Raw genomic sequence first — 115364 nt, 5'->3', positions numbered from 1 at the left:
TCATTGGTTTTAATTTTGGTACGTGGTTTGTCTTCCTCATGTTTTGTCTACCTTTAATTCCGCCAGCTTCAAATGTATTCTTTTGCGTAAGGTGTAAAGAAGATTACACCATATAACTTAAACGCTGAAGTTGGTTGGAAATGGAATACAAAAGGGAAAAGAACACTTTTAGTGCCAAAAGTTGTGTACGGAGACCACTTTGGTGTCAAAAGTTTTAATCGGATCACTTTAATACCAAATTTTTTGAAAAATGATCACTTATGTGCCAACTTCGATATGCTTCGCCGGAAATCCGATGTGGTACTTTTTTATTAATATATGACACCGACGTGGCTCGTCGGAGGTCCACCGTAGCATTTTTTTTTTAAATTTGAATTTTTTTATTGAACATAATTTGAAAAATAAGCTGAAAAATTCAAAAAGAGATTAAAATTCAAAAGAAGAAGAAGAAGAAGATTGCAGGTCAGGCGGCTAGGGCTTGCTGTAACCCTCACCACCATTGCTCCACCATCTCCAACAAAGGTCGACGAGGGTGAGGCATGGCTAGCGGGGGTTGCCGAGCCACGGCCAGGGGCCAATGACCCTTGCCGGCCATAGTTGAGAGCCCGACAGCCCTTCCTAGATCCGGGCGAGGGTTGTGGCCCTCCCCCAGTTTGAGCAAGGGTCCTTGGCTCTCGCCTAGGTCTAGCCGAGGATCGCCATGTTAACATGCTCATAGAACGATTTTTATTGAACTTGCTCTCTTCCCTTTTGGATGCATGGGGAAAGGTCTAAGGATCTTTCCCAAGAGTAGGCCGAGCCATGTTAACATGATCATAAAGCCATATCTACACTAATCAATTGGAAATAGAGACGTCGTTCGGCAAAACTCATAACCAACAAAAAGGGGAGAAATTTCTCGCACACAAACAACTAGATATATGTTTGGATAGTATATGTCAAGATTTAAGAAAGAATAAACAGTGTGCCTAAAATACTTGCAGGAATGCAATACAACCTCCAAGATATGTCATAGGATTCTTCTTTTTGTTACTCATCCACATCCTTAGATCCTCAATCACAACCAAACCCTAGGCATACCGGGGTACTTTATCTAAATCACGAAGGAGGATAAGGTAACGAGAATCAACATCCCCATTGGAACCCCGGAAAAGAAAACTGGCAAATGCTAATAGGAGAAAGGTCCTCATAAAATCAACATCAGCTACGTCGCCAAGTGAATCCAGTCTCTCCTCAAGACATTTACAATGAATCTTTCTAGTCATAGGATTACCTTGATATTTGCCTTCCAAATTAGAATAAGGCTCATTTTGATCAAGTATCACCGGTTGTCTATAGGTTCATCTTAGTTTCTTAGCTATTATACTCCCTCGAGGTTTTTTTTTTTTTATTATTGCATGTTATTTTTAATTTCTTGTGGTTCCTTCACTGGATATTCTTGTATCTTTTGTTCTTGTAATTGAACTTGGAGTTTTCTCGATTGTAGAAGCTCATGAAATTGATAATGTCAACGTAAAAATAGATTATGATGTAAATGAGATTGATTGATACTCATATTTGAAATGTTTGATGCGCTGAAAATTTGCTGAGATTTGGTTATGCACCGATCATCTAAGTCAATTATATTTAATCATGGTGAACAAATTATTATTAAGGAAAATATTGTGACCATTTTTAAGAAAAAAGATACAAGAAAATCCAGTGAAAGAACCACAAGAAATTAAAATAACATGCAATAATACCAAAGAAAAAACCTCAAAGGAAGTAGAACAACTAAGTTCACATTTACTTGTGAATCTCGGAAAGAGAAATTAGTTTTAAAGAGGTAGAAGATTTAGAAGAATGTGTAGAAAATAAATTAGCTTTACACTACTATGTGTTCTTCGTGATTTGTATGAAGTACCCCATTATGTTTGGGGTATGACTGTGCTTGATAATACAACATTTTGGGTAAGTAAAAGAAAGGGGCATACTATGGCAAGCGTCAATGGTTGCCTTGCATTCCTACAGGTATTTTAAGTATGCTGGTTATCCTTTTTAATTATTTGTATGCAAAATATCTCCCATTTTGGATGATGATGAGGAGCTTTACCCGATTGACGTTTTTATTTCCAATTGATTTGTGTAGATTTGATTTTATGAGTGTGTTATATGGCTCGGCCTAGTTTTCAAATTGATTCCCAGACTTTTGCCCCGGTTAACTAGGTCGAGCATGTTGACATCGGTTTGGTCGTGGGCCTTCGCGTTGTTGGGAAGCTAGCAATAATTCAAGAAGATCATCCTCTCCCGGCGTAGGGGTGAAAATACAGATTAGAAGTAAATTTCTGCATATTATATTATATTTTTTTGTTTGATCTTTTTTGCTAGTTGTTATGGAGTTGAAATTTAAGCTTCTTTGTTGGAGATGTACAACCGTACAATACCTGATTTGCTGTTACCAAGTGGTGTTACTAGAAGAACCCCATCAAACATGATGCCGATGGAGATGCCTACGTAGCTAACCTCACCCTAGTTGATATACACAGTATCAAAGAAGATCATCCTCGCTTTTGGAGTAGCCTCAGGGTGTGTAGATAGATCCTCATTTATTTTTGTCGAATTTAGATATTCTTAGGTGCCTAGCAAAAAATTCCCTACATTCTATGGCATTGGAGGCGAATTTGTTAATACTTTTGCCCATTTAACGTATTTATTTCTAATTGATTTGTGTAGATCCGATTTCATGAGCATATTGACATGAGTAGGTCTAATCTTCAAATAAATTCCAAAACTTTTCCCCATGCATGCTAATGGCCCTTTTTCTTTCTATGTTCATGTGTTTTTATTTCTATCGATGCATCAAAACAGTTAAAGAGAAATGCATTTATCTTTCAAGACACGGTTTCTATCGAATTTGGCTAAACTTTGATTAAACATCACGTTTTCATCCAATCTTCGATTAACTCGATTTTTGCACTAACGGAAGACCGGTAATCCAATTGTTTCAAAATGATCACAATATTTTCCTCGATAGCAATCTGTTTGCCGTGATTGAATATAATTAACTTAGATGATTAGTGCATCAAACATTCTATTTCTATGAGCAAATTTTCGGTGCATTAAACATTTGAAACATGAGTATCAATCAATCACATTTACATCATAATCTATTTTTTCTTTGGCATTGTCAATTTCATGAGCTTCTACATTCGAGAAAATCTCAAATTCAATTACAAGAATAAAGATACAAGATAATCTAGTGGAAGAACCACAAGAAATTAAAAATAACATGCAATAATACCACAAAAAAACCTCGTAGAATAGCTAAGTTCACATTTACTTGTGAATCTCGAAAAGAAAAATTAGTTTTAAAGAGGTAGAAGATTTAGAACAAGGGTATATGATAAATTAGCTTTATACTACTATGAGTTCTTCGTGATTTGTATGAAGTACCCTACTATGCTTGGGTATGGTTGTGCTTGATAAGTGTTGGTGGTTGCCTTGTATTCCTACAAGTATTTTAGGCACACTGGTTATTCTTTCTAATTTTTTGTATGCGAAATATCTCCCATTTTGGCTGATGATGAGTTTTTCCCCATTGATGTTTTTATTTCCAATTGATTTGGGTGTAAATTTGATTTTATGAGCGTGTTGATATGGCTCGGCCTAGTCTTTAAATAGAGTCCCGGACTTTTGCCCTGGTTAACTAAGTTGAGCATGTTGACATCAATTTGGTCCTAGGCCTTCACGTCGTTGGAAAGCCGGAGACAATTCAAAAGGATCATCCTCTCTCGGCGTAGGGGTGGGAGTACCAATTAGAAGTAAATTTCTGCATATTATATTTTGTTTTCTTGTTTGACCTGTTTTGCTAGCTGATATGGAGTTGCAATTTAGGCTTACATGTTGGAGATATACAACCTCACAATACGTGATTTGCTATTACCAAGTGATGTTACTGGAAGTGAGTACCTCATTAAATATGTTGTCGATGGAGATGCCTATGTAGCTAACCTCACCCTAGTTGATATACACAGTATCAAAGAAGATCATCCTTGCTTTTGGAGTAGGCTGTAGGTGTGTAGATAGATTCTCATTTGTTTTTGTCGAATTTAGATGTTCTTAGGCACCTAGCAAAAACTTCTCTACATTCTATGGCATTGGAAAAATTGATTTTTTAGCTTAATGTGGCAAATCTCTTGTTACTTTTGCCCAGTTAACGTATCTATTTCTAATTGATTTGTGTAGATCTAATTTCATGAGTATGTTGACATGGCTCGGCCTAATATTCAAATAGATTCCAAAACTTTTCCCATTGCATGCTAATGGCCCTTTTTCTTTACATGTTCATGTGTTTTTATTTCTATTGAGGCATCAAAACATTTAAAGAGAATGTATTTATTTTCAGTACATAAGTTCTATCAAATTTGGCTAAACTTTGATCAAACATCACGTTTTCATCCGATCTCTAATTGACTCGATTTTTGCACCAACAAAAGACGTATAATCTAATTGTTTCAAAATGATCACAATATTTTCCTTGATAGCAATCTATTTTCCATGATTGAATATAATTAACTTTGATGATTAATGCATCAAACATTTCTATTTCTACGAGTAAATTTTCGGTACATAAAACATTTCAAACATGAGTATCAATCAATCCCATTTACATCATAGTATATTTTTTCTTTGGCATTGTCAATTTTATGAGCTTCCACATTCGAGAAAATCTTAAATTCAATTACAAGAACAAAGATACAAGATAATCTAGTGGAAGAACCACAAGAAATTAAAAATAATATGCAATAATACCACAAAAAAATCTCATAGAATAGCTAAGTTCACATTTACTTGTGAATCTCCGAAAGAGAAATTAGTTTTAAAGAGGTAGAAGATTTAGAATAAGGACTATAAGATAAATTAGCTTTATACTACTATGAGTTTTTTGTGATTTGTATGAAGTACCCCACTATGCTTGGGTATGGCTGTGCTTGACAAACTAGTATTTTTGGTGAGTGAAAGAAAGGGCCAAGCTATGACAAGCGTTGGTGGTTGTCTTGCATTTCTACAAGTATTTTAGGCACACCGGTTATTCTTTCTAATTGTTTGTATGTGAAATATCTCCCCTTTTGGCTGATGATGAGTTTTTCCCCATTGATGTTTTTATTTCCAATTGATTTGGGTGTAGATTTCATTTTATGAGCGTGTTGACATAGCTCGGCCTAGTCTTTAAATAGATTCCCAAATTTTTGCCCCGGTTAATTAGGCCGAGCATGTTGACGCACTTTGGTCCTAGGCCTTTGTGTCGTTGGGAAGTCAGGGATAATTCAAAAAGATCATCCTCTCTCGGCGCAAGGGTGGAAGTACCGATTAGAAGTAAATTTTTGCATATTATATTTTGTTTTTTTTTGTTTGATCTGTTTTGCTGGCTAATATGGAGTTGCAATTTAGGCTTAGATGTTGGAGATATACAACCACACAATATGTGATTTGCTATTACCACGTGGTGTTACTAGAAGTGAGTAGTGCATTAAACTTGATGTCGATGGAGATGCCTATGTAACTAACCTCATCTTAGTTGATATACATAGTATCAAAGAAGATCATCCTCGCTTTTAGAGCAGCTACAGGTGTGTAGATAGATCCTCATTTGATTTTGTTGAAGTTAAATGTCCTTAGGCGCCTAGCAAAAACTTCTCTACATTCTATGGCATTGGAAAAGTTGATTTTTTTTTTATCTTAATGTGGCGAATCTCTTGTTACTTTTGCCCAGTTAACATATCTATTTTTAATTGATTTGTGTAGATTTGATTTCACAAGCATGTTGACATGGCTCGACCTAATATACAAATAGATTGCAAAACTTTTCCCATACATGCTAATGACCCTTTTTCTTTCTATGTTCATGTGTTTTTGTTTCTATTGAGGCATCAAAACATTTAAAGAGAAATGTATTTATTTTTCAGTACATAAGTTCTATCAAATTTGGCTAAACTTTGATCAAAATCATGTTTTCATCCGATCTCCGATTAAGTTGATTTTTGCACCAACGGAAGAGCAGCAATCCGATTGTTTCAAAATTGTGACAATATTTTCTTCGATAGCAATCCGTTTGCCATGGTTGAAGCAATTAAGTTAGATGATTAGTGCATCAAACATTTCTATTTCTACGAACAAATTTTTGGTGCATTAAACATTTCAAACATGAGTACTAATTAATACCATTTATATCGTAGTGTATTTTTTTTTTTTTTTTGACATTGTCAATTTCATGAGCTTCTACATTTGAGAAAACTCCAAATTCAATTACAAGAACAAATATACAAGAAAATCTAGTGGAAGAACCATAAGAAATTAAAAATAACATGCAATAATACAAAAAAAAAAACTTTGAAGGAAGTAAAATAGCTAAGTTCACATTTACTTGTGAATCTTGAAAAGAGAAATTAATTTTAAAGAGGTAGAAGATTTAGAAAAAGGTGTCTAAGATAAATTAGCCATATACTACTATGAGTTCTTCATGATTTGTATGAAATAACCCACTATGCTTGGAGTATGGCTATGCTTGACAATCTAACATTTTGGGTGAGTAAAAAAAAGGGCAAGCTATGACAAGCATTGGTGGTCGCCTTGCATATCTACAAGTATTTTAGACACGCTGGTTATTCTTTCTAATTGTTTGTGTGCGAAATATCTCCTCTTTTGGCTGATGATGAGTTTTACTCGAATGACATTTTATTTCCAATTCATTTGGGTGTAGATTAGATTTTATAAGCATGTTGACATGACTCAGCCTAGTCTTCAAATAGATTCCCATACTTTTGCCCTGATTAATTAGGTCGAGCATGTTGACGTCACTTTAGTCATGGGCCTTCGCATCATTGGAAAGCCAACGATAATTCAAGAACATCATTCCCTCTCGGCGTAGGGGTGGAAGTATTGATGAGAAGTAAATTTCTGCATATTATATTATATTTTTTTGTTTGATCTTTTTGCTGGCTAATATGGAGTTGCAATTTAGGCTTTTATGTTGGAGATATACAACCACACAATACGTGATTTGTTGTTACCAAGTGGTGCTACCGGAAGTGAGTACCTCATTAAACATGATGCCGATGGAGATACCTATCTAGCTAACCTCACCCTAGTTGATATACACATTAAGCTAAAAACTTCCGCCACATCTATTTCTAATTGATTTATGTAAAAATGATTTCATAAGCTTGTTGACATGGCTCAGCTTAATCTTTAAATAGACTCCAAAACTTTTCCCCATGCATGCTAATGATCATTTTTCTTCTATGCTCGTGTGGTTTTTTTCATTCTATCGGGACATCAAAACATTTAAAGAGAAATACATTTATCTTTCAATACACGGGTTTTATCGAATTTGGCTAAACTTTGATCAAACATAATGTCTTCATCCGATCTCCAATTAAGTCAATTTTTGCACTAACAGAATACCGGTAATCCAATTGTGTCAAAACGGTCAAAATATTTTTCTCGAGGGCCATCCGTTTGTCAAGATTGGATATAATCAACTTAGATGATAAGTGCATCAAACATTTCAATTTCTACGAAGTCGCTTTGTTTTAACATCGCGAATACTTGAGGTGAATGAGGTAGAAACAATTATATTACTATGTTGTTATGTTCATCTATTGTGCTACACAATTATTTGTCTGATTCTTTGGCTGTTCCACCAATTTTTTGACTCATTCACTTGTTTTTAAAACACTAGACAAGAACTAAAAGGTACACTAAACCTTATTGTTCTTGCTAGGAGTAAGCGGGCCTCAATAAGCGAGGCAATGAGAGATAGGCTTGAAGAAACTAAAGTAAGTGGTTGCTTTTACTATTGCGTTTGACTATTTTTCCATATCTTTCCCATAAGCAATTAATTTTGTCTTTCTTTTCAACATCAATCAATTAATCAATCAATGTTTATCATACTTGGGAAATGTTATAAAAGCCTTATCAAAAAAACTGGATCTAGGTACATTTCCTTCCCCAATTCTTCTCTTTATCCATTTGGATAATTATCCGTACCTCAAAAATATATATATGAATTGTCTAAAACTCTAGCAAATGATGCAACATAATGATTAGTGCATCAAACATTTCTATTTCTACGAAGATGCTCTTTTTTAATATTGCAAATACTTAGGGTGAATGAGGTAGAAACAATTCTATTACTATGTTGTTCTGTTAATCTATTGTGCTACACTATTATTTGTTTGATTCTTCGGTTGTTCCACCAATTTTTTGACTCATGCACTTGTTTTTAGAACACTAGACAAGAACTAAAAGGTGCACTAAACCTTATTGTTCTTGCTAGGAGTAAGCGGGCCTCAATAAACGGGCAATGGGAGATAGGCTTGAAGAAACTAAAGTAAGTGGTTGCTTTTACTATTGCGTTTGTCTATTTTTCCATATCTTTCTCCTAAGCAACTAATTTTGTTTTTTTTTTCAGTGTCAATCAAACAATAAATCAATGTTTACCAAACTTGGGAAATGTTATAAATGCCTAATAAAAGAAAATTGGATCAATGTGCATTTCCTTCCCCAATTCTTCTCTTTATTCATTTGGATAATTGCCTATACCTCAAAAATATATATATATGAATTGTCTAAAACTCTAGCGAATGTTGCAACAAAATGATTAGTGCATCAAACATTTCTATTTCTACGAAGTCGATCTGTATTAACATTCCGAATACTTGGGGTGAATGAGGTAGAAATAATTATATTACTATGTTGTTTTGTTCATCTATTGTGCTACACTATTATTTGTCTAATTTTTCGGCTGTTCCACCAACTTTTTGACTCTTGCACTTGTTTTTAAAACACTAGACACGAACTAAAAGGTGCACTAAACCTTATTGTTATTGCTGGGAGTAAGAGGGCCTCAATAAGCGGGGCAATGGGAGATAGGCTTCAAGAAACTAAAGTAAGTTGCTGCTTTTACTATTTCGTTTGTCTATTTTTCCGTATCTTTCCCCCGAGCAACTAATTTTGTTTTTTTTTTTATTTCAATCAAACAATCAATCAAAGTTTATCATACTTGGGAAATGTTATAAATGCCTTATGAAACAAACTGGATCTAGGTGCATTTCCGTCCCCGATTCTTCTCTTTATCCATTTGGATAATTGCATGTACCTCAAAAATACATATATATGAATTGTCTAAACTTTAGCGAATGATGCAACAGAATGATTAGTGCATCAAACATTTCTATTTCTACGAAGTCACTCTATTTTAACATTGCGAATAATTGGGGTAAATGAGGTAGAAACACTTATATCATTGTGTTGTTCTGTTCATCTATTGTGCTACATAATTATTTGTCTAATTCTTCCTCTGTTCCACCAATTTTTTGACTCATGCACTTGTTTTTAGAACACTAGACAAGAACTAAAAGGTGCACTAAACCTTATTATTCTTGCTGGGAGTAAGCGGGCCTCAATAAGCGGGGCAATGGGAGATAGACTTGAATAAACTAAAGTAAGTGGTTGCTTTTACTATTGCGTTTATCCATTTTTCCATATCTTTCCCTTGAGCAACTAAGTTTTTTTTTCTTCAATGTCAATCAAACAATCAATCAAAGTTTATCATACTTGGGAAATGTTATAAATACCTTATAAAAAAAATTGGATCAAGGTGCATTTCCTTCCCCAATTCTTCTCTTTATCCATTTGGATAATTACCTGTACCTCAAAATATATATATATATAAATTGTCTAAAACTCTAGCGAATGATGCAACATAATGATTAGTGCATCAAACATTTCTATTTCTATGAAGTAGCTCCGTTTTAACATTGCGAATAATTGGGGTGAATGAAGTAGAAACACTTCTATCATTGTGTTGTTCTGTTCATCTATTGTGCTACACAATTATTTGTTTGATTGTTCAGCTTTTCCACCAATTTTTTGACTCATGCACTTGTTTTTAGAACACTAGACAAGAACTAAAAGGTGCACTAAACCTTATTATTCTTGCTGGGAGTAAGCGGGGCTCAATAAGCGGGGCAATGAGAGATAGGCTTGAAGAAACTAAAGTAAGTGGTTGCTTTTACTATTGTGTTTGTCTATTTTTCCATATCTTTCAATATCTTGAAGAAACTAAATTAAGTGTTTGTCAATCAAACAATCAATCAAAGTTGATCATACCCGAGAAATGTTATAAATGCCTTATAAAAAAAATTGGATCAAGGTGCATTTCCTTCTCCAATTCCTCTATTTATCCATTTGGATAATTGTCCATACCTCAAAAATATATATAAATATAAATTGTCTAAAACTCTAGCGAATGATGCAAAAGAATGATTAGTGCATCAAACATTTCTATTTCTACGAAGTCGTTCTATTTTAACATTGCGAATACTTGGGGTGCATGAGGTAGAAACAATTCTATTACTATGTTGTTCTGTTCATCTATTGTGCTACACGATTATTTGTCCGATTCTTCGGCTGTTCCACCAATTTTTTGACTCATGCACTTGTTTTTAGAATACTAGACAAGAACTAAAAGGTGCATTAAACCTTTTGTTCTTGCTGGGAGTAAGTGGACCTCAATAAGCGGGGTAATGGGAGATGGGCTTGACGAAACTAAAGTAAGTGGTTGCTTTTACTATTGCGTTTGTCTATTTTTCAATATCTTTCTCCTGAGGAACTGATTTTGTCTTTCTTTTCCATGTAAATCAATTAATCAATCAAAGTTTATCATACTTGGAAAATGTTGTAAATGCCTTATCAAAACAACTGGATCTAGGTACATTTCCTTCCCCACTTCTTCTCTTTATCCATTTGGATAATTGCCTGTACCTCAAAAATATATATATGAATTGTCCAAAACTCTAGCGAATTATGCAACAGAATGATTAGTGCATCAAACATTTCTATTTCTACGAAGTCGCACTGTTTTAACATTGCGAATACTTGCGGTGAATGAGGTAGCAACAATTCTATTACTATGTTGTTCAGTTCATCTATTAGGCTACACTATTATTTGTCTAATTCTTCGGCTTTTCCACCAACTTTTTGACTCATGCACTTGTTTTTAAAACACTAGACAAGAACTAAAAGGTGCACTAAACCTTATTGTTAGTGCTGGGAGTAAGAGGGCCTCAATAAGCGGGGCAATGGGAGATAGGCTTGTAGAAACCAAAGTAAGTGGTTGTTTTTACTATTGCGTTTGTGTGTTTTTCCATATCTTTCTCCTGAGCAACTAATTTTATTTTATTTTTCAATGTCAATCAAACAATCAATCAACATTTACCATATCCGAGAAATGTTATAAATGCCTAATAAAAAAAACTGGATCAAGGTGCATTTCCTTCCCCAATTCTTCTCTTTATCCATTTGGATAATTTCCTGTACCTCAAAAATACATACATGAATTGTCTAAAACTCTAGCGAATGATGCAATAGAATGATTAGTGCATCAAACATTTGTTTTTCTACGAAGTCGCTCTGTTTTAACATTGCGAATACTTGGGGTAAATGAGGTATCAACAATTCTATTACTATGTTGTTCGTCATCTATTGTGCCACACTATTATTTGTCTAATTCTTCCGCTTTTCCACCAACTTCTTGGCTCATGCACTTGTTTTTAAAACACTAGACAAGAACTAAAAGGTGCACTAAACCTTATTATTATTGCTGGGTGTAAGAGGGCCTCAATAAGCGGGGCAATGGGAGATAGGCTTGAAGAAACTACAGTAAGTTGATGCTTTTACAATTGCGTTTGTCTATTTTTCCATATGTTTCTCCCGAGCATCTAATTTTGTTTTTCTTTTTTTCGATGTCAATCAAGCAATCAATCAAAGTTTATCATACCTGGGAAATGTTATAAATGCCTTATCAAAAAAATGAATCAAGGTGCATTCCATTCCCCAATTCTTCTCTTTATCCATTTGGATAATTGCCTGTACCTAAAAAATATATGTATGAATTCTCCAAACTCGAGCGAATGATGCAACAGAATGATTAGTGCATCAATTATTTCTATTTCTACGAAGTCGCTTTGTTCTAACATTACGAATACTTGGGGTGAATGAAGTAGAAACAATTCTATTACTATATTGTTCTGTTCATCTATTGTGCTACACCATCATTTGTCCGATTCTTCAGCTGTTCCACCAATTATTTGACTCATGCACTTGTTTTTAAAATACTAGAAAAGAACTAAAAGGTGCACTAAACCTTATTGTTCCCACTGGGAGTAAGCGAGCCTCAATAAGCGGGGCAATGGGAGATAAGCTTGAAGGAACTAAAGTAAGTGGTTGCATTTACTATTGCGTTTGTCTATTTTTCCATATCTTTCTCCGAATGACCTAATTTTTTTTTTTTTTTTCAATGTCAATCAAACAATCAATCAAAGTTTATCATACCAGGGAAATGTTATAAATGCCTTATAAAAAAATTGGATCAAGATGCATTTCCTTCCCTAATTCTACTCTTTATCCATTGGGATAATTGCCCGTACCTCAAAAAATATATATAAATTGTCTATAACTCTAGTGAATAATGCAACAAAATGATTAGTGCGTCAATTATTTCTATTTCTACGAAGTCGCTTTGTTTTAACATTGCGAATACTTGGGGTGAATAAGGTAGAAACAATTCTATAACTATGTTGTTTTGTTCATTTATTGTGCTACACAATTATTTGTCCGATTCTTCGGCTGTTTCACCAATTTTTTGACTGACGCACTTGTTTTTAAAACACTAGACAAGAACTAAAAGGCACACTAAACCATATTGTTCTTACTGGGAGTAAGCGGGCCTCAATAAACGGGGTAATGGGAGAAAGGCTTGAAGAAACTAAAGTAAGTTGTTGCTTTTACTATTGCGTTTGTCTATTTTTCCGTATCTTTCTTCTGAGCAATTAATTTTGTTTTTCTTTTCAATGCCAATCAAACAATCAATCAAAATTTATCATACTTGGGAAATGTTATAAATGCTTTATCAAAAAAACTGGATAAATGTGCATTTCCTTCCCCAATTCTTCTCTTTATCCATTTGGATAATTGCTTGCACCTCAAAAATATATATATGAATTGTCTAAAACTCTAGCAAACGTTGTAATAGAATGATTAGTGCATCAAACATTTCTATTTCTACGAAGTCGCTCTGTTTTAACATTGCGGATACTTGTCTAATTCTTCGGCTGTTCCACTAATTTTTGACTCATGCACTTGTTTTTAGAACACTAGATAAGAACTAAGAGGTGCACCAAACCTTGTTGTTCTTGTTGGGAGTAAGCGGGCTTCAATAAGAGGGGCAATGGAAGATAGGCTTGAAGAAACTAAAGGAAGTGGTTGCTTTTACTATTTCGTTTGTCTATTTTTCCATATCTTTTGCCTTAGCAACTAATTTTGTTTTTTTTTTCTGTCAATCGGAACAATCAATCAAAGTTTATTATACCTGGGAAATGTTATAAATGTCTTATCATAAAAACTGGATCGAGGTGCACTTCCATCCCCAATTCTTCTCTTTATCCATTTGGATAATTGCGCGTACCTAAAATATATATATATATATGAATTGTCTAAAACTCCAGCGAATGATGCAATAGAATAATTAGTGCAACAAACATTTCTATTTCTACTAAGTCGCTTTGTTTTAACATTGTGAATACTTGGGGTGAATGAGGTAGAAACAATTCTATCACTATTTTGTTCTATTAGTCTATTATGCTACACTATTATTTGTCTGATTCTTCGGCCGTTCCACCAATTTTTTGACTCATGCACTTGTTTTAGAACACTAGACAAGAACGAAAAGGTGCACTAAACCTTATTGTTCTTGCTGGGAGTAAGCGGGCCCCAATAAGCGGGGCAATGGGCGATAGGCTTGAAGAAACTAAAGTAGGTGGTTACTTTTACTATCGCGTTTGTCTATTTTTCCATATCTTTCTCCTAAGCAACTAATTTTTCTTTTTTTTTTCAAAGTCACTCAAACAATCAATCAAAGTTTATCATACCCGGGAAATGTTATAAATGCCTTATCAAAAAAATTGGATCAAGGTGCATTTCCTTCCCCAATTCTTCTCTTTATCCATTTGGATAATTGCTTGTACCTCAAAAATATATATATAAATTGTCTAAAACTCTAGCGAATGATGCAATAGAATGTTTTGTGCAAAAAACATTTCTATTTCTATGAAGTCAGTCTGTTTTAACAATGCGAATACTTGGGGTGAATGTGGTAGAAACAATTCTATTACTATGTTGTTTTGTTCATCTATTGTGCTACACTATTATTTGTCTGATTCTTCGGCTGTTCCACCAATTTTTTTACTCATGCACTTTTTTTTAGAACACTAGAAAAGAGCTAAAAGGTGCACTAAACCTTATTGTTTTTGGTGTGAGTAAGCGGGCCTCATTAAACGGGGGCAATGGGAGATAGGCTTGAAGAAACTAAAGTAGATGGTTGCTTTTACTATTGCGTTTGCCTATTTTTCCATATCTTTCTCCTTAGCAACTAATTTTGTTTTTTTTTTTTCAATGCCAATCAAACAATCAATCAAAGTTTATCATACCTGGGAAATGTTATAAATGCCTCATCAAAAAAACTGGATCAAGGTGCATTTCCTTCCCCAATTCTTCTCTTTATCCATTTGGCTATACCTAAAAAATATATATACGAATTGTCTAAAATTCTAGCGAATGATGTGACAGAATGATTAGTGCGCCAAACATTTCTATTTCTACGAAGTCACTCTATTTTAACATTGCGAATACTCAGGGTGACTAACGTAGAAATAATTCTATTACTATGTTATTCTGTTCATCTATTGTGCTACACTATTATTTGTCCGATTCTTCGGCTATTCTACCAAATTTTTGAATCATGCACTTGTTTTTAGAACAGTAGACAAGAACTAAAAGGTGCACTAAACCTTATTGTTTTTTCTGGTAGTAAGTGCGCCAAAATAAGCAGGGCAATGAGAGATATTTTTGAAGAAACTAAAGTAAGTGGGTTTCTTTTACCGTTGCGTTTGTTTATTTTTCCATATATTTCCCCTGAGCAACTAATTTTGGATAATTGCCTGTACCTAAAAAATATGTATATGAATTGTCTAAAACTCTTGCAAATGATGCAATAGAATGATTAGTGCATCAAACATTTCTATTTCTACGAAGATGCTCTTTTTTAATATTGCGAATACTTAGGGTGAATGAGGTAGAAACAATTCTATTTCTATGTTGTTCTATTAATCTATTGTGCTACACTATTATTTGTCTGATTCTTTGGCTGTTCCACCAATTTTTTGACTCATGCACTTTTTTTAGAACACTAGACAAGAACTAAAAGGTGCACTAAACCTTATTGTTCTTGCTAGGAGTAAGCGGGCCTCAATAAGTGAGGCAATGGTATATAGGATTGAGGAAACTAAAGTAAGTGGTTGCTTTTATTATTGCGTTTGTCTATTTTTCCATATCTTTCTCCCGAGCTACTAATTTTGTTTTTTTTTCAATGTCAATCAAACAATCAATCAAAGTTTATCGTACCTGGGAAATGTTATAAATGCCTTATAAAAAAAACTGGATCAAGGTGCATTTCCTTCCCCAATTCTTCTCTTTATCCATTTGGATAATTGTATGTACCTCAAAAAAATATATATGAATTGTCTAAAACTCTAGTGAATGATGCAACAGAATGATTAGTGCAACGGGAAAAGTACACTAGAAGTGCCATAACTTTTATACGGCGTTCACTTGAGTGCCATAACTTTCAAAACGTTTACTTAAGTGCCATAACTTTTAAAAATCGTTCACTTGAGTGCCATGTTGACGTAGCAACCGGAAAAGCTGACGTGGCAATCGGAAAAATTACTGTGGACGCCGGAAAAGTTACCGTAGTATGTCGGAAAAGTTACTATAGACGTTGGAAAGATGACATGGCACGTCGGAAAAGTTACTGTAGCACTCAAGTGAATGATTTTGCTCCGATGTAGAGCTCAAGTGAACGATTTTTGAAAATTATGGAATTTAAGTGAACGTTTTGAAAGATATGGCACTTAAGTGAACGCCGTACAAAAGTTATGGCACTTCTAGTATACTTTTCCCTTAGTGCAACAAACATTTCTATTTCTATGATATCGCTCTGTTTTAACATTGCGAATACTTGGGGTGAATGAGGGAGAAACAATTCTATTATTATGTTATTATGTTCATCTATTGTGTTATATAATTATTTGTTTGATTCTTCGGTTGTTCCACCAATTTTTTAACTCGTGCAATTGTTTTTAGAACACTAGACAAGAACTAAAAGGTGCATTAAACCTTATTGTTCTTGCTGGGAGTAAGCGGGCCTCAATAAGCGGGCAATGGGAGATAGGCTTGAAGAAACTAAAGTAAGTTGTTGCTTTTACTATTGCATTTGTCTATTTTTCCATATCTTTCGCCTGGACAACTAATTTTTTTTTTCAATGTCAATCAAACAATCAATCAGTGTTTATCATACCTCGAAAAATTTATAAATGCCTTAACAAAAAAATTGGATCACGGTGCATTTCCTTCCCCAATTCTTCTCTTTATACATTTGGATAATTGTCATGTACCTCAAAAATATATATATATGAATTATCTAAAACTCTAGCGAATGATGCAACAGAATAATTAGTACATCAAACATTTCTATTTCTACGAAGTTGCTCTGTTTTAACATTGCAAATACTTGGGGTGAATGAGGTAGAAACAATTCTATTACTATGTTGTTCTGTTCATCTGTATTGCTATACTATTATTTGTCTGATTTTTCGGCTGTTCCATCAATTTTTTGACTCATACACTTGTTTTTAGAACACTAGACAAGAACTAAAAGGTGCACTAAACCTTATTGTTTTTGCTGGGAGTAAGCGGGCCGCAATAAACAGGGCAATGAGAGAAAGCTTGAAAAAACTAGAGTAAGTGGTTGCTTTTACTTTTGCGTTTGTCCATTTTTCCATATCTTTCTCCTAAGCAACTAATTATTATTTTTTTCAATGTCAATTAAACAATCAATCAAAGTTTATCATACATGAGAAATGTTCTAAAAGCCTTATAAAAAAATGGATCAAGGTGCATTTCCTTCCCCAATTCTTCTCTTTATCCATTTGGATAATTGCCTGTACCTAAAATATGTATATATAAATTGTCTAAAACTCTAGCGAATGATGCCACAAAATGATTAGTGCATCAAACATTTGTATTTCTTCGAAGACGCTCTGTTTTAACATTGCGAATACTTGGGGTGAATGAGATAGAAACAATTCTATTACTATGTTATTATGTTCATCTATATTGCCGCACTATTATTTGTCCGATTCTTCGGCTGTTCCATCAATTTTTTACTCATGCACTTATTTTTAGAACACTATACAAGAACTAAAAGGTGCACTAAACCTTATTGTTCTTACTGGGAGTAAGCGGGCCTCAATAATCCGGGGCAATGAGAGATAGGCTTGAAGAAATTAAAGTAAGTGGTTGCTTTTACTATTGCGTTTGTCCATTTTTCCATGTCTTTCTCTTGAGAAACTAATTATTTTTTTTTTCAATGTCAATCAATTAATCAATCAAAGTTTATCATACCTAAGAAATGTTATAAATGCCTTATCAAAAAAACTGGATCAAGGTGCATTTCCTTCCCCAATTCTTCTCTTTATCCGTTTTGATAATTGCCTATACCTAACATATATATATATATATATATATATATATATATATATGAATTGTCTAAAACTCTAGTGAATGATGCAACAGAATGATTAGTGTATCAAACATTTCTATTTCTACGAAGTCGCTCTGTTTTAACATTGCGAATACTTAGGGTGAATGAGGTAGAAACAATTCTATTACTATGTTGTTCTGTTCATCTATTGTGCTACACTATTATTTGTCTGATTCTTCGGTTGTTCCACTAATTTTTTGACTCATGCACTTTTTTTAGAACACTAGACAAGAACTAAAAGGTGCACTAAACCTTATTGTTCTTGCTAGAAGTAAGCGGGTCTCAATAAGCGGGCAATGGGAGATAGGTTTGAAGAAATTAAAGTAAGTGGTTGCTTTTACTATTGCGTTTGACTATTTTTCCATATCTTTCTCATAAGCAACTAATTTTGTTTTTTTTTTCAACATCAATCAATTAATCAATCGAAGTTTATCATACTTGGGAAATGTTATAAATGCCTTATAAAAAAAATTGGATCATGGTGCATTTCCTTCCCCAATTCTTCTCTTTATCCATTTGAATAATTACCTGTACCTAAAATATGTATATATGAATTGTCTAAAACTCTAGCGAATGATGCCACAAAATGATTAGTGCATCAAACATTTGTATTTCTACGAAGACGCTTTATTTTAACATTGCGAATACTTGGGGTGAATGAGGTAGAAACAATTTTATTACTATGTTATTATGTTCATATATTGTGCTACACTATTATTTGTCCGATTCTTCGGCTGTTCTTGCTGGGAGTAAGCAAGCCTCAATAAGCGGGACAATGGGAGATAGGCTTGAAGAAACTAAAGTAAGTGGTTGCTTTTACTATTGCGTTTGTCTATTTTTCCATATCTTTCTCCTGAGCAACTAATTTTGTTTTTTTTTCATTGTCAATCAAACAATCAATCAAAGTTTATCATACCTGGGAAATGTTATAAATGCCTTTTGAAAAAATTGGATCAAGATGCATTTCCTTCCCCAATTCTTCTCTTTATCCATTTGGATAATTGTTTGTACCTCAAATATATTTATATGAATTGTCTAAAACTCTAGCGAATGATGGAACAAAATGATTAGTGCATCAAACATTTCTATTTCTACGAAGTCGCTCTTTTAACATTGCCAATACTTGGGGTGAATGAGATAGAAACAGTTCTATTACTATGTTGTTCTGTTCATCTATTGTTTTACACTATCATTTTTTTTATTCTTCGGTTGTTCCACCAATTTTTTGACTCATGCACTTGTTTTTAGAACACTAGACAAGAACTAAAAGATGCACTAAACCTTATTGTTCTTGCTGGGAGTAAGCGGACCTTAATAAGCGGGGCAATGGGAGATAGACTTGAAGAAATTAAAGTAAGTGGTTGTTTTTACTATTGCGTTTGTCCATTTTTCCTTGTCTTTCTCTTGAGCAACTAATTTTTTTTTTTCAATGTCAATCAAACAATCAATCAAAGGTTATCATACCCGGGAAATGTTATAAATGCCTTATCAAAAAAACTGGATCAAGGTGCATTTCCTTCCTCAATTCTTCTCTTTATCCATTTGGATAATTGCATGTACCTAAAAAAAAAAAAATATATATATATATATATATATATGAATTGTCTAAAACTCTAGCGAATGATGCAATAGAATGATAACTTGGTTGTGTTAATTGTGTAACTGTCATGTTGCAAATATCCTTCTTGTGATTTGATAATATTGTGGATTGTTTAAGTTTGATTTAATGTCCGAAACAGCCAAATTTGGGCGAGGACCTGAAAATCTTGATGTTTGTTAACATCTCTCTAGAGCTTTCTTCAACTCTCGAGTTGCTTATGTCTCGGCCTTTTGCTGATAGAGTGAAATCATGTGAAATTCGAGTGCCTTGGTACCAAAGCCCCATGATCCGTACCGATTTTTGATCATCGGTATGTCTCCAGATTCTTGAAGACCCATGCACCCTCTACATTGTCGGACACCCATAAGTCCTTCCGATCTTTAATCAAGAAGGTAGCTATAAAGAAACTCTATTTGCTGGTGGTAATTTCTGATGGACTATTTTGCTGTAAAGAAACTCTATTTTTTTGTGGTAATTTCTTATGGACTATTTTAGGTAGTAACATTTGGAGGAGATGAGAGCAAAGGGGTTTGTGCTGCATCTTTCCCAACTATCATGGGAAACAGGTTCCTCCTCCTTTTTATTGTGTTGCCGTTGCCACCGAATAGTAGTAACTTATCCAAATTTTGAGGGAGTTGGCGTTGGTCCTATTCAAAGTACTTTAAAGCTCTTGCTTAAATTTGGACATGTCTCTCCATACCCGATACTCTCTCCCTCTCTCTATATGTATGTCTGCATAGAAGCTATGGCTTTTGCTCCTTTTCTATAGGCAGGATGGCATGGTAGCATTTCTATGATTCGAGGGTTATAATTTGGCTGAAATTCGTTATGGTTGCACAAGATATGGGTTCTAGAGTTGCAAAAGTGTCGTGCTTTGTATTCAATCACTTCAATCATGGAAACATAGTGATGGACAAAAGCATCCGGCCTTGTGATAGTTCCACTCTAAGATGTGAGAGATATGAGGCTCTGTTTCTATCTTTTCTTGCGATAAGAGTAGCCAATGGATGGATTAGTTATGATTAACCAAATTCAATAAAAAGATGATGGTTAGATTGTTCAAGAAAGTCAGGTAATGCAGATATTTTAGCTAAATTAAACGGGAATTTGTCGTTAAGTATTTATTCCTTGATATGAGCTTGTAATGAAATTGCTTGAGTTATTCGTGGGAATGAGGGATTCATCTTTATCGACCTTTCCAATTCCACCTAGTTCATTGAAATCATATCTAGGAAGGCCTTACTTGAGACAAAACAAGGGAAATCTTCAAAGGCTGAAGACCTAAATAGCACCGAAAGCGACACGTGACACCTAACACGACACGACATGCCGACATGTCATTTTTAAAAAAAATAGAAAATTCAAACACACATTGTATATTAAATGTAAATTTCTAAATATACACGATAAATTATTAGTAGTGAGTTTCTTCTTCTTCTGTTATGGATTTACTATTATTATTATTATTTTTTTTGCTGGGCATGTAGATTAATTTTGGGATGGCTGAATATAAGACTTAAGTATATATATTTTAGATAAATTTACATTTTGACTCCTAATTTATTGAGAATGCTTCAAATTGACCTCGTATGTGTCAAACTGGCGTGTCGGGATGCTGGACTCGCGTGTCTAGAGTGCCGACCACATGACGTGTCGAAGTGTCGGAGAGGATCGGACACGATACGGAAGCCCCTAGAGAATGTCGGTGTTTCCTAGCTAAAGACACAGAAAGTGCCTTACACCCGATAAATGTTGGCATATTAATGTAGATCAATATATGTCTTCATATGCATCCTCTTTCCCACTTATGGACAAATTGGACTTGTGAATTTGTCCCTCATTTATGCGAAGTAATAGTTTCCATACCGACTTTTGCATAAGAATCTTGTCTGTTTGTTAAGGACTTCTTATGGAAATTAATTGGAGGTCAAATCTTATCCGAGATTGTATAAAAAATTTAAGGGTCAATAGCACAGAAAACCCCAAATTGGTATATCTGTGACAAATTTGCCCCAAAACTATTTTTTTAACCACAAAAAATCCCAAACTTGTATACTTGTGACAAATTTACCCCAACTAGTACACTTGTGACAAATTTACCCTCCATTAGTTTTCGATAAATTTAATTGTCAAATTGCTGAGTTTGATAACATGTGGCGGTTGACAGGCATACTATTTTGGGGTTTTTCCTCTCTGTTTGTCACAAGTTTATTAATTTAGGATTTTTCGTGATATTAACTCAATTTAATGTAGGGTAAATTTATTACAAGTGTACCATTTTGGGGTATTTCATGGTCAAAAGAATTAATTTAGGGTAAATTTATCACAAATATACCAATTTAGGATTTTTGGTGGTAAAAAAAATAGTTTGGGATAAATTTGTCACAACTGTACTAGTTTACGGATTCTTTTTTGTGGTAATAACCCAAAATTTAAAGTACCGTATGTTTAAATATCTGAAGAGGAAAGAAACACGGTATTGAAATCTTGTGCATTTTGTTGGTAGTCAATCATTCCATATTTATGGTGAGCAATCTAATGCATTTGGCTATTCTCTTTTTAGGACATGGCTATGGTTTCGGGGTTCTTTTATTCTGATGCTTTGTTCTGTAATCTTCTTCTCTTCATTGTCGATCTGATTTTTTCTGTTAATCTTTTTCTCCCCTTTGGTGTTGTTGATGATAGTGATCCAAAGAGCTGTAAGTTCAGGCGATTTTCATTTCTATTTTTGCTTGGGAAGAGCATTTGAAATCTAACGCCCAGCCCATCGCAAGAAGACGAGGATCCACACCAACACATATGTTCAACGTGTCATCTTCCAAGGACAATTGGTTTAAGAAAACTCACAAATGCAAATAGCAAAAAGATCCTTGCAAAATCAGCATCGGCTACGTTCCACGTGAATCCCCATAATCGAAATAACATTTGGAGAGTCATGGAAATTTCACTGTGAGCAAGTACAAAGGCATGCCTCTTGTAGCTCCATTTCTCTATCAACTCAGTTAACATGATCTTATTAAGATTGCGGTTTGGCGTGAATAGCAGGTTACCAAACCCCATACTCATTATCGCATCCTGTTGATTGGCACTTAACTTCTCAAGTTGACTCGCAAAGATGGTGTTGAATGCGCAACCTCGATGGTCTGCATATTCTCGACATGCCTTTATTTTCTAATGCCCGATGTCGAGATTACATGAATAGAGATGTTTTCGATACATCAAACATTTAAAGAGAAATGCATTTGTCTTCCAATGCATGGGTTTTGTCGAATTTGGCTAAACTTTGATCAAACATAACTTTTTTTTATCCGATCTCCCATTAACTCGATTTTTCCCCTAACGGAAGGTCGGTAATCTGATGATTTGCAACTACAAATGCTATTTTTTTTAAGTTATTTTTCTGCTTAATTTTAATTTTTTAAAAAGTTAACTTAATTTTTACTTTAAAAGTTTGCGTGGCGTCACGTGGACTGAATTTTTTCAAAAAAATTACCACGTGGATTGACTTTTTAAAAAAAAATTCCACATAATATTAAGAAATTAATTTAAAAAATGCCACGTGTACTGTTTGGCCGGAATTAACACTTAAATGAATTTTTTTTTGTGGAAATTGACAATTGAGTGATCGTTTTTTTTCCGATTTGACACTTAAGTGATCCAAAAAAATCATTAGCACTAAAATAAGCACCACACACAAATATTCACATTCTAAATGTCCTTTTGACATCAAATATATATGTAAAATCAAAGATATCTATTCACGAATTTTCAGGGTATTTGTCATGAATGTGATGCAATGTAATGAAATTCGGAAATTGCTTAGTGATCTTAAGAATTTTTGAATTATTTAAGTCACCATCAATATGAGTAATGACACTCGACCGACCTTAGTCATGATGATTCATGAACATGATCAGCACAATCTTCTAAATTAATGTCGTTGACCTAATTGACCAAAATATCCCCCCTCTCATCAGAAAAGCAGCCGTCCGATCCATACCTACCACGCTCAACCGTCGATTTTAGAATCGTCAAGCCGCGACATATCACTCCATACCCCCGGTTCAGCACCCCCGAACCAAGCAGTCTCGGCTTTCTTCTCTCTCTCTCTCTCTCTCTCTCTCTCTCTGTCCTTATCCATTCTCTCTCTTGATCAGTCGTCACTATTTTACTTGGCTCCCATCGGTAATCCTGATCAGCGTTCAACGGTCCAAACGAATCGAGGTGAGCCAAAAGCACTGGTCTTCTCTTCTTGGGTCGTCACTGATCTCCACAGCTGCGTAAGATTTCGCAGTTTCTGATCGTTTTTTGGTTGGTTGGTTGGTTTGTTTGTTTGTTTGTTAGTTTGTTTTTTTCATTTAATACGGCGTAGAGCGAGGAAATGGCGTTGGTGTCGGGGACGAGATCGAAATTGAATCCGAAAGCGGAGCCGTTCATTCCGATGTCTTATCGGCAGGTGGAGGATTTCTCGCCTGCGTGGTGGGAGCTCGTGAAGGCGTCGCCTTGGTATCGCAATTACTGGCTGAGCCAACGTGGGGACGACGATTTCGGAACGAATGATTGTGACGACGCTTTTGGTCATGACGAGGATGATATGATGCGGGAGATTATGGATGATGAGTTCATGTTGGTGGATGAGCTGGATGGTGTTGACAAGAGGGAAAATGGAGGATCAGATCCAATGGGCGTTGGTGAAGAAGAGGGGAAACTGCTCAATGGTAACGATTCTCTGTGGTGTACTGATTAATTTTGGTGATGCGAAATCGTGGAATCAAAGTTGTGATTTTGTGTTGTTTTGTGCACGATATGAATTCGAAGGGGGAGTAGACAAAAAAATATAGGGTCTTGCTTGTGTGCTGCTCCTTGTATAAATCAGTAGTTGTATCTCTGTTGCTTTTCAATGTTTGATGAAAGATGAGATTTTTCCTTGATTGTATGTTTTAGTGAAGCGTTTTTGAATAGTTATGGAAACTGTTGTTGCTGTAGAGGGTATCTGAATTCTGAAGCTGGTTTGTCGATCTTCCTTTCTTCGGGTAACAGGTGCGCAAATGGAGCTTGAAGCTCTGTTGAAGAACTTGGCTAAAGCTCTGTTGCAGGACCCGAGCATGCCGAAGTCACCCAAGCATAGAGCGCCCAAATCACCAGTAATGGGATCTCAAAAGTTCTGCAAGAAATCAGTCCAGAAGGTGAGTGTCAAGTGTGCTCCTCGACGCATTCATCAGCCTCGCTGAATGAGTGATGATCGAGCTAAGTAGTGAGATGTGTTTTGGTCTTCAGTCTTTGGTCCATAGCAAGATTTCAAATGCTTGTAGCTTCTGACTCCTGTAATGCTTTCGGTTTTTGTAGTTCTATCAAGGCTTTCTCAGGGTGTGCAAATTGAATAATTAACGAAACATGTGTCTTTGAAGTATCACGAAGAGTATGTGAATTTATGGGGTACTACAGATCGCACATAAGTTTTGTAAACCCAACATCAGTAAGAATAATAGAGAGATGCCGGGTTCTATGTAGAAGGGCCTATACTATTGTGTCAAACCAAATGCAGTATGGTTGAAACTGTAAGTTAAAGAAACAAAGCGACTGCTGGATTAGGTAAGTTGAAGAGTACGCCAATACCTTCACCATATTGAGATGAAGGTCTAGGTCTGATATATGTTGACAAGACAATTTTTCTTATGATATCTAATGCATGCCATTGGCCAAAGATCTCAAAGAGCAGCCTGAAAAAAAAAAGATAGTCCTGGATTTGAAACCTCGTGTAGCTTCAAGAAGAGCAGCTCGGCATGCAGATGGAACCATTAGCATGCGCAATTTGCATATGATCCCATGAACTGAGTACAAGAGGTAGGCCCTTTTTGATTGTTACACAAGCCGGCTCTGCTTGTTTGAGTTCAAAGACTGCAAAAAGTTAGCAATATCCTCAGTGGCAGTGAGGAACGTGAATTGTCACCGGAAAAAGTGGGAAACTACCAAGAAAGGTGCAGGCATCCATAGACCACTCAATGCGAGAGCCTTCCTGGATCATACCAAAGTTGCAACAATCACATTGTGAAGGATCTCCAACCGTCACTGTATGATCGTAGCCCCGAAAGGGACTCTCCATAGGGCTTCTGAAAAGAGCAAAGGGATGGAATTCTCTTTGTTTCTTTGCCAAAGATGAGAACGTATCATGACTTGTCCTGTTTTGGAGGGGGCCATCCACCAGCTGTATTCCTCTCTTGCATAACCCATGTTTGCTTTGTCTTCTTTTCATTCTCCTGTCCCTTGCACATTCAACCTGCCCCACGTCTCTCCCAATAATAGCTCTCTCTTTCTCACTCTTTCTCACTTACATGTGTATTAGGTTTCTGATAGTATTTCGTCTCTTTTATGGTAAAAAATTTGTGGGGGTTGCGTTAATGCTCACATCTTATCCGGCCAAGTGGAATTCGTGCGAAACCCATCGCTCTAGTGATTGATGTCGGCTCACGCACACTCACACCACGCGATTAAGCTGAAGCAATTCCTTTACCAATGACTTCAGATCAAGGTGCGATTCCATTTGGTCTACAAGAGGGGGCAGCAATGTCCAGGGGGAGAAGGAAAGAAACTTTGAAAGTGTGCATAATGGGGTCTCCAACGTAGTGTTTACTGTTTACCATTTTCTCCAAAATATAGCTAGCCATCTTTTGCAACCGCGGAAAGATGCTTTTCAGAGAGCAATTGCATCTGAGATGTGACACAGCTTGCTTAAGACACATGCAATGACACCCTGATCTTTAGCTGGGTATGGAAAACAATCAGGGTTAAAACAAAAACCTCATCATACGTGATGGGACACTTCTGCATGCATTGATGATGCTCTAGAACCGAAGAAAAAAGGGAAAAAATAAAGCTGAATGAGTGCAGTGTCAGCCTTGTTAAATTCTTCCCAAATCGAAACACTTGAACATGCCTTTGACAGTGTAATATAGACTGCATCCAGGAGTAGGACCCCATCAAAACTCCAAAAAGACTTTTCTCCCACGATAATAACAGGAATACATCGCACTCGCAGAGCTTGCTCTCTCTCTCCCTGAATGCAAAAATGGCTTCTCTCCTTCCCCATGTGCTTTGCTCAAGGCCCACTTGCCCAACAGATGCAACACATCGTGGAAAAGGCGAATCATACTGTTGAAGAATATCAATACTTTATAGGGACATACATGCCCATCTGGTGAGTTCGAAGGCATTTGTTAAATTCACTCTTTCGGGATCTGTGATTCCATTGTCTCGAGAAGAAATCTGGTGTGCAATTCATTCATCCACACTCCACAGTCATCACCTTTTTGGGTATGTGAAAAAAAAATAAGAAAGGGTTGATCTTGATCTGAATTTAAGGCAATTCTTTCTCCCAACTCGTGAAACTTTGGTCCGAGATCCCAAACGAAAAGGCTTTTCCCATGTGGTGAACTTTGTATTGATTTTGCTAGTTTTGCAAGAAAAGGTGAGCCTAGTGAGCCGTTAAACCAGTTAATATTGTGACTCCTCCTGAATTTGGGTCCTCATGTTGAATTTTGCTGCAGGAAATATTAGTCTCTGAATTTTTTATTCTGATATCTTTTCCTCATTGTGCCACTAGCGACCAGCTTTCATATGAAAAACTTTCTCTCCAGAGTCGATGCTTGCTTGCTTCCGAGTTTGCTTGTTGTGCCGCCATATCCCTGATGCTGTCACCAAGTAGCGCACACTCGCACCAGCAACATCTTCTCAGGTGACATTCACATGTGAAGCCCTTCAATGGCCAAAAGGAGGAGCTGGTTCACCTTAGTGAAGAGATTCTTTAGGCTAGAGAAGCGAACAAAGCCAGAGAAGGTTCTGAACATGTGAATTTTGTAATGTTGTTTTTTGCGAAACCTCCAAATCTTTCATTGTTAACTTTGTGGCTCTGACATCAATGTGTTTGATTTGAAGGAAGGAAGAAGGAAATGGGTGTTTGAGAGGCTTCAAGTCAAAAGGTTACCGCCAATTGCAGTACCACCACCCCCAAAGACAGTTGATGATGCAGAGGAACAAGTGCAGAGCAAGCACGCCCTTAGTATGGCTCTTGCTGTGGCAGCCGCTTCTGAAGCAGCTGCCGCAGCTGCTTCAGAAGCGGCTGCCAAGGTTGCTAAGCTCACAAGCCAGCCTCAGCATTCGTCTCATCAATGCCAAAAAGAAGTGGATGGACCTTCCATTGCCATAATACACCAGGACACCACCCATATTTCTCGTCAAAAAGAAAGGAAAAGCCAAGAATTGGCTGCTATTAGAATTCAAGCCGCCTTTCGGGGTTATCTCGTGAGTTTACTCTCTCCAACCAATCTCTTTTACTTACCCTGTGCTCTTTTCTAAGAAATTGTTGCAAGTTCGAGAACTGATGGTGTAACTGCGGGTATGAAGATTCATTTTCATGCCTATGTGGAAGGATCTGATACTAATAGCTAGGGAAAAATCTGTTCCCCGTCTTAACGTAATTGATTGGGCTGTAACACTTACCGATGGCGTGGCATTAGGCAAGTTAAACCGTGATTTTGAAGAGAACGATGCAGAAGGATTATGGGAATGATGAAGTATCTAGCTGTGAGATTCAATCATTTATTTCCCTAATCATCAGGATGAATAGCCTTTGATTAACATTATCTTGGGCGAGAGATCTGCAGGCAAGGAAAGCACTGAGGGCATTGAAGGGAATAGTGAGGCTTCAAGCGATAATTCGAGGCCGGGCTGTCAGGCGCCAAGCAATGACCATTCTTAAGCACTTGCAATCCATTGTGGACATACATTCACAGGTCTGTGCGACCAGATCACACATCGTTCAGATGCATTGCGACGAGAATTGTCAGATCAAACACATCAGGTACAAGGTAATGGTACTTCTGTGCAAATGTCACGTCTCTCTCCCCCCCCCCCCCCCCCCTTTTATTCCTCATCCCTGCTACTTCGGACAACCAGTTGGTCCTCCAGAATATACATGTTCTTCCATTGTACTTGAAAAGGCTGTGGCTTCAAGCAGTTTAAATTTCAGTTTTCTCGATTTGATCATTTTAAGGTGGTTCAACATATTTCTATTCTACTCTACACTTGATCTTCAGGATAAAAACAGATGTTGAATTTGTTTTCGAAATCTTTAGGTGGATAAAAACAGCCAAAGAAGGTGGGATGACAGCTTATTGTCCAAAAAGGATGCAGAGGCATTGTTCTTAAGCAAGAAAGAGGCTGCACTGAAGAGAGAGCGCATAAAGGGATATTCGTTCAACCATCGGGTAAGAATGGCCTTTGCTTAGTGCGTCAAGACAAAATCTTCGAAGTGGCATAAGATGCGAGTAGCCGTTGAAAAAGTAGGGTGATCGCCGATCTTACTATTGCTGAATAACTTCTGAGCCTATCGGTTCAATTGATTTCTCAATAGAGTGAAAAATTATGCAGAAGTCAGCAGAATCAGAACATGGAAAACCAAGCGGGAGGTGGAGGTATTGGTTGGAGCAATGGGTGGATACGCAACTTGCTAAAAGCAAAGAATTTGAAGATCTAGAACCAGTTCTGACTTCTCATCTGAAACCAAAGGACGAGGATAAAAGACAGTTTAAGCAGAAAAATAGTCCGAAAAAACAACAGTTCGAGCCTCTGGACTCCCCTCAATCTGCTCCAAGAAGGTACCTTCGCCATAAAAAACAGTGCTCGATGGGAGACGACAATTTCCAAAGCTCCCCGGCCATACCGACTTATATGGCCACAACTGAATCGGCCAAGGCAAAAGCCAGATCACTGAGTTCGCCGAAACTGAGGCCCGGGGCTTTTGATGTTTACTCCGATAGCTATTCCCCATACAAGAATAAGCTCTCTCTTGTATCTTCGATGGCAAGCGAAGTGCCTAGCTTTTACAGAAGCGGCAAGCCAAATGGTTACCAGCAGAAATCTCCAAGCTTGAAGGGCATTCCCGCTACTGTGAAGCCAAGCAGAAACATTGCAGGGGAACTTAGCATTGATTAAGAGTACTGATACGGTGTTCTTACTACAGGCGTGCTATGTTAGGATCAATTCAGTGCTCAAGATCAAGACAGAGGAACTAGGAAACAGGTGTAGGAGCTTCAATGTAACAAACAGATGATATGAGAGTCTAAGCTAGGATCATGATCTAGTTACCTTCATATTCTTTTCCCAGCTTTTAGTAAGAGGCCTTTCGAGTTTCGACTATGCATATAAATCCTCAGATTCTGAGTGGAATCAACATGAGCTTCATCAATTTGAAGGTTGGAGATGGGGTAGAAGTCATATGTAATTGCAAGTTGACCAACATTTTCTCCTTCACTCTCGTTCACAAGACCTCCACAGCGCTCTTTTCACACCCATTTTTCATTGAAGAAGAAAACTAAGCATGACATAATAAAAGTTCAATCTTTTTTCCTTTATGAAGTGAAGGGCAAGAAGCAAAAACCCTGCACTACACGTCTCAGTCCACTCACATGGTGCTTTCACAGTTGGGCAAAGATAAACAGACGGCGAGAGACATAAATCAAAGTAGAACTTGAAGAGGGCATTGGTTCTATTTTGGTTCACTTCAAATGGACTGCTTGGTTTCACCTTTTTGTTTAAAACAAAAACAAAAGGTTTAAAACAGTCGAGAGGAGAATTCGCTAATAAAACAAACCTAAGGGAAATATAAGGAATTATTGAAGCATATCTTTCTAATACTTTAGGAATATCACTCCTAGATTAGACTAACAAAAATATATTGCGGAAAAATTATCAAAAAAATCCTAAACCTATTGCAATTGTGTCAATTTAGTTATAAATTTTTTTTTTGTCAATTTAGTCCTAAACCTTTTACAAGCAATTGAGCATTCGAAATTTTGACAGCAGCTACATGGGCAGACAAAATATTTTAATATTTTGAAATTCTTTTCCTTTTTTTTCTTTTTTTTTACTAATGCCGAACCTGCAGGATTTGGCAGGAGGCTCGATCTAGCGAGGACACCAAGCCTCAAGCCTCGATCGACCAGCGGCCCCGGCCACAAAAAGGTGAGCCTCACCCGACCATGGTGAGGCCAGCCTCACCCTACGATCCTTGTTGGCCGTACCTATGGCAAGTCGTCAAGGTCCGACGACCGGATGGATAAAGAAGAGGGAAGGGTAAGAAAAAAAATATTTTAAAATATCATGTTGTCACCCTATCAAAATTCGCTAGATGGATTAAATTGATATAATTATAAAAAGGGTATGACTGAATTGATAAAAAAAAAAAAAAGATGGAATTAACACAATTATAATAGATTTAAATTTTTTTTTTTTTTTGGTAATTTTCAGTTTGCAGGGCTAAGAAATGATATCATGGGCCGAGGAAGCCCGAGCCTATAAATTTCTTCTTTTCTCTCTTCATTTTCCATCTCTTTGTTTCTTCTCCAAAAGGGCGAGACGAAAACCCTACCCACCCAAATCTCGCCCTCAAAAAAGCACGAAGCTTTGAAACCAGGCGAACCAGATCAACCATGGTTTGCATTCGCAAGGCCACGGTGGACGATCTACTGGCCATGCAAGCTTGCAATTTGATGTGCTTGCCTGAGAACTACCAGATGAAGTACTACTTGTACCACATACTCTCTTGGCCTCAGCTTCTCTACGTAGCGCAGGACTACAATGGCCGTATCGTCGGGTACGTTCTGGCGAAGATGGAGGAAGAGACCAATGAGTGCCACGGCCACATCACCTCTCTCGCCGTTCTCCGAACTCATCGCAAGCTGGGACTTGCCACGAAGCTCATGAATGCTGCTCAGAATGCCATGGAACAGGTTTCCTTCTCTTTTTCCGTATCCCTTTTTTGGGTATACCGATATCTTTATTTTGCTTGGGATGCTGTTTTTTGATGTAAAGTTTTGGGCCTTTGATGGATTTGTTAGTTGGGTTGGTCTTACCTGGATGTGATTGAAGCATGTTCGTCTTCCGTAGATTTCAATTAGGATTGAGTTAAGTTTTCGAGAGCGGGCTATGATGTGACGGAGGATCATTTAAGGCCATGGAAAATCGAGTGAAAAGCTTAACTTGGCGAGATGATTTGGTACATTTGTTTGGATAGCATGGAATTGTTCGTTCTATGATAAGTGAGCCGTTTTCTCCAATTTTTGTTGACACGGAGAATTGTTGGAAATTCTCAAGAATTCACTGTGGATTACTTTGGGGCAGTAGTCTTTCTTTATTTTCTATGGTCAGGTTTGAATCCAGATGGAGAACGTGTGTTCTTGTTTGATTAAGCTTTTCAATCAGTTTAGTTCGTTCGGGTTAGGAGTGGCGAATGTGATGTATTGGCATATAAACATACACATGCATAAATGATAGTATTTCTCAAGTAGACGGATTTGTTATGAGATTTTACTTCTACTGAGACACCTTGCATACTGTTGTATGGGGGCGCACGTGCCCACATCAGTTTGAAGCATCTTAATATGCGCATTGTGGTGTAGTTGCAATTTCACAGACAATGCACACATATCAATGCTAGCAGAGCAAATATAGAAATGAAGACATCATAAGCAACTTTATTTGAGGTGATATTTCACATCGTTTATGGCCATATGAGTGCATATCGCTCCATCTGATTGTTTGTGAGTGTGTGGTAGCTAGAGGAACGACATATTGGGCGATGAACCTCTTATCTTGAGCTTAACAGGTGGAAATATTTGTGGCCTGGAACAGAGCCAGTTAGCTTTTTAGTTAGAAGCCGCTTTAACAACTACTGGCATGGATTTTCATTCTTAAAAGTAGGAGTAAGTGAGTAGTGTTATGTAATTCACTCCCGATCATTATCCATAAAATGCTTGAACATGTCAAAGCATTTGCAAAACGTGTCATGCTTATCCCTTTTAAGAGATCTCCGCAGGTTTATGGGGCTGAGTATGTTTCGCTGCATGTGCGTAAAAGCAATCGTGCTGCATTTAATTTGTACACTGAGACACTGGGGTACAAGATACATGATGTGGAGGCGAAGTACTACGCAGATGGAGAGGATGCGTATGACATGAGGAAGCAGCTCAAGGGAAAGCAGAACCATCATCACCATCACCATCATCGCCATGGGCATGGTCATCATCATCATCATCATCACCATCATCATCATCATGGGGATGGGTGCTGTTCAGGTGACGTCAAAACTGGGGGAACTGAAGCTGCGCAAAAGCCGGATTCAAAGGCCAACAAAGCAGGCTGATTAAGAGACTTGGGAGTGAGTGGGGAGCTCAGAGATCACTGTTGGCTATTTTTATGTCATTTTGCTGTTAGTTCAGGTACTTTCTGTGTGAAAAGAACAAGGAAATTGCAGCTCTAGAAAATCCAGTGGAAACTATTCGCAACTTTGTTTGCGAACCACCGTGAAGCGTGATACATAAATAAGACAACATTATTGAACAAGTATTGGAGTCATTTTATCGTTATTCCTTTTCTGACAAATGGTTTAGCCTTAACCTCCTGTTGTCCTATGTTCTATAAATGGCGGTGCGACATGTTTTATATGCTACCACGGGATTCGATGACTTCATTGACAAGCAAAGGTGCACCCTCCCGAAGGGTCACCAACTCTCTTTTATTCCGAGTTGGTATGAATGATATATTGAAGTGTCGATTGTTACTTCAACTTCTGCTTTTGTTTTCGAATGATTGTTATTTGAAATGGAACTTTCCCTATAGCCAAACGATGTGGACGTTTGTGTGCCAAGGTATTATTTTTGTTGGAACAGTTTCAGAGGAATCTAATTATCCTTTCTTGCTTCGTTTTTTAGTTGATGATGCTCTTGGTTGGTTCTTCATCAGCAAGGGTGGGTTCTTCATCATCTTCCTCGAATTTTTTTTTTCTCAGGGTTGGATAGAAGAGATGTTGGAAAGAAAGATTCCATCCATTCCTCTCCAAAATGGAGTCGTTTCTCGAGAAAAAATAAAATAAAATGGAGAATGAAGGGGAGAAGTAATTTCAGATTTCAATTTCTTTATCTTATAGTTTGTAAGAATAGATGAGGGTCCAATGAGTAACATTGCTTGCATTTATTTAGCAGTATAGCTTCACTACAGTAAACGACATAGCTATAGCTAAATCGTGAAATAATTCGCACCGACTCTAATTAGCCTGGAATCATAGTTAACAACTAAAAAAATTGTTAGGAAGAACAAATATTATCAATTATTTGGTAAAATTTATGATCAATTTATTGAATACGGTATTGGATACAATATCGCGATACGTGCTGGAAGTAGCAGCAAATAAGGGAGGCGTTGGTCTCTGTCTCACTGTGTTCATCCCTCACGGACTCGGAGTCCTTGGTTCTGATCACACGTCCCACAGAGAGGCAGAAGCAAATGTCACATGTCCTGATCCTTGCGGTAGTTGCCACGCATTGGATGCTCTAGTGATGGCAAAGGCGGCATCCGGAATCCAGAATGAGCTCGCTGACCTTGAATTCAGGGTTTTTTTTTTTTTTCCAATTTAATATTTTTTAAAAATATTTACAGATTTGGGTCTCCCTCGGTAATGAGGGTGCCGAGCGAGTGGGGGGTGGACCCAATTGCCGAGCGAGCGGGGGAGATGGGCCTCTAGCCTCTCGCTTGGCAGTTCAATTGCTGAGCGAGAGCCCCCCCTTCTTTAAAATTTCATCTCCCTCGTTCTCTCATTCTCAAAATTTTCTCTTTTCCGAATGCTTTCTCGCTCTCCCTCTCCTTCAAACATTCTTCCTCCACCTCGAAACATTCTATTGCTTGTTTTGTCCTTCGGATGCTCTCGCTCTCCCTTAGACGCTCTTACTGTCCTTCAAACGCTCTCTCTTAAACGCTTTTCTTTATAATTAAGTATGAATTTTTGTTTATATGATTTATATCTTGTTAGTACTACATTTTTTTGTTAATATTTTCATAATATTTAAATTAATCATGTACTTTCTCTTGATAGTTTGAGCTCCTCATTCAATGCGTGCGCTCCCTCGATAATTTGAGGTAAATTTCGTTGTAATTATTTTTTACAGTTTCATAAGTATAAATTTATTTATGTGGTTATTATTTATACTTGAATTATCTATGTTACTTATAGGTTGTTAGTAATTTGTTTTAAATTTTTGTGAAACTTTTGATAATAGTTATAGTGTTTACGAATTTATATATTGTTTAAAAATATTTACTATTTTAGGAGTTTAAAAAGAATTTTTGGGAAAATAACAAAACAAGGTTATCTAGGTGGCGATGTCGTCCCTTACCCATTGGAGTATCATACAACAGATTTCACTCCAAGATTCACTCAAGGGTTTGGCTAGTCAGATTTCAATGCGGGGTTTGCACGGTTTGCCGGCCCATCTCACGAGGGATTCGCTTTTGAATTTCCTAACAATTTCTGTCGCAGACTCCGCCTAGTTCCGCTAATACATATGGATCCGATTTCTCTTCTTTTTTTCAATGCTCGGATATGTAATGTCTTGGCACGGAATATTTTCACAAGATATGCCTTCTTTATATACATGTCATGCTCAGTACAATACTAGACTTGCCGAACAACGGAGACAACCCGCTTGCGGAATAGGAGGTCATATAGAAGGACAACATCATTAGTAGATGTAATTGCGATTGACGATTATTATATATTATGAAAATCTCATTTTTCTCATATATCTTATTAATTTTATTTTATGAATATTTTTAATTAATTATATAATTACAACATTATTTATTAATTATAGATCTTAATAAATTTTTACATTAATTATTACTAATTATGTTATAAAGATAAGCTTCACAAGAAAAAAATTATAAATAAAATAAATATTATATGTATCAATATTTAAAACATGTTAAAAAATACAAAATAAACTAAATATTATAAGTACCAATAATTAAAACACGTTAAAAAATACAAATTTTTTTAAAAAAAAAAAAACCCCTCCCACTCGGCAGTCCAACTGTCGGGCAAGGGAGGGAGGGGGCGGGGGGCCTTACTCAGCACCCCTACAGCCGCTGCCGAACTCCGACTGCTCACGTCCATCTTACCCACCAATATGGGAGATGTAGGAGGAGCTTGAGAGGGCAACCTACAAGACAGAAGACATGGTAGAGGAGCAACGGATGGAAGTAGTAGCTAGTTTTTCATGGAGCAAGGCTAGTGCCGTGGCCAGAGACCTCAGTGAGAAGCTTTCCTGCCTTCTTGATCGCTTGAAAAACATCCTTGCCGGAGAAAGACTCTGATCGCGTGACAGGAAGAAAAGCGTTGTCAGATCCCCAGGAATACTTGCAGTAGAGAGAGCTTTATCTCCAAGTTCGACTGGGGTGAGGATGAAGCTGGGTGCAGAAGATGTCATGGGTTAGGCGACAAGATCCTTGCATGGATTTTCACATTCGAAGGAATCCCCCTTTATGGGCAGGCGGTTTTCTCAACGGTAGGAGTTGAGAATGAGTTTGCAGAGCTCAAACTCTGAGTCTTCCATGTCCTTCTCGAGCTGACGCTGCTCCAAGTCCAATATGCACTCTCCTTGAAACATCACAAGCTATCCTGGAGCATCTACCCGCAACTTATGCTGCTAGAGGCTTGTTATTGTGTTGCCTTCAGCGAAGCGGATAAAGCTTGCCCCATCCGGAGACCCAACAAGGTATGCCTCGCCTTCCTCTGCAAACCGCATGCATTCAGAACTCAGGCACGGTCATCGTGTTGACATGACATTGAGAGGGTCATCCACGCTCTCAAGTTTAGCATTCCGAGAGTAAAGAAGGTTGTCCTTCCACTTCCCCAAGCAAGAGATCGACTGTGTTACAGAGAAATGAAAAATTTGCTCTATGGGGCTGGGTGCATGGAGGTGCTGATAACTAGACAGAGTTTCGACTTTTTCGCGGAATAAGTAGAAGCAGAAGCTGAAGCGAGGGGGCTAATCTCATAGAGAGCTACTAATGCTTACCCTTTTCGGCTAGGAGGGGCAGGGGATGATATTATCGGGAAAGCCTACGACCAAGATCAGATCCTACCACGTATTCTGTCAGAACGAGAAGATTACCACGGCTAGGAGGAATCAGCTTGTTTCGTGCCTATAGTTGGCAGTGCAGGAGTCGGCAATTCCGCATTAGCCAGACTCATTCTCTTCGACGCCCAGGCTATATTGCATCTTCACCGTCGTTTGTGGGCATGAGCTTCCTCGTCATAAGGACTTGGACATGGAAGGAATCACCCATGGAATCTGGTGTGCGGCAGCTGCCAGCTGGTTTGGGGTAGCATCGCAATGCATGCTCAGGGACAGGAAATCCTTGCTAGTCCTTGACCAGAGAACGGATGAATGGGTTCCCTCCTTTCTTTTTTTCCCCTCATAATCTAGCAATGCCAAAGATCATGTGCAATCCAGGTAAATAGGTGGGGTTGAAGATCGTTACGGTAAATGATCTACTGATTATGGTTTTCTTTGTAACCTTATTATCTCCATCAAAGCCTGATGGATCCAAGAGACTTCTGTTCAATTCCAGCCCAAGAGCTTTAGAGCTCTTGAAAGTCGAAAACAAAAGCGAGGGGTCGAGTCATGGCAAGTTTTAGCTCCCAATTCTAGTGATTTTAGACGCTGCAACCGGCCGCTCATAAAACCATCCAAATCACAATTTTGACTATGATGGCTAGGGGCGCAAAGGCGCAGAAAGGTCTTCCCCAATTCACTCGAGACTCTGCAATGGCCAAAAGAAATTAACAAGCGAACACAAGAACTTGCTCCTATCTCTGTTAAATATGTTAAGGTAAATGTTCACTATCAAGACACGAAAAAATTACGTGGTTTAACATCCAATAGAGACAGATCTCAAGTACTAACTTACAGCAATACAGCTGACACAACAGCCAGGTTCAATAAGGAATAATCAAAAGTTCATCAGCTGCGGCTGCCATGCCAGTGTACCAACAATTGGCAAACATATATTGAGCGAGACCCAATTTCCTAGTTCACAATTTTCATTCCAACTCGTTCAGGAAACTGAATGCACAACATATCAATATAGAATTCTTCATTCAAGAAATCCTAAAGTGAACATTTGATTGTAAGCCCGCACCAACAAAAATGACACGATAGAAGCTAGAACTTGTCCTAGTCCTAGTTGCATAAACTAAGGGAACTGGTCAATTACATGTGAGGAGATGTTGCAGCCCCTGTACAGATTCTGGTTTGCCTCCAACCAACAACCCTAGGGAGCATATGTCTTTTGCCGTTAGCTGATGAAATTACCTGAAGAATTGACACTTCTAAGAGATGCTGTCAAACGTTCACTGTCACAGGGCAAGGTTTCTTTGAGTTGCTTCCATTTTCAATAGCAAATCCTTAATATCGGCTTCCATTCTGATCTTCATGTTTAAGTACTCTCGATGGGCTCTTTCTAATGCCTGCAGCTCTTCAAATTTTTGTCTGCGCAATTCCTCAGCCTCTGGCAAGCGCAACTTTGCAATTCGGGCCGTGTACTCCTCATCAACCTTTTCATTCTTGGCCATTGCTATACGTTTCAGTCCCTCAGCTTCTCTTCTTGCATCATCAGCACGATTTTGAAACATCTTCGCTTCCACTTGTTTAATTCTGACAATACTTTCCAACTCATCAAACAATGGTTCTTTCTTATCATTCCTCTGCAATTCCAACTCTAAAACATGCTTATCGCTCCGGCCCCTATTGGGGCTTGGGATTGTACTACTTACACGTTCGCCTTGAAAAGGAACTTTTTCCGCTACCACAGCTGTGACCCACGACATATCCTGGCTAGTTCCAGCCACATTGTTGACTCCTTTCCCTCGTTCAATGCCAGAAGCCAGAGTCTTATCGCATCTAGCTGGATCAGATTCTGCCAACACAGTGAAGAATAAAGTAGCAGTTCTCGGTCAATAACACGATCAAGCAAAATCCAGAAATGTCAGCTTTCTACCAATTTAATAAACATCCCACAAACTTAAACTCATCTAACTTCAAACTACATATACATCATATTGATGGCTATTCTATCCACTGTATCTTCTATAATCTGCGTGCAGTTCTTGTAAAACTATTCCTGCACTATAAACGAGTATTACTAATTCTTTTTTTTTTTTAGGTCAGAACGAGTACTACTAATTCTTTTTTTTTTTTTTGGGTCAAACGAGTACTACTAATTCAGGAAAAGTTATATGACTCTTGAAACAAAAGCAAGAACCAGCCTAGAAAGGTGGGGGAGAGCAAAATAAGCTTGAAATATTCTGGGATGGATTTAAATAATGCACGAGTCCACCTATCTGAGTCCACCTATCTGATTCACCACAAAACCTTCGCATTTGAAATAGACAAGAAATGCATTGAGGCAGTATACCATCCATCAGAAAATAATCCAACTAGAAACAGTAAATCATAGCCATCCATAATTTTTAAATGAACATGAACATGCAGAAAAAAACTATATTTTTCTTTACAGTTTACTCATGTGTCCTTAACCCTTACATTTGCATTCTTCTCTCAAAATAAAGCTTCACTCACAGAAAAGAAGAAAAAGAGAGAGTCATGATATAGAAGATTACCATTCAGGAAAGTCATGATGTAACTGTATACTTCAGAAAGGTTAGCTTTATTGGCCAATCTCACCAGCATCTGATCGGCAACTTCATAGAGTCGTCTCCCTCTCAAGTCCTTGCTCGCACGGAAAATCCTCTTGACATATTCGAGCTCTCTGTAAAAATTCTCAACGCTCCATCCCCTTGCAAAATTTTGAAAAACCTCTTTCACAAATCCAAACATCTCAGAAGGATGATTGCAAGCAACACAATGAAACTGCATCTCTGTCATTCCTTGGGTGCCAGTTGCACTATGTCCATTCCTGATATAAGATTCCCTTATTGCACAATCCACATGACACCAATGAAGACAAACATCACAACCAACCCAACTACATGTGTTGGTTGCTGTGTCAAACTTGGAGCAGACTAGGCACATACAATCACTGCAAAAGCCATTCTTCTTTACACAAACCTTGCAGTCACACTCATTAACATGTAAAGCATTCCGACAGGAAAGATTTCTGCATCTTAAGTTCAGAAAAATTTCAGCCAGATCGGACGATGGAAGACCAGATTGGACTTGAAGATAGTCGGGCAGACCGCTTTTTAGGGCAACCAAGATCTCCAGTTGAGCTTGATGGCATTTCAATAGCATCTCAATAGTTATATCTGATCTGTTCTGCAGCGCTTCTCGAAAAGCCAATAGTTGCCGTTGCTTATCTTTATTAGCCATTAACTCCCGAATACTCTCTTTGAAACATGCCAAAGATTCTTCTCTCATCTCGCGGAATTTCCTTGCAATTTCATACAAAGGTTCAGAAACTATCTTCTCAATGAGTGACTCAACAAATTCAGTTCCACTTCCACCCATCAACAGCTGATCGCGCTCCTTTTGGCTACCACTCCTGTATAAGCTACCACCATGTTTCTCCCTCGCCGCTCGTTTCTTATCAAAGCCGTAACTCGTCCCCAGATCATGAGATCCAACACTCTGCGAAGGGGACTTGCCATCATCATTACACTTTGCCTGCCCTCCCAACAACTGTTTGTTAAAGCTCAGTTGCCTGTCCAGTCCACTGAGCATTTTACTGCTTCCCTCTGATACCTTAAGATTCAGTCCTTGACCGAGCTCACCATTTGAATTGCCCTGCACGGCTTGAGACTGGTAAAAAGAGCCATTTCCATTGCTGAAAGATCCTTGATACACTGGAATTTCCTTAGGCTTTGCATCGTTCTGAGCTAGTGCCTGCCAATCAACTCCCTGAAACAGAGGGCGACTCTTCACTGATTGCTCATAATCTACTGAATTCTGAGTAAGAGAACAACTTGGATTGTGAAAAAAGGACTGAGATCCCGAAAAGGACATTGATTGGGTGAAGCCTTCTGAGTTAGTACAAAAAGTAGACCAGGACTGCACACTTCTGCATTGGCTAGGGGAAGCGGGAGCAGCAGTTGTGTTGTCACCCGTGGCGCCAATAGGTAACAACACATTTGGCAAGCTCAGAGAGAGATCAAGTTGCTCCATCCCCAGCTTGTCATCTTTCTGCTTAGGAATGCCCGAATTATCTGATTTTTCTGCCTTCCTAACAGGAGAGCTCGAGAACAACTCAAAACCCCTGGTGCTTGGCCCTTCCATGTCCATGTCCCTGCTACTCACAACATCTCTAAATTCTCTTTCAACCCATGCACGTTCTTCTGCAGCTTCTGCGACTTCGATTGGCATAAAAGCAACACTCTTGCCTTTGTCCCTGAAGCTATGCACAAGACTTTCTCCAGCCAAGCTGGTTTTATCTCCAGGCAACACAGACCCTTCTGGTTCTCCCAGTTTTAACTCCTGTGATTCTGCACCTTCTTCTTTGAGTTCAATATCAATACCCTCATCTTGTTTAGCAGGTTCTTCATCGGGTAAGCGCTTCCCAAGAACCCTACAATGAAGAACTTCCTCTGCAGACTCCAAGTGGCCTCCCCAACTCTCTTCCTCCCCTTTCAGAATCTCCCGATCCTTAACAATGGCACTATCAGATTCAGTTTCACTTTCCTCACCATTACTCCCACTCATCTCGTCATTTGAAATCTTTCGATGATCTTGAAAGGCCTTGACTGTATGTTCCCTCTTCTCCTCAACTGGACTTCCTTCAGGGCACTCCTTCCCATCATCACAAAGAGACTTCCCGACTTCTTCAGCAACCTCAGCTCTACCCTCACTCTCTACAACTTGCCTATGATCAGACTCCAACTGAACAGCCTTTTTGGGGCTACCTTCATTCCCAACTTCAGGAGCCAATCCAAGTTTACCGGCCACTTCCGGTTCCAGCTCTCCTTCCTCCATTTCACTACTACTCCCACTCTCAGCTAGCAATTCCTCGTGTTTCTTGGTCTCCACACTCCTCGACCTCCCACTCGACCAGCTCGGGGACTTCTCCTTCTCCTTCGCCTTAACCTTTCCGGCCTCAGGATTTTTCGGCGGCGACCTCATCTTAGACTGCTGTTCACTACCCGAATCACCTTTTGACACGCTAGGTGACTTGTCCTTCTCTTTCTCCCTCACTTTTCCATCTCTAAAACCTCTTCGAGATTGCTCACTTCCTGAATCTTTCGACCACGTAGGAGATTTCACATCCCTCAGCGCCTTCCTCTCCCTCTCATCCACAAATCCAGCCCTGATACTTCTGCTCTCGTCAACTTCTTTGCTCACATTCCCAAATCTCTGCCAAGAGGACGATGAAGTGCTCCCTTCACGCCTCGACCTATCCCTCTCCGAACGAAATCCCTTCGGAAACTCCTTCTTTGGGCCAGAAAAGCCATCTGATCGGTGGGTAAACCCGCGATTTCCGCTGTACCCATCTCTTTCGGCGAAATCAACACCGTGCCCCTTCCTCTCACCGTGCCTATCAGGCCCAAACCCCAAGCCTAAACCCTTTCTGCGATCGTAGCGCTCCAAATCGTGGTCAGAGCGCTTCCGCGAAATCCTCATACCATCGCGGACATCGTCGTCCACGGGTCGATCTCGGTCGTATCGAGACGAGTATGACGTCAGCAACACCTTGCGAGGAACTTCGCCGGACTTGCCGGAGTAGAAGCCGCTTCGGTGGGAAGTGGAGGAGGAGCGATTGGAAGTCGAGTCTTTACAGATGTTTTTGTCGCCATAGTAATCGAGATCGTCGCTCGACCTCAATTTCTTCATGATGTAACCCCTTCAAACCCGCCAAACAGAAAGGTAATAAAAAGAGAGGGAGGAAAAATGAAGGAACAACTCAAAGAAGGAGCTGCCGAAGAAGGGTGCTGGGCTCCGAAATCGCAACCCCCAGCACCGGGATCATGTCGATTTCGCTTCCACCAGCAGGCAAGCCAAAAACTCGAGCTTTACGAAGGGACCAAACCTCGCGGCGGATTCCGGAGAAAGCCCTAATCGCCCATTTGGATGTGGACCTCGAAGGAAGCAAGGAACATGGGAATCCCTGCAAGCAGGGCCGAGATTCGAGGGAACCAGTCAAAGGCAGAAGAGGAGAACCGACGAGCGAGGATGGATCCAAAGGGGGAGGGAAAGAAGCGCAGGAAGAGGAAGATGGTGGAGATTAGGGCAAGAGAAGTGTGGATTCACACGTGGAAGGGCAAGAGATTTGGATCGAGATTAGGTATTGCGGGTCAAATTGTGGAAGGGGAAACTGGGGGAACATAGAAAAGTCATTGTTGGAGTGAAAATCAGTCAACGCAGCTTAACCACTGTTCGTCGGGCCCACAGAGAGAGAGAGAGGGAGAGTGGAAGAGGGACTTGAGTACGCAAGGTGCGCACTGCGCACCCCCCGCATTGAATCCCACTCTGAACTTTTTGACTTTGGTGGTCTCCCAAGAAGAAAACAATAAGACGAAAATGAAAAATCAAAAAGTGGGACTGGGGATGTGTGTCCATCCAACGCACTATCATCGCCCACCGGTTCTTCTAATGTTTGTTTGTTCAATCATTGCGTAAGTAAAGAGGGCTCCTTCAATAAAACAAAAGGAAAATTGGTATTAAGAAATTCAACTACTCAATTTTCTGAAAGTGCTCGACTGTTTTAATAGATGCGTAGAGAAGAACGAACGATCGATCTGAAATTGAGCGATAGATATAGATTATTGGATTTTTAAGTAGGAAGATTAGAGGAATTCAATCCGTGCTCAACTATTGACAAAGAATTTACTAACATAACAGTCTTTTGAGTCATTGTGAGAATAATAATATATTATAAAATACAAATTTTTTAAAAAATGAGCTTTATAATAATATTTAAATTATTTATTTATTTATTTATTTTATTATAGCTCAAAACGAACTGTAAGTATAGTAGTCATCCAAAACTATTACATAATCAATTTTCTATTCGGATTGGATGATCAAATAGGGCTTTTCCAATCCATTCTTGAGCAACCAAAATGGACTTTTGATCTTGGAACCAGGTCTGGTACAGGCCCGACCCGGCCCATCGTGGTCGGCTTATCCGTTCTCCTTGTGGCTATCCCTTGTAGATTCCCCATTTCGTTCCCCGTTCCGCTCCAACTTCTCTCAAAATGATGTGAGGGAAGGTTTATCTTCTTCATCGACGCTGGGGGGTTTCAAATCCTGCATCTTTGATCACTGCACAGACCCGACCCACCATGTCCTACAACCTCCTCTGCCCACCCTTGTTCCAATAAGCCAGAGACTTCCAAGTTCCGGCCTTTACTAGAAGTTCTGAGCTTTTTTGTCCATGGCTTCCTTCTATCTCCATCACCACTACTTCCGCAGCAGATCTACTCCGATTCAGGAACTCAAGAGTGGCGACTGTTCCAAGCACATTATCACCGTGTCTTGCCTGGGCCATGACCGAGAGCATGATGATCCCACAACGCAGAAGCCGAAGAAAGAAAAGCAGAGCAAGAAGCCGACTTTTGCAGGAATTATAGATGGCTTTGAGAAGATAGGGAAGGGGTTTAAGCAGAATTTGAGCCCACAGAGGAAGGGTGACTGGAAAGATTTGACTTTGATGAGTTTATCTTTTGCTGTTTATGTGTACATATCGCAGAAGATTGTTTGTGCTTACTATGCTTGGGTGTCCATGCCGAAGCAACCTTGGTAATAAAGTAATATAGCGAAGTTAAGCATCTTCATCGTTGTAAGAGGCTGGAGATATGTGTACGTTATTCCCAGAATCCAATCCTGTTAGTAATAATGGAGGGAAGGATCTTGAAGGTATGCGTTGCAACTTGCAACTCACTAAGATCTCTCTGTTGTATTAAAGTGGCTCACTTTTTGACATTCCTTCCCAACGAAAAGTGCCGGTGTGTGACTCTTTATTCACAAACCATTACTTTTGAAAATTGAATCTTCTCCACCCCATGACAGGAAGGGGCCTCTCTAATCTTGACAAAATGTGACAAGAATCAGAATTTTGATTGTGATTGCTGTAATTTACCATGGCATTGGACATAGAATTTCGCCAGCCAGGACTAACAGGGTGCAAGTTCCGTGATCGCTGATCGCCTTGTAAGCATATTCGGTTGACATTTTTCGCCACGCGGTTTAAACCGTGTGGCAGAATCGTAAAATCTCTCAAATAATCCTCTGCTGCCAAATTAGTTCCAATTGCGTTCCAAATTATCACCTTTTTCCGTTAGAAGCACATACCCTTTAATCAGTGCAACCAATATACGAATAGGCTCCTCAATGATGCCATCTTGTGTCCTTTCTAGGTGTATTTCTCTTTCTTTGCATGAACGTGGATCTGATACGTAATTTGATAGATACTAGGTCAGAGAGATTAAAACAGAAAATGTAGACTCAACGTAGAATACATAGATGTTGTTGATGCTAAAGGTTATACAGGAGGCGGTGGCAAGTCTAGCAGCAGCCAAAATCCAACACAATCATCTGAATCCAGGTCCTCTTGGATGGCGAGGAAATGTAAGCCCCCACAGGACTTTTTTGCTGATTCCCAAGCTTCAGCTTCAGATGTCATCACGGGAGTTTTCTTGTAGGTTGCGTAAACATAACGTGTTGAAATTCCAACCGAAAGAATCAAGCAGGCTCGACCAGTATCAGCTTCAATTGAACAGACTTCCAGTCCATTCATCCAAGCTGTGGCAGTGGAATAAAAATAATGATATAATTAAATTTTGAGAGCTGTAGCGAATATAGCATTTCAAAACTTGCGAGGCGAAGTGTCATTACAGTCAGATGACCAATATGATGGTTAGAATAGAGATAGCTATTAAGATACAACTAAGTGTTAAGAAGAGATGAACTCAACTACGAGTCTGCCACTATGCACGCAAGCATAGCTACAAAATACTTATGTACCTATGATTCCATGCATCATTAAACAAAAAATAGTATTAACAGATAGAGTACTGAGAAGACCAAACTGTGACTTTTAATTCTGTCGATCTCACAAGGACTGTCGCATACTAATATTGTAGTCTCGTTTTCCAATTAATGCATCATCTGGATTCATTCCCAGTTCAGCTAATTGGTGGACATCAAAGCCACTGGGAATAAATGTCAGAATATTAGGTGCAGTCACTCTTTGCCGCTGGCTATAAGTCCTAGGACATCAGCCTCATCTGATAATGCATGGACTTGAGGAGTTGCCATTAGTCAAGCTTCATAAACCTTTCCTCAATGCCAAATTGGACCTCAGATGATCCTTTATCATAACTACACACTGCCGTGCTGAATCTCAAGTGAGTATGGAAGCTCAAGATACTCCATTATCACGTGAAGATTCTGGTAGGATGTTGCAGAATCAGTAGCATGCTAATGTCATCCAAGAGATATACAGAAGAAGAATGCACCTGCTAGTGGTTTTGCACGTGAAGAGGCAACAGCCAACCCTGGTATCAACGTATTGTCATCTATCTCGATGCCCAATAAATCCAAATCCAGACCTGAACCAAACACATATCTTGTGTCCAAGCCTGAGATTTCCTCACAAACAGCTGCAAAGAAAGAGAACAATACATCACCTGAAGGAGTTCAAAAATGCGTGTGCTCTTATGTGGAAACAATGGATATCATGATATAAAGACTGAGCACACACACTTGTTTCTAAACTTGACAAGCATCTATAGGGATCATTGTAATGCCTTAAAATTAAATGTTAATTCATGAGGACACTTATGACTGAAGTGTTCATACCTGAGTACGGTAATTGGACAAATGCCCACTTCTCACCGAACAGATTTTCAGGAAGTTCCATTGGGAAAGGGTTATCAAGAGCCAGAAGAGGCTTGGATCCTTTTTGAAAACCCGGGTGACGTGTATAGACCGTCTCATACCGCTCTTCTAGCCAGAGTAGTAGTGATATACACTGGTATACAAACATTACTGAATAAAAGTCAGTACACATCAAGTATGCAACGTTAACGTATAGACAATATTTCTTCAAAATGAGATACCAAAGAAACCACAGAAACAATACCCAAAGGAAGAAAAAAGGAAGACACTGAAACTACATCACACGTTAAGCAAAAAGGAAGCAGTGGCAACATGTTAACACATCCATGTCCATCACATCCTAAAGTGCTTTTCACTTATCTGAAAACGAGGCATATGAAGATAGACGAAACACGGCAAGATGGGGTGAAGAGGACGTTAGCGTGGCTGACAAGGAAGCTCCTCTCAAATAGATGGGCTGTTCTTTGTATTCAATACAAAGCCCCAGTTACTCCTCTTGTCCTTCATGCATACTCACTTTAATTCAATAAGATGTCAAAACCTTAGTAGCTGCCTCACAATTTAGGAACTTTTAATATGCTCATCCAACTTCATTTCACATTTTCAACAGAGACAAGATAGAATTCTTTTTCGCTTATCCTACTAGTGAATGTTCCCAACTAAAGGGATTCAAAAGTGAACAAAATAACATGAAGATACAAATGGAACCATAACAACTAGCGAATCGTACATACCCGCTTACTTGGAACAGGCTTTATGCCGAGCTCCTTACATGCCTTTGTGATAATTGTCTGCATCTGAGACCTATTAGACCACACACAAAAGCTTTTAGTCAAAGTTCTCACTCAGAACGAAAGAATTAACACAGCCATGTAGTTTGCTAGGCACGTAAGTGGTTACATCCACTGATGTCCATGTGAGTTTTGTTCACGATGCAATAAAATTACCTGAAGTAGCGAATCTTCTCTGGGAGAGGAACGCCCAGTTCATCACTAACGGACACGATAGCCTCCTTCAAAGTGATGCTATTGATGACATTATTAGGGAAATACTTGGTGTATTGAAGAGAAAGCGAATTGTCACACACCACCAGCTCCCACACCTTCTTGCCTCTTATATCAAGAATGGGCCTCGAGCAAAAATCAAGTTCCCACTCCGATATGCTCTCCGGATCGGTTTCTGGGTCAAGGTAGCTCAGTTCTGCTGTTGGGTCATCATCTTCTTGACCTTTTTCTTCCTCGTTGAGTTCGAGTTCCTTCTCTGCTGAAACGGAGCTTTGAGACACTGAGTTAAGCTGAAACCGGAGCAAGAGTCGCTGGTTTTTGGCGAGGCCTCGAGGAGTACGATGAGGGAAATCGGTGAAGTTCGGGAAAGAGGCGAAATTGGAGATGGGTTGGTGAAGTTGTAGAGGAGGGGTTCTCACTCTGGTGGGATTGAAGCTGAGACCAGCCATGGGAAGTTCTCTGTAATGCCAGTGACGATAAGAAAAAGAAAAGGCGGATTTCTTGGGTAGTTCTTTATGCACCACACGAATGACCGGATGCAGCTCGATCGACTCAAGTGAATGGACTTCATTAGGATGATGGGAAAGGGCCCATCACGGCCCGGCCCAAAAGAATCGCATCTCGCCCAATGGCCGCAGATAAGCCGGAGAAGATGTGTTTTTATATGCATGGAAGAGAGCGAAAAGGCCAAAGCTTTTTGGAGTCAGGAACCCTTGTTTCGGAGCTAAAGCTGCCAAGCTCCTCCAGAGTTACCGGAGAGTATCATTGACCATGTAATTCTCTGTCTCATTCATCTATACTCTTGCACGAATGTTTGTGTTCTACGAGGGAGCTTAGGTGTTGGGGATACAAGTGTTCTCTAGCTGTTTGATTAAATGCCACTGTGTTTTGGTGCTCCAAGGGACCAATCTTTAGTTCGTTATACTTCTGAGCGAATTTCTGGGTTATAGTTGCGTGTTCTCTTTAATGTTGTCTCTTTGCTTTCCAAGGAAAGCTGCTGTTTGAATTTGTTATATTTGCGAAAGGTTCTCTCTCTCTCTCTCTCTCTCTCTCTCTCTCTCGGCTTGTAGGCAGTATTAAACAGTGAGCAGACTCTTGGAAATGTTGTTTCTGTAATTGGAGACATTAGAGAGTTGATAGTTGCTCAGCCTCAAATGTGTCTGCTCGCCCGGAGGTTGGCCTTTTCCAGTTGTAAAAAAAAAAAAAATAGTGAGGATGCATCTTGTAGCATGATGGGACTCAATATTGGAGTCAACGAAGGTCAAACCTGATGTATCCATGTACGGTATAGGAAAATGCTTGTATAAGGTAGAAAGTGGGCATGTGAATTTAAGTGAGATTACTCCATCCACACGTTCCCCGTGTGTAAGTACTTCTCTTTTCTTGAATAGGTACCCTAAGGAGCAGGCCTTGATCTGATCAAAGAGATGATGAGGTTTGGGGGATATACTTTGATAGCATCATTTACTCCTACTCATTCTATTATTCTTAAAAACCCTCGCAGAATTCGATTTTGTTGGAATCCAGCCAATTCAAGGAACATATCAGCTGACGCTCTAAAGCATCAACTGAGTGCGAAAACTCTAATGGTTTCCGGACGCTATTTTCCTCCTCTGTTTAGGTACCTTCGCTATTTGTTCCTTTCTATTGTTTTGAACCATGTTCTGATGTATAGTGATCCACGAGGTTCTCTATTCACAGTGTTGCTCCAATGATGGAATGGACAGACCATCACTATAGGACCCTCGCCCGTCTCATCTCAAAACATGCATGGCTTTACACTGAGATGCTTGCTGCTGAAACGATTGTTTATCAAGAGCATAACTTGGTAAGTTGGCAAGATTCTTCATATTCATGGAGTGTAGCAACAAGCAGTCCAACCGGTGGTCTTTTATGTTAATCGTGTAGATGATTTTCCTATGATGTGACAAACTAAGTTTCCATTACTGTTAATATTGGTCAGGATAGGTTCTTGGCTTTTTCTCCAGAACAGCATCCAATAGTGTTACAAATTGGAGGCAGCAATTTGGAAAACCTGGCCAAAGCAACTGAACTTGCTAATGCCTATTCCTATGATGAGATCAATTTTAAGTCAGTGAATGTCCTTTTTTCTTAGTTGATGATCCCATTTTTATGATTTACTATTACTCTTTTGATGCTTACTTTCTTTATTCACTAGTTGTGGGTGTCCTAGTCCAAGGGTAGCTGGACATGGGTGCTTTGGTGTTCGTCTCATGCTTGATCCGAAGGTTCGATTTTATCATGCTAATTAGTGTTCTGGACTGGTATTATCTATTTTGGGATCTTTTTCGGTGTGTTCTGATAGAATCGTTGGTCTCTGCGAGGAAGTTTGTTGGTGAGGCTATGTCCGTAATTGCTGCCAAAACAAATTCTCCGGTCAGTGTGAAATGCCGAATTGGTGTTGATGACCATGATTCATACAATGAGCTTTGTAAGGTCCAATTTTCTTCTAATGCTGGACGTGCTTTCTATAATACTGTCTCTTCTTTATCTTAATGTTCAAGAACTACAGAGAGAACATATTGAACATTTGGTATATAATGTGATTATTACCCAGCTATTGATAGTTCTATAGAGGACATTCGATGTTTAATTTGGATTACAACTGCTTTGCGTCGAGCCTTCCTTATAAGATTAGAGTTAAGGTAGAGGGAGCGGCACTATGAAGCGCTTGCTTTGCTAGGCTGCGGCTATTGCTTTATCCATTACGAGTGTGAACAATTGCAATGCCTTGGTTAGCAACTATATAATGTCAAGCTAAAAGGGATGCTTTTTACAGACTAAAAGAAGATATTAATTGCACAAATAGTTAATTATTTACAGTTTCTTGACTACAATTGTTTACCTCCTTTTGGACTCGATTAACTGGTTTAAAGGGCATTTCAGCAAAGATGATTAACTACTGTATAAGTTTGGTAAAGTCTGATTTTACTCATTTGGCCACATTACATCCCAAAAGTAAGATGCACTACAGTTTTCAGTAAAATCATAACCTTTAAGTGAGTTGTCCTGATACCTTTATGCCTAACTTTATGGTGCTTGATAACTCTGCAGGTGATTTTATTTATAAGGTTTCTTCTCTCTCACCAACGAGACATTTCATTATACATTCTCGTAAGGCGCTACTTAATGGCATCAGCCCTGCTGATAATCGTCGGATTCCTCCTCTCAAGTATGTACCTGGAAATATGTTGGGGAAATCTATCTTTGGTTTTCTGTTTTTATCTTTTCTTTAGGGTGCGTTTGTTTTTATTGAAAACCCAAGATTTGGAAAACATTTTCCAAAAAGTGATAGCTTGTATCACTTAGAAAAATTAGTTAAAGGAAAATGTTTTCATTATCAACAACAATTTATAGCTAACTACTTCCAAGGTTGATGAAAATATTTTTAAATTCAATTTTTAAGCGATACAAGCGATCATTTTTCAAAAAATGTTTTTCAAATCTTGCGTTTTTCGTGAAACAAAAGCACCCTTAATTGTTTGTTACTTTTGTTTTGAGTATTTTATTGAATGGTTTGATTATTGTGCTTGGAGGATGAGAAAAGTAAAGACTTGACACAAGTTAGATGTATCAATGATGAAAATAAAAAACTCTTAGTAAGAGATGAAGAAGTTAAGGAAAGATGGGTGAGCTATTTTAACAAGCTTTTAATGGAAAGAGAGAAGTGAGGTGGATTTGGAGGACGCTTATGATGATTTAAACAGAAGATTTGTGCGTAGAATTAGAGCGCATGAAGTTAAGGAGGCATTAAAGAAGATGAAGACTAGTAAAGCCTTGGGACCCGATAGTATCTCTATTGAAGTGTGGAGATGCTTAGGGGATGTGGCAATAAGTTGGTTGACTAACCTTTTTAACGAGATTTTCCAAACTAATAAGATGCTTGATGAATGGAGGAAGAGTATGCTTGTGCCTATCTACAAGAACAAGGGGGATATCCAGAATTGTTTCAACTATAAAGGCATTAAGCTTATGAGCCATACAATGAAGTTGTGGGAGAGTTATTGAGCATCGTTTAAGAATAGGGACCAAGGTCTCCGTAAATCAATTTGGATTTATGCTAAGAAGATCTACCATGGATGCTATCTTCTTGATACGACAGTTGATGAAGAGATATCGAGAAAAGAAGGACCTACATATGGTGTTTATTGATCTCGAGAAGGCGTATGATAGGGTTCCAAGAAAGGTTCTGTGGTAGGTTCTTAAGAAGTAAAAAGCACCTTCAAAGTATGTAAAGGCAATCAAGGATATGTACTATGGTGTTACTACATGTGCGAAGGCTTATAATGGCACATCAAGTTGTTTTCCAATTACAATATGCTTACACTAAGGTTCCGCTTTGAGTCCTTATCTTTTTGCCTTTTATGGATGAGCTAACAAAAAATATCCAAGATGAGGTGCCGTGGTATATGCTATTTGCAGATGATATTATGCTTATTGATGAGACCAGGGCTGGGATTGACACTAAATTAGAATTATGGAGAAGCACGTTGGAGTCTAAAAGATTTACGTTAAGTCGAAGTAAGACCGAATACATGAAGTGTGAGTTCGACACGACAAGAGGAGGAGATTAAGAATCCATGAATATGCTCGGACAGGAGGTACCCAAGAAAGACACTTTTAGACATCCGGGATCAATATTGCAAAAGGGATGAGAGATTGATGAGGATGTAAGCCATAGAATCGGAGCGGGTTGGATGAAATGGCACAGTGCTTGAGGGTTTTTTGTGTGATCGTAAAATCCCTTTTAGGCTGAAAGGAAAATTTTATAGAACGGCAATAAGGCCTGCAATGTTATACGGAGCTGAATGTTGGCCAAGACAGAGGCAACATGAGCATAAAATAGGAGTAGCGGAAATGAGAATGTTAAGGTGGATGTGTGGTCATACAAGGATGGATAAGATAAAAAATGAGGATATTCGACGAAAAGTTGGAGTAGTACCGGTGGCAAAAAAGATGAGAGAACATAGATTGAGATAGTTTGGGCATATTGTTCGAAGATCCCTAGATGCTCCAGTAAGAACATAGGTTTGTTATCGAGAGCATGACATGAAGAAAGGAAGAGGTCGGCCAAAACTTATCCGGAGGAAAGTAGTAAAACAAGATTTAATGAAGTGGGAAATAGATTGGAGAACGGTTTGTCTTAGAACGAAGTGAAGAAAAGCTATTAGCATTGTGAAGGGGCATAATTTTTATGTTCCGGACTATTCTTTTTAATCCTTTTTCCATATATATTTATGTATTTTTTATTTTTATGTATTTATTTTTATTTTATATAATTATTTCTTTTCCCTCAATCGGTCTTGCCTTTATTTTATTTATTTTTGGGTTCATTGACCGCCGACCTCAACTAGTTTGGGATAAATGTGATGTTGATATTGATGTTGTTGTTGTTGTTTGATTATTGTGCTTGGGGAACAGTACAATATGTTCAGCTTATCATTTCAACTTCTTGTATGCAGATATGAATACTTTTTCGGTCTATTGCGTGACTTTCCAGACTTGAAGTTTACAATAAATGGAGGCATAAACTCTATCAATGAGGTAAAATCATACTTTAGTCGAGTTAATTTTAGATTGAATTATTGAGCCTGGAAGTGGACATGAATGATTGGCCCACTATATCATGGTGATGCATGTCCTTGATCAATAAGAGGAGGCAAGCCCTATTTACTTGCCTTGTTTATCCAGGATATATTCTTGAATGCAAGCATGTCAAAGTGAGAAGTGCAGCTTAAATATAATGCAACTTTTATGTAATCTCTTATAAATGTGGACATTGGTTTATGTACTTCACATTCTTGATGGAAAGTTTGATTTTGTAGTAGTGTTTTTGATCATTCTGTATCTAAGGTGTAATGGAGCTGCAGTTGGGTTGACACAGACAATTAATTTAACTCAACTCATTATTGCATAACAGAGACTTGATCAATTATCTTATGAAATATGAGTCTCGGCTCAATTAGTCCCAAATACGAGCTTGAGCTTAAGCTCAAGTTTTATATCTACACTATAATTGATAATTTGCTTTGTTTTAAATGTCTTGTAATGAAAGCAAAATAAAAGTTCAATTACAAGTTTAGGCTCAGGAGCTACTTGAGTTCAATTTGGACTCAAGCTGACTCGACTAATTATCTAGCAGTTCAACTTGATCGAAATCGAACTAATTAAGCTGACCTTGAGTGGCTCATGATATATTGAGATCAAGATTAGGTGACTCTTGGGCTGGGGAAACTGCCATTTTTGTTTTGAGTTTGTTTAATCATCTCATTGGTAAAAGCTTTTAGCACCATCATTTGAAATGACATTCGAGACTCATCAATTTTTCATGGATATTTGTGTATACAGGTGAATGCGGCATTGCTGGAAGGAGCTCATGGTGTAATGGTTGGACGTGCTGCCTTTAATAAGTACGTATGACACAACAAATAACTTTCCTAGGTCCATCCGTATCTTCACATAGTTAGCAGCTGGAGCTTTATCAAATTTATATGTATTGGTAATCCAGTTCTGCATTAATTGCATCAGTTAGTAGTGCCATTTTTCTTTGAATTTTGAGGGCCATATTGCAAAAGGATGAATAATCCAAGGGAATGTTTATGGTATTGAAGAAATTTTTTTTTTTTAATGATGATATAAAATGCAATAATATGGATCATACTAGAGTAGATCTCTAGCTAAGTTGAGTGGTGCTCGCTTTTATGGTTGCAAAATTGATCAGTAATTTGAAATTGATTATAAATTTTAACAGCCCATGGCAGACCTTGGCATATGTAGATAGCGCTGTTTATGGTGTTCCAAGCAGGGGTGTCACGCGCCGTCAGGTATGTTGTACATGTGGCTGGATATTATTATCTGCTTAGTCACTGTGTCCTCTTTGCTTTGAGTATTTCCCTCACAATTTTCCAATTCTCAGATCCTTAAAGAGTATGAAGTTTATGGAGATGCTGTTCTTGGAATATATGGAAAAAAACCAACTGTGCGTGATGTGGCGAAGGTATGGATGGAAGGTGTTCTTTGTAGTGTTCTAGGGGTGGATTTTAATGGCCTTCGCTTTACGATGCTGACTGTAGGAAAAATTTAAGATCCATTATTCTAGGCAGTTTATAGCTGATGTTTTAGCCACGGGCATTGTAAAGGTCGCTCATGTGAGTGTGACCTTGGTGGAGAGTAGTCGAGCACCGAGAGGATCTACAATGGATGAACTTAAAATCTCGCATGTAGTATTATTGCTGCAAAGCCATCATTAGCATTTGGAAGCAGATTTCGTGCTTCTCTGCTGTTGGAATGTTGCCCGGGTGTGACAGATCAGTTCTTAACTGGCCAACATGAAGCATTTTTCAATAATTTTATTTTTAACATGTTGCAGCCTTTGCTTGGTCTTTTCTATTCGGAGCCTGGAAATGGTTTGTGGAAGCGCAAAGCCGATGCGGCATTCATGCATTGCACTGTACGTTTGTACATTAGGCTATTTGTTTCAATTTTATGGAACTTTTGTGTCTTTTAGCCTGACCATTCGATTAACTTGAATGCGCCATTTGGACCTTGTAGACAATGAAGTCTTTCTTTGAGGAGACGCTCGATGCAATTCCCGACCGTGTGTTGGACGCACCTATTGCGGAGGCTCCACCTGGTTCAGGAAACCCTTTCGCTAATATACGAGATGGGCTGCCTCCTCCATACAAGGAAAGAGAACAAGAGGTGTTATATGCATAATTGTTCTTTTGTTAGTTTAACAGCTCTCTCAGATATCTTTTAATTCCAAAGTTGGTAGGAAAAGGACAGATTTTCAATTACTTTGGGAGGTGGTCTGTCTGCACTATCATCCCATGTCCTATTTGTGATTAAGTACTGTATAATCAAACAAATGGTCATCGTTATTTTGTCTGTATCACCTGGTAGTCTCATTTTTTCCCCACACTTGCCAAAAAGAGGTGAACGGAGTAGCTGCAATCATGTTTAGCTGTTCAGATATACAGTAGAGGCTTTGTGAGGGCAACTGAATTCCCAAGAGCCATCATCTCTTTTGGTTAATTAGAGAGACAGAGAAATATCATCCTAAAGAAGTTAACAATGATTTCAAAAACTTCATCACGCTGTCGTGTACTTCTCATCGAGTAAAACGATGGAGCTTAATTTAATGCGATTAGCCATCAAGGCCATTCAAGGAGGACTTGGGTGTTTGCGTTGAGGCACCAGTTAGATTTTGTTGCAGCATTGGACAGTTGAGAGCTAGCTTTTATTATAAAAAAAAAAAAGACGGTTAGGACTATTAAGCATCTGCAAGCTTAAGTACCGTGGAGTTTTGCTCAGGGCTAGTAAATAAATTCTATATGGAGGAGAGTATAGTGGGATACCGCAATAGTGCCAGTGAACTACAATAGGTTGATGAGATGATAAGGAGAACATTACTAAAGATGCCCCATAAAATCCTCTTTAGTGCTAATATGGTAGGAAATTCCTGATCAATATTATCAGTACGTATGGCAAGCTAGATCTCCTTCGATTGTGATTGGGTGTCGAAACCAAAAGAAATGTGATCAGGTAAAACAATTGGTGATGTTCTGTTCTTTATATTTTTTTAGGTACCCATGTCATGCTCGACTTAGTCATGCAAGAAGAAAAAGTTTCCTTGGGGTGTTCGAGGACAACATAATCCGGACGAAATCAAACCAAGGTTCATCAGCTTAGTCTTGTCGGAGAGTAGAAAAGACAGACCAGTAAGTTTGGCCCAGTTGCGGTTTCCTTTTTCCAACCATTTCAACCAGAATACTGTTAAACAGCCGCGGATGATTCAGCATTTATATGAACTACTACTAGAGTTTCCGGGAAAGGACCCTCAATGATGTGCAGTCAGAGCAAATAAGCACATCTACCGCATGAAGAAACGAAACAAAAGTGTGAACAAAGTGAGATTCCTACAATGAAATTCTGAATGGAATTTGCAAGTAGGAGCCTCATCTTTTACAGACTCGGCAACAGTCCATCAGGCGACCGACGTATGAGCAGTACTCCCTTCTGTTTGGAACTGCTTGCTCAGGCCAAGGTGTACCATCAATAACCAAGCCAAGGTGACAAGTTCTCCTCCTTTGCTAAGCTGCTCAGCATGCATGCTCGGTCGGCAATGAAGCGCAGCATACACCAGCAATTCCTCCCACACTTCACTCATGATCATCCACCTGTTTGCCCTTTCAATACTCAGTAATGCTTTGGCGAGAATACACACATCGAAAAGCGCAGACTTGCTTTTCTGTCTCCTTTCACCGCAGCTGGCTTCCTTAGTGTAGGAACAGAAAGGAGACTTTGGCAGGCATATTCATTCGTTATGTTTATTTTGCTCTCACCAAAGATCTTTTCGCCAAAGAACCTATCCGTCTCGGCGCAAGTGTCTCGGAACCTTATTTGGACAATCCCAGCCACTGCAGACATCATGCCAGGTTGTTTGATCATAAGATAAAGCATGTAATCTGACAAGACCTTACTGCTTTCCCGGTGTTGGTTTCTACTTTCATCCGTGTCGGTGTTGTAACAGAGTTCGGTGGCAATGTGCCACAGTAAAAGGCTCTCATCATAATCGATATCACAGATGAATGGAAGCAAGATTTCGCAACCTTTCCCTGTTTTAGTGTGCTCCAGAGCCCATTTACCTCGTGCAGCACACATCTCTTTTATGCCTTGCAAATCATTTGCAAATGATGCCTTCCGTTTCAGCTCATCAAAGATCATGTTGGATTTTATGGGGTGTACGGTAAGTACCGTGGTCCGTCCATGTAGGCTACCACACCCCTTATAACATTAGATAACTGCTAAAGGCAGTTACTCATTTTTGAACGTGAATAAGAATCGCGTTTCTTCATTCTGTTGTATAGAGTCGCTCCAGACGCTCAATGAACAAGAGAAGAAGAAAATATCAATAAATCTCTCTCGATCGTCAAACGGACGAAGGACTCTCTCGAGGCTACATTGTGTACATTTAATCTGCGAAAACCCGAGGTGCGTTCGTTCTATGACGCATTTCTCCGATCAGTGATTCAAGATTGATTTTAGGGCTTGTTAATTCCGTGTAATCTGCTGCGTATGTTAATCGGGATCGGTTCCCATCATTGGTATCAGAGCAAGTGTTCTTGTTTTATGATCGTTGTGAATGTTCGTAATCGTTTTTAGGCGAAAGAACCATCTTTATGTAGTTTTTTCGTCAGTACTGTTCATAGCCCATCGATACAATGTTTAGCATTTATTTATGGTTGAATTATGGGTGCAATTTTCGTGGAGTTTTTTGCCGATTCCGGGAAAATTTGGCCGAATCACGGCCTGGGTTCGGGCAAGTAGAGTCGCACCGCCATGGAGAACAAAAGCCCTAACATTTCTCAGCATTTGGTTGTTCGCCCGAGACGAATTTCGCGGAGGAAGTTCGCGGGTTAGGGTTTGCGTTCGAGCGGATTTTCGCTCGATTCCGGGAAAATTACTTCACCGTTTTCGTTGATTCTTGAACCTATGTGGCCGTGCCGACATAATTTTCAAAACCCACAATTAATTTTGGTTAATGGTGAGTTGTCGGTGGAGAATCCGGCGGTCGAAGTCTTGGCGGTGTGGATGCGAAATACAGTGAAAATCTCACTGTTCTTCCGCGTTGGAACCGCTGAGGAAGAAGACCACGTGCAAATTAGGATTTTTCGTTCAATTTATTTACAAAATAAAAAGGAGGAGGACAAATGTCGAAAGTGGGATTTGAACCCACGCCCACTCCACTTACGTCTAGTGCCCATTACCACTCGGCTATGTTGGCTTCAATGGTTTAGACTGGTGCAATAATTTTAAGAAGGGGTACATACTTGATTGTACAATAAAATTTTGATTTTGCCCTTAGATGCGCGCACTACCCTTTTGGCCCCTGATTTGTGCTAGAATTTACAGTTTTGCCCCTAGCCGATTAATTTACGATATTACCCCTTTAGTTAATTTACAATTCATTTCCCGCCCATGTATATTAACTATTTTGCCCTTACATGCAATATTGTGAATATTTTGCATGAAATTAAATATACTTGTCATTTATGTCTTGTATTGTGAAATTAGAGTATGATTTGATACGTGAATTATTTCTATATTAGTTCAAATCATGCTATGCCATGCTATTATTATTTTTATGATTGCAAGATAGGTGGATCATTATATGATTTATGATCTTTATTCAAGTAGGGAGTTTTATAAAGTTTTAGTAACTTTAGCGAACTCAATTTTACATAAATGATTATATTAATGGTAATTTCAAACGAGGATTCTTATACGATGATTGGGAACATAGTGAACTTTCGAATCCGAGACCTTATGTGAAATTACTCATTAATATAAGGGTTAGAAAACCAGAAAATAAAATATTTTAACATATGTGACAAATTTACCCAAACTATTTTTTTACCACCAAAACCCTAAACGGTATATTTGTGACAAATTTACCCTAAACTAATTATTTTGACCACGAAATACCCTAACATGGACAAATTCACCCCCGTTAAATGCACTTTGTTTGGCTTTGTCCGCTACGGTATGGAGGACACAACCCTGTGCTCCACCCATCCGTGCGATGGATGGTGTCATCGTACAAGAAAAGTTCACGATTTGACATAAATAGGTAAGCCTTAGGGCGGCCAGGCGAAGATCCGACCATGGAGACCATGGGGATAACCCAGTAACAATGATACGGAAAGCAAGTCTTGATCTTACAAAGAAAGGCGATGGCTCGAAGACCTTCGATCCAAGATCGCCTATCTCAAATTGATAAACATGTAACAAATAGAGGGTTAAAACCCCATATTGGTATACCCGTCAACTATCACATATCATTAAATCAACAATTTGATAGTTAAATTTAATGAAAATTAACGGAGGGTAAATTTGTCACATGTGTACCGGTTTAGGGTAAATTTGTCACGTGTGTACCGGTTTAGGGTTTTTTGTGGTCAAAAAAATAATTTGGGGTAAATTTGTCACAAGTGTACCAGTTTGGGGTTTTCCATGGTATTAACCCTTAATATAATTAGTTAGTGTAAAATAGATGCATAAATGTTAGGCATTGATAGTTCGTGAATACATGTCTATAGAACTTCGTGTTCGGATACAGTGGCTATAGCTTCTTAGAATATCATAGTTGAGCTTGACTAATGAGCGAAATTGAATGGCGAAAATTATGAAAACTGGAATATGAGAATCTAGTATGTGCTAGAAGAGCAAGAAGCACTATGAGCTCTTCATCTAGTTATAGAAGAACATGAAGATGGAAATATTGCACGATATAGAAGAGAAAAAGAAGCATTTGCTACATGGAACAAGATGAACTCCATTGCACGCATTATGTTGCAAGGCAGCATGAAGAATGATTTTATGCGTGAGTTTAGGCATTTATGAAAATGCCAAAGTCAAGTGGGAGCCATTAAAAACTAAGTTTGGTTAGACATCGGTCACCAACTTGAGACATATCACTATAAGATTTGACACTTATATGATGCCTCATGGGCAGAATATGAAATCACATTTTGTGGCGTGTGTCAAACATGATAAGTGAACTGTAAGATACATGCCATATTTTGAAGATCGATGAGTAGCAAGTGCAAGCGGTAATATGTTATTTACCTCATAGCTGTGTGCATATGAATATCCACTTAATCCACAATAAAAAGTAAAGACTTTTGATGATGCCATGCAGGATCTTTAACTAGAGTTGGTCTGCCTTCCGGCAGCTAAACTAGATATTGACATTTGCTATGCTGGTTCTAGCTCATATGGGGGTTTGTGCTTCAAACGTAAGCATCAAGGTGGGTTTAAGAAGTGGAAAGGACAAATGAATATGTTCTTTTGGATAAAAATCGAAGTTTAACCAATATTAGAAAGGAAAACGTCCTTTCAAGAAACACATGTCAATAGTGAAGTGCTTTAGTTGTGGTAAGAAGGATTACTTTACTCACAATTGTTATGAGCCAAAGAAGTTAGACATCCTTTGTGCACTTAAGAGTGTTACTTATGTCTACAGTTTAGTCCTTGTAACTGAATTTCATCCTTTGTGGATTGTAGACGTGAGGACCACATATCATGTAGTGAATGATAAAAATGCCTTAGTGGAATTTCAACAGGTTCCACTTGGAGCAAAGTGGATAAATGTAGGAAATAACTCCCGAGTGGAAGTTAAAGGGATTAGCACCTGCCAATTGAATACGCGTGTTGGTCGCACCCTATTCCTACATGATGTATTATATGCTCCAAAAAAATCGACGGAATTTAATGTTCGTGTTAGTTTTGGTTAAACTTGATTTCAGTTTGAACTTTCATAACGATGGTGGTGACTTGTCGTTTGGAATAAGTTATTATGATTCTAGATGGTTTCATTGTGGTGATTGTTAAGTACAATAATGTTCGGACCAAAAAAAAAAAAGTACAATAATGTGAATGTAAATTTTTCCCTCTTTTCATCTTTTGTGATGATATGAATATGTGGCATGTTAGGCAGGGTCATTTTAGCCAATAGCAAATATTTACGTAAGCCAAATATGGCTTATTGGGCAATATTGAAAATGTCGATTTGCCTATTTGTGAGCATGCCTTGTGGGAAAAACAAAGAGGAAACCATTTGGAAAAGAAACAAGAGTTGAGTTCCCTTTGCAATTAATCCATTCGGACATATGTGGTTTAATGAATGTAAGAGGAGGACATGGAGTTGTTTAGGTCTATGAAAGCATATGTTAATTTGCCTATCACCTTTTGAGGTGAAGCTTTATTGATTGATGTCTAGATACTTAACCGTATGCCTTCTAAATCAGTTACTTCTACTCCATATGAGTTGTGGAAAGGTCGATAATAAGATTTGAGTTTTCTTAGACCTTGAGAATCTACTATCTATACTCATAAATTCTCCTACATGTATGGAAAATTAGGCCATAGAGGCAAAAAGAGTATCTTCATGAGATATTGAGAGCACTCAAAAGGGTACGTGGTATAGGTGAACAAGAAAGTAAAAGTGTAACTGAATATCAATCACGAGATGTCGCATTCTTAGTGAATGAATTTTCAAATAAGGGCGAGCTAAATAAAAAAAAAATTTCTCTGTTTCAAATCTTGGATAGTGATAATGATTTTACTAGAGCATCTCATCCAAGTGGGAACAATGTGAGAAGTGAGGAATTTGCTTCGAACTAGTCTCAATTGCAACCACTTGATGTAAAAATGTTGTCATTATCTAATCCGAGTTAGAGCATAATGGAGAATGATGTACTAAGTGTACAATCTCCAATTTGGCGAACAAGTCGCAAAAAGCTTTCTTCGTTGACTCGTCGATGTTTAGACATTGAAGTTAAAAGCTTTTATGGTTGCTCCATAATAAGAGGTTGAGCCAAGAAATGTAAATGAGACTTTGACTTGCCCCGATAAGGAAAAATGGATGTAAGCAATGGAAAAAGAGATGAAGTCAATAGGATCGAATCAAGTTTAGAAACCGATTGATTTTTCACATGGACGTAAGGCCATTGAGAGCAAGTGTGTTCTCAAAATAAAGCCCGAAGCTAATGGCTTGATTGAGAGATATAAGCTCGCCTTGTGATGAAATAGTATAATTAATTCATCTCATTCTGGTGGTGATTAGTATGTATTTTGAATTACATTAAATGGATGTGAAGACCGCTATTCTCAATAGAGAATCGGTAGAAGAAATCTATGTGAAACAACCTATTGGGTTTATTACAGAAGGCCAAGAACAAAACATGTATCGATTTTTGAGATCGATATATGGCCTCAAGTAGTCTTCGATATAATGATATATACTTTTTCGTAATGCCATAGTAGCAAATGATTTTGCAATAACCGATGAGGATAATTACGTATATATCAAAAGATCCAAAGATCAATGAGTGATCTTATCATTATATGTTGATGATATCATTATATGGAGTTTATCGATATAGTCAAGCATTGGTTATGTTCCAATTTTGAAATAAAAGTTATGAGTGAATCTGCATACATTCTTAGAGTTAAGATTTCAAGATATTTTTCAATGAAATTGTGATCTCTTTCACAAGAGACTTATATAGATGAAGTCATTGAATGATTTCGTATGCAAGATTGTAAACCCAAAGATACTCCTATTGCAAGAGGTGAATGCCTAATCCACGTAACAGGTCCTAAGACTCCACAAGCGATTGAAGAAATGGAAAGTGCTATGTATGCTAGTGCTGTTGGAAGCTTAATGTACGCTATGAAGTGTACTAGACCTAATATTTGTTATGCAGTTGGAATGGTAAGTGTATCGGTCCAATCTAGGTCAAGCACATTGGATTGCCGTCAAGAGATTCTTGAGGTATCCGAAAAGTACTGCTGATTTTTTGCTGAGTTATCAAAGTAGAGATCCGCACTTTGAAGGCTACACCGATGTTGAATGAGGAAGAGGTTTAGATAAGAGGAAATCTACCTCTATGATTGCATTCTTACTTAGCAATGGCGCCATATCATGGAGTAGTAAGAAGCAAACGTGTATAGCCTTATCCATGATAAAAAATTGATCTCGTGATGTTATCGGCGGTGGTATGAGAAAATATTTGACTTAAGAGATGTTTGGATCAATGAGGTGTTACTAAGGATGCTATAAGTCCAATTATTGGTTAATTGTGATAGTCAAGTAGCAAGAGCCTACACTAAGGATCCACTGCAAGATCAAATATATAGTCATGAAATATAATTTTGTGAAAGACATGATTGTACGAAAAGATATGAACACACAGTACATATCTACGCATAGATTAATAGCAGATCCTATGAAGAAGTCAATTCCTAGAGATGTTTTTTCCTTAGTTATGTGTTGACAAATGGATTAGTTCCCTACATTAAAATCTCTAGAAAGTGTGTAGAAACGAGAGTATTAGATATTTATATTTCCCAAAGTTCACAGCTAATGGTATATGTTATCATTATTGATGCCTATGAGTTTGTATGACATTTATGCATATTAATGCTTAGTGCATTGTTTGATAAGGTATGTTGGACAGATGGAGATTAGCCTACTCACACGGGTAATCGTCTCTATTTACTTTGCGATAAATAGAGATGAGACAATTTTAAGCTCATTATCTAGGTGATAATTGAGAGCTCGAGCTTAAAATATAAATGTCACCTTGACAGAGTGTCAAGATGAGGTCATAATATTTATTATGTCCGAAAGAGAAATAACCCACATATTTCACTTTATCCGTCTTTAATGCCAGATGTGAGTTCTGATGGATTCTTTTAAAGTGAGTAGATTTGTGAACTCAAATTAGACATTGAGTATGTCCGAACTATCATCCGTACGGTATTAAGAGAAAAGACATACGCTCCATGGGAAAGGAGAGAATACCGTAATACGTATTTCATATTACGTATGCATGAGCCGACCAAAAAGAGTTTGGTAAGAGTTTTGATCTCAACTCTACAGCCGTGTGAGACTCTTGAGGATAAAAGTTCCTCAATTTAGTCCCATCACGACTCTTACTTATTCTCAAGATTTCTTTTTTCGGTGTTCGCTATCTTAGGGTGTTACCAATGGTCATGAGATTGATTCGATCTAATGGGACATTTCTAGAAAAGCAAGCTGAATTGAGATTGAGAGGTTTAAGGGAAGAGGAAGATCAATTTATTTTGAAGTCACATTCAATCTTTGTATTCACAGTTCGACCAATTATGATTATTTGAGTTTAGTCATGATTGTGAATACAATGTATTGTATTTGAGTACTAAAAGAGATCTAGAGAAATATGATGTAAATATGATTGATTGATCTAGGGTACCGCATACTAGATCTACTTTGAATTAATATGCCTATTTTGAGATGTTATATACTCCTAACGGATGTATGGCAACGAGCTCTCGCAGTATGCTGATCGCACGTATTATTTGTTGATATGAACTTTGCAGAAAAGAGAGAGTTATGTTTAACCTTTTATGGGCAAGTGAGAGTTATAGGTAGCCCATCATGGGTGAGTGGGAGATGTTGGATTTTATGGGGTGTACAGTAAGTACCGTGGTCCGCCCATGTAGGCTACCACACCCCTTATAATATTAGATAACTGCTAAAGGCAGTTACTCATTTTTGAACGTGAATAAGGATCACATTTTTTCATTCTCTTGTATAGAGTCGCCGCAGACGCTCAATGAACAAGAGAAGAAGAAAACATCAATAAATCTCTCTCGGTTGTCAAACGGACGAAGGACTCTCTCGAGGCTGCATTGTGTACATTTAATCCGTGAAAACCCGAGGTGCATTCGTTACGTGATGCATTTCTCCGATCGGTGATTCAAGATTGATTTTAGGGCTTGTTAATTCCGTGTAATCCGCTGCGTATGTTAATCGAGATCGTTTCCCATCAGATCAGATCACCCAACTTTTCGCTGTATTTTTCCACTCGTCGAGACTTCAAGTCATCAAGAAATTCTCCCAGAGGGATGAGACCAAGGATTTCCTCAATCAATTTTGGCCACTTTCTCAACCGAGCATTTATCAGTTTCTCAATCCATTTTGGCCACCTTCTCAGTCGAGAGTCTATCAAATTGTACTGGGAGACAGATTTAGACCATCTATCACTAAGTCTATTCAATGCAAGTGGTGAACCTTCAGACTTGAATTTGAGGAGGAACTCGACGAAGATGCTTCCTTGAAGCGAATTTCCAGGATGTTGCTCAGATGTCCCCATTTTTGCGATTGTCCAGTCAAGGAAAACGAGCATACCAAGGATCGCAACTTCCACGCAAATAGCTCCAAGGAGCAAGGCGTATGTAATCTGCACATCATGTTCGTGGAAACCATGCTTGTTCAGGACATGGAAACTCGCAAAAGCAGCAACAATGCAGCCAACTGAGATAGCTCGGTAAATGTAACCTGATGGACAGTGAACAATGGCAGCCTTGGTATAAAGATGATCATAGAAGAAGTTCAGCTCAGCCTCGATGACCGGAAAAGCATCCTTTGCTGTTATGCTGCTGAAGAATCCCATGCTATTTTCGCGTTCATCGAAGCTGAAGATGAGATCCACAAGGAGGCCTTTGAACATTTCGTAGTAAGAGAAGGCCTCTTTTATCACTGTTCTCTCGTCCAAAATTTTCTCACCTTCCGATCTCACACGGGGGGAATGATGTCGGGCCATCGGCAACGATGCTATCAAAGGTTGGATATTAGCATCCTCCCGAGCAATGCATTCTTCCATGATCTCGGCATAGTTCGGCCCAGCATCAGCAGGTGGGAGCAAGGAACCGCGGAGTGTACCGAAGCTATTAAGATAGAGAGCACGCGTTCGCGCTATATACTTAATGCTTCCTCCAATAAACATGAGGATGGCGGGGACGATTAGGTTGTTATTTAGGGGGGGATTGGTAAAACACAGCATGCCGTGACTAGATGGAATAAGAGATTAAGCAAGTGCCTAGCCCACAGCTCATTATCTGCGAGCGAGAAAGCGGTTATGGTTTATGGTCCTCCGAGGTGTAGCGGGAGAAATGGAGCCCAGAAAGCCAAAAGCTCACCATGTGCATGAGCCTCGGAGTCTGAAGTACCGCCATTGATCTGGGCTTTGGAAATGAGTCCAAAGGCATAGACGGCAACCGCGTCGGCAACCAAGTAAGCTGACCACAAGAGAATCGTGATCCACCAGGCTGACCGCCTCTTCCGGATGGGCGCGAAAAAGATGAGAAAGACTTGCAGGAATAGGCTGGCTAGGATCGCCACTCGGAGATTGATTCTCATCCATAAATTCTGGACTATTGCAAGAATTTCTGTGCTTCCCATTTGATCCTCGCTCTCTCACCGGATCCTGGAAGGAAATGTTTTCATCAGCATGAGTATTACAGAAGGGCAACGATGCGTGAGTGCATAAATATGCAAACCGGAGAGCATAGTACCAGAGAAAGGTGACTGCTGGGGGCAGAGGAGTCGATAATAACTTGAATTTTTTTCTGACAAAATCCGATAGGAATGGATGTCTTACTTCATGCGACCGAGCGTCAAAGCAATGCGGAGTTGTAAAAGGAGTTTAGAAGCGAAAGGACTCGTGCTGAGGTCAGTGCGGAGTAGGAGTCGTCGGCGGGAAACTCGTGGAATGTAAATCAAAGGCATGACAACCAGAGCGCTTTGGCTGTTGTTGGGGATGCTAATTAAATTTTTAATCACACTTTAGCCTTGCTTTGGCCGTCGTTAAGGATGTATATTATATATTTAATCACACTTTAGCCTTTCTTCTTTATCTTTAACCTCCCTTCTCATCCAAGCCTGTCCTCAGGAGATGGTTTTCTCGTTGAACGTGAATTGTAGGCATGAAAACCAGTGCGCTTTGGCTGTTGTTAGGGGTGCAAATCATATTTTTAATCACACTTTAGCCTTGCTTTGGCTATTGTTGGGGATGCAAATTATATTTTTAATCGCACTGTAGCCTTTCTTCTTTATCTTAGACCTCTGTGTTCTCATTCAAGCATCGTCATGGCAAGGGGGTGTCAACAGGCCGGATCCCAGCCCGGCCCGAAATTATACAATACCCAGTTGGCCCAGCCCGACCCGAATTACACATGACCCAAATCTTCGAGTCGGACCGGGCTAGGCTGGGTCAGCTTTTTTTTATAAAGAAACTTAGTTAAAGGTGAAAACTGCCAAAAAGATTCTTATACTCGATTGTAAAAAATGTAGTTTTTCACTTTTCTTAAGCTACCTTTCATCACCGAGGTAATTGAGGATTAAAAGAAAGATCAGCAGAAGCTCAAGTTCTAGATCCGCAAAAAATTGTTTCACATATCAACAAGACACTGCAGAATGACCTCCATCAACTTGTCTCTTGAAGCAAATTTGCCAGGAAGCCACCAAAAATATTCAAAGTTTGCTGCCAGCAATTTCTTGGTTACTTTGCCAATCCTAAATGTGTATTGTCCCGTTATTGCAACATCCCCAGCGGAGACAGCACTCAATCACAAAACATAGCTTAGGAGAGATTAAACAATGGACTTAAAATGTCATGTTGCAAATGATGTAAACGATGAACATTTGCATGAAGCCCCGGTACAAATGGACAGAAAATGAGATTCGTGTGTAGTGTTTCAACCTAAAAGCAAGCAAGAATTATCAAAGAGATCAAGTGCATCAAATGGAGCATTCAAGCACGAGAGAAAGGTGTCAAATAGATAAGATGCAGAGAGCCAAAAGGCTTAGTGTACATGAGTGTAAAGAAAGTGCGACGGTCTTGAGCATAATATCCCATTTCAGCCATTTCATAAGTAGAGAAGAGCCTTTACCAGAATCATACCCTCTTCATCCTTCTTCTTCTTGAGTTTGCTTCCTCAATCGAGTTTGAACCGGTGAAACTTTCCTTATAGGTTTTGGAAAATTTCGCTTCACGAGCTCAGATTACAGCGGAATTCTCCAAACTAACGGAGCCAAGGGAAAGAAGGAGAGAGTTAGGTGTACGAGAGGTGCCATGATTGAGCTACAGTGTCACATAGCAGTCATGTCGTTCCACCACGCATGCCAAATAGTCAAAATTGAAACATCCTTATCATCAGTCAAGAGCAGTTGCATCCCTAACGTACCATTGAAGGCCACAACCACAAGACATGGCACGTTAAACAGAGAAACAAACATCCTTACATAGTTCTTACTTTTGGATTCAAATCTCACAAAAGGAAACCACACGAATGAATCAAAAGTGCTCATTATGACTAGATATGTGAGCAAACAAAGGCATTTCGAGGTTCCCGAGAGGTGATCGAATTGATTCATGCTGGGAAATTTTACAAAATTTCGCTTGGCGCATTTTTCACAAACAGCTGGCAGACACTTCAATCAAGAGGTATAGACGTGAGAATGAAACAACGATTTTTCCCCCAACAAGTCGTCAATAGCAAGGCTTCTACTGCGGGCGAACTTTCAGTTCAAATATGTTCAGGAAACTTGATATCATAATCATTAGACTATGAGGACTAGTGCTTGAGGCAAATCGTTCGGTTTGGAAAAACAACGATCTGCGTTTTCTCTTAATTGCAGAAAGAAATCCTCCGCCAGGTCGTCATCGTTGAGGTCCCTCGCGAGCTGCTCCCTCGGTTCCTGCCGTGCGTCGTCGAGCGTCGTCGGCCGTAGTCGAGCAAATTTTTGGACGACGGTGTTCTAATTATTGGAGGCGCGCATATTAGGGTGGGCATTGTTGATTTGGGGCAATTTTCCCCAGAAACCAACGTAAGGAAAATTAAAATAAAAAAAAAACACAAAGTCCGATATCCATGTCTAGTCCGACCACATAGGAAAGCCGGCATTGATTAAGTATGCACGTAAGCATTTTTCAAGCTAGATTGATTAGGAGGATCGAATCGACAAATCCTAAAAATATTTAGGATTGAATTAGCAAAATTAAAAGATCTAGGATTAAGTTAGTAAAAGTGCAAATGTTTAGGACTTTTTGGCAATCTTCCACCAACAATTCCATCTAGATTAGTGAAATCGGAGAAGACCCCGATTGGAACGATGTTGCAACGAGCTGGACCATCTCGGATAGCTAGCTCACCGATTCAACCAATCAGGTTGTGTTTGTGAATTCTTGTGCAGCGGTGAATGTTGTAAGTAGTGTTGGTCTCTTGATAAGATCCACGCTTATGGTGAAATTCAATCGGCAACTTGGACTTGAAAGATCTCTATGGCGATCGAGCCCCCGGCCGTGGAAGAGTAGCGATTATTAACCGGTTAAGAAAACCCTTTCGGCCAAAATACACTATGTGCTACGTCCTCCATACAAGGGAAGAGAACAAGAGGTGTTATATGCATAGTCATTCTTTTGTTTGTGCAACAACTTTCTATTCAAAAGTGACAATCCTCAGATTTCAGTCCAATGTGAACTTTTAAGTTGTTCAATATGGTCCTCGAACTTTATCTTAACTTACAATATAGCCTCTAAACTTTTAATTTGTCGTCCTTAAACTTTTAATACATGTCCAATCTAGTTTAGAATCACATAAACGATGTGGGTCGGTGAAATAGAATCAACATGTAAGTATGGACCATAGGAACTAGGAAGAAGCTAAGACGGGTATAAATGGGAAGGCATCCACTCGTTTGTTTCATCCAATGTGTTATTTTCATTTGAACCAAAAATAATTGTATATAAACTTTCTCAACGAATGTTGGGATAGGAGTACGAACAATGAACATGTCCTCCCCCACCTCTACTTTTCAAATGGGATGATATCGACTATCGTTAGTGTTAGATTTGGAGAAGTGAATAATGGAATGCTGCAATTACAATTAGGCACAAGGCCGATATAAATATACATACAAAGAAGGGTATAAAAGTAAATACATATACTAAAGGAAAAACCCTACTCCTAATATATCTAACACCCCCCTCAAACCGAAGGTGGGTCAACCAATGAGAGTTTGGAAAGAAGAGTAGCAAATCGTTGTGATGTAAGAGATTTGGTGAATAAGTCGGCAAGTTGGGCTGCAGAAGCTACAAAGGGAAGAGAAATGATACGTGTTTAGAGCTGATGATGCGTGATATGACAATCAATGTCGATGTGCTTGGTACGCTCATGAAAGATCGGATTTGTAGCAATGTGAATAGCACTCTTATTGTCACAATGAAGAGGAATGGGATTAGAGGAGGCAACACCAAGATCGGCAAGGAGACGTCGAAGCCAAATAATCTCAACCGTAGTGTCGGCTATAGCACGATACTCGGACTCAATAGAAGAGCGAGACACGACGGTTGCTTCTTAGCACGCCAAGAAATCAGAGAATCACCTAGAAAGACACAAAATCCCGTAATGGACTTGCGGTCGGTAACATCCGAAGCCCAATCAGCATCAGAGTAAGCACGAAGAGAAAGTGAGGAAGTTGATGGGAGAAAGACTGAGCGTGTCAGAGTACAACGAAGATATCGCAGAATGCGGAGTACAAAAGCATAATGAATAGTACGAGGAGCCACTACAAATTGACTAACAAGGTGAACAGCATAGGCGATATCGGGACGAGTAGTTGTAAGATAGACAAGATCGCCAACAAGAGCTTGGTAGCGAGTAACATCAAGCAAAGGCTCACCATCATCCGGACGAAGTCGTAAATGAAGTTCAATAGGAGTAGCCGTAGTACGAGTATCAGACAACTCAACATGAGCCGAAATGTCGGCGATGTACTTCGGCCGGGAGAGAAGAATACCACGTCGATTGCGAGCAACCTCAATACCGAGAAAATAACGTAAGAAACCTAGATCCTTCATAACAAACTGACGGTGAAGATGTTGCTTAGTATAAGCAATATGAGCATAGTCATCCCCGATAATAATCATATCATCAACATATAGTAGCAGAATAGTACAACCGAAAGGAGAAGTGTGGATGAACATAGCATGATCATTCTCACTCTGAATAAAACCAGCTGACCAAACAACATCTGCAAAACGTTCAAACCAAGCTCGAGGAGCCCGTTTGAGACCATAAAGAGCCCGACGAAGACGACAAACCCGACCGGGAGAATGAGCTAGACCAGGAGGTGGATGCATATAGAGTTCCTCATGAAGGACTCCATGAAGAAAAGCATTCTTCACATCAAGCTGAAAAAAAGGCCAATTACGAATAGATGCGACTGCAAGAAGAGTACGAACGTAAGCCATTTTGGCAACATGAGCAAAGGTCTCCTCATAATCAATCCCATACTCCTTATCAAAACCACGTGCAACGAGACGCGCTTTATAGCGCTTAATACTACCATTAGAGTGAGTCTTGATTTTATAGATCCAACGACAAGATATCAAGGACTTTCCTGGTGGAAGAGGCACAAGATCCCACGTACCCGTGCGTTCAAGAGCGGACAATGCCTCGGACATAGCATCACGCCATTCGGCATATTGTACGGCCATACGATAATGTGATGGTTCCTGTAAAGTATGGACAGCAGCCATAAAGGAACCAAACTCATCAGAATAACTTGTAGTAGCCACGTACCTAGCCGGAGGACGGCGATCTCGCGGAGGATTCCGCCGAGGGGAAAGAGGGCAAGAATTGTCAAGCGGCGTCGAAGTGGCATGTGAAGTAGACGAGGAATGAGGCATAACAGGAGAAGGTGGTGGCACTGGGTCTAACGGAGAAGATATAATAGGAAGAACAAGAGATGAATTAAGAGGAAAATCCATAAAAATAGATGGGGCTGATTGTGAAGAAGTAGAGGTAGCAGAAAAGAACGGTAGATGCTCAAAGAATTGAACACTACAAGAGATAAGAATACGTCGTGAAGAAGGATTATAGCACCCGTAGCCTTTATATTACGTGTTGTAGCCCAAGAAAGCACACCGAACCGACCTTGCGGAGAGTTTGGTATGCTCATGGGATGGAAGAAGCACATAACACGTATAGCCAAAAACACGAAGTTGGTGATAAGTGGGTGGTTTCGAGAAAAGACGTTGGTAAGGGGTGGCTTTGGAGAGGACAAGAGAAAGAAGTCGATTTATGAGATAGACAGCAGTAGAAAGTGATTCGGCCCAAAATTCAGGAGGAACAGAATTGGACAACAAGAGAGCACGAGTAGTATCTAGAATATGACGATGTTTTCGCTCAGCAAGACCATTTTGAGCAGGAACACCGGGACAAGACAAGCGAGGTAAGGTTCCCTGAGAAGTTAAGAAAGAACGAAAAGCAGTAGAAAGATATTCCCCACCCGAATCAGAACGAAAAACTTTAATAGTTTTAGAGAATTGAGTAGAGATCATGGCAGTAAAGTTTTTATAGATAGAGAGAAATTCATCACGAGAGCGCATGAAATAAACCCGGGTATAACGAGAATAATCATCAATATCGATACATAATACTTGAATCCACTTTTAGAAATTTGGGGGGCGGGACCCCAAACATCTAAATGTACTAAATCAAAACAAGAAGTGGAAACAGAAGAACTAATAGGAAAAGGAGGTGCAGATTGTTTAGCTAAAGGACAACTAGTATAAGGACGCATAACAGTAGATGAAATAGGCCCAAGTACACCTGGCCGACGCAGAAAAGACAAACGAGAAGCGGATATATAACCTAAACGCTGGTGCCAACAATCAAGGTCGAAGATAGCGAGAACATGTTGAGGTGAGGGAAGTCGGGGATGCTGCATTGTATATAATCCTCCATGTCTACTACCCCCGCCAATCGTCCGGCCACTCGTACGATCCTGTACAACACAATAATCAACAAGAAATGTCACCATATAACCCATATCAGCAAGTTGTCCAACGGATAAAAGATTCGGGGCTAAATTCGGTATATGCAACACATTAGGCACATTAAAACCGCCAGGGATAGTAAGATGACCTTGCATAGTAGCAGTAATAGAGGATCCATCAACCGTAAAGAACCCTTGTGGATTTTTGAGTGTAGTCTGCTTAGTGAGATGATGAGTAGAGGCGATCATGTGATGAGCGGCCCCAGAGTCAAGAATCCAAGAAGAACTATCACACGAGGATTGCGCGGCAGCAACAGTAGCAATAGTAGAGGATACACTAGAAGAACCAAGATGAAGCCGAGCTAAACGAGAAAGCCGAGCCTCAATATTAGCAAGACGATCATCCGAAGATGAGGATGGAGTGGCACGAACCGCGAATGGAGAAGAGACAGGTGCAACGGAGCGTGAGGTTGCATTGGGAAGATCACGCATCTTCAGAAAGCATCGATCCTCAGCATGTCCATTTTGTTTACAGAAGTTACAATAAAAACGTGAACCTCGCCGAGAAGGGGCATGCTGGGAGCCACACACGTAACTACGGCGAGAACCACGTTGAGAACTACGATGAGAATAGCCGGATTGAAAACCACATTGAGAGGAGATAGATTGAACACCACGCCGAGAGGAGCCAGACCGGAAATCGAGCCGTGGGGTGGCCAATATTACAGAGGGATCTAGAGATGGAGGAGCACCAAGAATTACTCGTCTGGTTTCCTCGGCCTGAAGTTCTTTGACTGCATCTAAAAGAGATGGTGCGGGATAACGATAGAGAATCTGACTCCGAACTCCCTCAAATTCCGGTGAAAGTTGCATCAAGAATTCGTAAAGACGATTCTTGTTCTGATCTTCAAGTTTAAATGCAACACAAGTAATGCAACTAGCACACGTGGGACATGCTGGACGAGCCAATACATCAAGTTGAGACCAAAGAGATGTCATATAATTATAAAATTCACGAATTGATCGCGTGCCCTGAGTGGCACGACGAAGTTCCCGCATAAGGCGATAAACACGAACGAACCCGTTTGCATAAACATCTCAAAGCAATTTGATCCCATAACTGTTTTGCACCAACAATCCGAGTAAATTGGGGGCGAAGATCGGGGCTAATAGAACCAAATAATATGGCCCATGCTTTCCGATCAGCAACATGCCAAACCCTAATTTCAGATTCGCGTCGCGTAATCCGATCAGCACTAGGTTTAGGGTCAGCAGTATCGGACAAAGATGTAGGACAAGAACGAGTACCATCAACATGCTCATATAAATCACGATAAACAAGAGCAGCCATCACCGAGGGTTTCCAAATAACATAATTAGAGTCATCCAACTTAACATCAATGCGATCAATCCGATCACTACCAGCCATTAATTCCGAGATCACTAAATCAAAGTGTAAGCAAATATATATATGAGTGAAGAAGATAGAACCCGAGATCGATCGCAAGAACAAGGCGAAAGATGAAGAAGATCGGGCGAGACAAAGTTGGACAATCGCGAAGCTATACCGATGAAGACAACGTGGCCGGCGTGAAAAACGAAGGCGCAATGAAGAAGGCGATCGAAAAAAAATTTCTCGGGGGCACTGCCCCCGAACCCCCAGCCCACTCACCGGCAAGCGGGATCGCCGTAGTCGTTGATTAGTGTACAATACTCACAAAGAAAGCAAACCCTAGCTCTGATACCATGTTAGATTTGGAGAAGTGAATAATGGAATGCTGCAATTACAATTAAGCACAAGGCCGATATAAATATACATATAAAGAAGGGTATAAAAGTAAATACATATACTAAAGGAAAAACCCTACTCCTAATATATCTAACAATTAGGAGTGTGACATGATTATGACATTCGACATGAATAATTTACAAAATAGGAACCATGCTAGCATTAAATAAGTTCAAAACACAGCAAATTGTGTTCATTAGATAAGATGCACGTTTGTTTTTCTTTTTGCATGGAAAAGAGCACACACTTTGCATGCAGAATAAAATAAAATAAAATAAAATCTTAAATTCAGAAATAGATGTGTCCTCCTTTTATTTTAAGAAATTGGGTCTACTTAGGGGACATAGACTTAAATTTTTGTAAAATAAGAGAGATTCAATTTGATGAAAATAAGGAAAGTTCAAACTTAAAGATTGAAAAGTGTTAGCGATTTGAGACAAGGTAGGATATTCCGAGCACATAATGGAACATACTTCGTGAGCAAACCCACTTAACTCCATTATCTAACCTGTTTTTGGTGACCGGAGTTAATCTAGCAAATTAATTAGAAATGTTGTAAATAAAACCAATGGTTATTGTTAGGTCTTTCCCTAGCATTCACCGTTGGACTTTCTTGTTGATTCAAGGAAGTCGTGAATAATTTATTGGATTTCCCTAGCAATGTTGCAATCATTCGATCGTGTTTGTCTTATGCAATTTGGAATTGTAATCGTTATCTGTTGATTTGGTTTGAAAGGATAACGAAACTTTTAATTAATTTACTGGATTAACTATGATACGGAAAAAAAGGAAAAAAAAGGAGGTTCATGGACGATTTTCCCGAGGAAATATTAGGACTTGCTTTCCTTTTTATTTTTATCGCAATTTTAACCGAAATTTATTTTTCAGTCAATATATATATATATTGAGAAATCTGAGATCACTAGACGTCCATTGCACGCTCCGTCCTCCACTCCTCCTCCTCCTGCTGCTCCCTGCGTGCCGTCCCCAACAATTCCATCCAGATTGTCGAAATCGCGACCACCACCGGGTGATTTCATCGCTTCCCAGTTGAGGAATCGATCATGGGGTCGATCGCCGGAGAAGACGCCGATTGGAACGGCGTCGCAACGAGCTGGGCCATCTCAGCCGGCCGTCTCGCCGGTTCAGTGACCGTCGAATCGCCTCTTTCTCCGATCGATGATAGCGTGGTCGGCTCAGCTACTAAAACTCCTCTCGTTCTGCGCCCTCCCTCGCCAGATCGCGGCCCCTGCGAGATCACTAGTAAGTTTTCGACTCACTCGTCGCTATCTCAGTGCTGGTGTTTGCATCGTTTTCGTGCAGTAAGTAAATAGTTAATTATGACTATATGAGATAAGATGCAGTCGCTCTGTCGCGAGGTTTTTCCAAGTTTTATCATTTGTTGCGTTCGAATTCCTTTGTCCTTGATTAAACATACGAGCCGGACAATCGATTAGTAGCTTAAGTAACGTTCGAGTGGTTCTTGTTAATGTGATGTAGCGGTTTATGTGTCCTTTTCAACTCGATTGCCCGAACATTGTTTGCTTAACCCTTGAAGAGAATTATTTCGGTGCCTTAGTTACGGTTATGAATTACAAAGAATTCGTTTACTGCAGTTTGTTTCACTCGGAGACACGAGGTGCGCCAAGTTTATGTCCGAAGCACAGCTCGAGTTTATGAGATATACTACGCCCCCAAGCAGCAGACGGGCAATGAGTATCTCTGTACAGTTCGATGCGGCATTGCCGACTGGGACGAAGCTTCTGTCGATGAGTTTGCTGAACAAAGATCCAAAAGTGAGATTAATTTGAATGCTGGTGAAGACGACTGGGTTGAAGTGAAGGTGCCCAGTTCTTCATTTGAAGCTAACAGAAATGTCGCTACGTCTTTGAAGTCCTCTGTCAAAATGGTAATAGATTCACTCTCTTGCGTACCTAGATATTGCTGCCTTTCCCGTCTTATCTTATTGCCTCATATCCTATAGACTATAGTTGATTCTGAGTTATGCGCCTGTCATATTTGTTGAGACCTCAAGGTAATTCACAGTTGTTGCTTTGTGCGGTGGGCAAGACATATGTAGGGCCTGTGCTTATGAGATTGTAAATGGATCCAAATTTGGAAATAGGATGCAGCTTTAAATTTGAAAAAGGAAATGAACAGAAAAAAATGGAGGGAATGTTGTCAACGTATCAGAGGAAGAGTTGGCTAGACTTGCTTAAATTATATAACATTGTTGAAAACAATCACAATTTTATTTTTCTCCTTTGCTCTTCTTTTCTGATGCTGGTTAAATCCTGCAGGATTTTTACGAGGCAACAGCTGAGATTACTGATGCAGACCCCTGCACATCTCTCACGATTCGTCTGCTCTCAGTTCAAAGTGGAGATTGCGTATATATAGGCGAAATCTATGTGTTTGCAGAGCCTGTTGAATCTAATTTTGAAGATGAGGACAGGCAATTGGGAACTGCAGCTGGAACTTCACTTATGGCTATGCTTGTGCCCAGCATCCTGCAGTTATCTAAAATGAAAAACGCTGGCCAAGCACAGGATAAGGATGCTTCTGCCATGAGGGATATCCAAAATTTCCCACCTGCTGGTTCAGAGACAACAGAACCCGATCTGAGTTCGAAAGTAACTGTAACAGCCGATGTTGCAAATAGAGACGCACGTGTTACCGGCTTTTCCGATACTCAGCATATGGATAGGGTTATTTCTGAACCAGCTCAGGAAACTGTACGAGAAACAGATACTGATTGGCAGCAGGATGTTTCTTACAGACGTTTTGAACATGTCCTAGAACAGCTCATTTCTCGAGTTAGCAGAATAGAAAGTCTCTGCTTGAGATTTGAAGAAAATTTGATTAAGCCTATTAGCAGCATCGAAGCGAGGCTGCAACGGGTAGAGGAGCAACTTGAAGTGATTAACCACAAAGTGGTGAGTTCAGGAATGCAGACCTGCAAGAGATTTTCAGCCCCAGAATGTTGCTTTAGTGAGTCAAATATCACTTCCTTGTATGAAAGTAATAATGAAGAATGTCATTCTGATAGGGATTCTTTAGATATATTACCCATTCCACATGATGATTCCTGTGACACTGTGAGTACCTCCCAATTGCTGCCAAATCTTACCATTTCGGCTCCAGACTTTCCACATGGAGAGGATGACGAGGAAAGCCACGTATTGTTACAGCAAGTTCCTGACTCTCCAAAGGAAAAACCTAGACCTGCATTGTCAATAGATGATGCCTTAGCATCTGCCCTTGCTGGGTTTGCATCTTCTATTACGAGTTGCCCTCCAAATTATACACAGTCACTGGCTGTCAAGGCTCCCGAGTTCTCAAGTGAAGATGAGGAAAACTTTGATGAGAGAATTTCACCCGACATACCATTTGATGGAGCACAAAATTCTGTCTGCTTGACTGATGGGATGGAGTTTGCAATGGATTCAATTTCTTCTGTGTTACCTTCTGGTGATGGTGAGAACAATACTGATAGAACTGGAATTAGAAATTATGGTTGCTCTGAGAAAATTGGTGAGGAAAGTGACTATCAGCTGTCTTTTGATAAAAGAAAATGGTATGTACTTGTTACAGGCGATGACCATGAGAGAGATCAGAGAAATGTACCCGAAGAAGCCAGCAGCAAAGTAAGATGTGTCCTTGCTGGTGAAGATACTGATGTTAAAGATGAGACAGCTCGGGAACAAATTGATGGTAGCCCTCGTCTTGTGAAGGAAGTGGAATCTGTTGATTGCATCAGAGCTTTTGAAGCTGCAAATGGAAAGTCTGATGGGGGCATTCTGCATGATATTCTCAAATCTTCACAGGCTGCTTGTGCCGTGGACTTCAAGACCCCAATTTTGGATGTGAAATTCATACCTCAAGAAAAATCCGATTCCCAATATCTCCTTAAAGCTCTGTGGAATGAAATGCCGGGATCAAATGTTACTCTTCCCTGTGATGACAAGAGCTGTGATTCATATGGTGAGCAAGATGACTTGATTGCAGTGGACAATGCTGAGTCGCGGGACCATGCAGCAAGCTGTTGTTTCACGGTTGATTTTGACTATTGCGGTTTGCTAGATTCGCCTGTCAGCGAGGATGCTGAGAAACTGCAGGATAATTTGGCGAGCAGCCACAATGTGCTAGCGAGTGACAGCCTTATTTGAGAATAACGGTGCTTTTATCAGCTTAATGTTAGTATATGTGTGTACATACATGCCTTCGAGGATACTCATCTTGCTGTACTTAACCCATCTTCTCATTACGTTTCTCTTGGTAAAACTGCAACTTTCAATTGCTAAAGCTCTAGATATGTATTTACATTAACTACGACTGCATTTAGCTATTATATTTCAACTGCATGTTAAGGCTCTTGTCTGTCAGCTCTGCTGTTTATGTAAATTAGCTTCGGGTGGTGGGAGGGAAAACTTGGAGGTGCATGTCATATGATAATCCTAAAGATTAGTCGGTATGTAGAGGAGGTGGAGTAGACTAGGAAAATCTTATTACAAGACCATAAAATCACGGCGAACAAAACCAGGGAACTGCGGGGAAACGATGGTCTTCAATAGCCCATATTGACCTCTGTGAGAACTTCATGACATGACGGTTGATTCTTACTCAGATGGCAGAGGGATCATCTGAGTATTTAAGCTGTCCAAGACGAATTAGGCAAGCCTGAACTGGAATCCTAGACAGAATTCCTAATGAGTGAGGATCCTAATAACCTAACTTGGCCATTAACTTGGGAAGGCCAGCGACAAAGGCCTGCGGCCTTGCTGGTAAAGAAATTGAGGGAGAGGTTAGAGAGTACCAGGTCGGAGGTTCAATAGCACTGCACACACATGTAGATAGTAGAGATGAGCAAGACTTAAAAAAAAAAAAATAGTAGAGATGAGCAAGACTTAAAAAAAAAAAATAGTAGAGATGAGCAAGACTTAAAAAAAAAAAAAGAAAAGGAAAGTCCCCACCCAGTAAATTCATGTTCAAATACATGGGCGCTCACAGTGGAAGCTCGATGATACGCTCAAAAGAATGGATTATATGTATACGTGGTTATTATATATCAACTGTTTACAAGCAGCTTTAACAAAGCGCCTTGCCCAATGTCTACCTTATGAATTCGACGAGCTCTTGTTATCGGAGAAAACACTGCCCTGTGGGGGTGTTAAGTCATGTCTGATGATGTCATGTTCATTTAAAAATGACAGTTTTCTCGGAAGGGATAAGTGCACTGAAAGACCTAAAACTTGCTATGACAGTGTAATCGAATCCTAAAACTTTCAAAAAGTTCAATCAAATCCTAAAACTTATCACGAAAGTGTACTCGAGTCCTAAAACTTTCAAAATATACAATCAACTCCTAAAACCTATCACGAAAATGCAATCGAGTCCTAAAACTTACAAAAACTGCAATCAATATGAGGAATTTTAGGACTTGATGCACTTTTATGATAAGTTTTATAACTCGGTTGTGCTTTTCAGAAAGTTTTAGGATGCTCTTTTGAAAGGTTTTAGGATTCAATTGTATTTTCGTGACGAGTTTTTGTACTTCCAATGCACTTATCCCTTCTCCAAATGGCCCTGTGCTCAGATGGTGAAATGAAGCTTGAAATTGAAAACCATGCCTCAACTGAGTGAACTAAGGGAAAATCCTGCTGGTGCTGTTATTGTGTCCCTGTCTGGGAGTAGTAGGCTTTTGTTGGGGACAGCCTTCGCAAAACTGCACCGCTGGATATAGAATCGATTCGTGCTCTAATTTTGTGGGAAGAGCTCTTCTTTCTTCGGGGTAAGTATCCTACTCTATCCACTTCTCATCCCCACTTCACCTAAAGAGCTCCTTATTTTAGAAGAAATCCCGAAAAAAAGTTGCACGAAAAACGTTTTTATTTAACATAGAATTCGAGATTACTCTGCCATTCTCATTGATAAAACATACATTTACAGGGCCAAATCACGTAAAGGTTGACAAATGATAGCAGTCCCTTCCCTTTTGTCCTTAGGCACATTGAGGGAAGACTCTTCCAGTTTGGGTAAGTTTAACATTCACGCAAGAAGCTTCGGGGCTCTCAACCGAGGATTCGGTTCTGAGGTTGATGTCCTGCAAGAAAATCCCTTGGCATGGATGGTTCCTGCTGCAGTCGAATTTGATGGCCTCTTCTGAAGCGCTGGTTCCTCTGATGTTCCTGTAAGCCACGTTCGTCACTTGAACTGCTGTGGCCTACCATTCCACCAGATCGCGATATAGTGATCGGTCAATCATGCTAATAGATGGCTAATCACGACCAGTCGAGTAAGCTAGAAGAAGATAGGCGCAGAGATGTTCTGTTACCTGCTGTCGACACGGCTTCTCTTGATCACAGTAGTTCTGATCTATGATTATGGGATTGGCCACGTTGTCCATTGCAATGTTCTCAAATTTGATGTTTCTAGCGTACCCTGATCCTCCCTGTACGGAGACGGGTCAATATTGAGATTATGCCACTAATAAACTTTCTAAGCACTTTGAAGTCGGGATGGATATGCTAAAGTCATCCATGCAACCAACGAAGTTGTCATATTTGTTCTAAGCGCAAGTCAAGAGTTTGGTTAACAAAGACTTGATAGATCACACCAAGTCAAAAAGTAATTCCGTCACGCCAAATTTACCTTGACTCGAAAACAAATTATCTCACGGTTTTGCAATCCAAAGGAGAATTGAAATAGATCCTAGAAGTGTTTTAATCTCCTATGACACCATGTAATGATCCAAAACCTATAGCTACTAGCTAGTGGAAGCACGCAAGGAAAAAAGTGCAGGATCGAGCATGTCAATATCCTGGCCAAAGAAGTAAAAATGATAATCCATTGTCCTAATCTCACCTGCCAAGTCTTTATTCTCACACCGTTCGTGGTTCCTGAAAGTCTTGCTCTATTTATTAGGACATCTGAAACATAGTCCGCTGAATTATCGGCTCCCAAGCTTCCGATGCTGTATGTAAATAGATAAGATATGAGTTTTGAGTATTGATAGGAGGAGGAGTAGTTAAGAGGTGCAGAATATTTGTTTTTTTTTTTTTTAAGTAGGAGAGATATATTTCGTGTATGTTAGTTAGTTAGGTCGGTAATAGGAAACCTGATGCCATGGCCTGGTCCACAGGTTATATCTGTAGCTTGAACATATCTCGACCCACTCACTATAGAAATGCAATCATCCCCTGAAACAAGAACATTCTAAGGTTTAGTTTAGCCGGACACGATGATTTGTGAAAGTGAGGATATTGTTCACATTTTGTTCGCAGGGAAATATTGGAGCCAGACCCAGAATTTGTCCATGCCTAATCAGTTTCTGTTTGTTTATACCTGTCCTAATGACACACTGATCAATGAGGATATTCTGAGTTTCTGTGACATGAATTCCATCAGTATTCGGGCTTCCCTCAGGAGAAGTTATCTGCACGTTCACTGCTCTCACGTTCACACACTTCTGGAATACAAGATGCATTTGTTGTGCATTCCTAATGGACAAGTCAGCTACCCTCAGATTGTTGCATTCGTTGAACGTCAACGCCTGCAAAGATAGTTCTTCTTAGGAAACCCACAGGATATAAAAACTTCTTCTCCATTTGAATTTAGAATGAGATGTGTCACTGATCATGGGCAGATAGAAGAACTTACTGTTGGTGCATCCTTGCAAGGCTGCATCATAGCATTCAAGGAAGAAGAGAGGAATTGCCAGTGTTAGTGCATAGTGAAATCTAGGCCAATTAACAAATGTAGTGAAAAGGATGCAGCTACCAATGACTCACAAGTTTTGGGTTCGTTTTGCAGGATTCTTGCCACCATGTTTCTCCGTTGCCGTCTATGTAGCCACCGCCTTCTACTCTCAAGTTTTCCAAGTTTTCGAACTTCAGCCACTGTCTTGGATCTTTTTCATAGTCTGATTGGTGAGAAGGAGCCTCGATTGTTCCATAGATCTGAAACATGTAAACAGATACAAAGAAGAAAGGTGTTCTCTCAGACAAGAGAAACAAGCGTGTCCATTACCATAACAACTGAAAGACCTTGAGTTCATTACATTTTCTGCTGAATACAACTGCCTTGTTTTTTTTTTTTTTTTGGTCGTTCATTAATGTATACCAGCATATTTGGCACATTGAGATGTGCGCGCCGCATAAAACTCACCTTTACAGTGAGGTCAGATTGGCAAGGACCTGAGAAGGTGATGGGTGTAAGACGATAGGTTTTGCTCTGGGGGACTACTAAAACAGCTCTCTGAGCAGAACAGGCAGCCTTCCAGGCTTTACCGAATGCCTATATGCAACATAAAGCACTTGACTGTCACTTCGCCAAGAAGTGTTTCAGCATAAATCAGACAGATAGAAGAACGGGGAAGTGGAAAACAACATTATGTTTAGTCAATAAGACTATATTAAGACGAGGGGGTCATTTGTGCATTTATATACCTCAGTATCGTCACTTCCATCTCCTTTAGCACCATAGTCATCTACGCTCACCAACTTAAGGGAAGTCGATGAAGAGGCAGCTCGACTCCGTTTCAGCATGAGCTGCCTCCAGAAGTCAGAGTCATAATAGGAGATCCGACCCCTGCTGGCAGTCCTAATTGAGGAGAGGCGGGGCATCGGGTCATATTCACGGTAAGGATTATAGGGATCGGGCAGGCCATTTATGTGGCTGCTGAAGCAGAATGGCGAGGAGGTGATCAAGATGACGGAGATGCAAACGTGGAGCTTCTGCAAGTACATTTTGCTTCTGAGTTACAAAGAGTCTTAAGGCAAGGCTAGAGAAAGTGCCCACTACATAGATAATGGTATATGGACTATGAAAGGAATGTGTTTGTGCAAGTAAGAACAAAGTCATGCAACATATATATATAGAGAGAAGTGGAGTTCATGTCATTGTCATGATATAGAGAGAGAGAGAGAGAGAGAGAGAGAGAGAGAGAGAGAGAGAGAGAAGAAGAAGAAGAAGAAGAAGAAGCAGTATGGGAGATATAATTGGAGAACGTAGTTATCAAGCTAATGAGACAGATGAAGTATGGACTGGAAGGGTGACTCGGAAGAAACAAGAAGCAAAAATGAGCAGGTGGAGCTGACTTTAGGAGTTCCAGCAGTTGAAGAAAATATAAAGCAGTTATGGTTAGTTGCATTTGCTGGTTTACCAAGATGCACAAATTTCATGTTTCTGACGTATTACGTAGGCCCTCCTAGCCATACCATGTACCCGATGAGGAATCGCCCGAATCGACAGCTAAGTGTCCACCACATAGAATATGAGAGTAGAGTCACCTAAGAGCTTTTTGTGGGTATAGCTACTTGCCATTGCTTCACAAATGCACATTGGATTCGAATTTAGTACGATACATATTTCTAGGTTTGAACTGGACGCATCGGGTCACATACCAATTTGCCATTTTGTCCAAGGAAGAACGAAACTTGTTTCCTGGGGCAGTGTGTTAGGTATCATTTGGTACCCATTTTTTCATTTCTTGGTATTATAATATAGTGATGGGCATTCGGTACATAACCACCTATAATCTGGGGCTGTGGAAATTTGAGCTGTTGACATATAGCGTTCAATCTGGTTTGACGTTTGTGCGGTTAATCAAGCATAAATCTAGGCGGATGCCAAGTTGAACACCATGTTTCTCGTCATAGTTCCAATGTTTTTTGACCCAACATTCTACAGTGATTCTAGTCCACTATGACTATGAGCCCAAAGTTGAAACACACAAAACATGGGACAATTTATCTAGAATAATTAAATATTAAACTACCCATTTTTCTAACAGCTTAAGCTTTTAAAACAATTGGTAGTGATTCCATAAAATCTTTTACAATCAACATAGGTTCATGTGAGTCCAATGCATCAAAAGTCATTGAATCATGTAAGTCTCAAGTGGGAAGCATCGAAATTTAAAGTTGCATTGTGTTGCGTTCCCGTAAAATTCATAATTTTGTCCTTCTTCTCTACCAACCATTCTATGATAAATAGTTGCCGATGAATGTGGAATTTTTTGCTTTTCTTTTCTTCATATTAGTGTAAAGTTTTTTTTAGCATGGTTACATTAATTGCAATTGTAATTTATCCTTTTACAAGACTGGTGTAATAGAGAAAAGACATAAACATTTTTAATTAATCTAACATAGGTCTAGCTTGCGTGGGCGGAATGAAGCTTGGCTTGTGATGAGAGAGTCTGAACAAAAAGTTCTATAAATAATACCCAAATCTCTCCTTCAATCTTGTTGCACAATTAGCCTCATAGAAGGAGCAATTATAGAATGCTATTCATGAGGGATGGTCGCATTGAGCTAGTGTTTCAGGAGTGTAATAGAGGAGAAGCACTTGAGTGGATCATCGCTATTTCACATCAAGAACGATGAATTTCAAGCTAGATGCACAATCTTTTCTCCATTATTGTGTTCTAAAATCTTGCTATGGTGATTTTGAGTGCCGTTTTCACCGCTTGCAATTAGCTCAGTATTTTCGTTTGCATTCCTAGTGGGAACGGAGGAAAGACGGAAGATGATAAGTAACTTCCGTGATTAGCTCCTACTTTGGTGTTAAAACTGTTCATATCCAAAAGATCAAAAGCATGCACTAGGGAAGAATATGCACAGCTTCAAAAGTCAAAAGGGTTTGGATGACCATCCTCCATGACGTACCAAGAAACGCCATGGAAGAAGGGCCATCGTTTGTGTGGGGGGCAAGAAGCAAGAAACATGGGGTTGCACAAGAAGAACGGATCGTGAGAAGTTGGCAGCTTCATCGACAAGACGTGGTTAACCACAAGTCGATCGAGTTTGGGAATGAGAGGGAAGTGGAGAAATACATCTGCAGACGTCGTGACGGGGGTTGGCGTGTCTGCGATTCGTTAAGACATGTTGAAGGGGAGAGAGGGATGGGAGTTTGGGTCGTTTTCTTGGACAACTCGGGTTCGTTAACGTTAACGAATTCTTCTTTGTTTCTTTTAAGGAAATCTTCGGTTGGCTGACGTTTGCATGTTCATCATTTTGGACATTTGGGTTTAACTTTGGCTGCCTTAACCCAAATGCAAAAACGATGATGTCACCCTCATGTCATGTCCAGCTCAAGAAGAATTTACAGCACTGTTTCTTGCGGAAAAGGGAAAAGCAGACGGACTCAATTCGCATGGTTTTCGCAATTCATGTAATTGGTTCTGTCTACCAAGGACAGGTTGATACGACGCCGGACTTGCTTGTTAGCTAAAGAAACCGATTTCGATGTGATTGCAAGTTGTCTCTCAACTCTGTACTTTGGAACAAAAAGGAGGAAAGTTGGTTCCTGGCAGGACGCCAATGGAACGCCAATGGAATGATACGTAAGAATTAAAAATCAGATAAATTGACGATCTCGATTCTTTAATCACGAAACGAAACTCGTGCAATATCGAGAACGAAATGCGGAAATGTGGATAGTAAACGAACATACCTCCAGCCATTGATGAAGACGATCAATCACGAATACATGCGTTAAACATCCAGAGAAAACGGGTTTTTTTTAGCCAATCGCCCCTTTCGATATTGATGGTGTGTGTATTCTCTATCAACGTTCGCTCCGAAGTATGTTCTAAAGAGAGGAAAAAACAACGACGCAAAAGATGTCGTAACTGCCCTTTTGTTTTGAAAATTGACGTACGAGGTTTGGCTTAGGTGACCCATTTAAATTGACGTCTACCTTTTATAGATAACTGTCTCCCATCAAGACGGTTATTGAGGTAGACGGCTATCACGTAAAATTAAGACGGTTATTGGGCGAGACGGTTATTACGTAAAATTAATGTGCGTAATATAACGTTGATGTAATTTAAATGTCGCTATATCATTAATATGGGATTACAATCAAATAAATATAACATGATCTGCATAGGGAACTCTGTTTACAATGATGCATCCAGGCCTTTTTCCCATCCCGTTTACAGAGCTAGGAATGATAGTAACTTGTAAATCCGACTTATCTTTGGAGTATCTAAAAAATTGATTGCGATGTGAACGCCGAGCAATGGCGAACGGAAATTTGATTAGAAAGTCGCAGTAACCAAAGAGGGTGAAGAAAACATGTAAAGAGTTGCATTATATAGCGACCGGAGGAGAGGATGTCCAAGATTGTCACGATGAGAAAACTCTTGTGATGGTGTGTTCGTGTAAGTAAATCGGGGGCACTCCTCGTAGATCTGGTAAAGATGGGTGCTTGTATTTAGGAGAATTCCACTTCCTAGCTGTTTTTGATGTGCAATAGAACCCACCAAAAATCCATGACAGGTAATGTTATTCCTCACCCACGGCTCTGCTGACCTTTTGTGCGAATTCTGCAATGGCATGTGGCTCCATCAGAATCACCACCAACACAACACAACACAACACAACACATTGCTCTAAAACTGACTTGAAATGAACTCAATAGCCTAAACCCAGTCGCATACGTTCGAGTCTAAGATTGAACATGAGCAGACCCTTCTGGGTTCTGATTACGATGATGGTGACCTGACCACCCAAAAGGAGGAGGAAGAAGAAGAAGAAGAGATCCCTCAGAGAGAAAGCCCTGGTATCAACCTGGCAATGGCGTGAAAAAGGGAATGGGGGGATGGAAGATGGTAACCTCAACCTCTCTTAAACCAGAGGGAGCACCACGACCCCATTCCCTTTTCACGCGCATCCTTCAGATTACTAAATTCTTCATCATCGGGATTCCTTCAGACCACGACCGCCACTACTACTGCTACTGCTACAACATTAATCAATACTGAACACAGAGCATCCACCAGTGGGATGACCGATGAGTTCAGCTGAAGAGACGCGGACGTTGTTGGGAGTGGGAGGCAACAGTAGAAGAAGAAGGAGAAGAAGACGAGAGTCGAGTAGGGTTGCCATTCGATGGGCTCAGATCTGCCCACAGCTTTCTATCGAGCCCAAGATGTAATCGGATTCATCAATCCGGTTCACGTTTATTCGGGCCGGGCTTACTGATTGGGCTGGCATTCAAAGGGCAAAAGCCCGAAGGCCCCCACCATCGCCATGGAAGAACTCCGAGAAGACCAACGAAAGCGTACGCTTTACTTGAAGTAAGTAAAATCGCTGCGGGAGTATTAAGTATAATGGACGGTTGGTACGTCTGATCTCCGACAGTTGCTCTCCCACTGACGCTGGGGAGTGTCGGTGGACATGAAGTTGCACTGTCGCTTTCGTTTCGTCGTGTTGTCATTCTCAATCATCGATTTTTCTCCGTTTGATTTCAAGTGCACTGCTTCATATCTTTTCCAGCTGTCGAGCGGCTTGGAATGGTGGGACAGACATCGATCACGCGCTTTGATCGCTCCCTTTCCCTCTTTTATTTGATCCCGGCCTTTGCTCAATCACGAGTTTGATTTTCTGCACGAGCAACTCCGCGCGACTGCGTTGTGGGGCTTCAAAATTTCTGATCCATTTGGGACTTCAAGGTGAGATTCGCATCCCCTGTTCCTTCCTTGTTAAGTTTGGAGACCGGTCTGCACAAATTGATTCGATCTTTTGGCAAAGCAATTTCGCATGACTCCTTCGCTTCGGTACATGTGCGTTTATTGGCGAGCAAAACAGAGCAAATGTGAAACTTACTCTTTGTGTGCTTTTGCACTTTATGTGGTAGTTGCGACTTGATAGATTTTGCTTACTGGAGGATTCGAACTTATTCCATGAAATGTCTTCCCACTAGTTTATAGTCTTTTGGAACTGGCTTTTGCAGAAATATAGAAGCTGCCTTGGAAGAGGAAGGACTCGGATAGAACAGATTCCATTACCTTTTAGCACGTTCAAAGGTGCGTGTAAGCCTCTAAGTAGGCACAGATCTTGTCCACACTGAGTCAGTTTTGTGGTTTTCTCTGGGCATCTCAGCAAGAAGGAGCTCCGGCTATGGAATCCGAGGCTGAAACTGGGGTGAGAGTTCCTTTCCACTCAACAATTGCTTTCTGGTAATTACCATCAGTAGCACCTGGTCCTCTGCATTAACATATTTCAGCCATGCAAATTGGCAAGCGTGAGTGTGTCAACCTATTTGCAGGTCTTTTCCACGATGAATAGAATTGCAGCAACTTATTTATCTCACAGAGTGTCAAGCAGCATCATTAGTTGCTCCAGATCCAGCAATTTTAAGCGGATACTTGCTGAATCGCATCTTTTCAATTAATTTGAATACTTGAGTCATCTTTGGGTCGCCCATGTTTGCTTCTGTATAGTATGCTACACTGATCTATAACACGCTGACAGCATTATTATATGAGTTGGTGATTATACTGTGGTTGCAGATATTATGGGAGGAGGGTCGCTGCAAAAGAGATTGACTCATTGGTGTGAATTTTGTTGCTTTTTCACAGGGAAAGCCCTTGAAAAATCTGGGCAGCCAAGTCTGCCAGATATGTGGTGATAATGTAGGCAAAACTGTTGATGGGGAGCCATTCATTGCTTGCAATGTCTGTGCATTTCCTGTCTGTCGGCCCTGCTACGAATATGAAAGGAAGGACGGAAATCAGTCGTGCCCTCAATGCAAGACCAGATACAAGAGGCACAAAGGTATATAAAAGTAAAATAACTCTAGTGCTACTTTTAAAGTTGACTGCTCTCCCATTTTTCCAGTATTTTTGCAATGTGCTTTCATTTGCATTTAGATTGGCATTTGAAGCTTCCATGTTTGGAAGTCTTCCTATAATTTATAACTGCTTATGTTTGTGTCTTAAGCCAGACCCCAGAGCTTTATGGGGGACTGTATGTGTGTCATGTCCATAATATTTATTGGAATCCCTAGCTCTAAGTGCCAACCCAAACAGTCCTGGGATTTCAATTTGTCAATTCTACTTCTTATGAGATAAGCTTAGTTCTACATACCTTATCACACTCTTCTTGCTTACAGGAAGTCCTGCCATTCTTGGTGGCCATGAAGAGGATGGAGATGCTGGTGATGACTACAATTACTCTCCTGAAGATCACACTCAAAAGGAGAAAATTGCAGAACGCATGTTGAGCTGGCATATGACATATGGACGAGGGGAAAATGTTGCTCCGGCCAACTATGATGGAGAGGTTTGTCAGAACCATATTCCTTTGCTTACTAGTAGACAAGAGGTACTCTAAAGAACTTTTGGAAAGCTACTTTTCTCTACTGGTTGATTGTGTCACTGAACTTGCAGACACACCGTTCTTAAAATTCTCAGGTATCTGGAGAGTTATCTGCTGCTTCACCTGAACGACTTTCTGTGGCATCTCCTGGAGTTGGAGGTGGTGGAGGGAAGCACGTTCGTCCACTTTCTTATGCATCTGATGTTACTCAATCATGTATCTCTCTCTCTCTCTCTCTCTCTCTCTCTCTCTCTCTCCAGCGCGTGTGCATGTTGCCCCATTTAAGGTCATATTTAAGCTTCTAATTGATTATGTCTATTGTCTGGGTTAAGCATGCCCTCGTGGATATTGATAAAGATTTCTTGTCTTCACAGCTAACATAAGAGTTGTGGATCCGGCAAAGGAATTAGGTTCACATGGAATTGGCAATGTTGCTTGGAAGGAGAGAGTTGATGGCTGGAAGATGAAACAGGACAAAAATGTCGGACCAATGAGCACTGGCCAGGCAACCTCTGAGCGGGGAGCTGGAGATATTGATGCTAGCACTGATGTGCTTGTTGATGACTCTTTATTGTGAGTTATTACCATATAAGTTCCTGAGCTCTGTAATCTTTCTTTTCTTTTCCTGGGGATAAACCCTGCTGTAAGTAATAGGATCTCCATAATGGCAGCGAATAATATTGATTTTCTCAACATTTGTTTTTCTTTTGGCCAAAATGTACCATACTAATGAAATAGGAGGGTCCGTCAGGTAGCTATTGCTATAAAAATGCTATTTCTTCATTCTTGTATTCTTTTTTCCGTGCAGGAATGATGAAGCTAGGCAGCCTCTTTCAAGGAAGGTCTCCATTCCATCCTCCAGAATAAATCCATACAGGATGGTCATTATACTGCGGCTGATTATTCTCTGCATTTTCTTGCACTACCGTATAACAAATCCTGTGCCTAATGCATATGTACTTTGGTTAATATCTGTGATATGTGAGATATGGTTTGCAATATCATGGATATTGGATCAGTTCCCCAAATGGTTTCCTGTAAATCGGGAGACATATCTTGACAGGCTTGCGCTCAGGTAGGTCAACTTGTAAGTCATAAGTCTGGTTGATTTTGTCTTGTTACATCTGTGAGCAGATATTGGTTTTCTTTTCTGGTAATTGCAATGTTCATTACAGTGATTGTATGTTCGTCTGGAACAGATATGACAGAGAAGGAGAACCATCGCAACTGGCGGCTGTTGATATCTTTGTCAGTACTGTGGACCCCCTGAAAGAACCTCCTCTTGTTACAGCCAACACTGTGCTATCCATTCTTGCAGTTGACTACCCAGTTGACAAGGTCTCTTGCTATGTATCTGATGATGGAGCTGCCATGTTGACATTTGAAGCACTCTCTGAAACTGCAGAGTTTGCTAGGAAATGGGTTCCATTCTGCAAGAAGTATAACATTGAGCCACGGGCCCCAGAATGGTACTTCACCCAAAAAATTGATTATCTGAAGGATAAAGTTCAACCATCATTTGTCAAATATCGCAGGGCTATGAAGGCAAGGCCCCCCCTCTCTTTGTTTTTTTTAATCAACTTGGTTCTCTTGTTTTCTCTTCAGAATTGTGTTTCTTATGCTGTTCTCTTTGCATATCTGTAGAGAGAATATGAAGAATTCAAGGTCCGCATAAATGGGCTTGTTGCTAAAGCACAGAAAGTTCCTGAAGAAGGATGGATTATGCAGGATGGCACACCATGGCCAGGAAATAACACCAGAGATCATCCAGGAATGATCCAGGTGAATTAACTTTTCATCATTCATCATATATTCATATGATGCACGTACTTAGGTTGCACAGCCATGCCAAGCATGGTGTGTGTACTCATCTCATGTCTTTCTCTTTGCTGCATAGCCTTGTATTTTTCTTATTCGTTGTGGATATCTTTGAAAAGGTTATGGAGAGTCTGTCTTTTCACCTATTGTTGTCAGAAATGACACTTCTCTATATGTCTTTGGTTATAGTTTTCTTTAAGCATGGTTTTGCATTAAAATTCGCATGCTATAAGTTTTTTAAGATTCTCTATTGTGCCTTTTGTGTCAATGGAAGCATTACATCCTGTTTTATATTCGTCTGATACGAAAATGATATGTTTGGCTGTCAATTTCACATTTAGTTTTTGTGCTCCTTAGAAATGTAATAATCTTTTGTTTGTTGTTTGCAGGTGTTCCTTGGGCAAAGTGGAGGTCTTGATGCTGAGAATAAAGAGCTGCCACGATTGGTTTATGTTTCTCGTGAGAAGCGTCCTGGCTTCCAACATCATAAGAAAGCCGGTGCTATGAATGCTCTGGTGAGTACGATAAATATTATCAGATATCGACGCAATGTTTTGTGCAAGTTTTATTCTGCAAAATTAATCATCAAAATTTGGGTTTGGGCATACTCAGCTGATATGGATCCCTTGCAGGTCCGTGTATCCGCTGTGCTTACTAATGGACCTTTCATGTTGAATCTTGACTGTGATCACTACATAAACAACAGTAAGGCCTTGAGAGAAGCAATGTGTTTTCTTATGGATCCTAACCTTGGCAAATATGTTTGTTACGTTCAGTTTCCCCAGAGATTTGATGGTATTGATAAGAATGACCGATATGCAAACCGGAACACCGTGTTCTTCGATGTAAGTTTTGTATTACATCACGGATTGACATACTGCTAGTCCTTATCTTAGATTTATGGAGGCACTTAATTTGTCCATAGAGGAGTGCTTCGTAAAACACGTCTTTATGTGTGGAGCAAAGTTTGCAAGTATTTCATGGAATGAAAGGTTTTTAATCATATAATTTTGTTTAATTTTTGTGTGTTAATCCAGATAAACTTGAGAGGCTTAGATGGTATCCAAGGTCCTGTTTATGTGGGAACTGGGTGCGTCTTTAATAGAACAGCTTTATATGGTTACGAACCTCCCTTAAAACCAAAACATAAGAAGCCAGGAGTGCTGTCCTCGCTATGTGGGGGATCGAGAAGGAAGAGTTCAAAGTCGAGTAAAAAGAGCTCAGACAGCAAGAGATCTGGGAAGTATGTGGATGCTACTGTCCCTATTTTCAGCTTGGAGGATATAGAAGAGGGGGTTGAAGGTAATCTTACTGTACTTGTTTGCAGAAGTGCTCACAGGATGTCCAATTGAAACTTGATGTAGACCTGTCAATTGCAGCCATCGCGTTCAGTGCTCGTCTTTGAACGAGCATCTTATTGTTTTATTGTATGTGTTCAACACTGGGTTCCGTCTGGGGTCCTTTCAAATGACAATGTCATCGAGTTCTCTTATCTACTGTTAATCTGAGAGTTTTGGACATCATTTCTGCTTGCTGTTATCATGCCTATCAAAAGGAGCATTGGGCTTGCTTTCTTGGTTTGATCCTAAAGTGTGAATTTTCTCCTGCAAGGTGCTGGATTTGATGATGAGAAATCTTTATTGATGTCCCAAATGAGCCTTGAGAAGAGGTTTGGTCAGTCTGATGTTTTTGTAGCCTCAACTCTCATGGAAAATGGCGGAGTTCCTCAATCTGCAGCTCCAGAAACCCTTCTTAAAGAGGCTATTCATGTTATCAGCTGTGGGTATGAGGACAAAACAGAATGGGGCAGTGAGGTATGCAGATGATTCCCGAGGCTTTCTACTGTTTTTGTAGGCCAGCATTTTGTTCTTTGCCAACTTTATTTTATTTTGCTTTAAGATACTATTGTGTCTTCAAGATCAGTTGCTAGAAGGCACCATTGTATAAAGAACAATGACATGTAGCTTTTGATTGAGGCGCTTACAACATTGTAGCCTGAGGATTGATTTATCATGCATTGTGTTATATTCCACTGAATCCTGAACGTGTTAGAATTTGTGTCTGCTTATTCATGTGGTATTAAGGTATTTATCCTCTCATGCTCTTTTGCACTTATTATGTCTTTGTACTAGATTATAACAGTGTGAATTTGGCTATCTTTTGTAGATTGGGTGGATCTATGGTTCTGTGACAGAAGATATTCTAACAGGATTCAAAATGCATGCCCGTGGTTGGCGGTCAATTTATTGCATGCCAAAGCATCCTGCCTTTAAAGGTTCTGCCCCCATCAATCTTTCAGATCGACTGAACCAAGTGCTTCGATGGGCCCTAGGTTCTGTGGAAATTCTTTTTAGTCGGCACTGCCCCATATGGTATGGCTATAGTGGAAGGCTGAAGTGGCTTGAGAGATTTGCCTATGTTAACACAACAATTTATCCAGTCACTGCCATCCCTCTCTTGATGTACTGTACCTTGCCAGCTGTCTGTCTTCTTACAAACAAGTTTATCATTCCACAGGTCTGCTTAACATTTTATTCACGTTTATTCGATAGAAATAATCTTTTCATTGCAATATCATGTTTCTTTGTGCTTCTGGTGCTTTATTCGAAACAGTCCATTGGCTTATCCGTGTAGGGGAACTCCTTTAGAATGTGGTCTTCTTTGGTTTCTTTTTCATTTGTTTGCACTCATTAGTAACAATAAAAAGTGAGCAGCATTATGTGTGATTTTCTCCTCTATTTGGAGATTCTGGGATGCATCTGTTCACAAACGTGAGGCATGCATCTTTCTGCAGAAGGATATGAATGTAACTTTATCATGTCTTCAATTGAATATATATCTCCAAACAGCCAGACAAGGAAAGTATGGGCAAAAAAAACAATGGACAGCCTTTCTCATCTTTGCAATTTCAGTCCACCACCAAACAGAACTTAATTATGTAAGAAAATAAACAGAACAAATGTATCTTTCATTTGGGATCTCTTGTTTCCTTGATAAAGTTGATAAAATTCGAGTATACTCTATATGCATAAGATGTTTTTGCTAAAAATACAGTAGAGGCTCCTGGCATTCGATTATGTCAAAAACTTCCACTCTTATCAGGCCTGTTACGCTGCATCTGTAGGATATACTGAGTTGATTCAATTTGCATGCTTTACCACGTTTTTAGGTTATACTGAGTAGTAGTGGTTTTTCTTGTGCAGATTAGTAATATTGCAAGCATATGGTTCATCTCTCTTTTCCTTTCAATTTTTGCTACTGGAATTTTGGAAATGAGGTGGAGTGGTGTTGGAATTGATGAGTGGTGGAGGAATGAGCAGTTTTGGGTCATTGGCGGTGTTTCGTCCCATCTCTTTGCTGTTTTCCAAGGTATACTCAAAGTGCTTGCTGGAATAGACACCAACTTTACTGTCACCTCCAAAGCATCAGATGAAGAAGGGGATTTCACCGAGCTCTACATGTTCAAATGGACAACTCTGCTCATCCCACCCACGACGCTCCTCATCATTAACTTGGTGGGGGTTGTTGCGGGGATTTCCTATGCAATCAACAGCGGATATCAGTCGTGGGGGCCTCTATTTGGTAAGCTGTTCTTTGCTTTTTGGGTGATCGTTCATCTCTATCCCTTCCTCAAAGGTCTCATGGGACGCCAGAACCGCACTCCTACTATTGTTGTTGTCTGGTCAATCCTTCTTGCTTCCATTTTCTCTTTGTTGTGGGTGAGGATCGATCCATTTACAACAAGAGTCACTGGGCCAGATGTTGAAAAATGTGGAATCAACTGCTGATGGGACGCAGAAAGTCCAATCGGAGTTTTGGTCACCTTATCCCAAACTCTCCTGAAATTTGCTGAGTTCTGTAGTTACCAGTACCAACATGTCCAGTATGTTGCTTTTCTCTGTCACATACGTGTATAGAAAATTATAAAGAAGGTATAGTTCTGTTTATAGGGGAGAGATGTCCCGTTCGATGTAAAGCTTGATTCTTTGCTTCCTTTCAAGTAATCAGAGTAGCTAGTTGAAGGATGACTTGCTCTAATTACAACAGTCAACTGTTATTCTGTTTTTTGAATATGCAAAATTGATAATCTTTGCTGCTCCATTGAAATTAACAGCGCCCATCTTCCACTCAATATCTAAGCAAGCACATTTTTCTGTTTTTTGACATTTACTAACCCTCCAATTACGGAGAGCAATAGATTAAAACCCAATCAACTGAAGATACTGTTTGTTTGGAGGTATAAAAGCCAATCCGACACGCCCTCAAGTAATGGAGGAATGTTTCCAAGGTCAAATTGGGATACGGGCGGTGTCGCTAGCTGTTATGTTGATGATTGGCGTTCTTCTATCTTAAACTTTGAAGGAAAGCTAAAGGCGATTTGCTTCACTGAGGCATTGTCAAGGGCCTCAAATGGCCAAACATCTTCGACAGAGAGAGCTTGAATTGTAAGAAACCAACAAAGTTGTCCAGGCAAACATAGCCAGGTTGTTGACAGGAACAAGTTCTAGTGCTTGATATCTGTTCCTGAAGGGGAACTTCTCTTTACCATTTTTGAGAGAGAGAGTCGTAGTCTTATATATACCCTCTGATGTACATGTAGAGCAGCATTCGAACAGGTTTATTGAGCAGGTCAACCATAATATAAGCACGAAACATGCATGACACAGATAACTTATTCCCTCACTTAAAACAGAAACGAAGTGAGGAAAAACTAGCAACAAGAACTATGCTGCCGGATTGCATGTGCAAAAAATTATGAAGCCTGTGGCGTCCGCTGACCCCTCAGAAATCTCCAAGGACCAGTTCCAGTTCCCATCCTGCAGAATGCAATAACATATTCATTCAATTTTATGAATGACTGGTGAACATTGTGAAAAAACAATGAAAGAAAGGTAACTGTGCAAGGAGGAGGAAAAGAAGCCCAATTTATGGGTACACTATGGTCATTTTCATTAATTAATCATTAACATTTGTCTGATTAAGCAAGGAGTTTTGTTTGCACAGTGAGGCAAATTTGGAATGAGTAGCCAGTCCTAGCTCTCGAATTCTCTCCTTTTCTTTGGCCCCATTTATCGTATGTTTCACAAACCCTAATGATATAATTCCCCGGACTACCAACCGATAAAATGAACAAGATGAAGAAGTCAACTTGTCAGTCAATCAGATTTTGTCAGGCCTTTCTACTATAATATACTTGGGTTGGAAATCACACTAGTTGGTCAGATTCTTGCACGACTGTTGTTAAGGCCAAAATTTACCTCCAGACACCAGCAAACGTACGAAGACCCATATAAATTGTCAAGGCAACCCAGATTCCTACAAAGCCGTTGCTCCCAAAGAGAAGGAGCAAGGAAGCAATGCTAACAATAGACACCAAAACCTGGAAGATAAGAAAAGGGAGCGAAAATATTATTAAGGAATTTCGGCTAAACCAAAGTCGTGAGATAATAAAGTTTCAGTACTTGCCATGGAGTATGCAGAGTAAGCAAAATCTGAAGCTCCAAAATTGACACCATCGAAAACAAAAGCTAATGAGTTGATTGGCTGCGTAGCTGCGACAAACTGATTGGCATATGAAGGAACATTAAGTATGTTTGTACAACATTCTTAACTAGAATGTTATGCTTCTGATTAGCAGGGATGTACCGGAAGGCCAACAAAAATTATTTGTTGAACATTGACATCTTTTGTAAATACACCGGATCCAAATCGCAGACCAACCCCGACCACAACAGCAAGCCCAAGGCCTAGGACAAAACCCATCTGCATAACAAAATTTTGCATATCATTTTAGGTATTCACACACTGACAAACACAGAGGATGCCCTTTTCCACGTGATAAATCATTCCTTGATAGTTATTTAAAGTAACTAAGGGACATCCAGACTGCTTATCTCATATTGACATGCATGTCAAAACAAAAGTATCGGAATCCCTTGTTGATGATACCGTAAGAGAAAACAAAAGAAAGAAGTCGGATGGCTTCCAACAATCTCATGTTCAATGTAACCAGAATACCTGTAATACCCTGGATGCAGCAGCTGTTGCCTTGCCATAATCTTTCTCAGCAAATGCACTGGCTAATATTGCCTACAATTTGTTAGAAAAGGACAATATCTATCATCTATCAGTATGAATAGAAAATTGCCCATTGACACGAGCAACATTATAAACATTCCTTCGAGACTAACGCATGACCAAAGGAAATTGGATCTAGGGTATACTCTAGTTAGCTCTATTTGCCAGTTCATGTTAGTAGGCTCTGCTGAGGTTTGACTCAGTTTTTACGCTGGAAAAACAAGCTGTTATCTAAAATTGGCGAATGCCGACTTTTATGCTGCCTCTGTGTACTCTTTGATACAAGGTTGCAACGTTTTGTCACAGGGTATGTAGCAGTACAAAAACTCACTGCTTCAAGTTTAAGAAAGAAAAAGAAGCATTTACCTGTCCAGCGACAGCCAAACCATCAGCCAGGAGTGATGATGTCATCCAAACCTGTAGACATATCTGGAATGCAGCCATGGGTGTTGAACCAAGCCTTGCCGCCATTGATGCGGCTAATGTAACACAGAATGTAACAGCTATCACTCTCGCCAACAGTAGAACACCTGCAGACAACAGCAAGCAGAAAGTAAACATAAACAGATACAGATATAAGGTATAAGTAGATATTTCAGATACACTGATCTAGAATTACAGAAGAAGCAAAATCCAGGTTAATGTTCCAGGTTTTAACGGCATGAACAATACGTTAGCAGAATGGGCAGCATGTCTTGCAAAGTTTGTTACTGTAAGTGCGTTAACGATACTATTTTTCCACATCTAATCTAAAGTCATCATTAGACCAAAAAAAAATTAATAATAATGTCATCAGGAGAGCAAGCAGTCCAAATTGAAATTTCTTGATTTGGAAGACGTAATCACAAGCAATCCATCAATGTTAGAAATCAACCACCTACCATTTTTCAAGAATCGATGAAATTGCAACTCTTTGATGCTGGGAGGTAAGAGTTCAACTTGTTTCATCAGCCTCCATAAGAGAATTATTGCTATCAAGTACCTGAAGGGATCACTGCCATAATGCACCAGTCCAAATGGCCCAAACAAGTAAAGAAGTAAAAGGTGGACAATTTTACTCACTGAGAAAGAACATGTGCTATGGCTGCACCACTAACTCCCATGTGGCAGGCGAAGATAAGTATGGGATCCAAAATGATATTTGCACCATCTCCTAAAACTGTTTTGAACCAATACACGACAAAATCAAGTTGAAGGTCTATGAGTCTCAAGAAATTTTCATAATTTTTCTTCCTTCATACATTGACAAGCGAGTTAATCCCACTCCGCAAAATCAAGAAGCAAGCGCGGTTTACAGATGCAAACTGGATTTAGATGCAGTTATTGCAATTCAGCAGGAATAAAAAGTGTCATCTTCCTCTCAAGGCAATCAGGAGCAACTACTGAATATACTAAATCAAGGGTTTTACCAAGACGTTAAGTCAACACAATGTCTTTTCAAAATATGTAAAATTTGCTTCTTTCATTTGATTCCTAAACATTAAGCAAAGTTGTATACAAAAGATATTAGACAGCAGGACTTTCTAACAATTATTGGTGGCATTGTTGTCCATGTCCTTCAATTAGTTGCGACTCTTCTCGTGAATGCCAAACTTATTTAAGCACTTGCGGGGCAAAACTATGACTGAGAGACAGGCTAGACAGCTATGATCCTTCTCTAAACCAAGTAATAAAGAAGTCATTAAGAATCAGTCTTAGATGAGTAGTTGCAGGGTCATAGGGCTTGAAAGCCATCCTTCTCGCCCAACACCCTTTGGCTGCTTTGCATGCTTTACTAATATCTGTTCTAGCTTGCAATTACATCTGGAAGTTATCTTCCATTCTTTCTATCATGCTACTGTACCTTAATAGAGAAGAAGAATCATAGAGAATATCTTTCTGACCTGTGGCATAAAGAGGAGTTTTAGTATCCTTAAATCCTCGAAAGACCCCTTGCATGGCCAAAGAGAGAAGAACTGCGGGAGCGCCAAGTGATCTCAATGTCAAGTACTTTTGCGCGGGAGCCAGCATGGGAGAATTCTAGCAGAAAGGTACAATAAGTGACTCTTTATATATGCAGGAGATATAACTGCTAATGCTAGACAGAAGTACTGTAGACTGACAGAGAGAATCGCCATATTATCGAAGCACGTGAAGATGATGAATCTCAAGTAACTTCTTCACATTTATTATTTGTGTTGGACATGCAATGTGATCATATAAACAACAGCAATGATCTTGAATCAGCAAACCTTGGTCAGGTGATGGCCAAAAAATATTTACACCGTACTCAATTTTTCTTAAGTTGAGCCATGAGACAACATGGACAAATAGGACAGAAATATCAATTTTAACTCATTTTTTGTGCATTTGTTGATGTTTGTAGACATAAATAAGTGAAAGAAAGATGCCACTCCACCAACAATTTTCTAATTGAGTGCTTTCAGTACAGAGAGTATTTCACTTTGAGTTTCATGCTATGAGGAACTTGTAAAAAAGCAAAGCTGATAACCTTTTCTTCATCCTCTTAGCTATAAGTTTGTGAGAATTGGCTTCAGCTTTGCCTTTTTGAAATCACAAAACCAGTTAAGAAAGGAGACAAGCTGAAAATGAAAATCTCCAAAGCCAGATTTGTCTAAGACACAAGTAACTGATACAGCTCCTTTACTATTAAAGAGCATTTTGTTATCTCATGGTAAATGCGCCAATGTAGATCTTAAAGATTGATTATCTTCATTTAGAAAGATAATTGTTAGGCACTCATATGATCAAGCGAGAAAATTGATGGGAAATATGCACATAGCACAGCAGTTTCCAAAATGCTATCATTGGGCATTCTTAGACTGCAGAGGAACTTACAGATTTGACACCCATGAAACCCAGGAGAGTTTTTGCTCCCAGTATAAGGAACAAAGTTTGCAAAAGACCAAGAATACCACCAATAACTAATGCTGTTGAAGCAGAAGGAATATGTCTCCTCTCCTTGCACGACTTGAATTTGTCCGCGTTGCTATCAGTGCCAGATGGAGAGTTACTAATACTTGGGATCAAATCTGGCGACCAACAACGAAATTGTCAAAATAGTTATACTGTCACTAACAAGTTTTGAAAGCAGAACATGGATGAATCTGCTTGCATATGACATAAGACAATGCCAACCGGCCACAACTCAAACGGAATAGAATCTACATTTTCACTCAACATCTAGAGCCTAAGTAAAATGAAGTTTAATTTTCAGAGAGAGAGAGAGAGAGAGAGAGAGTACCGGTTTCTTGCCTAAGCTCTTTATTTTCACTCTTTGTCGCTGAACCTTTTCCAAGGTTCTCAAGCACAACATCTTCTGTAATCACTCCTTTCATCTCACTGATTTTGATACGACCTTTTTCTGGTTCCTCACCTGTTGCGGATTCATTACTAGCTCTTCCGAGAGTTTCCTCCTCGGCAACAAAAGATGTTGTTATACTGACCAGGGGAAATATGGTAATCCTTGAAGCTTGGTTAAATATAGCGATTGAAACTCCGACAGCAGCAATTTCCACCGGACCTACGTAAAACATGATATCAGCATAAAATCCATGTTAATCAGAAAAGCAATTCATTTGTAACATGAAAAATCAATTTTCAGTGAGCTGTATCTTTTGTAGGATTATGATGCTTCCCTTCTTATCTACCAGCAAGAAAAATCACCATTTACCTTCTGGGAAATATCACATGTACCCAGCATACAAACTGGTGCAAAAACTTCCCCGAGCAAGTGCTAAGAGTGACTAGTGAGAACATAGCATATAATCAACAAAGGCCAGTGAGTAAAGACTATACTATAACAGAGCAATCCTAAGGAACATGTCCAAGCCCTTTCCCTTTAAGTGAATTTGGAAAAATGTTCATAAGCGATATAAAAATCATTGGGATGCTTATCCATACTCCTGTTCATTAAAAACTCTTTCCAGCCTGCAGCAGAAAAGAGCGGAACCCTTTGATCTCATGGAGTCCTATCGGTAGTACAAAGTAGGATCACATAAAACAATGATAGGTGTAAAGGCAGCTAGCTTTTGCTTTACAGCAATAAATTTAAGGATTCATCAAAGAAATTTATCTTTTCTTCAGTAAACATTTTAATGGAGACAACAAACTGTTGCTGGCGTGATTTATGCCTCTTTTCGATATACTGCAATACATTAAACAACACAGTATTTCAATGTACATAAATGCAATAGCGGTTTTTGGTGCATGGTCTGTTATGTATCTCAGTGATTGCCACAATCATTTATTGGGAAATGAAAAGGACTATCTGTGATGGAATCCTACAGATTTTCTTCAACCATGAAGATAGAGTTCAATAATCAGACCTAAGCGGCCAATAAATGCCGTGTCAATTAAGGAAGCAACTGGATCGGCGGCTAAAGCCAAGGCTGCAGGAAATGCAATCCTTAGTATCTCTAAGCCAAGCGCATCCATCTTGAAAACATGCCTGAAATTAAATTTGCATATGAACATTAGCTTTCCAAAGGAAACTGATAATGTTTTTCCATATTTGCTATAGCATGTGCTCTATAAAAAGAAAAGGCAGCAGCTAGAAGGAGTAAAAGGAGATGATCATATAGTAACCAATATATGTATTTGTTAATGAAAATGAACCTCAGAACTGCCTTCAAAGGTTCAACTCTAAAATCACATACACGAGCTCTTTCAGAAGTGAATTGTTGAAACCGAAATAATGTAGAGAGGCACCATGCTGTACCTTGTATCTCTGAAGAAAACAATGAAGGGCATGCTCCACTTGCTCTTAGATAGATGACGATAACTGTCTTCTGGCATCTTTTCCAGTGAATTCAAGTCACTTGGCCCAGACATACTACACTAAATGCAAAATGGGAGGCAATTTGTCCTTGGCTGGTCCTAAAGCAGAGGACCTAACAGCCTTTTGGCAACTGCAGAAAATCAATTATCATAAATTTTTCACCAGCTTTGCTCTGCATCATATGCAATGTTCATGAGGACCATGCTACAGCCATCAGATACAATAGTGAAGATTAAAGAAGCATGCGAAGTATGGAAGTTCTCTGAGGACAAATAGTCCAACTAGATGGAGCAAAGGATAGTAAGTTAAACAGCAATGCTTGAGGAACCACCATGGAACTTTAGAGTCACATATAGAAGAAAGATAACCAGCACTTCAGACCAACCTCTCTCGTAGGATATTGTAGTGGGGCATGTAATGAAGGAAGAAATAAGAAGAGCTGAATCGAATCAAAGGCAATAGAAACTCGAGCCTTATTTATTACCGGTGTAGACATTCTCACTCCTCCAAAATGGTGGCGGATGAAAGCAAATATATTTATTATATGTTCAAGATGCCGCCAAGTACTGCCAACCTTGTGGAGTATCTAGTGTATCTAGCATACTAGTTCTGTTTGGCTGAAAAAAGGTAGCAAAAAAGAAGTAAAGAAAGCTGCTTACATGTGCCAATGGAACAATTGCCACAAACTGGCCAGTGCATATGATGCGATTATCGAAGATTTATATTGTGAACAAATTCGGGCACGAGGATTGACAGGATTCGGTGTCAACAACTAGCTTCGCCTCTAAGTTGCAACTAAGATTTAACAACTCGGGATAATGCGGACCAAAATATCTAATCAAAGGAACAATGATTAATTGAGTAGAGAAACACCGTGTGAACACCTTTGCATGTCAAAGTGTCCAAAACTAACACACTAGACAGAGTAACTGAGACGGCAGATGTCGGGGAATAAGACATGTGCTACTAAGACAGGACATGGGACCTTCCCTAGTTCCAGCTTCCCCTGATAACAACCTAACGTGCGGAGAGACAGAGACAGGGACAGACAGAAAGAGATTCTTCCATCTGAAGCAGAGCTCCTCCATTACATGCACAAGATAACTGCTCTGCTCATGCTCAATGCTCATCGAATCGGAGGGGCAATTGTGCTGAGCCTCGAGCCAACAATGCATATCAAAACTACTATAGATCAGCATTGACGATATACATTTCTCATCACCAACAATGCATGCTTGAGTTCTTAAAATGTGATTTGTCTGGTCTAGTGGAACGAGTCAATGCAATACTGGCTCTTAGCGCATAGTGATCAGGTCATTGAAGAGCCGGGGAATGGTAGAAACAGGTAAGCGTCGAATGAGCAGTCAAATCATTTTTCAAGACGACTCCAAGAATTAAAAAACAACATTCATATGCGGCGATCACCGCGTGCATGTAGATATGCAGAAACTTCATGTCTAATCATCGACCGCCACTTTCTGATATGGTCGAGAATGCAACCTTTGGAAGCTCAGAAAAATGGAAATATGCATCTGCCGTGTGCTTGAAGATAGTGAAGCAAGATTATCATTTTTGAAGGGAAAAACACTCATCACTTAGACAGCAGCAAGGGAACCAAACAAAAAAAAAGGAACCTGCAAACCTTTCTGATTTTTTTCTGTGTGTGTGTGAGATGGAGAGAGAACACGCAAACTTCTTTCCACCAACTTCTTTTGGGTTCTCATGCAGAAACCCTTTGCCCGCTCTTCCCCTTTTAAAGTGTGTCCATCGTCCTCGCTGCTCTCCCTTTTGTTTCATAAAACAGTTTCCTAATTTTCCTGCGTTTAGTTCACCAAAAATAAACTTGTCAATGAAAATATTTTCCACCCATTAAAAAAAATACCTTCAAAAGTGAAGAAAATATTTTCCTCCTTTTGGAAAGTAAGAAAAATATTTCCCTCATCTTTCCTCCCTCCATTCCTACACATTCATTTTACTTTAAATTATTTTTTTTCTTTTCTTTTTATTTTTATTTTTTATGTGTAAAAATCAAAATAATTAGTAATTATGTATTTTTATTTTGTTCTATTCTTTCTTCCTCTGCCGGTAGCCGGCCATGGCGATGGCGGGTGGTCGGCCACAAGTGAGGTCGAGCCTCACCGGCTCTAGTGAGGCTCGAGCTCGTCAAGGCGGATCGGCCTCGCTAGAGGCCGGCAAGGTTTAGCCGTGGCGAGCTTGACCTCGTTGGCCTTGGGCGAACTTGTCCCTCGTTTGTGACCAGTGACCAGCAAAGAAAGAAAGAAATGACAAAATATAAAATATAAAAAAACTCAAAAATATTAAATTTTTCAAAAAATGATCAATTTCTATTGCTTACAAAAATAAAAGCATTTTCCATTGACTATTTATTTCAAGGCATACCAATAATCATTTTTACGAAAATATTTTTTAAAATCATTTATTTTCTGCGAAATAAATGGAGCCTTAGATTACTTTTATTGTGCAAACTAGCGGTGCAGAAGTTTCTTTCACATAAGTCACATACAGTTCTTGTTTTTAGCATGTAGCTTTATTCCGTAAAATAGGTCGACATTTCCATTCCAAGACCGTTTGCACCAAAACAAAACTTTTATGCTGACGATATATGTAATAGAAATCACTATACACGATGGAGAAAGCCAAAGTGTGTAATTGCTCGTCCTCTATCCTTTCTCATTCGCAATTCTACTAGCCTAATTATTATTATTTTTTTCATTCTTGATATGGAGCCGAAAGCAGACTATTAACATTTCAACATAGTGTTTATACATCCCATGTTATGCTCGCGATATCGACTCGAGCTTATCGTTGATGGCTTTGCGCAGCATTTGGTTTTAAAGATTAATTCAATAATTTTTCTAAGAACGCTCAGTATTTCTCTCTTTACTAAATTGACACTAAAGCGTCAACTGTTGCACTAATTTGATTTCAATGTTTACTTCTGTCAATGTAAGGAATCTAATTACAAAGAAAGGGAAAGGGCAAGAAGAGATTCTCGACCACCAACTATATATATGTGTGTGTGTGTGTGTTGAATGCATGAAATTTAAAGACGTCAGCATGACCCCAATGTGGTCGTCGACTTTTGTGCCATGCATTAGTTTAAGTGCTTTGTTAGGTTGCTTGCGACTTTTTGATATTGGAGACCACGTTGGAAACCCAATACCCAATCAATATATGCTAGTCGTCATTACCTAATTTTTTCCCGTAATCTCTATATCTGCATGTTATGTAGTTTGATCTGATTAGCTTTGACCTATTGGGTTGATAAGGGCCACCTAAGGTTGTGTTAGTGTAAATACTTTGTATTTCTCAAAAGATGGGACCTGCACGACGAATAATTGAAACGATATTTGCCCACATGACTTATAAACCATGCAATAACTTATCGTTGATGATTCGCCCAATAGGGTCACCTGCATTAAGAGCAGTTGATTTGTTTGTGAATCTAATGGAGTTATATGACACCACGTAGGAAGGTATTAGGATTACTTAAAAAACTTTAACAGCTCTTACTAAGTGATGTGTCAACACCCGATAGAAGATCGTCACGTCATTAAGTAAAAGAGTTTCAATACGATTTTTTAATATGTTTAGCATAACTCCATTACTTAATTGGTAAGAACACTAGTGGTGTTACAACTTTCACATGACGCTCACTAGAATGTTATAACTTTTTCTTCACTCACTTGAGTGGCACATCAGTGTATTGTTCACTTGATACGTATTCCGATAATTCGTTCTAGGTGACTTTTTAAGTCATAATTTTGAAACCGACCTTGCTTTTTAGAAGAAATTGAAGATCCATGTGAAAAATTTCTCACCCCATGTGACAAGAGCTAACAAAACGAAGATGTTTCTTAGGAAGACTCTCTCTCTCTCTCTCTCTCTAGCTTTGTTTTCAGCTTAGAAGCATAGCCTGGTGACTTCGACGCCACTCCTCCTTCGTCGTCCATTGTTGCTCTCTCTTCTGTCTTTGCGCTTCCTTTGAGAGCCCAAAATTCGTTGGCGGACGAAATAAAGAAATGGCGATGGTGACTTCTAAGAGAGAATGAGTAAGGGAATCTCTTTTTTGAGTAAGGGCTCTTCACCAACGGATGCCCTTCTCCCTCTCCCTCGCTTGCTCTGAGAACGAACCCCAATATCGGGTTGGAAGCAGAGTTAGGATTCTTCACCAACCTTTTCAACTTGGACAGAATTTTACCCAAATTTTCTTAGATTGAATTAGGGTTGTTTAAATAGATCTATAAACAACGTAGTTTAACTTCTCATTTGGTGATTTCATTTTGTCAGCGAGCCCCGTCGTACGTTATATAATAAACTAATGTCAAATCAGATTTTCAGGCGCAACAAATCGTCGATGGCATTCAAGTGAACGATTTTTTTAAAAAAAAAGTGGTCTCATGTGAGTGAAAACGAAGTTATAGCACTCAAGTGAACACCGTACAAAATTTATTGTGTTTTTATCCCAAAAATAGAGCAAGGACAATGGTAGTGGGTGATAGCCTCCAGAAGATATCATGGCACCTTCTTTTAGTTTGTAAATCAGGTTATCAAACCTATAAAACATAATCAGAGATCAGTGCATCTGCAACAAGAGCAAATAGAGAAGGTGGATGGACCTAAAAAATGATGGATGTTGATGGTCGCGTTTGGAGATAACATAGTTTATTGTAAAGCAATGTCATTAACCTCTTAGGGGTTTCTATCTTTCTTGAAATCCATTTATATTGTCCATCTTCATTCCATTTCCCCGTTTCTAAATGCGTGCCCGAGGATGTGGGCTTGCACGTAAATTAAATAGGTTATCACTCATGATGCCGACCCTGTATTGCTTAAAAATATGACAAGACTGCCGATCTCTCACTTTGAGTTCAAAGCGCAACACAAGTTTTGAGAAAGAAATCGTCCGGGCTAGTTTTGCTGACTTTGGAATCAACAGGCGCTTGGATTCTAGATCTATTTCACTGCCTTCTAGAGAATTACTCCATGTTTTATCAGGTCATAAAACGGGGAGATAGCAAGTTCTCGACATTAATCTTCGCATTCGGGTTCACCCCTTTTTTCGCGAGGAGAAGAAGACGAAGAAAGAAAAATATATTAGGTTAGCAAAGATTAGAATCACCATCGTTTGGGGAGTAGTACAAGGAGGACAAGGGAAGGTACGAAAGGATGCTCCAAATGGTAGGGTTGGTGGAGCATTACTTGGCGTATTGAAGTGGGCGCCCTAGATTAAACACCGAGGAACCAAAGTGGGAGGACAAGATGAGCTACAACATCACATCATGACCAAAATAATGCACAATTTATCGGAATGCATTAGTTTCAACGAAAAGCAGGAAGAGGGTTTCCGTTTTTCGTGTGGAGGCCACGATGCCTCCACGATCAATATTATCATTCCTTGTCATCGCATGCACCTCCGCACGCGCAAGGCTTTCCATTCTCTTCAATTGTCCTTTGTTGATTATGTTGTAGGTTTGTTTGTAAAACAAATAAAAGCATCTTTTCTTTGTCCCACGTAGGAAAGACGGGAGAGTGCAAGATACTTTAATAGTTAGAAAGTTATTATAGTTTTTCAAATAAAAAAAATGGGCAAGTGAGATACGCTGTTGGTATACTTTATTAATTCTAATTCGGAATGTTTAGTTATTTAATTATCTCTAATAGTTATTTGAACATGAAGAATCTTTGTTATTTAATTATGTCTAACAGTTATTCAGACGTGTTTTTGGACTTGAAGCGTTATGTCCAAATATTATAGAGTTGTATTCTCTTCTCTCTCTCTCTCTCTCTCTCTCTCTCTCTCTCTATATATATATATATATATATATATATGTTCTGTTCATTATTTTATAACTTTAACTTCCAAATTTCATTTTTTCTCAAAGAAATACATCTTTCATCTCAAATTGTTTCCCTTGAGAGATTCTGGAAAAATGTCAAAATTGTTATCTTCTATTCTCACTTAAGATGTTGTCGTATGCGGAAAGATATTTGCCAACAAATGAATCCTTAAGGAGAGCGTTGTTACGTCTCAAAATTTGATTCCATTTTGTTTCATTCCTCCGATATTTTCCAACAGATTCCAACAAATGTGAGAATGTGCTTCTTTTATCTTGTCTTGTCTCCACAAGCTGTCCCCTTTTCTTGTAATGTGCACATATTATAAGCCAGCACTAGCTATGGCTAGGGAACGAGGTGGGCATCCAAACCAAACTATGGATGAATCCGCTTGTGGACCTCCCAACATTCTTTGTTGACTGACGAAAGCAAGTCCACTTCTTTCCGTTGTGGCTTTCCTTTGTGCGTCCGTCGATCACTTTGATCACTATACTAAACCGCGGAGTTAAAAAATCAATTGCTCTTTGATTAATCATATGCCAAGATATTATAACCGGTGGATTGTGCATATCCCAACAATCTGGTTAACCCTATCTCGCACATTGGTCAACAAGTTTCGTCTTAAGATAAACGAGAGGAGAAAACATCTCAGAGATTTTGTAATTGAATCGAGCCCAACTTAAGTTTGAACAGCTTGAGTATTGAGTCGAGACCAGCTCGAGCTTATTGACTACCATGACCCAAGTGACTTGCTAGCCCAGTTAAGTGGTCATGTTTTTGTATTGCCTATTATTGACCCAAACAAATGACCCACTTTTTGTTGCAATCGATTAGTAACAAACTTAGTCAATAATAGCAATTTGACGAACAACAGAAATCATCAATGAAAAGAATAATCAACAACTTGAAGAGCATCGGTAACCAAAGAAGTTATTAATCTTGGGATAAAGTCGTTGACATCAACATGATGGGCAACTACCTAGTAGCGATATTTTAGGATATTTAAGCTCTTTTAAATAAATTGTACTAGATAATAGGATACTATTGATAATATAATTTCTTATAACAATTGGTAGGATTAACAAGTTATCTTTTAAAATCAATCACCGTTTATAACCGTTGATTGTAGGCTTTAAATAGCTATAGTTTTCAGTCAAAAACCTATTATCTTTCAACTATCTTTTAATTACAGACCCAAAAAAATTATATTTCAATTCCTGTACTTTAGCTATAGTTTTCAGATATTTTGTCGTTGATTAAATTTTACCTTGTATCTCAGTTGTAGCTTTCAGATTATTGACGTAGATTAAACTCTAGCGTTGTATCTTTATGCCATCGCACTTTGTCGTTAGTTAGATTTCGAAATTTTTTTATTGGCATCATTGTTGATTAAATTCTGTTGGAGTATATGTGTTCCTTGTGCTTCATGATAAGACGCATGACTGAAATCGTCATATGACTCATACCCTCTTGATAAAATCGAAGAAACAATTTTGGTGAAAGACATTTCACTGTCGATCAAATTTTCAGCGAAAGATCTTTTTGTAGGTCCAGAGCCTGATCATGCTACGGGTAACACTGGTGATAGAGCTACCCAACTTGAGACCTCAGCCACTCCAATAACAATGGAGCCAAGCCAAGAGGGCAATGTTGAAATCTGCGGGACCTTATGAAGGGGCAAGCAAAGGAGTCAGCACCAAACCCCACTTTGGTGGCTACCACGAAGAAGTTGTTCTAGGAACATTAAAATGAGATGGAAAATCATTTAGTGAGACATATCTCTGGCGTGGTAAGGCCGATTAGTCATCAATGCGATCAACGATGTCATGTCCAAGCCCAGGACATCAAATCGCTCCATACGTATCTAACACAATACGGTGGTTTCCGAGTAAGTTCCTCCTCCAACTTTTGGTCAATTAAATGGTGAAAATAATTTAGGCCAGGTAATCCTACGATCAGGAGTATTTGACAAAGGCATGAAAATCCCAATCAAGTATTAATCTGGTTAATGGAAACAATCACGTTGCCGACTATAATAACACGGCAAATCTAGATGTTCCACAAGTGGGACCTTTACCGAACGATGAAAAGGTTTGGCCCTCAAGGACAGTCGTAGTAACCTGGCTTGCTTATCGGGGGCCTTTTACGGGGACAAATACCAGCTGAGCTAGCGTACCTCTAAATTCTTATGAACACAACATCATTTTTTATTTGTCCATATCTCATCAAGATCTTCATCATTCTGGCTGGTTTAAGCTGACCTTTCATGGATATCATCACAACCCTTTATTTTTCATGACGAACATTTGCACTTATTGTAGTAAATATTATAACAGTGATAGTTGTGGAATCACCAAAATCCCTGGAAATGTTTCTTCAACATGAAGCACTTCCTATGTTCACCCCATGTAATTTTCGGCCCTTTGAGGTATTCAATGGGCTTGGCCGAATTATGTGTTCTTGTAGGCTTACTCCACATAATTTAACTAAGCTCAAAGCCTCCCTGCTAAAGTCCATTCAACACTAGCCTAATTATGTGCAATTTATGTGAGTCTAATACTACTCAAAAGCTCCTACCATGCAAATTAATAATATTTTGTTTAGGAATTGGGGTTGACTTCTAATTTTCTATGTAGTAAATGATTAATTGGGTCGCCAAAATTTAAGTACTAGCACTTGGCTGAAACACTTGCACCTTTTGTCAGAGCCGCATATCCTTTTTCCACAATGTCCCATAAACCTCGGGCCATCGATGAAGTAGTCATTTCAATGTTTCAATACTCATAGCCATTTCCATTGAAACTAGGAATGGGTAGTGAGTTAGAGTTGGTCATAGCTTTGGTGTCAAATATCTAAGTTGGTGATTTAGATGCGGTTAAATGAGACTAAAGCCATAATAGCAATCGAAAGAGGTTTTGACACCACTGTTAATTTCTGTTTGTTTATCTTGAGGAGTTGGGATAAATAAGTTTCTAGTTTTAAAAAGGGAGAGCTCGGTGGAAAATTTGGTACAATTTGAGGGTTTGGTGATGGAAAATGATTGTACGAGATTTGGTGGATGCCTACAATGTCTTTGAACTAGGGGTACATTACTGACAAGTTAGTTTAAAGATATTGTGCGAAGTACAAGTCAACGATGCTGGAGTCGAAACTCCGATAATTCACCTTAGATGTGGGATGCTACTATACGATCTTGCCCGACGGTAGCCATCCGAAGATGACGTGGAGTCTACTTTCTCCATCATCACCCCCTAAGTTGAGAGAAAATATTTTCCTTCCCTTCATTCTAGAGGAATACCCTCGAATTTTACGTCTCGTAGTTCGGACGAATCGGTTTAAGGACTTTACTCTAGTCCCATTAAAACCCATATTTATGGGCCTCTTCCACCAACTCTCTACAAGACCATTGGCCGAAATTTTACCAACTCATCAAGTTATAGAGTTATCTCGTATTGCACAGACATATCTACGCATGCTACACAATCCTACCAAATGTATATGCATGCTAGAGTCTTCTAGAAATTGGATTGACTTTTCACAAGTAACGCTTTTCGGAAACTGTTTTTGGCCTAACGTCTTAGTAAAAGCAACGTTTCGTAACTAGAGTTGCCGTTGGAATTTCCAAAAAGCAACGCATACCCCAAATGTTGTAGAAAGCTGTGAGAAATGACGACTAGCTTAAGCTAGTGTTATACCGTAGTTAAGGCTAGGCTCTTGCTTGTGTTGCCTTTATGCTCTTCGTTGCCTTAGGCGGCCTCTTAGGGCACGTTGCAATTGCAAGGTGCCCCAAGATCGCTGTGGTTGTTGTCAATGCAGTCTGATTTGCTGATAGGTAAGAAGATTCATCACAACTAGGGCAAACGACGTACGGAGCTAATACTCCATGAATGTTTGGTGTGAACAGAGACATTCATGAAACTCCATGACCAACTATTCCAAGACGACCAAATTGTGAGTGCATGTTATTTGAGAGGCAGTATCCCTACATATATTCCATCTCTTTTCGTGAGGCACGTTCACTTTTGTGAGGGAGATCTAATAAAGAGTAACGAGATGACTGAAACGGGTTCAATGGAAGATCATCTGTCCGAGTCATCATGCTCAAGAAAACCGCATGCCATCTGTTTTCCGGCACCAGCGCAGAGCCACATAGGCGCGATGCTCAAACTGGCAAAACTTCTCCATCACAAGGGCTTCTACATCACCTTCGTCAACACCGAGTTCAACCACGCACGGCTACTCAAAGCGAGAGCCGGTGATCCTAATAGCGCCGTGGAGGGGGACCTTTTAAGCGGCAACCGTTTTCGGTTCTTGACGATCCCTGATGGGCTTCCCCCTTCGAATGCTGATGCGACGCAGGACTCCGTCTCGATCACTAAGTCAGCGAGGCACCACATGGTCGCTCCTTTCTCTGACCTTGTATCCAACCATCTTCGTCACGCTTCCGATACTTTGAAGGCAACTGGTACTGCTAGTTTTCCTCCGATTTCTTGCATCGTTGCAGATGGTTTCATGTCGTTCACTACATGTCCCGCCGCTGAAAAGTTTGAGATCCCCCTCATAAATTTGTGGACTATCCCGGCCTGTGCCCTCATGGGGCTCATGCAATTTCGCGCCCTCATGGACAAGGGTCTTGTACCTCTCCCAGGTAAAATAAGGATGGCTATGACTAGAATTCTTAAGAGTTCAATGTTCAAAGAGTTTATTACGCTTATTAATCCACTAAAATTAACGATAAAAATGCATGCTTCACAACCCCAACATAGAGACGCTTTTCCAAAGATGTAGCGTATGTCTCTTGCACATGCAGATGAATCCTATCTGAGCAATGGCTATTTGGACACTCCCATTGATTGGATCCCTGGCATGAAGAACATGAGGCTACGCGACATGCCCGGCTGCTGCCGCATCACCGACCCTGACGACACTTTCTTCAACTACATCTTGGGAGTCGCCGACCGAGCTCAGAAAGCCACAGCTACCGCCATTCACACTTTTGAAGCGCTGGAGCCCCACGTTTTAAGTGCCCTGTCCTCGTTGGTCCCTAGACTTTACGCGGTGGGACCACTCAATCTACTGCTCAACCAAATCCCCGGAAGCGACCAGCCGTCTGTCGTGAAGAACATTGGAGGCAATCTGTGGAAAGAGCACAGCGAATGCATCCAATGGCTGGACTCGAAGAGACCCGGATCGGTGATTTACGTCAGCTTTGGGAGCGTAGCATGTCTGACGCACCAGCAGTTGGTAGAGTTTGCAGTGGGACTGGCCCGTAGCGAGCAATGCTTCTTGTGGGTCATAAGGCCGGACCTGGTTATGGACGCGAGTGGAATTGATCTTCCGGGTGAGTTTCTTGAAGAAATCACGAGAGAGCGGGGTCTTCTCTCGGGTTGGTGCCCACAAGAGAAGGTACTAAACCACCCTGCTGTCGGAGGGTTCTTGACTCACTGCGGGTGGAGCTCGACCATTGAGAGCTTGTCGGCCGGAGTGCCGATGCTCTGTTGGCCACGTCAAGTCGACCAACAGACTATTTGCAAGTATGCTTGTGACGAGTGGGGGGTCGGGTTGGAGATCGGTAGTGATGTGAAGAGAGAGGAAGTCGGGAAGCTTGTGAGGGAGTTGATGACGGAAGGAGAGAAGGGGAAGAAGATGAAGAAGAGGGCTATGGAGTGGAAGGAACTCGCAGCGCAGGCGGTTGGTCCGCACGGTTCCTCCTCCATTAGTTTGGACATGTTGATCAACGATATCTTGTCTAAATAATTAGTTGGTTGTATAGAGTCCTACGACTAATATTTGCATGTTTTCTGTGTTCCCCGGTCGTCATTAAGTTGAAGATGATTTTGGAGTTTGATGAGGAAGTTGTGCGATATCTGCTTTCTAGCGTGAATATTTCAATTAATTACTTTATTATGAAGTACATCTACCGATGATTTTAGTACTATGTGTCATTGAGGCATGTTTAACAAGAAATTAACAATTTTGCATGTAATTTGGTACTATGACAAAGAAGGCAACTCTAGTAGGGTTATAGCAGCATTGGTTTGGACTGATTCATCTCATTCCTTGCATAAACTTGAAGATCAGTATATAAATATCCTCAACCCAACTAAATTAGTCTAGCTCATGCACAAACCTGACTGGACTGAGGAAATGGAATCTCAAAAATCTTTTAACCCTACTCATTAATAACTTTCTCATGTCGAATATATCTAAATAGATAGTTTGAAAAATCTCTACCTACTTATGATCCTATGATATTCGGCTTTGATATTTGAGGTAGAATATTTTGTGTTTCATGCAAAGCCAGCCACTTTCAATACCGTGATACATTGACAAAAAAATAAAACTGGGACACGAGTATTTTTTAATTTTTTTTTTTTGTTGGGTTGTAAGGAATGTACTTACCTTGAAAATGGAAGTTGGACCATCCAGCATTGCACTTAAATATAGGAGCTTTGTCTATTCCATTTACTGTTTAAAGAGAGGTGATTTTTCTTAGCGAAACATGATAGGAGGAGGAAAAATTTTGCTATGGAATAACATAATCTAAACTTAGTACTAAGAGATCTATTTGGCCTAAATGTATTGCTTCGAAGAGAGATATTGGTTCATCAGAATATTAAGAACGTTTCACAAGTATACTCTATGTTTCAGAAACAAATGTCTTCTAAATTACAATCAAAAGTGACGAGATTGTGCCTATTCAAATACATATAGTTTGAATAGAAGTGCTGGTTGATGCTAGTAAAGGAAACAAAAAGGAACTATTTATTTGCACTATTTAAATTGTACATACTATTTCAATGAACTCAATGCAATTATGGATATCTTTTCTTTCTTTTCTTTTCTTTTTCTAAGAGAGGTATATAGATTGCATCGTTTTCTTGAGTATGTCTTGCATGAAGTTTACGAAGAAGTAGATATTCAATGGGTAGATTGTTGACGGTAAGCTTACCAAATCCGAAGAATGTCATGTGGGGGATGTCTAGCTGAGCTGGTTCTTTTTACCTCTCTTTTTTCTGTACTTTGTGAGAGTGACTAATATCGTACTAGCATCGTGCTGCTAATTCCCAAACTCTGAAATTCTTTCTAGTGGATGATCTGTGACGAGAAAACGAAAGCGTGTGTGCTCGATGCCTTAAATCGAACCATGGGGTAAAAATTAGTATTTATCAATGAGATCCTTTGTCAAGTTGCGCCCTTTATCCCACTTGTAAAGTTGTCTATTTCTACATACTACCCACAAAGTAGGAGATATGGATGAAATAGCACGCACAAAGTTTTTTTTTTTTTTTTCTGTTAAATGAGCAATATTATCTCCCATTATAGTCAAGGTTCCTGATTACTAAAAACAAATGTGGACGATGCATTCCCATATGTTCGTAACTCATCAATTGAAGGCGTATAATAACATAGGATACATTACATACTTTCAAAACTTTGCTCCTTCACGTCTTAATAGATGGAAGGAATTTCATCAAGAGCTTCAGAACTTCGCAAAATTTTGCACCTCCTATGTTAGATTTGTGGAGATAAAGACGTGCTGACTTTGCCTCAATCAGGCGCATGCATGAATTGATCAAGAAGCTGTAGGAGGGACGAGGGTGCAGTTGCTGTGGAATGTTTGGGCGTCGTCGGCTTTGGACAGCAACACCAAGCAGTGGGCTTGGTGATGGAACTGGACGTGCACCAGTCCCTCCACCACGTGGATGTTAGATCTCAATCTCACCCCAACCCTCAGAGCCAGGCCTCCCT

General features: G+C 39.5%; 14 protein-coding genes across 24 annotated transcripts in view; 8 read left to right on the top strand and 6 right to left on the bottom strand.

The window, feature by feature from the left end:
* The first annotated feature begins 23375 nt into the window (after positions 1 to 23375).
* On the top strand, positions 23376 to 24711 carry LOC115733610 (protein EARLY RESPONSIVE TO DEHYDRATION 15-like). 2 transcript variants are annotated; one of them, XM_048284570.1, is made up of 3 exons: positions 23376 to 23525; positions 23674 to 24019; positions 24342 to 24711. In XM_048284570.1, exons 2-3 carry the CDS (start codon positions 23683 to 23685, stop codon positions 24530 to 24532), a joined length of 528 nt encoding a protein of 175 aa, XP_048140527.1. In that variant the 5' UTR covers positions 23376 to 23525; positions 23674 to 23682; the 3' UTR covers positions 24533 to 24711. The 2 variants fall into 2 exon arrangements, with proteins under 2 accessions (XP_048140527.1, XP_048140528.1); XM_048284571.1 differs by having other exon boundaries at positions 23674 to 24026; positions 24379 to 24711.
* A 1615-nt stretch (positions 24712 to 26326) lies between these two features.
* Positions 26327 to 29540, top strand: LOC115756518 (protein IQ-DOMAIN 11). Of its 5 annotated transcripts, none has more exons than XM_048284561.1 (6): positions 26327 to 26791; positions 27034 to 27134; positions 27234 to 27599; positions 27962 to 28165; positions 28433 to 28564; positions 28728 to 29540. In XM_048284561.1, the coding sequence occupies exons 2-6, from the start codon at positions 27060 to 27062 to the stop codon at positions 29289 to 29291; spliced, it is 1341 nt and encodes a 446-aa protein (XP_048140518.1). In that variant the 5' UTR covers positions 26327 to 26791; positions 27034 to 27059; the 3' UTR covers positions 29292 to 29540. The 5 variants fall into 5 exon arrangements, with proteins under 5 accessions (XP_048140518.1, XP_030552205.2, XP_030552203.2 ...); XM_030696345.2 differs by having other exon boundaries at positions 26328 to 26612; XM_030696343.2 differs by having other exon boundaries at positions 26328 to 26612; positions 26902 to 27134.
* A 1140-nt stretch (positions 29541 to 30680) lies between these two features.
* Positions 30681 to 32750, top strand: LOC115756520 (N-terminal acetyltransferase A complex catalytic subunit NAA10). Its single transcript, XM_030696346.2, has 2 exons — positions 30681 to 31087; positions 32173 to 32750. The coding sequence occupies exons 1-2, from the start codon at positions 30788 to 30790 to the stop codon at positions 32497 to 32499; spliced, it is 627 nt and encodes a 208-aa protein (XP_030552206.1). The 5' UTR covers positions 30681 to 30787; the 3' UTR covers positions 32500 to 32750.
* Positions 32751 to 37218: 4468 nt separating this feature from the next.
* LOC115756540 (protein OBERON 4) lies at positions 37219 to 42507 on the bottom strand. The gene is made up of 2 exons (XM_030696369.2): positions 38815 to 42507; positions 37219 to 38111 (listed from the first exon to the last, which is right to left on the bottom strand). The coding sequence occupies exons 1-2, from the start codon at positions 41972 to 41974 to the stop codon at positions 37552 to 37554; spliced, it is 3720 nt and encodes a 1239-aa protein (XP_030552229.2). The 5' UTR covers positions 41975 to 42507; the 3' UTR covers positions 37219 to 37551.
* Positions 42508 to 43293: 786 nt separating this feature from the next.
* LOC125316372 lies at positions 43294 to 44000 on the top strand. Its single transcript, XM_048284572.1, has one exon. The coding sequence runs from the start codon at positions 43518 to 43520 to the stop codon at positions 43884 to 43886; it is 369 nt and encodes a 122-aa protein (XP_048140529.1). The 5' UTR covers positions 43294 to 43517; the 3' UTR covers positions 43887 to 44000.
* Positions 44001 to 44567: 567 nt separating this feature from the next.
* On the bottom strand, positions 44568 to 47492 carry LOC115756542 (protein TAB2 homolog, chloroplastic). The gene is made up of 5 exons (XM_030696374.2): positions 46930 to 47492; positions 46717 to 46786; positions 45944 to 46115; positions 45601 to 45744; positions 44568 to 44884 (listed from the first exon to the last, which is right to left on the bottom strand). Exons 1-5 carry the CDS (start codon positions 47433 to 47435, stop codon positions 44625 to 44627), a joined length of 1152 nt encoding a protein of 383 aa, XP_030552234.1. The 5' UTR covers positions 47436 to 47492; the 3' UTR covers positions 44568 to 44624.
* Positions 47493 to 47617: 125 nt separating this feature from the next.
* Positions 47618 to 54898, top strand: LOC115756541 (tRNA-dihydrouridine(20/20a) synthase-like). Of its 3 annotated transcripts, none has more exons than XM_030696371.1 (13): positions 47618 to 47759; positions 48378 to 48607; positions 48688 to 48814; positions 48950 to 49077; positions 49166 to 49235; positions 49336 to 49438; positions 50062 to 50179; positions 52470 to 52551; positions 53356 to 53417; positions 53759 to 53831; positions 53924 to 54004; positions 54377 to 54457; positions 54559 to 54898. In XM_030696371.1, exons 2-13 carry the CDS (start codon positions 48414 to 48416, stop codon positions 54721 to 54723), a joined length of 1284 nt encoding a protein of 427 aa, XP_030552231.1. In that variant the 5' UTR covers positions 47618 to 47759; positions 48378 to 48413; the 3' UTR covers positions 54724 to 54898. The 3 variants fall into 3 exon arrangements, with proteins under 3 accessions (XP_030552231.1, XP_030552232.1, XP_030552233.1); XM_030696372.2 differs by having other exon boundaries at positions 47624 to 47759; positions 48491 to 48607; XM_030696373.1 differs by lacking the exon at positions 47618 to 47759 and having other exon boundaries at positions 48491 to 48607; positions 48955 to 49077.
* Positions 54899 to 64385: 9487 nt separating this feature from the next.
* On the bottom strand, positions 64386 to 65345 carry LOC125316311. Its single transcript, XM_048284328.1, has one exon. It carries the CDS (start codon positions 65343 to 65345, stop codon positions 64386 to 64388), a length of 960 nt encoding a protein of 319 aa, XP_048140285.1.
* Positions 65346 to 74902: 9557 nt separating this feature from the next.
* On the top strand, positions 74903 to 78344 carry LOC115756521. The gene is made up of 3 exons (XM_030696348.2): positions 74903 to 75233; positions 75587 to 75879; positions 76271 to 78344. Exons 1-3 carry the CDS (start codon positions 75035 to 75037, stop codon positions 78137 to 78139), a joined length of 2361 nt encoding a protein of 786 aa, XP_030552208.2. The 5' UTR covers positions 74903 to 75034; the 3' UTR covers positions 78140 to 78344.
* Positions 78345 to 79848: 1504 nt separating this feature from the next.
* Positions 79849 to 82796, bottom strand: LOC115756522 (polygalacturonase-like). The gene is made up of 9 exons (XM_030696349.2): positions 82418 to 82796; positions 82137 to 82265; positions 81761 to 81928; positions 81630 to 81650; positions 81315 to 81522; positions 81088 to 81169; positions 80835 to 80943; positions 80305 to 80421; positions 79849 to 80193 (listed from the first exon to the last, which is right to left on the bottom strand). The coding sequence occupies exons 1-9, from the start codon at positions 82715 to 82717 to the stop codon at positions 79972 to 79974; spliced, it is 1356 nt and encodes a 451-aa protein (XP_030552209.2). The 5' UTR covers positions 82718 to 82796; the 3' UTR covers positions 79849 to 79971.
* Positions 82797 to 87080: 4284 nt separating this feature from the next.
* LOC115756501 (cellulose synthase A catalytic subunit 3 [UDP-forming]-like) lies at positions 87081 to 95002 on the top strand. Of its 3 annotated transcripts, none has more exons than XM_030696312.2 (15): positions 87081 to 87429; positions 87711 to 87901; positions 88339 to 88534; positions 88872 to 89083; positions 89173 to 89293; positions 89452 to 89650; positions 89886 to 90152; positions 90277 to 90622; positions 90722 to 90859; positions 91285 to 91410; positions 91528 to 91740; positions 91933 to 92197; positions 92507 to 92709; positions 93062 to 93412; positions 94099 to 95002. In XM_030696312.2, the coding sequence occupies exons 2-15, from the start codon at positions 87878 to 87880 to the stop codon at positions 94681 to 94683; spliced, it is 3246 nt and encodes a 1081-aa protein (XP_030552172.2). In that variant the 5' UTR covers positions 87081 to 87429; positions 87711 to 87877; the 3' UTR covers positions 94684 to 95002. The 3 variants fall into 3 exon arrangements, with proteins under 3 accessions (XP_030552172.2, XP_030552174.2, XP_048139231.1); XM_030696314.2 differs by lacking the exon at positions 87081 to 87429 and adding an exon at positions 87488 to 87610; XM_048283274.1 differs by lacking the exon at positions 87081 to 87429 and having other exon boundaries at positions 87879 to 88001.
* A 306-nt stretch (positions 95003 to 95308) lies between these two features.
* LOC115756502 (protein DETOXIFICATION 43) lies at positions 95309 to 103493 on the bottom strand. Of its 2 annotated transcripts, none has more exons than XM_030696315.2 (14): positions 103396 to 103493; positions 101694 to 101883; positions 101302 to 101423; positions 100218 to 100496; positions 99812 to 100005; positions 98857 to 98992; positions 98036 to 98132; positions 97855 to 97955; positions 97340 to 97503; positions 96914 to 96985; positions 96542 to 96658; positions 96362 to 96457; positions 96154 to 96275; positions 95309 to 95712 (listed from the first exon to the last, which is right to left on the bottom strand). In XM_030696315.2, the coding sequence occupies exons 2-14, from the start codon at positions 101804 to 101806 to the stop codon at positions 95649 to 95651; spliced, it is 1677 nt and encodes a 558-aa protein (XP_030552175.2). In that variant the 5' UTR covers positions 101807 to 101883; positions 103396 to 103493; the 3' UTR covers positions 95309 to 95648. The 2 variants fall into 2 exon arrangements, with proteins under 2 accessions (XP_030552175.2, XP_030552176.2); XM_030696316.2 differs by having other exon boundaries at positions 101694 to 101807; positions 103396 to 103491.
* An 8180-nt stretch (positions 103494 to 111673) lies between these two features.
* Positions 111674 to 113467, top strand: LOC115756538 (7-deoxyloganetin glucosyltransferase-like). Its single transcript, XM_048283992.1, has 2 exons — positions 111674 to 112260; positions 112423 to 113467. The coding sequence occupies exons 1-2, from the start codon at positions 111684 to 111686 to the stop codon at positions 113367 to 113369; spliced, it is 1524 nt and encodes a 507-aa protein (XP_048139949.1). The 5' UTR covers positions 111674 to 111683; the 3' UTR covers positions 113370 to 113467.
* Positions 113468 to 115034: 1567 nt separating this feature from the next.
* Positions 115035 to 115364, bottom strand: part of LOC115756529 — a 1907-nt gene continuing 1577 nt past the window's right edge. The window contains exon 3 of the mRNA XM_030696354.2: positions 115035 to 115364. This exon is cut by the window's right edge and continues 118 nt beyond it. Coding sequence (XP_030552214.2) covers positions 115189 to 115364 — 176 coding nt within the window. The 3' untranslated portion in view covers positions 115035 to 115188.

This window comes from Rhodamnia argentea, chromosome 8, assembly GCF_020921035.1.
Source record: "Rhodamnia argentea isolate NSW1041297 chromosome 8, ASM2092103v1, whole genome shotgun sequence".
Taxonomy (NCBI): domain Eukaryota; kingdom Viridiplantae; phylum Streptophyta; class Magnoliopsida; order Myrtales; family Myrtaceae; genus Rhodamnia; species Rhodamnia argentea.
Note: the sequence above shows the minus strand (reverse complement) of the source record. Positions and strands in the feature narration are given on the sequence as shown.

Excerpts from the sequence above, each read along its gene's own strand:
- LOC115733610 (XM_048284570.1), top strand. The coding sequence starts at position 23,683 with ATGGCGTTGGTGTCGGGGACGAGATCGAAATTGAATCCGAAAGCGGAG. Across the intron at positions 24,020-24,341 it reads AGAGGGGAAACTGCTCAATG|GTGCGCAAATGGAGCTTGAA; the intron begins GTAACGATTCTC and ends TTCGGGTAACAG.
- LOC115756518 (XM_048284561.1), top strand. The coding sequence starts at position 27,060 with ATGGCCAAAAGGAGGAGCTGGTTCACCTTAGTGAAGAGATTCTTTAGG. Across the intron at positions 27,600-27,961 it reads CCGCCTTTCGGGGTTATCTC|GCAAGGAAAGCACTGAGGGC; the intron begins GTGAGTTTACTC and ends AGAGATCTGCAG. Across the intron at positions 28,166-28,432 it reads TCAAACACATCAGGTACAAG|GTGGATAAAAACAGCCAAAG; the intron begins GTAATGGTACTT and ends CGAAATCTTTAG.
- LOC115756520 (XM_030696346.2), top strand. The coding sequence starts at position 30,788 with ATGGTTTGCATTCGCAAGGCCACGGTGGACGATCTACTGGCCATGCAA. Across the intron at positions 31,088-32,172 it reads CTCAGAATGCCATGGAACAG|GTTTATGGGGCTGAGTATGT; the intron begins GTTTCCTTCTCT and ends AGATCTCCGCAG.
- LOC115756540 (XM_030696369.2), bottom strand. The coding sequence starts at position 41,974 with ATGAAGAAATTGAGGTCGAGCGACGATCTCGATTACTATGGCGACAAA. Across the intron at positions 38,112-38,814 it reads CATCATGACTTTCCTGAATG|AATCTGATCCAGCTAGATGC; the intron begins GTAATCTTCTAT and ends CTGTGTTGGCAG.
- LOC125316372 (XM_048284572.1), top strand. The coding sequence starts at position 43,518 with ATGGCTTCCTTCTATCTCCATCACCACTACTTCCGCAGCAGATCTACT.
- LOC115756542 (XM_030696374.2), bottom strand. The coding sequence starts at position 47,435 with ATGGCTGGTCTCAGCTTCAATCCCACCAGAGTGAGAACCCCTCCTCTA. Across the intron at positions 46,787-46,929 it reads GAGAAGATTCGCTACTTCAG|GTCTCAGATGCAGACAATTA; the intron begins GTAATTTTATTG and ends GTGGTCTAATAG. Across the intron at positions 45,745-45,943 it reads TGTCCAATTACCGTACTCAG|CTGTTTGTGAGGAAATCTCA; the intron begins GTATGAACACTT and ends CTTTCTTTGCAG.
- LOC115756541 (XM_030696371.1), top strand. The coding sequence starts at position 48,414 with ATGATGAGGTTTGGGGGATATACTTTGATAGCATCATTTACTCCTACT. Across the intron at positions 49,078-49,165 it reads TATGATGAGATCAATTTTAA|TTGTGGGTGTCCTAGTCCAA; the intron begins GTCAGTGAATGT and ends TTTATTCACTAG. Across the intron at positions 53,418-53,758 it reads GGACGTGCTGCCTTTAATAA|CCCATGGCAGACCTTGGCAT; the intron begins GTACGTATGACA and ends AAATTTTAACAG.
- LOC125316311 (XM_048284328.1), bottom strand. The coding sequence starts at position 65,345 with ATGTTTATTGGAGGAAGCATTAAGTATATAGCGCGAACGCGTGCTCTC.
- LOC115756521 (XM_030696348.2), top strand. The coding sequence starts at position 75,035 with ATGGGGTCGATCGCCGGAGAAGACGCCGATTGGAACGGCGTCGCAACG. Across the intron at positions 75,234-75,586 it reads CGGCCCCTGCGAGATCACTA|TTTGTTTCACTCGGAGACAC; the intron begins GTAAGTTTTCGA and ends CGTTTACTGCAG. Across the intron at positions 75,880-76,270 it reads TGAAGTCCTCTGTCAAAATG|GATTTTTACGAGGCAACAGC; the intron begins GTAATAGATTCA and ends TAAATCCTGCAG.
- LOC115756522 (XM_030696349.2), bottom strand. The coding sequence starts at position 82,717 with ATGTACTTGCAGAAGCTCCACGTTTGCATCTCCGTCATCTTGATCACC. Across the intron at positions 82,266-82,417 it reads ATGGAAGTGACGATACTGAG|GCATTCGGTAAAGCCTGGAA; the intron begins GTATATAAATGC and ends TGTTGCATATAG. Across the intron at positions 81,523-81,629 it reads CTTGCAAGGATGCACCAACA|GCGTTGACGTTCAACGAATG; the intron begins GTAAGTTCTTCT and ends CTATCTTTGCAG.
- LOC115756501 (XM_030696312.2), top strand. The coding sequence starts at position 87,878 with ATGGAATCCGAGGCTGAAACTGGG. Across the intron at positions 90,860-91,284 it reads ATCATCCAGGAATGATCCAG|GTGTTCCTTGGGCAAAGTGG; the intron begins GTGAATTAACTT and ends TGTTGTTTGCAG. Across the intron at positions 93,413-94,098 it reads ACAAGTTTATCATTCCACAG|ATTAGTAATATTGCAAGCAT; the intron begins GTCTGCTTAACA and ends TTTCTTGTGCAG.
- LOC115756502 (XM_030696315.2), bottom strand. The coding sequence starts at position 101,806 with ATGTCTGGGCCAAGTGACTTGAATTCACTGGAAAAGATGCCAGAAGAC. Across the intron at positions 98,133-98,856 it reads AACTCCTCTTTATGCCACAG|TTTTAGGAGATGGTGCAAAT; the intron begins GTCAGAAAGATA and ends GGTTCAAAACAG. Across the intron at positions 96,659-96,913 it reads CTGCATCCAGGGTATTACAG|ATGGGTTTTGTCCTAGGCCT; the intron begins GTATTCTGGTTA and ends TTTGTTATGCAG.
- LOC115756538 (XM_048283992.1), top strand. The coding sequence starts at position 111,684 with ATGGAAGATCATCTGTCCGAGTCATCATGCTCAAGAAAACCGCATGCC. Across the intron at positions 112,261-112,422 it reads GGGTCTTGTACCTCTCCCAG|ATGAATCCTATCTGAGCAAT; the intron begins GTAAAATAAGGA and ends TTGCACATGCAG.